This window comes from Amblyomma mixtum, chromosome 3 (assembly GCF_055824585.1).
Source record: "Amblyomma mixtum isolate Tamu chromosome 3, ASM5582458v1, whole genome shotgun sequence".
In the NCBI taxonomy this organism is placed as follows: Eukaryota; Metazoa; Arthropoda; class Arachnida; order Ixodida; family Ixodidae; genus Amblyomma; species Amblyomma mixtum.
In genome coordinates, this window is record NC_143014.1 from 425,787,838 (window position 1) to 425,932,016 (window position 144,179).

General features: G+C 47.1%; 3 protein-coding genes, 1 non-coding gene and 1 pseudogene across 4 annotated transcripts in view; 2 read left to right on the plus strand and 3 right to left on the minus strand.

Moving 5' to 3' along the window:
* The first annotated feature begins 11,790 nt into the window (after positions 1-11,790).
* On the plus strand, positions 11,791-11,872 carry TRNAS-GCU (transfer RNA serine (anticodon GCU)). Its single transcript has one exon. It is a non-coding gene; the product is annotated as a tRNA-Ser (tRNA).
* Positions 11,873-15,742: 3,870 nt separating this feature from the next.
* LOC149357968 (uncharacterized) lies at positions 15,743-23,503 on the minus strand. The gene is made up of 3 exons (XM_089578000.1): positions 23,098-23,503; positions 17,519-17,940; positions 15,743-16,686 (listed from the first exon to the last, which is right to left on the minus strand). The coding sequence occupies exons 1-3, from the start codon at positions 23,190-23,192 to the stop codon at positions 16,580-16,582; spliced, it is 624 nt and encodes a 207-aa protein (XP_089434126.1). The 5' UTR covers positions 23,193-23,503; the 3' UTR covers positions 15,743-16,579.
* Positions 23,504-39,421: 15,918 nt separating this feature from the next.
* LOC149357969 (luciferin 4-monooxygenase-like) lies at positions 39,422-104,602 on the minus strand. The gene is made up of 10 exons (XM_089576690.1): positions 104,414-104,602; positions 95,554-95,761; positions 77,809-77,915; positions 71,298-71,500; positions 69,543-69,714; positions 56,300-56,471; positions 51,406-51,506; positions 44,294-44,435; positions 42,185-42,454; positions 39,422-39,573 (listed from the first exon to the last, which is right to left on the minus strand). The coding sequence occupies exons 1-10, from the start codon at positions 104,600-104,602 to the stop codon at positions 39,422-39,424; spliced, it is 1,716 nt and encodes a 571-aa protein (XP_089432816.1).
* Positions 104,603-118,213: 13,611 nt separating this feature from the next.
* Positions 118,214-144,179, minus strand: part of LOC149357970 (luciferin 4-monooxygenase-like) — a 58,664-nt gene continuing 32,698 nt past the window's right edge. The window contains exons 5-11 of the mRNA XM_089578002.1: positions 143,778-143,980; positions 141,188-141,359; positions 136,465-136,636; positions 134,461-134,561; positions 133,074-133,215; positions 126,522-126,791; positions 118,214-118,477 (exon numbers count right to left, since the gene is read on the minus strand). Of these exons, the coding sequence (XP_089434128.1) occupies positions 118,326-118,477; positions 126,522-126,791; positions 133,074-133,215; positions 134,461-134,561; positions 136,465-136,636; positions 141,188-141,359; positions 143,778-143,980 (1,212 nt within the window). The 3' untranslated portion in view covers positions 118,214-118,325. The remainder of the gene's footprint in view (positions 118,478-126,521; positions 126,792-133,073; positions 133,216-134,460; positions 134,562-136,464; positions 136,637-141,187; positions 141,360-143,777; positions 143,981-144,179) is intronic.
* Positions 121,070-123,619, plus strand: LOC149357971 (uncharacterized; annotated as a pseudogene).

Here is a 144,179-nt window from a genome sequence, read left to right on the forward strand (position 1 = left end):
GGATTATTAGACGTTTTTGTAACTGCACACCCAGGCCTTCCGAGTGACAAGTGGGATCCTGTATGGTCTTTGTGGATGACGCCTATATGATAGGCTTCAATATAAGGCAATGTATGACGCCAGTGCGATTTTACGCCAGCTGTATGACGTCTTTACGACGCTGCATACGAGCCCTAAAAGGTTCAGTCTGCTGTACGAGACCGTGTATGACGGCTACGAGTTTTTACGCGATAATTGAACGAGATCTCTAAGATGTCTCGTTCATATGTACGAGACCTGGTGCATATGAACAAGACAACGTAGAGATCTTGTACAGTTGTACGAGGCATCATAGAAGCTTTACGAGACATCATAGAATTCATGTACAAATCGCCCCATCTCTTAGATATCTCATTCATAAGACATACATCTCCTAGAATTCTCGTTCATTTCTTATACATTTTTTCAGTAGGCCATAAACCAAACATTTCTTTTTGAATTTAGGGAGCATGTTTTATTGCGAAATTCATGGTAGTTAACAACGAAGGTAACCCTTGTGTCAAAATTTTGTCTTAATCGGCAATTTGTTTCGGATTTATCGAACACCAAACATATGCATTTGGAACTGTTTTGAGTTGGCTGTTGCTCATTGTATATTTCTGAATTTGCCTCTCTCGCAGTTGATGTGTTTGACGATGTAGAAGAAGTTAAATTCATTTGAATGACGATACCACGCGCAGCGACGCCATATTATAATTAGGTAATGTGGGAAATCCAACTAAAGAAGCTTTCAAAAGACTATTTTGACGTTCGATATTCGAAACACATTGCCGAATTATAAGATTTAAAAATAGGGCTTACCTTCGATGTCGATGGCCATCAATTTCGTAATAAAGCTTTGTTCCGTAATGTAAAAAATAAAAAGTTGATAAGTCGACTATATTAATTAATGGTCTAATTATTGATCCATATTACGCACATAATGTCCGCCTTGCTGTACAGTCTAGCAAAACGGACCGAACCGACGTATCTCTGACAATTTTTGACAGCTGACAGTCCACCGTGACTGAGGCTGGAAGTCGGTGCCCGATCATGACAGCTCGTCCGCCGCCAAGAAGACGCCACGAAGGGGTTGCAGCTGAACGTTGCACTACGAATGGGCGTCAGTGTCCCTCGTCCGTCTTGTCCACAGGTCAGCCAAGACGCCCTGCACAGCTTGCAATGGTCTTCGAAATGAAGCATGAGCGATCAGGCCTTCGCCAAGCCCGTACCTCTAGCAGGGCAGCACGCGGGTACCTCCGAGAAATGCCTGCTGTTAGGATACAGCCCTCGTTTCGAAAGCGCATATGTGGATATCTGGCTTGTTATGCCTAGTTGATCCAATTTTTGTTTTCCTTCTCAAATGTAAGCCAGTCGCTTCTGAAATTTGGGCAAAGAAAACCGCTCAAGTTCGAGAACAAAGAGAACAAAACGTTGAGGCTTAAGAGATGCGAATGAAAAGAAAACAAATATAAACTGCTTTCCTCAAAAACATTAAGCCCTTCTTGTGGGGTTACTCAGAAAAACTCCTTTTGAGGCAATCGGCGCTTCATTTTCCTGATTCCTTTTTGGTAGCCGTTCTTAATTCGTAATTGTCACGATAATTACCATTACCCATGCGCTCCTTTTTCCGTCATTCTGCGTGACAGCATAGTGCCGTCACCTTTGCAGAGCATAGCAAAACTGTGCGCAACATCGCAGCCAGAGTTCCACTAAACTCCGAATGCTTAAACTAAAACGCCAGCTGCTTACGCGAGCGACGTAAGCTATAATGGGCCGTGTTAGTCTTCCACGTCGGAGTCGTCGCAAAAGCTACATCACTGCATCGAAAAGTCACGATGACTGAAAAGAAAGGCATTAAGGCGTAAAGGCGTAACACTTTTTCTACAGGAAAGCCAAAAACAAAAAAAAAGCTAACAGCAGATGCTTTCATCCTCGGAATCTGCTAACGATCTACGTTGCGACCTCGAAAGGGTGTTCTTCAGCAGCGCCCTGAGCAGTCGCGTAGAGGCAGTGGCTTTAGTAGCCGACACCCGATAAAAGCTGAAAGGTGTAAGCCTGTTGCGGTCATGATTTATTCGGCACCCCGGCTGCACGTCTGCAACGCTTGAGTAGCTTTTGAAAAGGTGAGAGCGAGAAGGCGCCGGTCGAGTATGAACTAAATGCCTGCGTGTACTCTTCTGGATGGATTGATGATAATGGCTTTACCCTTTGTATTGTTCAGGAGCTTGCCCCCCCCCCCCCCCCCCCCTCCCCGTTAAGTGTTTCCTCTCAATATCGGTGGCGCTCATTCACGCAGTAGCTGTACAGGGTTCTAGGTAGCGCGCGGCAAGTTTCAATTACCCTGGAAGATGTCCCGCAATACCTACACAATGACGCAGGCGGCTTTCGCTTTGCCTGGACGCGCCTACAATCAGATCAGCTTTCAGTGCGACTCCAGTAAATTGCTGCGCGCCGCGGTGACAATTTCAGGTGGATACATGGACGCCCAGCCTTCAAACTCATAGGGATCCTCAGGCGTACTTTTTTCTTTTCCGCGAAATCATCTAGCTTTTGTTTCTTCCCTCGCGGCCGACATCCGCTAAATGCTTTTGCTGCTGTGTCCTGCGGGCCTAGAGCTCTTGATCTGCCTCTGCCGAAGTTGTTTTCGAGTAATGTGATCGAGGAAGTTCGAACCTGGAAGACGTTCTGTATCCTATCACGGTCGCCACATTTTTCCCCTCGTAACAACATGAAAGAGAAGGAAGAAGACAACACTCCCGCTCCTTCCTGAAGTGCTTGGCTTCACTCGGGCTCGGCAGACTGTCACCAGGCTTTAGCGGAGCAAGGGGTCTCCTTTACTGGGCCTTAGTGCTGGCCTTAAGTAAAACTTTTTCTTCCTCCTTCTCGTAGGCATTGCTTGCCTGTAATACTTGATGCGAATGATTGCGCTCATAGATTTGTCATGTGCCCGTTGTACAAGAATCTCCTTCGCCGATGTCATATATTCAAAATGTATTCAAAGCGCTTGGTTTGTCTGGCGCTCCGCTTTCAGACCGGATGGTCACTACCACCAAACAGCGATTTCTTTCTTGTCTCTGCTTTATTACTTTGCGCAGTCGTAAAAATTGGACTTTCGGCTGACACGAGGCTGCAATTATTGACTAACAAGCGTGAGCTTATCGTAAAATTTTAAAACAATTAGGCACTTCCATTTAGGTTGGCTCCAGAAGTAGCCTTCCGTAGCGCCGCCATGTTGAATGAACTGAGGCGCCCCCTCTTGTTTGTGAAAATCACCAATACAGGGCCCCATCGACCTGTACTAACTCTCTTGATACTGAATGCTCGTCACATAAACTTCGTGCGTAAAGCTCTTTCTTTCCTCGCAACTTCTCATCTTTACTTCGTCAGCCACGACACCAAGCGGAAGACGTTGATGTCGACGATAACCACGTATGAACGACCTCTAAATTCCTTTACAGCGACAGTTGTTATATTTACGTTTTTGGCATTTGTTCTTTAAACAAAAACTGCTCAAAGGTCAGGACACAGAGGCGCACTGCACTAGCGTAGGTTCTTTTTTTGTGCCCCTTCCTTGGCGCCGTTTTATGTTTAAATAATGTCGTACCAACTAGCCTCCAAGCGCGCTCTTTTGGCATTCAGCTAAGGAGCGGGGGTCGGCTGTGAACTTGGCTTCAGGGCTTCAGCCGACCGTATAACGCTACAGACGGCGCCGGCTGCCAGAGCGCGCAGCGAGTGGTTATGCTTGACGTTAGCTTACGTTACGTAACGCTAAGCGCATGGCTTCGCGTACTATCAGCGCAATCTAACGTGTCCACAAGGCACTGGCGCATATGCGCAGTGCGTAACTGTTCTCAAGATTGTGTAATTATGCAACGACTAGTAACCATTGCTAAATTGGTAAATTGGTCTTTGAGGAAAGGAAATGGCGCAGTATCTGTCTCACATATCTCGGCAGACACCTGGACCGCGCCGTAAGGGAAGGGAGGAAGGCGGGAGTGAAAGAAGAAAGAGAGAAAGAGGTCCTAGTAACCATTAAGTGGAAAGTTCAAGCAACATCTCGGATGGATCTAAACGTCTATGAAACAGTGTAAGAACATCTAATTAGCAAAATTGTATGTTGCAGAGTGGAAAAATGGCCAAAAGCATACTGCGATGTAGGATGAAACAAAATGTCACTTGAATTGACTCCCTCGCTGGTAACTACAGGGTGTGGCATCAACCGAGGTGTTCACAGGCACAGCCAGGTATCTTATCTACTTGAGCGTTGCGACTAAAAAAAGGGGCATAATTGTTCGGCCGCATTTCCGGCAGTTGATTTTGCTATGCTGAACACCTGTGAAGAGGCCGCCTGCCATGCGCACCTTATCAATGGATGGCTTCGAATATTGATGGACAGTTTTTAAGACGTATCACCTTACTGTGAAAATGCAGTGCCTATTATTACTTTACCTCGTATACTCTGGTGTTGCATAATAAATATATCCCTACTATGTGTTTCTACGATAAAACACAGTATCGATGCGCTTTTATTGGAGGCCTAGAAGCTTAAAAAAGCAGACGGAACGAGGCAGCGCTTGCAGCAGGGAAGTAAATAAAGCTCTGTGGCTTCCTACCAATTCGGTGGAAGGACATCCGCGTACTACATGGAAGGAAGAAACTGTGGGACGCCGTCTTTCAGCAAGCACAGTATTATTCAGGGCTCGAGAGAATGGTGTAGGCAGCGCGCAGTCACCATTATTACCTACGACTCAAAAAGCCAACACCTACTTCCCTCTTCGTCAACTTGCCCTGTGTACTAAATGTCCGGATAACCATGCTTGACCCTCTAGCCGTCGTAAATACTCTGTGTGCAAAACACGGGAACATGGCTTCAGCACGGGGCCTTGTTGGAAAACTTCGTCCCATGGTGACTGAGCTGCTTAAGCCACGACTTGAGTACGATTGAGTAAGGCACGCGAACATGATGTCTCCACATACCTCCTAATTGCAACATGCAGTAGGTGGTTATTGCTCATTACTTATGTCCACTTATGCGGTTAATCTAGACTTCCAATTTGCGCTTTTTCTGTGGACTTTTAGAGCGCTGCATTATTTCTGAACAATATTTAAAAAAAAAGGTGGAATGAAATTTTCGCAACACGAACACGCAACCTTCATGTCTATAAGTTGTATGTTACGTTGCTCGTTCGAAAATACAAGTGCCTGTATATTCACATAACTTTTATGCTATTCAGAGGCTTCGGTTGAGCTTTCGGCCTATCGCTAGCTTCTCCATTTTGCATACGGCTCGCGAAGGGCTTCGGCCGAAGTGCACTGGCCGGCTGTTAGCACAGTCAGCTTTCAGCTTGCGTGACTCACCGTGCAGACATTGGTGAAAACAGCGCGAAAGAAGAAGCCCGAAGGCGAAACGAGGAAGTGACAGGAAAGAGCGCTGACTGACAACTGAATTTATTGAGCGAAACTCGCGCAATATATAGGAAGGCAGTGCCAAAGATAGTCAGATGCAGTCAACGTCACATGGTGCAAAGAGCCATAAAAGCGATAAAAACAAAACAAGGTGAAAAAGCTGACAGTGAACTGAATATCAAAAGGGATGGTAACAAAATGAAAACTACACTCAATGACTATACACAGTTAATGTCACATGGTGTAAAGAGCCATAAAAGCGATAAAAGCATAACAGGGTGAAAAGGCTAAAAGTCAGCAGAATCTCAAGGGGATGGTAACAAATGTAAGCTGGTGCGTCTTGCTTGGTTAATACAACTAAAAAATCGTCGACATACCTGAAAACCTTTAATACTTTGCTTTTGTCGAACCTATCGTCCATATTTTTGTCAACTGCTGCCAGAAAAATATTACTCAACACTGGCGCTACACAGGACCCTATACAAATTCCTTTCTTCTGTATGTACACGTGATTGTCAAACTCGACCACAGTAGCACTAAGGTAGAATTCCAACAAAGAAAGAAAACTCTCCATTGAAATACCCGCTGAATTTTGAAACAACACACCTTTCTTTTCAATGCAAGTCTGAACAGCTGAGAACAACTCTTTGTGTGGAATGGAATAGAAAAGGTCCTTGGCATCTACCGAAAACAAACTTCCAATGCCTTTGCAGGATTGAAAGAAAGCAATAATTTCCGTCGAGTTCTTCGTACAGAAGGGATCATCAACGACAAGCGAGTTTAAATGCCTTAACAGGTATTGGCTAATAAGCCTTACAGAGCCACTGTAAATGAAATTCTAGATGCATTTAATGAACTGAGCCATGGTTTGGAATTCACTTGTGAATTTCCACAAAACAACAAGTTACAGTTTTTGGACTTGGAACTCTCCTTGGAACGAGATAGATTCTGTTGGATGTACAAGCCTCGAAGTCAAAAAGAGCTGTTGTCCTACGAGTCAGCTCACTCAAAAACAGTTAAAAGAGCCATAGCCACATCAGGATTAGGATCTGCACTAACAAAATCATGCGAGCACTGCATGCAAGAGAGCTTCCAACTGCAGACCGCACGGTTAATACAGGCAGGTTTTCCACAGACTGTGATTTCGGCAGTGACTGAAGCTCTGCTTCAGAAAGTTAAAGGCAAGAAGAAAAACGTTACTCAGGAAAGCAATAGGAGGGTGAGGCCTGCCGTTATCCCGTATTCCCACCGGGTAGCACATAATTTGAAAAAGGTTGCAAATAAATATGAGATTCCCGTAGTCTTTTCTGCCCCTTGCAAGCTAGCTACGTTGTGTCACAGGATAAATAATGAAAAGCCAAGACAGCAAACCTGTGGCGTAAAGCATGCCAACATGTCCGTCAGGTGTAGGGAAGGTGTGATTTACCAGGTTCCGCTTACATGCGACAAAGTTTATATTGGTCAAACCGGAAGGTGCCTGAACGAACGTTTAAGGGAACATCAGCGCTCACTTGAAAAAGGCACTGGCTCTAATCTAGCGCTTCATTGCAAAGATTGTAAATGCATGCCTCGATTACGCGACACTATTGTTCTTGATAGGAGTAGAGACAGCGTAGCCCGGGAGTTGAAGGAGGCTTTCTTTATTAAAAGGAAGGGCTTGGAATGTGTCAGTGACGCGTCAAAATCATTGTACAGAAGTGAACTTGCCTTTTTGGAACAACACTGCTAAATTTTTATTGTTGACTACGTGTGTTTCAATCGTTGAGTGTCACTGTTTCATCGTTTTATTGTTAAGGTCTGTGCATGTTTTTAGCCATACGTTGTTACATTCAGTTAGTTTTTATTCTTTCCACAATTCCATTTCGTCATTTTTTATCGGTTTTACCCTTGTTACCTGCTATGGATGTTTTATCGGTTTTTATGGCTCTTTACACCTTGTGACATCAACTTTTTAAGTCATCATGTATTTTTTGTTACCATCCCCTTGAGATTCTGCTGACTTTTAGCCTTTTCACCCTATTATGTTTTTATCGCTTTTATGGCTCTTTACACCATGTGACATTAACTGTGTATAGTCATTCAGTGTAGTTTTCATTCAGTTCACTGTTAGCTTTTTCACCTTGTTTTGTTTTTATCGCTTTTATGGCTCTTTGCACCATGTGACGTTGACTGCATCTGACTATCTTTGGCACTGCCTTCCTATATATTGCGCGAGTTTCGCTCAATAAATTCAGTTGTCAGTCAGCGCTCTTTCCTGTCACTTCCTCGTTTCGCCTTCGGGCTTCTTCTTTCGCGCTGTTTTCACCAATGTCAGAATGGACCAACTAGCCCAGCAAAAAGTTCTGCTAGATCACCGTGCAGAGTTTGAGCCGGGTACGTGTTGTTTCATTGGTCATCTCGCTGGTAGATCTCTCACTGATCGATTAGAAAAAGTCCTAGAGCTGCGCCTCTGTATGCAAACTTTTCGCTCTCCTCAGTTCCTAGAGTGGCCTTGATCTATTTGAGGCGCGCCTTCTTTCGGCTGCGCTTAATCTTGTGACTTCTACACTCTCTCCCCGGCTTAGTACACGATCTATTTGGCCGTTCGAAGTTGGAACCTGGGGTGGTATTCTCGCGGTGTCGCCTTTTGCGACAGGTCGCATTAGGGCGGGGTCTAAGAAAGTGCGTACAGTTGCTCGAAGAAACGGAAAACGCCGCCGGCACTTTCGTCGGCGGTGCTTTCATTCACTCCGAGAACCGACAATTTACCACTGCTGATTCACTACAAGCAGCAGTTTCGTATATTTGATTAGTAGTTGTTAGTTATTGCAGAGAGGTTTATTTTTTATTTCAAGCAGCATAATGTACGTACTACCGTCAGTGAATATTTACAATGCAATACTGATGGCACTTATTTCAATTTATCATTCGTTTTACGAGCGCTAGTGCGGTTTAAGCCGTGAAGGGAATGGCGCTTTTCGTGTCGGTGTCTGAAACATACTAACGACAACACGGAGGTGTGTAAAGTTCATTTGTATGTTTGTAAAAGTCGTCACAATGCTTTAAATCCTCTTTGGCTCGTACGGACAGTTTCGTGGCGCTAACGTGCATTGAAACGCATTGAAGGGTCATGTAGCCGCTAGAGCAAACGCTGCCAAGGCCATCTCGTCGCAGCGGGCAACGTCAGCTTCGTTGTCTGCTTACGACGGTGCAAAGTAAGCTCGCATGGCGAGCGGCAGCCCGGCTCAGCAGACGGTAGCCACAGTGCTGTGCTCTTCGGCAGCCGGTAATGCCGCCGAAAAGCTTCGTCGGTCAAGGCAAACGGGTCGCGATGTCCGCGGACACGGCACTCTTCTTCGCGGCTCAAAAACCAGGCAAGGAGAGTGGGATCCATGGCGTCTAGTATCAATTTTGAAGCCCGTCGCCAGCGCGAATCGCTTCAGCGCATTCCGTTGTTCGTCAAAGCGTAGTAAATGGAGGCGACGCCACGATGACGTAGCAGGAAGGCGGATCCATGCCGTCACGCCGCCGTCACCGCAGCTCGAGCCAATCAGTGAAGAGCGAAGTGGACATGTCGCAAAAGGCGACACCGGGAGGAGACCACCCCTGGTAGCCCAAACTGCGTGGTGCTTGCAGCCAACGCAATGTACTGTCTTGCACGTGAATGTCTTCCCATCCGTCGCAGTGTGTTTACTAGGTCGAGCTTGCAACCGTTTGGCTCATTTTATCGTTGCAAGGAGAATTTTGGGCATACCTTCTCGCAGTCATTCTGAAACGTTCTAGGTATATTCTAACAACATTCTAGGTGCGAATAACCTCAGTACGCTACCGGTGTGGTGTGGTATGTGGTGTTCAACGACCGTAAGCAACACCTGATCTGTGAAGGATGCTGTAGTAGAGTTCTCGAGATTAATTTAATTATCTGGGAACTTCCATCTTCCATCTCGTGTTTATGAAAATGCGGCTTGCGAGGCCAGATTCGTTCACGCGACCTTGGGATCAGCAGCCAAACACTAAAGTCAGTAGTAGTCCACCGTGAAAGGGGGCCGTCAAACAGGTTGTTCTCGCTCATCGAGCGCCCGCACCTAGTTCGGCAGGTACAAGGTGCACCTCTGGTTTGGTATGTGGTGTTTACGGTCGCAGCGCGCCGGGCGTCCATGAAAAAGACACGCAGCCAGGATGTTTTTTTAGGGATCCAGGTAAATTCTTTCATGGAAGGAGGACAGGTGGAATAGGCTTGATTTTGGAGCTAGGGGAGGGAGCGGGGAGTGAGGTGCCATCGGGGCCCCCCTTGGATACCTGCCTGAAGGTATTGGCCAAAATTCTGAAATTGGCTGATAAAATTATCTAAGATTGTAAAATACATTTATTTGATTATTCAGCGAAAGTTGCCTCGTTTCGTTTAGTACACTGTCGGTCAGTGACTTGTAGAGGGTGGCGGAACGAGTATCTAGAGTTGCATACCCCGAAAGGAACTCGTAACTGCCTTTGATCGATGGTTTCCTTTATGCTTAATAGTAGTTTCAGCAGTATGAGACAGCAATACTGATAAGGGGACTACACTGTTAACGCAGTGAAAATGGGTAGACCTCCGGGCACTGATCAGTAAAAAATCATCTACCACCTATGAGCATCGATCCTCCCACCACCCGCCCACCGACCTCCACCTTTAGCTTACCGCGGCCGCCAGCCGCCCATACGCACTTGCAGATGTCTCCATCTGCGCATGTGCATGTGGTAAGCGGTGACAGCATACGCTATGGTACAACTATTATTTACATTACTAACTAATTTTACAGTTACAGTGTTATTAGTCCTTATTTCATGGTCAGAATATTATTAGTCACATTTTACATTACTATAAAGCAGTATTATGAAATGTTCTATTCCCATAGTGGAGTCTTCCAGAAAATGTCGCTTCACGCGAAATCGTGCACGGAGGTTTTAGTACCCATTCTGAAACCTGGGTAGCAGCCTCCAAGGCCGGATTTCTAGGCCGTGCATCCGCCTAACGCAGTCGCGGAACCCCAAACCCACTGCGCCACCTAGTTGGGTGGAGACCATGTGCGTAAGGGCGCCTTATATGTCTGTAAGGCCCAGCGATGAGTGTCTGAAGTTCGTTGGCAGGCATGGCAGGCATGCCGCCAAGGAGTAGTTCTCCTTGCCGACACATAATCGTACCCAGCACCGATTGCTCCGCCAGATTGACGCGACGACAATGTCACAGGTTGGGTTACCGCAAATCCACATGGGACTCAGGTGGCACCGTTGTTCCGCAACAAGAACTATCTCTCCTTGACGCATGGATGAGGGCTTTTCTGGTTGAACGCAATTAGGACGTCTGGGCAGCAGTTCCTTCGGAAATCACGTCCCCTTCACAGAATACAAAACTCATAATAAATAAATCCCTAACTGAAAATGGGCTCGTAGAATCTTCAGTAAGAAAAGGATTTCTACTGTCTCCCTTTTGTTGGCTATTTATGTCGAACCTTTTTGTGTAGCCTTAATTCACCAAACAGCGATACGAGGTTTGAAAACGCGCTCTACTGAGGTAAAACCACTGTCGTATGCCTACGACATAGTGTACTCTGTCAAGACCGCGAGAGTACGTTAGAAGGGGTCAATCTTGATAAGGCTTTATGTAAACTGACTTGATCAGAGGTAAACTGAGAAAAAAAAGTGTCGGTATGAGGCACGGCAATTGGAGTTATGAAGCCTGAAAGTTTTGTTTGTACAACATGGACAGCCACATCTACGACGTATCTTGGTGTACCACCCGAGTACAGTCAGGGTCCCGCAGACTTCTGGAGCGATGCAACGGAGGGAATGAAGGAGACAGAAACTGGCAGAGTTGGGGCCTTGCAATGTTTAACTGCGCCACTGTGTGCAATGTGTTTCTGACTGATAAAATCTAGTACATGTTGCAAGTGTTGTGTATGGCACGGGAAAATGTGCAGGGAACTATACACCGTGTCTTTGCAGTATTGATATGGGGCTCAACTTGGGAGAGGGTCAGCGATACGATTCTTTTCTGCTCAGTCCACTATGGAGGCCCGGGCCTTTCTCATTTGTTAATTAGACAGATTTTGTCATGTTTCTTTTTTCTGCATGATTAAAGAGACAGTTTTTTGCGCACACTTATGCAAGTCTGTACTTGCGAAAGCACTTAACGAATTTATTGTTACTACGAGAATTGCAAGGTGGCCATGTGTCTGGCTACTTTCATGAAATTGCTGTATGGTTCCATAAGTTGCATGCAAGGTTCACATTGGATTATCCAAGCTCCATTACAAAGAATACACTGTATGGTAACTATTTAATAAATTGAGTCATTCAGAAACTTTCAGCCTTTACTTGCATTGCGAAGGCAAGCGATTCCGTTCCGGCGAGGTGGCCGAGTGGTTAATGCGATGGACTGCTAATCCATTGGGCTCTGCCCGCGTGGGTTCGAATCCCATCCTCGTCGTTGTCAGGCTTTTTTTGGTGCCCATAGAAAGACATACGCAGTTACCTCCACGAATGAGCGCATAGCGGGACGCAAAAAGAGAGCGACAGAACTGCGAGCTCTTTTGATTTTGACTAGTTCAGAAATGAATTGCGTCATTCAGAAAGTTTTAGCCTTTACTCGCATTTACGAAGTCTGACATTCTGTTCTGGCTAGGTGGCCAAGAGGGAATCTACTTCCGGCCACTTGCGTGAACAGCCACAGGATCATGAGCTCCGTGGGAGCGGCGATAGGGGCCGTCGCTGGCTGCCAAAGCAGGTTGAGCGCTAAAGAATATAAGGATTACGAGATCGTTCTGCCTACCGTTCCCTCCGGACGCGTTGTTTTAAACACGCTATTTTTACACGGAGATGTGCGTGTGAGGCCCTACATGGTCGAGGACTTAGGGACGCCCTGGCTAACGTTGCTGCGCTCCCCTACGTCGTGGCGTTGGGCGCTTACTTAAATTAAATTAACCAGGTGTTCGCGGTGACCTTTAAGAGCGCGCAAGCCGCAAAGAAACTGACCGCCTTGAAGGACCTGCAAGTCAAGGGACGTCGCTGCATCATCTTTGATCATGAAGACGAGGAGGTCGAGCTGCGCCGGCACTGGATGCTGCACGGTGTCCAAAACGGCAACATCCGGACTGCTTTCGCAGCGTTCGGAAACGTGACCAAGTTGACGCGGGAGCGTTGAAGGAAAAGCGATCCCCCACGAGAACAGTGCTGCTCAAGTTGAAGCCAGGTATGAAGGTGAACGACCTGCCCCACCAGGGTCGAGTCACCAGCGAGTTGGCTCTTTTGGTGGTGCCCGGGTGGCCGATGAAGTGCCTCCGTCGGCACGGCGCGGGGCACGTTCCCCGCGACTGCAAGGTGCCTGGGTGCTCCAAGTGCAGGCGCTGCGGACACGCGGACGAGGACTGTGTCCGTACCTAAGCGTCGGCGACCGCGCTCGAAGCGAAGGACGACAGTGGGGAGCTGATAGGCGTCGCTGAGGTCGAGGGCGCAGTGAGGGGTACCGACGTGTTGGGCAAGCTTCCCGTGTCGCTGGCCACGTCGGTGACTTACAGCGGCGACATCTCCCTTGCCGGTGGACCAGGCTCGAGCCACCAGCGGTAGTCTCGCCTCAGTCAAGTGAGGCGACATCAACAAACGCGAAGAGCCTGCCAGCGCCCAAGGGCATTGAAGCAAAGGAAGCGACCGAAGGCCAGCGGTAGAACAGCGGTGGCCGACCCTGGGAAGCGTCACGATGCCGACGCCATCCATGACGGCGACAAGGCGGCAGCGCCCAGCGTAGAGGAACTACCAGCCAAGACGCCTCAAGCAAGGCGGCCCACAATGCGGCCGCGCCCTAAACCGCCACCTCGATGGACACTTCCGAGGCGTACACGCGAAGCGCCTACACGCACGGGCGTCTGCAAAACCGGTCTGCGCATGCGCGAGGCTCCAGCGCGAGCGAGGCGCGAGCAGGGCGCAGATATTCGACAATGTCAGATATCGGCGCCAGCGCGAGCAGGGTGCAGATATTTGACAATGTCAGATATTTGCGCCCGCGCCTCGCGCGTGCCGGAAGTGGCTCGTCGGTTTGTGGCCGACGTGCACCAATGAGAGCGCAGTCCTCGCAACATCCGGTACGGCTTTTCGCGCTGTTTCTTCGTTTTTTCTTGCGAGTGCCTCCGGCTGGCGATGGTCTCAAAACAAATAAACAACGAATGCCTGATTGCTGCCGTTGAGAGGCGGCGCTCGCTGTGGCTTCCGAGCGATCGCCTCCACAAGAACAAGCATGTGAAGGCAGCGCAATGGAATGAGGTAGTGGCGGAAGTACTGCCGGGAGCATCGTGCAAAGGTAGGCATACACTTTTGCTCATGATGAGCACTTCATAGCTGAAACGTGCTTGAAAATTTTCGCGTTTCACTCGTGCAGAAAACTTGGACCCTGTCCAGAAACAGTGGAACTCTCTGCGCGACAAGTTCCGCCGCCTGTACACGGCGCAGCAGTTGGGGTGGAGGAGCGGCGCTGGCGTGGACGAAATCGAGCCCACGGGAGTTGTGTGGGCTCATTACGGGCAACTGCTGCTCCTGAGGGACACGATGGACACCAGGCCGTAAGTTCATAGATATTTTTATTGCCGTAACTAGCTGGTCGAGAGAAGAATCACATTCAGTGCCATGGCGGGAACGCTGCATGCGTGGAGCAAGCGCTATTGACGAGACGTACCTACAAGGCATTTTTACCATGATGCGATTACATCTGAAGCGAACGTGTTCTTAATGTTGCAATAAAATGCGGCATGTTCTATGGGACAAAGCTGCAGCTGAGCATACTGCTGCTGATTGCACCATGTTATGTTTCCGCCGCTGAACAGGCGGAATGCCGAGCCGCCGTGACCGAACGACATGTGTATGAAAACCGGGCACTTTAAACGCACCCACAGTTCATATGCTATCTTAATTGCTTAGTACTTCATTTGTAATCTTTAACAGGCAGCCGAAATATCCGAGATACATTTGGTGTTACTGGGCTTTTTATGCAACTTGAATGCCACTGATCTCTTATTTCCGAGTGTTGGCAGTTTACTACATCACAGCTGGAATTTTTACTGCTGCTGTCGGTTGAATTCTTACTTTCAGTGCCTTTTTTTCTAATACCTATGAGGAATTATTTGCAGCTTAATTTGTGCTTTTAACGACATAGCCGAGGCTCATGCCATTCTATTTAAAAGGATACCCTCTTACCCAGATTCCAGTGCATGATCAGCAATGCCAGGTAGCTGAAATAAATCCAACGATCTCATTTTTAATTTGGAGCTATTATGTGGTTTTGGGAATGTACATGCCAACCAATTGTACTGAAACAGTTCGCTCCCTATGAAATGCACGTGACAGGCCTTGTGGATATGTTCAGCCAAGCAGAAGTGCTCAAAATATGTCTGAGGGCATATCAGCTCTATTAGTAGTAAAGAGAATGTGACAAATAATCTGGAATGTCACTTAACTTTTATGTTGCAATGATCACAGCTTGGCTCTTGGCTGCTTAAGGAGACACACTTGCAAGTGTAACAGTGTAGATCACGTTCAAAATTACACAAAGCAACATGACCAGAAATAAGATGGATACCTTCAGCCTTACTTGCCTGTACACATCAAATACAAAGCCTTCTGAGTGAAATACTATTAATATGAAGGGGCCGCATATACACGTTCATTAAGAGCAAGAAACTCAGAAAATGACACTAAAGTGCAGAACATATTGCACTCTGCAAGAAAATAACACCGCTTTGCATCAACTCAAGGCATTTAATATATCTAGTATGCGAATGTAACACAAATACTGAACATACTGTGCGCACCCAAAGGCCTAAAAAAGGTTCCATGTTTATGCATAGTCATCTGGGAAAACTGGGCTCTTTGTACAAAAGGAGCACCACTGTTTGCAATATTTTTTGTATATTGCAGATAGAATGTTTTTTTTTTGCCATGTGCACTGTCACAGGTAAGATCTACATGAGATTCCATGGCACAAAACAAGATAAAACACGAGTGCATTTTCCCTGTTTTGCGCTGTGGAATCGCACGTGAATTACCGACTAGCCTGAACCCTCACCCTTCTAGGCTAAGTATCACAGGCAATGTTAGGAGCGGTTCTCCATTATTAACTCAAACACTCACTATTTAATCAATGAGACAGGAATGCCATGTTATGGTGCACATTTACTTTCTCTACTGAGATGCTGTAGAGAAGCCGATGAGCTGCATAATATGCTTAATGTGTGAGACAACAACTAAGTACAATCACAATATGAGCATTCATATTTTATTTTCCATACAATATGCAACTACTCCACACGTAGAGTTCTTTGGGTCAGCACAATGCATAGGTAACTGAAACGTATCAAACTTTGTTTCATATGACTTCCAGTTGGCAGGAAAGTCTTCCTGCAACCAGGTAGTTTAACTATGGCACCAGTTTTGTTGCATTACTTGCACACCAAAACCTCAGTGGCCACCACAAGCACTGTCACCTTTGTGCTACTGTTATACGCTTGTTCATGGAGAGATGAGTAGATTACTAATACATATCAAAACCAGCGAAAAAAACAGTGTGGTGCACAAAACAAAAAGTTTGGATAACATTACAATACAGGTCCCCTAACGAAAGTAACATATCGGGCACATAAGGAGGCAAATGTCTCAGAGCAGTAAAAATGCAAAAAGGCAAGGATACACAAGGTACTATGCTAAAAAAATGCTATGTAACACACAAGAGGGAACCGTATATGAGGACGCCACAGTATATACAGCTGTCATGAGCCTGAATAGGGTCAGTCTGTTCTGCAAAGAGCATTGTGTGGCCTCAAAATGATGAATGAATGTAATAAGGCTTGTTAAGCATGTATCAATACATGCTTGCAAACAGTGACTTGAAACACAACTCTTCATGGTGCATATATATGTACTACACTTTTATATACAGGACCTCGGGAAACTAAAAGCAGCCTAGTCAGCAAGGGCCGAGCAACGTTGCAGAGCCAGGCAGCGTGCCAGGACCAAGCAGCTCGCCGGCGTATCGCGACAGTGCCCCAGACCCATCGGAGGCCGTCATTTAACTGTAGGAGTGGCGCCTGGACAGCTCGTTGCAGGCGTCATTCGTGCACGAGGTGTCAGTGACTGACGAGGCACTGGCATCACGTCACGTCGAGGCACCGGCATCACCTGCGTCGAGCCAATCGGTGCCATTCCTCCAGAAACCTGCGGGCTCGCTGGAGCCTGAACTAGTAGCGGTGCCGTCACCAGTCCCTGCACAGCACAGAAGAAATCGGCCAAGAGATTGTGCTGCTGATCACGCATTAGTGGAGCATGTCGGCAGGCTGACAAATGTATTGCAAACCTGTGAGGCACAGGATGAGTACGACCATTTTCGTTTGTCCGTAACGAAAATGTTGAGGCGGGAGCCAAAGCATCAACAAATTGATCTGCGTGTTAAAATACTCCAACTTTTCAATGAATATGATCTTGAATGAAGCTACAGTGTCTGGCATCTTTCTTTCGGTTCTAAAATTCGTAAAAGGTGACATCAAAATACCGTCACATTTATGCCAAAATGCAGAATTGTGATGAGTGAGAGATTATGGGCAGGAACATCTGCTTGCTTATGTGCCTGACACACGCATGGGATTCACAAATATAGACAACTCCTTGACCCATGAGGAAAGACAATTTGTAACAGGCACCACAGAGGCCGTGCTGTTGATTGCCCAAGCACATTACGCGTAAAAAGGCGTCAATCTGTTATGCAAGTCTCATGAAATCGCCGGTGTGCAGAAATTCCGCTCTCAACGCTGCCAGTATGGTTGTTCGTTTTATTTGAAACACAGCGCCAATGCCCCAATACATATTTTGACAGTAGCCCAACCTTGTTCGCAGTAAGTCAGCGTTCATTATAACAGTGCCCGTTATAAGTGGGCTTCACAGTGTTTTCTGTCAGTGCAGTGCTTTCATGTGTTCATTCCTGAATAGCAAGACCGGCAGGTATCGGGTCTGAATACAGCAGCAAACAGCTTCATGCATGGCCAAAGCTAACGCATTAAGGAATTCCTGTGAATTTTTCTTATACTCTACGGTACCTTACCTTCACTGATTGGTCTTGCACCCTGCTCAACTGCCTCCTTTGATATTCCTGGTTGCTGCCACTGCCAGGGAACTTCACCAGCCTTGCTGCAGAAGTACGCAGCAAACTGGTCCCTGGCCACAGCAGCATCAGTGTGGTGGTTTCGTGCTCGTGTTGGAGCCAGCGGGAAGTACTGACGTTCCGCACAGTTCTCGCCCAACACCCCTTGCATGCGTTGCCGCCAGTACCCTTCCACAACACTCCCAGACATGTCTTCCCGGTCCGTCAAGGTCTGAGACTGCGGATTTCGGACAGTTAGGAAGTTGTGGAGAACACAGGCAGCCTTGACAATGTAGTCTACATTACTTGGGTGCAGGGGGATAGTGCGCAGCAGGATGCGCCACCTGGCCTCTGTAATGCCCAAGGCATTCTCTGCACAGCGTCTGAAAAAACAGGACAACAATCTGCAAAAAAAAGGTTGTGGCATATCCAGTGCATTTATTTATTAACACATGCAGGGGGATAGAGATACAGTAACAAAAACATTAAAATTATAATACAGTGGAATTCAGTTTGTCCAGAGCGGCTTGCTTTGAGCTTCCCATTCAAGGCGACGCTTTGGTCTTGTTAATGTAAAGTCTATCGAGTAAGCTTCCAATAATGCCATCCCTGAATAATTCCAAAAGTTTTTGCAGCTATTTTGAAATTGCCTCTTTCGAATTAGGCCTCTTTTCTACCACCTTCTTTCACTAACAACTTGTCAACCATGATTAAGTAATGCCACATCGTACCGCGCTCTGCTTAACCGCTAGTTGAAGACCCTCTTCTGATTAGCTAGGTGCCTTTATGGATAAGGGCGCATAAAGCCGACTCGAAGCTGGAAGGCTTCGTCGCCCACGAAAGCGAAGGGCGCAGTCTCTTGCGTTCCGGGCAGTTTTCCCATTCTTGGGATGTCCAAGCGACCCTCGCTGAGGTCTTGCCCGAAGTCACTTTTCTTTAATCTGCCGCCGTCGCTAAGCCGGCCTTCAGCACCGACATCCACAAGAATATACTTGCATTCACTGTCGACGACAGCCATTAGCACAACAGAGTATGTGCCCCGAAATGAAAAGCACAGCACAGGCTTGGAACAGGTGGCAGCACTCTTAGTCTGAAATGGTTTGGTTTGGTTTGGTTTATGGGGCTTTAACATCCCAAAACAATTCAGGCTACGAGAGATGCCCTAGTGAAGGGCTACGGAAATTTCGACCACCTGGGGTTCTTTAACGTGCACTGACATCACACAGTACACGAGCCTGTATAATTTCGCCTCCACCGAAATTTGACCGCCGCGACCGGAATCGCACCCATGTCTTTCGGGTCAGCAGCCGAGCGCCGTAAGCACTGAGTCACCACAGTGCATAGGTCGGCACACTCACTCATGAGTGCACTCATATCGCTTCACTCACTCATGTCTGTTAGTGCGAGTGAGTGGATGTGAGTGTGGGTGGGTGCAAGTGAGAGGAGATGAGTGATGAGTGAATATGAGACTATGTGAGTGGACGTCAGTGGATGTGAATGGTGGGTGGACACGACAGTTTGTCTGCCACTTGCGTTTCACGACGATGGTATCCGCTCAGCTATTTTCATGTTATTGACAGCTGAGCCAAGCAAATATTTGACATCATACTGGTGCCTTTGTACACCTAAAGCAGAGGATTCCGCAAGCGTGGGAATAGCAATCTTTAGTTGCTGTTTTCCTGACTAGTTCACGGTTGGCATGGGCCGAATATCTTCGCTGGTATAATGAGCCGCTACGGGTTGTGTCATAACCTTTGATTGAATTTCGCATTGCCCCAACTAGAAAGGCACATGTCTCTTGTCATGCCTTCTACACGGGTCGAGCTTGTCTACGCAGAGTTCCAATACTTGCTGCTGAAAACATAACATGATTGTTCGCTTTTCAGCAATAACTAGCGTAAGGTTTGATCTTGAGTAACAGTGGACGCTTAGGTTTTTTATGTGCCCGAGTGTGTGCATTGTAGAGCTCTGCTTTGGTCCCATTTTTTTTTACTGGACTGGACGTGGAACCGGCAGAGCCTTCCGGCCTTTCACTGCTAACGGGAAAAACTTGACCTACTTCGCCCGGCTCTTGAACTGCACAAGCCCGGCTGAAGCCCGGAAATGGCGCAAAAACCAAGTGTGCTTTTAGGTAGCACCAGAGGTTCTAGTTTCTCTCATGTACTTGAAGGAGCCCTTCATAGTGTGATCAAGCATGTGGTTTTTATTTCTTGCATGCACATCATGAGACATGGTTATGCCTTGACGGTGCGGATATAGCCGAAGTGGTAATATCCGCTGTTATAATCTGCTCCAGAAATGCTCTTTTCGTGCCGATGGTGACGAAACTGTGGGGAATTTTTCGGCAGTGGATATGAGGCGGCCGCCAAGTTGGTCGCACCCTTTCCTATTAGTTCGACGTACGTTCAAACTTGATTCTTCTCTACTCAGGAAATGGATCTAAGATATAATGTCTGCCAGTATTGTCACATTTTTGGTCGCGAAAAGACTACAAAGGAAAAGGGACACAAGTGAATGAAAGTCAGTGAGAATGAAGCTAGGGGCGACAGTTTTTATTTCACCCAAAAGTATCCCGCAAATGAGTACTGCTGTTCAAACTGCCGATACTGAGAAGGCAGCGAAGAAAAACCGTCCAATGGAAACTATAGCCACAAATGGGACGGAAGGAGAACAGGAGAGGGGGCACAGGGGAACTTTTCATAAATACGTCAAAGCATGCCGACATTTGGTCACTGGATTGATCACAGAACAGGAAAGAGTTGGGGATTAAGCTCATCCACGCTCTCCCCCAGAGTACAAAATATTTTTTTTAGGGTCATGAAAAGGCTCCTGCCCACATCGTGTACTCCCTCCCAAGAAAAATGTATACAAGCCTTCTCTGCATGTGTGCAAGACGTGTTTTTGATTGGTGGGGCCAAATATTCGGCACTGGGCGAGTAAACTGGGAATGTGAAATGAGATTCTGTTTTATCTCAGAGTTTTCAATATTGTAAGTGGAATCCCTTACAAAAATGGACATGGAATCTCGGTTGAGTTCTCATGGGGTTCTTATCGACTCACCAGGATGTCGACAGAAACTCCGATTCTGTAGAGAGGCCTCTATTTAAACCACACGAAACGTTTGATGTGGTTTTACATCAGAAATTTAGTCCATACAAACTAGTCAAAGATATTGATGTATTTTCACCACAGAAACTCATCCAATATATATTCCTCAGATACTTTTGATGTGATTTCACTATAGAAATTCAGTCTGCTCGAACACATCAAAGTTCTTGATGTACTTTCATTACAGAAGTTCTTTAATACGAATTGCCCAAATATTCTTGATGTGGCTTCAATACAGACATTCAGACCACATAATCTCATCGAAATTATTAATGTTGTTTCGCTCCAGAAATTAATTCAGTAGAAATTGCTCAAACGTTGTTGATGTAGGATCACTGCAGAAATCTAGTCCGCAATAAGTCGTCAAGCTATTGATGTAGCTCCGCTAGTGAAATTGATTCCTTACGAATACCTCGAACATTTGAGATGAAGCTTCACTGGAGAAATTCCGTCGGCGCAAGCTGCTGACATTTGTTGACGCTGTTACCCAACAGAAGTTCATTCAATACAAATTCTTCAAATAACATAACAGAGAAAACCGCACAGGCACACGCCTGGGAGGATTTATTCAGCATAATTGAATAAGAAATGGATATACTTTTCGGAAGAGAGCTATCGACAGGCTGCTGATGTACATGTCACTTCTTTAGTTGGTATTTGATTCTGAAAAGAGCCTTCATATCTCGTTTTTATACCTGGCAATGATTGCGGTCTGATTGAAAACCACTTCCCAGTTTTCGCACTCGTCACAGTGTATGGCTGCCAGATGGCTTTGGCGTGACTTATTCTCTATACCTTTTTCGAGTTAACTTATTGCGTCGCTGATGCAACATTCCGTCTCACCGATACAAAAGTGGCCGCGTGACGTCGAAATTTTATTTATTGCACTAACGCTACACCAAACTTCTTCTGGCGCTCAATTTCTCCGATAATACTTTAGTGCGAGGCACTACTTCACGAGCTTTGTAACCGGCTCAACAAGTATGTGTGAAGCTTGACCTTGACAGTGATCGACCAGGCCCATGCATGCAGAAATGAAATGAAATGAATACAAATAAATATTGCCGACACTTGTCGAACCCGCGGTTCGATGAGCTTTGCTGGGCATTGCACGAGCGCCCTAAAAACATGTTTTCGAACCTATATTCGATTTATAATCGAGCGTTAAGGACTTTCCTACTTTTTGTTCTTCGTTCACTCGTTTGCTCCCCTCTACTTAGTTTATACCAGACCAAAACGAAACCTCACGCCCGCTTCGCTCTTCCAAGCTTTGTGGAACTTATCGCACGTACTGGATGAACGCTCTTTTCTTTCTGTTTGGTAAAATTTGGTGCGCTTGTTTTTTTGGATCCTGCATTTGGCAAGCAAGCTTGCGGACTACGCTACGTTTAACAAAACAGGTATCCTGCCGCGCTTAGCCTCTTCACCTGTTCGTGGAGGCCGGTTTTGGTTAGGCACACATAACCTCTGCAAGGCGGCCTTTAATTATGCATGCTTTTGCGATCACGCTCTTGACAATTCTTCGATTATGCACCTTAAAGTGCAGAATCAAGGATCTTCAGGGACGGCGAGTATACCCTCAATACACATGCATGGTAGTTAGGAATTACGACTTTTAGATTTAAAACCCTGAGATTGAGTGGCAAGCTCTTTAGTGAAATGAAAATCATTAAGTCCGGTATACACAGAACACATTTAACTGAAAAAAAAACAAAACCAGGACGCACCACGAATGTTGCTGAAGAATGAGCAACATTAATGTATTAATAAATTCACAAGAGTCAAAAGACGTCCATGTTTTTCGATGAATGAAATGCATGCTGACACCAGTCATTCGGTTAAAATTTCCGTGAAAGCGAGAACATTTGTATTGTTTCATAAGCTTGGATAAGTGTCTCCTTCCCAGAAATTAGGAGAGACTGCAGTCCAATAAGATGGTCTCTGGCATGCATATGCGATATGTCGACAGAAAACTGATTGCTTCGTTCAAGGGGCCGTACTTGAAAGCCAGAGTGAAAATGAATTTTTCGAAGCTCATTGGCAACAGCTTCGTGCAGCCAGTGTGCGGGGCGTGTCCCAAGTTGTCCAGGTGAGGTTAGCTTAATTATCACAGTGTATTTAACACTGTTTGGATCGGCGGCTGTGGCGTTGTTCTTTCGCCTAGCAGGCTGCCAATCATCTTCTTCAGTATGTTCATTATCAGCCAAGTGATCGATTCTGCCCATTGGGGTGACTATGGACGCTGAGGCAGAGCCTATCGATCGATAATGCGCATCCGTGCAGCGAGCATTTATAACTATCTGCGAGTGGCCATGTTTTACGCCGTGTTGTTTGTTCTCAAAGCGAGTGCTTTCTTGAGCCATCCGCGAGGTGCCTGACCCCATCCTAGGTTGCTTGGCAAATTTCGTAAACGGAAAAGTACAAGATCCTACCTCAGAAGGGGTGCTTCCCGGCTTGTTTTCCGTGGAAAGAACAGACAATGGGTTGAAGACAGGTATCGTCGCAACCACTTGAATGGCTTCGTCATCCGCCATGCTTTCGTCGGCGCCGAGCACGGCGTCAGGTTGAGCCGCGTTATCTGTGCCGCTGAAAAGCGATGTTACCGCGGCGCCTTGCCGAGGCTGCTGCGAAGCCATGTTGGCGGCTTCGGCGGTAGGCGTATCCGATGCATCCAGATGGTTTCTCGGGGTAGTCTTTGACGCGGAAGCGTTGAAACAGTCGTTCACAGGTGGCGACGAACACGATGTGGGTGGCCCATTCATTTTTGGGAGCCTAGCCCAAAAACGTCCGGGCCAAAAAGCTTCCAAAAGTCGGAGCGATGCGAACGTGCGTCTGGGCGAGACGGCTGCTTGCAGCGCCACCACTAGTTCTTTTAGGTGCGTAAAATAAAAGCTGCGCAAATGGTGGTTCATTGAAAATATTTTTCTGCTTCGAAATTTTCTTTTTTCCCGGGGCGAATATTTTAGAACATAGACTTATTATTAAAAGTAATTTTCCAGAACGAACACACTACAGACTATGCAACACGGTTCGCAACAGTAGAAATATGATTTCCCTTGCTAAAGGGCTGCGCCTTTTTTAAAACTTGGTTACGGTTAGCTGAGACATTTTCATAAAATTTGCCCACGGCTTCCAAAAGTTCGCACACAAGAAATTTCTTGTGGGTGACGAGTAATGGAATACCTATCGCTCATCCACTTTTCTTGCACAGGTGGGGCAACAGCCCTACAACTTCCAGCAAACTAGCGGATGTTGCGCCGAGTTCACTCTTCAACCCACCGGGCCGCGTTTTGAGGCAGCGGGAGGAACAGGGGTCCCTGTGCGTCTTGTAGAATGGTTCGGATGCATGCATGCGCACCCATGGATGCGGCACACGGCGCTCGTTTTCCCCCAGCTTGCGGGCGGCTCAACCAAACTCAATCCTGGGTACGACGATGGAGAGAGAAAGGATACAGATCCTGCCCTGCGGATGGCGGTGCGGCCGCAGCTGACGACGATGACGCAAAACTGAGGGACTTAGAGGCGAAGAGTGCGCACTAAAAGTTTGTAATCAAAGAGACCCGAGTACATACACTTAATCTGAGCGGCTCGCACACAGCTGCAAAACCGCTCGGACATGTTCGGCGCTTTTTACTTTGAGAGCTCGCTCTGCGCGTGGCTCTCACCGCTATATCGACAAAACTGTATGGTGAAATTTCAGCTGTTTTTTTCTCTCTTTCTAGGCAGTGTGGCCTAAGCAAAATTTAGTTTGCACGGATTATGAAGTAGAATATTACAATACGTAGCTAGCGCAACAACGCGCGCATAGACTATGTACTGCTATGTTCAATGCCGACGAGTCATCAAAACTGGTGGGAGAATATTGACCAATGTATGACGGGATGTATGCAAATTTGGCGGCCCATCGCAAGAGGTAGGATTATGTTGACATATTTCAGGATATAATCATCATCATCATCAACATGACTTCAGCCTCTGCAGGGCAAAGGTCTCTCTCATGTTCCTTCAGTTAACCCGGTCCTTGCCAGTTGCGGTCACTGTATCCCCGCGAACTTCTTAATCTCATCCGCCACTGTAAGGAGATAGCGCCACCCAGCGTCGATTGTGAGGCAGAAGAAGAAAAAGCACGAGGAGCGCGTGCGGAGGGGTACGCCGGGACAGGTGGAAGAGGATTACGTGGCAGAGAAGAGAAGAGCGCGGTGGGCGACGGACGTGGACGAGTTCTGCTTTCTCCCCGAGTTCCGGGCTTGGGCCTCAGCCGCAGACGTCCGGGCCACCAGACCCGGACATCCATCGTCGAGAGCCTCAACCACCAGGCCCAGGCGCCACTCTTCTCCGCCCATCCGTGAGCTGCTCCAAACAGGCCGCCTCTGGCGCCTACGTGGCCTTTCCGGGATACCAGACCTGGGAACCGTGCTGGGAGCCCACAGACGCTGACGCTGCTGTAGCGCTGAAGGCCAACGGAGAAACGCCGGCAACAGTGCATCGACACTGGAACGCCCAGAGACTCCCTGACTGCCCGACACCCAGCCAGTCCTCCCCGCTCGAGGCTCGTATGAGAGACAAGTAGTGTGACTTTCCTTTTTGACTTTCTTTTCCCTGTATTTTTCGCAAGGATTCTGTTCTGTTCCCCCGTGTGTTTTTTCCGTGTGTTGTTGCGTTGCTCTCTTGTTTCTTTCCTTTTTCCAAGCACATACTTAAATTGGTTTCCTTTCCTATAAAAGCCGCCTCGTTTATTGTTTATACCTTTGTGTAAAATACAACCTGCAATCTCACACAGTCCTCACAGCCACGTGCTACGCTTGCCTTCTCTTGGAATCCACTCAGTTACCCTGAAGGACAAGCGGCTATCTAGCTTCGCATTACATGCCCTGCCCAAGGCAATTTCTCCCTCTTGATTTCGACTAGGATGTCATTAACCCGCGCTTGTTCCCTCACCCACTCCGCCCGCTCATCATCATCATCAGACTGACTACGCCCACTGCAGGGCAAAGGCCTCTCCCATGTCTCTCCAATTAACCCTGTCCTTCGCCAGTTGCGGCACAGTATTTCCGCAAATTTCTTAATCTCATCCGCCCACCTAACTTTCTGCCGCCCCCTGCTACGCTTGCCTTCTCATGGAATCCACTCCGTTACCCTTAAGGACCAGGGGTTATATTGCCTTCGCATTACATGCCCTGCCCAAGCCCACTTCTTCCTCTCGATTTGAACTAGGATGTCATTAACCCGCGTTTGTTCTCTAACCCACTCCGCCCGCTTCCGATCTCTTAACCTTACACCTATCATTTTTCTTTCCATAGCTCGCAGCGTTGTCCTTAAATTACGCTGAACCCTCTTCGCTAGCCTCCACGTTTCTGCCCCATAGGTGAGTAGCAGTAAGGTACAGCTGTTGTGTACTTTTCTATTGAGGGATATTGGTAAACCGCCATTCATAATCTGAGAGAACCAGCCATATGCGGTCCACCCCATTCTTATCCTTCTAGTTATTTCCCTCTCATGATCCGGATCAGCGATCACTACATGCCCTAAGTAGACATATTGCCTTAGTACTTCCAGCACCTTGCTACCAATTGCGAACTGCTCTTTCCTTGCTAGACTGTTGAACAATACTTCGGTTTTCTGGACGTTAATTTTTAGACCCACTGTTCTGCTCTCCCTGTCTAGATAATTGGGCATGCTTTGCAGTACATGTCCTAAATTACTTAGCAAGGCAATTTCGTCAGCGAATAGTAGCTTATTTAGGTATTCCCAATTAACTCTTATCCCCGACTGTTCCCAATTTAGACTTTGGAATATCTGCTGTAAACAGGCGGTGCATAGCATTGGCGAGATCGTGTCTCCCTGCCTGACCCCCTTCATTATTGGAATTTTATTGCTGACACATAATATAACAAACCCCCATGTATAGCTAGGATATACAGATTTGTTATCAGCAATCTTTACATGTGAAACAATATTAACCAACGCATGCCAAGATGTCTTACACTGGGTACCCATCGTAACCGGTGGACAATATTGGACACCTGCAGCCTAGTGTGTACACATTGCTAGGAAGGCATCCCAACTGCCAGGGCAATATTGACCATCTGTTACGAAGATAAATTTGATGTTCACAGGCCATAAAAACTGGCTCAACAACATTGACCAATGTCTGCCATAATGTATGCTGCTCTGGCCAGTCATCACAACTGCCTGTACAATATCAGCCAGCCTATGCCAGGTTACATGCAATGTCAGTAGGACATTGTGTCTTGGTTGCCACCATTTAAGATTGTTCACTGGTGTATACCATTGGTTGGGAATAAAGGCCATGACCGGCTACTAGGGGACGTATTCTCGAGGGGCTTGGCGATTGTTACCTCACCGGCAAGAGCAAGCCAGTGCATTATCACGGATAGGCAATGCGTTTCTAGTACCAGGCCATTACTCTGCGTGGTTAGCCAAGCAGCACTTGTAATCGGCCCAATATCACAAATGGGTGGTTTCATGCTGGGCTATTGTTGGGCCGGTATTTACTATACGTTTTTTTATATTGGGCCGGTTAATTGTGCTCCTTGGGTAACAGGCATATGCTAGGACTCTCCAGTGGTCTTAACCACCTCGGAAATATTGGCAGGCATATACTATCAGATTACAATTCTCGCTTGTCATTCGTACTGAACGGCATTTCTCCCTCTTGATTTCGACTAGAATGTCATTAACCCGCGTTTGTTCCCTCGCCCACTGAGATGTACACAACTTTAACTATCTATTGCTGCAGCCAGAACAATATTGGTGAATATTGGTGAACAATATGGTGAAGTGCCCGTCGCTGGAAAGTTTTATTTCAAAGCTGTCAACTGTGCCCTGACTGCAGAATGTTGTCGATTCGTTACTTTTGCCCTCCTGCAATTTGTTTTTTTTGTGACTTATGATCTCTGACTGTAGTTTTTTTTTCTCTTTTTCTTTGTTCCACTGTGCCAACTAGAACTGTATAACAATAATTTAAGTGTACTTTTCTTACTGTTGTTTTCTCCCTTTGTATCATATGCCCCAATCCTGCAACAGCCTCAGCATGAGGCTAGCAGTATGTACTAAATAAAAAAAAATATTGACCAACATACGCCGAGGTTTATGCAAAATTGACAAACTATAAAATATAGAAGCAACGTATGCCATTATTGACTCTACATTAGCCATTCGTCGCGAGTGGTTGGCCAATATCGACCAGTGAAAGCATTGGCAGTGCCGCAGGCAAATCAATGATAAACGTCCTGTATTGGCGGACAATGCTGGACAATGCTGAACAATGCACTGCCAGCATAATCGGAATGTCGACAAGCCATCATAGCTGGCCAAACAATATTGACCGAAGTATACAGGCATGTATACAAGCTTGGCTATCCATCGCAAGAGGCAGCGCAATGTTCAACAAAATGTTAATACTGTTAATAAATGTTAACGCACTAATTAATACTGTCAGACCAGTATTGTCCACTTTACACAAATGCGTAAATCTGGGCATATGTTGTTCAACATTGCCCTACCTGTTGTGATGGACAGCTAGAAATACACATCCAGGCACTCCGCATACTTTCGTCAATATTGCCCTGCCAATTTTGATTGCTATAATAATCCTGGCTTAAGATGTTCAATATTGTCCTGCTCAGTGGTACCCAACATGGCGTAGATCACAGCTTCACCAGTGGCCAATGTTACGTGAATCATGACATAAGTTCGTTACTGTTTTCTCGGGTATCATAGTTAACATTGTTAATGCAAATTGTTAACATTGTGTACATCTCAGCATATACTGGTCAATATTATTCGACTTTTTGAGATGCTTATGAACTAAAACATACATCCTTGCTTGCATTGGGCGATATTGGCCAGTTTTCCTGAATGATATTAGAGCATTACATAATCGCGGTATATGCCGGTCGATATTGTTCAGCTACTTGCGAGGGCAGGAGAGCTGCATCATGTGCCTCTAACGGCGCGATAGTGGCAACGTGTACGCCATCCTTATTCCTACGGTGGCTTGCTTCTTGTTGCTAATCTGAAACAAATAATGGCGAAACCCCTCGAAAACACGTCTTCCAGTGGGTAATCTTTATGGCCTTTGAACATCAGACATATATTGCACTGGTAGTTGGGATGGCTTCCCAATATTTGATTGTCCCGTTGATTCGATGGGTAGCCAATTTAGGACGCATGTCGCGATGCAATGGTCAATATTGTGCACCCATGATGTACGCATGATTGGTGAGCCATGTGGCTGGTTGTCCACCATCGACCAATGTCCGCCAGTGTGCGGCCAGTATCAAGTAATCATGGGCTAGAGCGGGCTAGTGTTAGATACGTACTGGAATGGCAGCAGCATTATTGACAACGCACTTGGAAGAACGGGCCGGATCAGGAACAGATTACTAATATCGGGCCTACAACATGCGCTGCCCGGGACAGTTTTGACCAATGTATGCCAGGATGTCCTCAATTTCGGCGGCGCATCGTCGAAGAACATATGCCAGGACATACTCATTTCTTATAAGCGACCATTACTGTCTGACCAATACTGGCCAATGCATCTCGAGGTGGGTGCTACAGTGCCTACCCATCGAAACCGGTGGGACAATATTTGGCACCGCATTCCATTCTCTGAAAGCCATCCCAACGACAAGGGCAATATATTTCTGATGTTCAAAGGGCATAAAACTAGCCAGGTTATTGCCGGCCGTGACCGGGTCACAGAAGACGTGTTCTCGAGTGGTTTCGCCATTGTTGTTTCCGGATTAGCAAGAAGAAGCAAGCCACCATAGGAATATGGATGGCCTACGCGTTGCGACTATCGGGCCATTGACATGTGCTGTTTGCAAAGAGGCACTTGATAGAGCTCTCCTGCCATCGCAAGCAACGGACAATATCGGCCGCCATATACCGCGATTATGCAATGGTCAAATATCATTTCGGCAAACTGGCATATATCGCCCATTGCAAGCCAGAATTTATGTTGTACTGCGTAAGCACCCCGAATAGTGGGATACTATTGAACAGTGAATGTTAACTATTCATTTGCACCAATAATGTTTACCAACATATGCCGAGAAAAATACTAATGTAAGTATGCCATGATTCACATAACAATTGCCACTGGTGAAGCTGTGATGTAAGCCATGTTGGGGTACCACTGAGGAGAACCATATTGATTATTATAGCGATCACAACTCGCAGGACAGTACTGATGAAAGTATGCAAAAGTCTGCCTGGATGTGTAGTTTTCGCTGTCCATCGCAACAGACAGGGCAATGTTGCACAACATATGGCCAGATTTACACATTTGCGTAAAGTGGACAATACTGGTCTGATGACATTAACGAATGTGGGCCAAGATGAGTGTTATATGGAGGACAATACTGAGCAGTGCAACCCAGTGCGCAAGCCTAGTGTGCATGTGCAGGCCGTTATTACTGGCATGTCAACATTGGCCCGTGTATACTATGATGTATTCTATGGTGGCAAGCGATCAGAGCTGCATAGACAATATTCAGCAGTGTATGCGAGGATTTTCACAACGTTAGTGAGCCATTGTGGTTAATATTCCACTTCGACCCAAATCCGCGATTGTGCTGCCAATGTCGGGAAATCAAGGGCAGGACCAGACCAGTGTAAGATATGTGCTAGAATGTCAGTGTCATTAAAGGTAACACACTGGCAAGACAATTGGTTAATACTCTCTGAACAGTATTGGACACCTTACAAAAATGTGTATATCTTGGTATATTTTGTTGAACATTGCGGTGCCGGTTGCGATGTATAGCCAAGCTTGTATACATCTCTGCATACGTCGGATCAATATTGTTTGGCCAGTTATGATGGCTTGTCGATATTGCGCTTATACTGACTAGCATTGGTCAGTATTGCCCCATCGATACAGGATGTTCATTATAGCTTAGCCTGTGGCACTACTAATGGTTTCACTGGTCGGTATTCACCAACAACTCGTGACGAGTGGCCAATGCAGCGTCAATAATGGCATACGTTGGTTGCATATTTTCTAGTTTGTTAATGTTGCATAAACCTCGGCTTATGTTGGTCAATATTGTTCTGGCTGTAGCGATAGATAGCTTAAGTTGTGTGCATCTCAGTGGGTGAGGGAAGAAACGCGGGTTAATGACATTATAGTCGAAATCACGAGGAAGAAATGGGCTTGGGCAGGGCATGTAATGCGAAGGCATGATAACCGCTGGTCCTTCAGGGTAACGGAGTGGATTCCAAGAGAACGGAAGCGTAGCACGGGGTGGCGGAAAGTTAGCTTGGCGGATGAAATTAATAAGTTCGCGCGGATACAGTGGCCACAACTGGCAAAGGACAGGGTTATTGGAGAAACGTGGGAGAGGCCTTTGCCCTGCAGTGGGTGTAGTCAGGCTTATTATGATGTTGGCTATCCGGGTACTTCCCTGTGGGGACATGGTCTTTTGGACACGGTAGAAAGCGGCTGCTCGTTGAAATTGTTTTGTGAGACACGCAGATATGTTTTCTTAAAAAAGGAAAAGGATCGCCATGCTTGTTCAAGCTTGTTCTTATCTCAGTTCTTATCCCGTTCTTCTCCCGAGCAGTTTGTTTTGTCGCAGAAGGCATTCTATTTTTGTGATTTGAAATTGCCGTTCACAATAACTTGCTTTCAGCGCCGGCAGCTCATTCAGCTAGGGGGCGGAAAGCTTCCAGAGGTTGCGGCCAATATTATGAAGGCCACTTTGGGTCTTCCCGTCCAACTGAAGTTCAGCAAGGAGCCTTTACCATGAAAAGGCTCTGCAGAGGGTCTACAGCTGAAATTTTTGCTAATTCTTACGGCTTGTACTAGCTATCCTAGCTACTATTGTCCAAAATGCATTTTGCCAAATAATGTTTTCTTTTCCGTTTTGTATGTGCAGATTTCATAACTGAAAAGGAGAAGACACCTGTGCAAGTTATCTAGGCATACATCGGGAGGCAGCTGCCCGCAGCCCGTAACCGAGACAGGTGGCCGGAAAAACAGCATGGCTGTGGTGCCGGATGGGATTGTACCTGGGCGTGCCCTCAGTGTAACCGCTCTCTCTAACGCAGGGCCTGCTCCAGTAGCGCACCTTTTGACGATGTGGTCGAGTCCTGATGAGACCCCATAGTACTAATTAACCGCTCCCGCGCATCCTCCACGTGCCCGCTTAAACCTGCGGCTCGGTTATGTTTTTCATAAATGTTCAAACTTTAGACTTGCCGGTTTACTCATCTTCAGTGCGTGTGACTATAGAATGTTGCATTTACAAACGACTGACAGAAACATTTACAAAGAAAATGGTCTACAAAATGAAGCATTCATCACAGATGGATTTGGCAGTGCAACGCACCGAATGCATCATGAGCATAGAATTTTGGAGAACGAGTAATATGACTGCTAATTAGTGTGCATGAATGCATGCGGTGAGCATCCAGCGGGTAAGCTTAGGTGGGAAGTACTCGGTAGGCAAAGTGTCGAAGTTCGAAAAATGTGAATGTCGCATTCACAAACCACTTCTCTACTGTGATCGGCATGACCGATAACCCTTCCTGTGACATCTGGGGTTGTGACGAGACCATTTCTCATATTAAGGCGAAAGCCTTTAATGCCTAATGCTGTCGTTAGCAATTCGTGTCGGCAGCCGTGTCTGCGTCCGTGTCGGCAGCCGTGTCGGCAGCCGTGTCGACAGATGTGTCCGCGTTTTGACGGGTGTCCACCGAGATATGTGAGACCATTACTGCGTAATTTCCTTTCCTCAAATACAATTTTCATTTTCTTCATTACGGCCCCTCTTTCTATTTCTTCTTTCACAGCCACTTCCTCCCTTCCTGTACGGTGCGGTTAAGGTGTCCACCGAGATGACTGAGAATTACAGCGCCATTTCCGTTCCTCAAAAAGCATTGCGTTCAAAGGGCAAGCCATCGCGCCGAACGGATGGGGGCGTTCCGTGGACTCCCTGGCAGCGCTACAACGCGCTGTCGCGTTCCAATCCTAAAGGCAAAGCTTAAGCGCCATTAATTAGCAGTCGATTAGTGCTGAGTGATTAATCAGTAATTAGTCATTAATTAGTAATTTGTCATTACTTCGTCATCAATTATGTGCGACGTCATGCAGTGGTGATGTCAGCAGTGTCACATAGGCAAAGTGGTGCGGAAAACGCTTTCGCCTCTACGCACTTTAGACAGTCAAAGTGCCCCCTGAATTTTTCGTTGTGAATGTCCAGCGTACAGTTCTGCAAGACATTCTCTTCTCCTTTCTTTGGAACCAATTTCTTCACGCCCGCTAACGGAGTTCCAAATTCTGGTACACTGGCCGTGGAGATCATCGGCAGTGAGGGGCTGCCGGGCCCTCCTGCGCTTCTTGCGACTGTGCGGCCTGCATGACAGGCTGCGACTTTGCCTAAGCCTTTTCGCCTTGTACTTTTCTCATCTCTCCCTTTGCTCCCTCACCTTTATATGCCCTCATTCCTTTCCCCCAGTGCAGGGTAGTAAACTGGTTCCAGCTACTGGTTAACCTCCCCACCTTTCCTCTTCTTCCTTCCTTCGCTATTCGGTAGCCAGTGAGTGTGGCTGTATGCCAGTTGCGAATAACCAGTGGATAAAAATGGACAGGAAACATTAGATAACCGGTGAGCTGGGCCGGCTGCCTGCAATGAATAAGCTAATGAGGAATCTTGGATCAGTAATATTGAATAGGCAGGGAATGCTAATGAAGCCAATCAGTAATCTTATATGCCATTACTCGCTGCTGAGTGGAAAGTTTTTGTTGTGCGTTGGCTCAAACACTGGATCGGGTAGCGCCCCAGGCAGACGCCATTATAGGCCTTTATTGGAGCCAATTTTATTCAGTATCCGACCAGTGCTGGGTCATTATTGACGTGCTGCTTGGGAGAGCTTTGGTTAAACTCTTCGCTTGTAAACGACCACGAGTTTGCCGTTCACATACGTGCACAACTGCAGCTATGTTAGAGTGGTTCCATGCCATTGTTTGCTGCTTGAGAGGTTGTTAAACAGGAGGTGAGAGTGATAGCTATTGAAATTGGGTCTCTTAGGTCCTTTTACAGAAAGTTTTAGGACAGGACACTGCACAAGAGTTTGTATAAACTCTATGAATTCGAATGTGAGTTATCTGGATTATATTCAGACGAAATTGCTAGTGTAAAGGGTGACCTACAAAAACACGACGCAGATAGATACAGGGGTGCCAGAGTTCGATCTCGTACGAATCGTGCTTCGCACTGTGAATATCGTACGCGACAAGCTTTACTTGACGAGCACCGTCACGCTACTACCGAGCTGATACCATGATGTGCAATGGCACCTTTGTAACATGTATGTACAGTCTTTGTCAAAAGTAACCAGGCTGCATGGCTTGCTTCTAGCTCGTACAGTGGAGCCCTTACAACTTCCCTGAAGCTGAAATGGTCGTTAAAGGTAAGGTCTGTGGGTATTCTCACCTTCCAACACCTTTCAATCGTTAGGAAAGCCACAAGGTCTCCACTGTACGAGCTAGAAGCAAACCATGCAGCCTGGTTACTTTTGACAAAGACTGTACGTGTGATGTGATCTCTGTGTTTGTGAGCTATTATACAGCGCTGTTCAGTTACTGTCCTACTACTCATTATTCGGACCTACTAGCTGACATCACAGCTCTTATAACACCTTTATCAGATGACGAACGTGCTATTATCAATGACTCCGTCCCGTTGGAAGAAATTGAAGAAACATTTCATGAGTTACCTTTCCCCAAAACCCCTGGTCCCGATAGCATCTCAAGCGTGTTTTACAAAGCTTTTAAATCTATTCTGAGCACCAGTCCTCCGCCAGATTATCGCTTTACGGTTAGATGTAGTGGTTCTTCCTCAGTAATTTACTAAGAATCACACAGTCTTTATTCCAAAGCGCACTGACAAAGAAAAGTTGCTCCCAGTGGACGGCTATATGCCTATGATGTTGGCAAATGTGGGCTGTAAAATTTTTGCGAAAGTTCTATCAAATCGTCTGCAATACGCGATGTCACTTCTCATTGGCGCCCATCAGAAGTGCGGTTTGAGAGGCCGCTCCATACAAAGTAACATACATACTGCACGTACAAGTCTCGAGTTATGCTCCGGCTCTTATGAGGAGCTTGCTTTACTGCAGATTGACCTTGCGAAAGAATTTGATCTTGTCCGGTATTCGTTTCTGTCGTCTCTTCTCAAGAGTGCCAACGCTGGATCAACTCTACTAAAATGGTTGCAACTTTGTTGCGAGAACTGTTCCACTCGATTGATTGTTAACGGTCACCTTTCAGAGCCAGTACTAATTCGGTAATCCGTGAAGCAAGGCTTTCCTGCGTCACCGCTACTCTTTGCCCTCCACCTAGAGCCACTTTGCTTGAGTTTGCCGCGAAACAACAATATCCATGGCTTTGTTGTATTTGGCAATGAAGTCAAAGTGCTTATGTACGCTTATGATTTGGCGTTTTTCTGCATTGATAAACCCAGTATTGACAAAACTATAACCTCTATTGAGCAGTTTGGCATTGTCTCTGGCGCTGAAATGAATAGCTCTAGAATTTCGGGTCTTTGGTTCGGTTTATGGGGATCAATGTGGGCTCATTATGCTGAAATTGAATAGTCTCGGGTCCCCCCCTCCCAATGCCTTGGAGCCTTGATGCATTCAAGTCTAGTGGGCATTACTGGCGGGAGCGGGTGCCTGCCGTTTACAGCTATTCTTATACTTTCGCCCCGGTCCGCTTATCAATTTTTGGTCGAGCGCAGGCCTGCAACATGTTTCTACGTTTTGTAGGTACTGTACTACGCGAGACACTATATATAAAGCTTTCACCGAACATCTGCAACGTTCATATGGTCTTCCAGTTTTGAGCCGAGGTGGCGCGATAACCTATTCAGGCCTGTTTCTGCTGACGGGCTCGGTTTGACACATCTATATGTGAGGCAGTTAGTTGCACGTTTCTTGTTTTTCTATGACAGCTCCTATACAATTATCAGAGCATCCCTGCAAACTAACTTTGTGAGCCTTCTTCCCAACTTGGTGGTCGCTTATAATTTTTTCTAGCGGCCCATATTATTTGGTTTTATGAAGGAAGTTTATGACTCAGGGCGTTTTCTGGCAGTTCGCTTTTCTTATTCGCTTATTCGCTGCTTCACGTAAACATTTATACAAAGTATTGATATCTGTGCTCTTTCCGCCACCATTGTATCACTCTCTCTACTCTGATTGTATTGGTCATGATGTGCTGCGAATACATAATACTTCTATTAATTGCCGTGCTAACTCCTTTGTGAGCGGAACATTTACTTCAAAATGAACTCTCATCTAGAGAGCGGTAACACATTACTCCATCTAGTACTCCCAGAATGTCTCTTCAAACAGAGAAGCAGAACAGATAATCCTGTTCTGAGGCGCACTAACCACCCTCTCGGGAGAGCGCTACGCGACTAGCTATTTACTCCTATCAGTGTGTTTTTCTGTTTACAGTGTACACAGCCCATTTTTTTGCAGCATTTTCTTCGATCTTCACACCTGACCTCTAATTTTCATATAGTTTAGGTCCCCTCTTCGTTAAAGCTCAGCTGTCATGCTTTCGGTCTTGCACTTTCTTGGGAACATTGCCACCTTGTAACACGATGTGGCGCATAGCTGACCTGGAAGACGACGATGCAGCGCTCGTGCTATCGTGTATCGGCCACCCTTACCGCTGCCTCCTGTATGGCTGCAGATCTTCCAGCACGTCCCGCACAAAGAGTATGTGGTATTACGTACGGCAAAGCATCAGTTTTGAGGCACTCTCGTCTGAGTGACGCGTGGAGAACTCGCAACAGAGCAAGATTTGTGTCGTAGCAGGTGTCGATTAAATTGCCGGCCTAGAGGGTTTGCTACGAATGCTGATCCACACGGGTTCTTTCTTCAGAGCTCAGCATCTTTCGGAAATGCATGGCATGGTGTGTCTCTTTCCCAGCCACACGGTTACAACCTTTAGCGAACGAAACATTGGCACCCCCCGCCTTGACTGGTCGGCAGCCACGTGGATGAAATTCGGGCTCAAAAACTTGTGACACGATTAAGCTCCGCGTTAAGGGTGAAACTCCATAGTACCCGCTTTTTATACCATCCATTTTACGGCATGACTCCGCACTGCTCCTAGAGGCCCCTTTGCGCAATCGTAACTTTCGACTCCCCTTCCTCAAGGGCGAACGATGACGTCACACTAGCTCACAGCTCTCCTTGTGGCTTACGCGAGAAGTGGAAAGCTTGCGCAAAGTTTTTCCGGCACTAACGACCCGACAGAGCCGCTTCAGCAGGGGCAGCCTAGACTGTGGCGAGGCTGACGACTATGGCTCTTCCGCCTCACGAGCTCCTTGACGCTATTGCGTTAAAAGACCGGATACAAGCGATGGCAGGCCCAGCGCGTCCCCACGCGGCGCGTAGCGTCCACGCAGCTTCATCAGGTACCGCCGTGCCGGGCGGGCCGGGCACGGAGGCATGCGACGTCACAGCTTCCAAGGAGCGGTACTTCATGGCGCCGCCGCCAGGTGCACCAGTTCAAGGATAAAATGAGGGTAACTGTTTTCCACTGGCTCTGTGCAAAAAGCAGTGTGGTTTCAGTCGACTTCGAAACGCCAGCTTTCGTTCCACTACAAAAATATGCAGCCTATAATTTAATGCAGTATCCATCTGAAGGCACGGAGTGTCGATCTTCAATCTAGTTAGTTGCACGTTCTGGAAAAAAAAGGTACAGAGCAAGAAGGGCAAGGGCGAAAAGGCATCAGGAATACAGCGCCTTGTCGTTTCGTCCTCGTCTCTGCATGCTGTTAATTTTTCCAAGATAGAAGCGAATGTGGTACGGATACCCTTCTTTCTGATAAGACAGAACGCTCTAACGGTAGTGCTGGTTTCAGCAGAATCCATCCTTTACGCGCCTTCTTGAGCTATACCCCTGCCTCCGTGCTGTGTGTCGAAGCCGCCGAGTTGGGTGTGGTAGGGGGTAAGTTTGTCTGTCAGGAGGAGGCGTCTCAACAAAGCAGTCAAGTGATATTTCGCACGACGATAGCTGCCGTAGGCGACACCGGTGATCCGGTTGTAATCCGGCCATTAATGCGCGCGATGCTTTTCCGAAGCCGGTCTGTTGTCTCTCTTTCAAGAAGGAAACCTCCTCGCTAGCAGCCCTGTTTGCCGTCAAGTGGAGGTTCCTAGTATATTTTTTCTGCCATTGTGAGTCAACGCTATTTATGTATAAGTATTTAAATACTTTAGTTGCCCAACTGTTACCGTCCAATTTCCTCAGGCGCTCTTCATATAATATTTTACACTGAGCTTCCAGTGCTTCGAACGATACCCACCCCATATCCACATGTACTGCCTCGTTTGTGGTTTTGCTGTAGGTACTTAATGCAAATCTTGCAACATCTCTCTGATTTATTCCTAGTCTCGCATTAACTTCAGCCCTCAGGCACAAAACCTCATTCCCGAAAGTAAACCCTGGCCTCTCTCAGTACCTCTCAGAACTTCACACTTGTTTTACCTCCATAATGCCCTACGTTTCATTATCGCGGCATCTCTTCGCCCTTTCTCTATAACAGTCTCTTAGTGCTTTTACATCTATATGTGTCCTTCCATACCCCGAGAGATTTGTATTCTGCCACTTTCGGTATTTCGTGGCCTTGTATTGTTATCAGCTGATCAGTTGAATCGTTGAAAACCATCAGACCTGATTTAAGTGCGCTAAATGTGAAGCATACAGTCTCCTTCATCTCCGCAAGAATTAACGAGAGTTTGAAAATCTTCTGGCTATCTGTTAACAGTACAATATCGGCCGCATGCATTAAACCGGGGAGCCGCTGCTCTACGGCCTTTATGCCTAATCTACTGTTGTTCTTCTGGTCCAAGCCAGCGCCGCTGGCCCCCGCACCAGCTGCGCCGCCGCCTACGTGACCCTCTCTGGTTTCGCCAATGGATGCTCAAGTGCGCCTCTCTTCCCTGCTCCCTTCCTTCCCCCTCCCCCCCCCACTCCATTCCCGCTCTACACCTCTTGCTTGTCAGCTGGATCCCAACAGGGTTGTCTTTTCAGCTAGGGACCCATTTAGTGCCTTCGCACTAAAAATGGTCAGTTTGTTCTTGGTCCTGAATGGTCCTTTAAAGAAACTGAGGTGGTAGAAATTAAACCGGAGCCATTGACTACAGCCACTAGCTTTCATCTCTCTCCGTTCGTCCTCTCCGTCTTCCCATTCCCCTGTTCGCGGACTGGACGCCCACTCGGAGTGAAGCAATTGCTGGGCCTTTATTTTCCTAATAATTAGTTATTTTTATCCCACCTGCCATATAATGCGCTGCGACAGGCGGCGGTTTAGGAGACAATGGGAGAATGCAAGATGACAGACTTGCAGCAGTCCAACGGCTATGGCGCTCCGCAACTGAGCACGACGATGCGATTCAGGTCGGTCCAAGGCGGCTGTAATGACAGCTAGAGGAAACGCTGAAAGCCGTTGTATATACTGGGAATTCTGTGAAAATGAACGATCCCCAGGAGCCAAATTAATCGAAAACCTTAAGTACTTCACAATGCAAGCTGTCCTAATTTTGTGTAGGAGGTAGTAAAGATAACAAAGGTTTATTCTAATGAAAATTTTTAGCATCTCAGGTAGCCCGTTACAAAGCATGTTCTTTGAGGTAACATGATCCTGTATATAACGACGAGAGAGTCTACCGCGGTAAACAGTCGGCAGCGACCATTAAAAGCTTTCAGTTCAGCACAGGTTCCTTTGTTCTCAGGCCTTGTTGCTGAATGTAGACGTCCCTCAGAGCGCTGCGCTGGTCTTTCCCGGTTGCCGTGAGGGGAATTCTCTCCAGGAACTCTACTCCACCGTGCAAATGCTTGTGGTACGCCAGTTCAACTGAAAGAAAAAAGTTTTCCAGTGGTGACTTTGTGCCAGCAGGTCCCTTTATGTAAAGGCCCCATGTAAAGGCCCCTATACGTGGGTGTTGCTTATTGCATACACAGTTTAGGTTGGCAGATTGACATTATCGGTTAGTACAGTTCTTTCGTTAATAGATCAGCAATTATGAAGATTTTATTTCTAGTACTCTTAACTCTGGTTATTTTTTGAGGTGGGAATGCTGTAAAGTCGGCAATTGCTGCAGACGGCAAAATTATACTTCTGTTTGCCAGGACGCACATGTGTAAGAACAACTGCTTTGAATGAGTTCCAGTCCAAACAACCTCGTTGAACAAAATACACAAAAACTTCCCGAAGTGTACTCAGAGTTTTTGCCTGTTCTCTAAGCTTCTACGGTTTTTCAGGGCTGAAGTGCTCGGGAAACAGTCCTTTGAGCACAACTCATGGAAAGCAATTACACGTTAGCAGCGGCGCTCTACATACAAGCACCCATTGCGTCATTAAAATCAAATTATTTCCATCGCCATCGTTTTCAGCTCCTGATTCACCATCATCATCACAATAATTTTGCTTGAAATGTGTCAACTAGCCCCATCTTCTGCACTTGTTCAACTTCACATTTGCAGACGTCATTTCTTGAGTCGCCGAAGCCTTTTCGGTATTATGGTCTCGCCTGCGTGCATGACAGGCCATTGATCGCATAACCTTCTCGCCGTTTTTTTTCTAGGGTTAGTCTTTAGAACGCGGCAACTAGTGCCCAATTGGTGAAATGAGTATATGATCTGGTTGAATTTCTTCCCTTCCAAAAACTCACGAGAGCCCCTCACTGATACCTTAAATGCATAGGGAAAGACGCACTTTGGAAACAGCAGGTACAGAGTACGCATGCGCAGGTTGCTACGAGCGCACTGTGGTAGTGTACGTTGGTAATTTTCTTTTTTTTTTAGCGCGAGAACATGGTGATGGTCTTCGCAGCGAGAGCCTCCCACTTCAGTTCGACTCCAAAGTAGTTCACCATTCATTCATCTGCAATAAATTGCGACGTTTGTTTCCCTATGACTCATCTAACTTTCTTAATTTTTATCAATGTGACTCATCTCTCCCAGTGACTCATCACACGATCAAAAGCTGCTTTCTTCAAGAAATGCTGTTCATCGCGGCGCTTAGCGGCAGCTAATCGGAGAGCGCGGCTTTCGGCTTTCACTAAGAATGATTAGGGCAAAATAGGGTTTCTCTTTTGTGAGGTGCTACTCGCTGTTTAAAAACTGAAATTCAAAACTGATGAATGCGGTTTCACTCAAAGAATTGCATAGCCAGGGCAGAAAAAAAATTTATCGCTCGAACTCACTTCTATTGGCCAAAAGCGGTCACGTGGCTCCAAGGAGCCCATACACCGGCAGAGATACCGACGCCTGGGCTTCGCTTGGCACTAAACTTTCTAAGAAAGCCTGTTGATTCATTTGGATTGTAATTTTCCGGCTTCCTTTCTTTCTCTAACGAATTTTTCGCAAAACAGACAGTTCTATCGAGGCCCCGAAGTTATATTAATATCAGCATTATTTTTCACCGGAAGGACACTTCTAGCCATCGCTGTCGTTTTCAGCACAACATGCCACTATAGTCTGTGGGGACTCGCAAGGCTCCGAAACAGGCCCTAGGGAAGTCTTCGCACTGGGATGCGCTGGGAACATGTCCCGTGAGCTCGTGCCGTCCGGCCTCAGAGCGTCACCCCTTCCCTAGCGTGGGCGAACAGTCGCTCTTAACCCGGCTGGTGAGTGGGACGACTTCGATGCCTTAGCCTATTTTGTGGCTGGCCGGCCTTATTTACCCCTACTGAGCTACATTTTTTGTCCGTTGAGTTAGGCCGCTGTGCAGATGGTACTCTAGCGGAAAAAAGATTCAGCAGTAAGCAGCTTGCTTACTTTCTGAAACAGCATTTAGCCTGCACTAAAGCAAGCTCTGCAGTTAAAAATATGTGGATTCAACGAGTATTTACTGCGACTCCACTCAGACCAATGGCTCTCTCAGTTTAAAATAGTGGCTTTCTGTCAAAACCTGGCCTTAGTTAAACGATCAGCTTAGCATGTCTGGAAGAGTTGTAATAGCCAGACATGCAGCAATAAACTGACGATAAGTTGTTTATTGCGCTCTCAGACAGGGCTTAACGTTTGAAAGCGCTTGCCCAGACGAATCAACTCGGTATGCCTATGGGCGCCAGTCCTTTACGTAGGCAGAAGAAGATGAATCTTGATGCGACGTGAGCAATGAACACATGTACTTGAGTATAGGATGGAGTCGAACACATAACAGGGCCAAGAAAGATACTTTAGAATGACGGCCTGTGGGGCGAGTTGGTGCATGACTTAAAATACTGCGGCGCAAGGACGAAAACACAAAGAAAAAGACAACACATGCGCATGTGTTGTCTTTTTCTTTCGTGTGTTTTCGTCATTGTTGCGGCGCAATATTTTCAGTCATGCCTATGAGTCTTTGAGCGCGAGGAGCTCTAGCCACCGACTCTACAAGAAGATGCAGACGGGCCAGAGGTGTACACATCCGTGGAGTGTCTTATCGTATTAAAACTGTGAAGGATGTAGTGCACCCGTACCCGCCACGAGTTCTTGCAGCCTGTTAACCTCCCTCTGTTCCTCGGGGCTTCCCGGTTGGAGGCGTTGTCGGGGCACCACGAATGCTCGCGCCGCCTCTCCATACTGGGGGTGTGGCACCCCGGCGACGACCACGTGGCGCACACCCGGATCGGAGGCCAGCAGCTCTTCCAACTCGGCGGGAGGCACCTGCTGGTCCATGCACTTGATCAGCTCCTTCAGTCGGCCACACACGAAGAAGCGGCCGTCAGGAGTATAGTGACCGACGTCGCCTGGAGAGACAAAAGGGAACCCAATGGGCGCGGAAGGAAATTCTGCGCGTCTCTTGTCTCCAACCTGTCAAAAATTGCTGCGTTATAATTTCTGTTACAATTAGAGCACTGCACGGGCCGCATTCTAAAGCCCGAGCCCGGCCCAGGCTGGAGACTTCAAGCCTGGACCCAGCCCAGGCCCGCTGCATCGAGTCCGGCCCGAACCCGCTACATTGTCACTCCACTAAGCCCACGCCCGGCCCACCATACTTGAAGCCGGATTCAGGGCCATTCCCAAAGCAGCTCAAGAGGTAAACTGGTGTGCGCAAGGAGTCTCCTGCTACACAAGAAGTGTCCAGAAGAAGCGCTCATATCACAATGACATTTAAAAAAAATCGGAAAACACAAAAAGAAGACAGGATGAGGCGGATCGCACGCTAGGTTTTTTTTCACAGTTATCTAATCTGTTAATAACCCCGAAGTTGCGAGGGCCGAATGAAAAAGGTCGCATTCTCTCGGAATAAACTCTGTATTACCTCTGGATTTTAATCATTTTTTTATGGCACTGGATATTTAAATATGTGCAAATGTCCTCGAAGCCATGGGGATTATATTTCTTAACTTATTTGATGAGCACGGTTTAGTGGGTTTGATTCGCGGTCGCAGATGCCGTGTTTTTATGGAATGAAATGAAAGCCTTTACTGGAAGAGAGAAATGCCTCTGACACGAAGAGCAAACGCGCCTGTTTACTGCGTAGATTGCGTTTGAAGGCCCGATGTTTCTTAACGAATACATTCTTCTGCAATGACGTTTCTCGTAGCGTAGATATGTTTTGGGGAGGCAAAGGCAGAGAGACAAACACTATCTTGCAACATACCGCTGCCCATTTAGTAATAGAGTAATTGTCGTTCTCTTGCGAGAATTCAAACGCCTAGTTAAACGAGGCAACAATAAATGGTGCAGATGCGGAGCGTCTTCTCGTTAATCCGATGAAGTGTGGTAGCTGATAGGTTCAACAGCGCAAGCCAGCGGTGCTGTGCACTTTATTAGGCGAATGCACTCGTGCAAATAAGCCGTGTGCAAGCGTTACAACGGTGCACTAAAAGACAGCTGTAGCGCAGCCCGAAACTGGATTTAGGGCGCTTTCTAATTGATTTTCTGTCGTTATATGCGGCCAGACGTGGCCATCTGAAGTTATTGGACAGCACAGTGAGTGACGCGGATTAAACTCAGTCGACAAATAAGCTGTCTCTGATCCCGCGTCAAGAAAAAGGCTGTGCTAGTGGTTTAAAATTAACCACTGGGAAGTTTTTAGCTTCGGGATTCGTTCAATTCCGAGACTTTCCGAGCAATAGTAAAAAAAACAAAATTGTATTGCTTTTAATACTTCTTGCGTGAGGAGACACCAAAAATAAATAAATGAGCGTTCAGTAATTATCTCTCAGCCAACACCATGGCTCTTCATCAATGTCACTGCTAGAACTATAGACGTGTACTTCACCCTGTAATAATGAATCACAAGCCGTACACAGCTCCGCTATGCGGGTCCGAGCCTGGTCGGGCCGGAGCCCGGTCGGGCCGGAGCCCGGTCGGGCCGGAGCCCGGTCGGGCCTGAGCCCGGCATGGGCTCACAACTTCAAACCCGGGCTCGGGCTTTCGGGCTGGCCCGAACCCGTGAATTGCTCTAGTTACAATAACGCCTTGGGGACAGCATGCAGTGCTCTACAGTAATAAACTTCACAGGCGGCAAATTATAATCATACAAGCGGGCTCGGACAAAAAAGATGGTTCAAACAGATTGAATAGGAAAGTCCATAAGAAGTTAAGGAAAGAAATGTTAAATAATAGGGGCACCGCACCAGTGCATAGAAAGCCATCTTCGTAGATATCGGCCGTTTCCTTTGGTTTCTTTAGATAGCCTTTAAACGTACAGGCACCCTTGACACAGATTTCCCCCTGCTGGTGAGGTCCCAGAGCCTTCCTTGTGCACACGTCTGCCACCTGAAAAAAATAAACGAAACGTAATGGTTGATGTCGAAAGAAAGGAAATTGTTTTATACGCATCGATTCCAACAATAGTAAGTCCCTTTTTAAATGTTTATGTTGGTGTTCCTGGCAGAGCACCTTAAAGCGCTTCGTAGAAAGAAAAAAACATTGAAACCTTTCACTCTCGTCTTGATCGAAGATGACGACACAGAAATAGGAGTGCCTGAAGCCACGTTTGTTAAAGGCCTCATACTCAGATATGAAAGAAGAGCATTCATAAAAAGCCATAGGACTACTCCTCAAACGCAACATTATCATCCGGGGCCCGCATGGTTAATAGGGGCCTATCACGGGCTGAATCTAATGTCTTTAAATCCCGCACAGCTGTAGTGATAAGGCTTAAGCGCTCACGCTGTCCTGAAATCGCTTGCGAGATTATAAAGAGAACGGCGCATGTTTAAAACGAACATGGAATTTTTTAAAACATGGCAGATTGGTGTCACAGAAGTTGCGGCGTACGTGACTGCCTTTTTGGTTGTTTTACTTTTTTGCGGCTCCAAGGTCACCGAATCCAGAGCCGAAGCCTAGGGCTTCTTTTTAGTTGTGCGTTAATTTTTCCTCGTACAAGATGGCGGCCATGCAGCGTCAAAGTGTAGGTGCCTACGTGCTCTTGTTGCGGTTTTTGGTGTTTGCTTTTTCGACGCCGACTCTGTGGCGCCGCGAGTGCCTCGCCCGCTAGCGCCCGAGGATTTTAAAAGGGGGCCGTATGGGCGCGAACTTCTGTCCTCTCGTCGGTGGAGACGCTGCCGCCGCGAACTCCCGGGTCACCGAGCCGCCGCACCGCATCCTAGAAACCGCAAGGTGCTCTGGACGGACGTCGCCTTCGGGGGCCGTTCTGACTGCGTGTTTGTGGATGGACTGCAGCCGCGCTTCCCGGTTGGCTGTATGTTTGTTCCCCCTCTGAGCCTTTATCGACTGTAGCTAATTGGCCTCTCACTTTTGTTCTGACCTGTGCAGAGATATTCAATGTATAACTGAATTCAGTTTATTAGCTTCTATGTGTTTTTCCGCAATTGCTTTGTAGAATGTACATTACGTGTCTGTGAAAGCTGCCGCATTCTTCAATCGAAACTATAAACGTTGTTTTGTTGTTGTTACCTCTTAACACGCCTCGGTCTCATTCACTGCGTTTGCTTAAGGCCGATTCACACGACGGACCGTTCGCCCGCGGCCCGCGCACTACGTGTGCATACGTCAGCACTTTGAGGGGAGCGCTGTCGGCCGCCATCCATCCATGCATCCAGCGCGCCTCTCAAAGTGCTAACGTATGCACACGTAGTGCGCGGGCCGCGGGCGAACGGTCCGTCGTGTGAATCGGCCTTTACCGGCCACGCCGGGCATCAAACGGCCACCCCCTCATTGTCAGGACTCGGTGATGACGTCGCGTAGTCACCGAACCCGTGACAATTGGCATGGTACGAAAAGCCGTAACACACAGCGTTCTCGTATGAGGGCCTTCAAGTAATGAACACGGATGAAGTCAACTACTAGATACACTTTTGAATTTCACATAGTAAATATAAGCATAGCGGAGAAACAACGAAATTCTAATAAAAAAACAAACAAACGGCGAAACAAGTACTCTAAAATTGTATCATAACAGACGGCCAGACGTTCTTGAGCACCCAATCAGATCAAAAACTACAGTTGAGTTGCAGTTATTACGTCAATAAGGAGTGTATATCTTCTATATTATAGAATTACCTCCAGCGATTTTACAAACCTTATCGCCACGCCCACAAGGATATCACCTACTTCATGCCGTACCACTGACTTGTTACAGTAGACATTGTTTCGCCCGTTATTTCTGCTTGTACTGTTGCTTGTGATGTGAGTGACCACTGTGCCATATTAGTATCCGTACCACATGTCTGTCCACCGAGTTATACATAACCGAATAGTTTTGCTTATCAGTGTATAACTGGCGTGACACTCGCCCAATTTCGTGAGACTGCATGCGTTGGAGACTGGAACTGTGTTGCTGCCTGTTCTTCTGTTGTTGAGCATTATGAGCTGTGTTTAAGTACTTTGAAATAATTTTACAATAAGTGTTTTTCCTGGAAGACAACGAAATCAGACGCGAACCTCCGTAAGCCTTGGGTGACTCCGGTACATGTCAAAATGAAGAAACAGAAGTTCAGGCTCTCAAAAAGCTCTATGTCCAGTCGTAACTCTGGGGCCTAACAGCTTTTAAAAATACCGCAACAAGCTAACTAGCGAGCAGTACAGATCTAAATCTGCCGACCAATCGCGTTACCTCGCTACTAGGAAAGGTCCCAAAGCATTTGAGAAGCTTCTAAATGAATCGTTTCTAAGTAAGAATAAAAATTCGCATCGGGGTCAGCTTGTGAACAATGGCTTGCCCTATTGCAGTTATTTTTCGGCAGATAAATTCAATGAATTCTTCACGAGCTTTGGACCAGTGCTTCCCCCATCGAAGCTCTTCGTTTTCGTCCAAATGCAGGTTTAGAGACTTTCCCCGGCCATTCAAAGGTTAGCGAGGAAGTACTCAGCGTCATTATAAACCTAAAATTGATAAATTGCGCTGATTTTGATGACTTCCAAATAAAACCATTAAGTTTGTGGTCGATCTGTTAGCACCATGCTTAATCTATATGTTTAACTTATCGTTCACATCAAGCATATTTCCTGCACGAATGAAATATGCAAAAGTAACTGTTATCTTAAAAGGAGCTGGTAGAAATAAGGTGACAAAATATACGCCGATTTATATTAAGGCGGAAGCCTTCAATGTCTCATCGTTGTAAGCAGCAGTTGTCGACAGAAATGTCACGCTTTTCAATTGGTCGAAACGGTCGTGACGTCACAGTGCGCGAATTTCAAACGGGGCCAATAGTACTTTGGCTAGTAACCATGCAACCAATTGAAGGGATCGTATAGTGATGCTCCAAGTAAGTGGGACTGAGCTTAGTTAATTGCTTAATTACCCAATTAGCCTCATTAGCCTTTCTAGTAGACCAAGCAAATAAACAAAACCGAGTAGGAAATTGGTCCAACTGGGGAATCGAACCAGGGTTTCCGGAGTGCGAGACGAGCACGCTAACCACTCCGCCATGCCAGCTCGATAGTCTGGAATGAACAAAGGCGCGTCTAGTGAACACGGTCTTTTCGTTTCACTCCCATCTTCCTCCCTTCCCTTACGGCGAGGTTCAGGTGTCCACCGAGATATGAGAGACAGATACATTTCGTTTCCTCAAAAACCAATTTACCGACGAGCGAGGCATAGAACCGAATGGGCGATGGCGTTCTATCGACTCCCTGGAAGCGTTGCAAGACGCTGTCGCGTTCCACTCATAGAGGCGAAGCTTAACATCTCAACCACACATCAGTGACCACATTTTAGGTCAAAAAAGTGCCCCCTTGAATTTTGACGGGTGTCCACCGAGATATGTGAGACAGTTACTGCGTAATTTCCTTTCCTCAAATACAATTTTCATTTTCTTCATTACATGCCCTCTTTGTCGTCTTTCACTCCCACTTCCTTCCACGGTGCGGTTCAGGTGTCCACCGAGATGACATAGAATTAATGCGCATTTTCCTTTCCTCAAAAAGCGTTGCGTTCAAAGGGCAAGGCATCGCGCCGAACGGGTGGTGGCGTTCCGTGGACTCCCTGGCAGCGCTACAACACGCTGTCGCGTTCCACTCCTAAAAGCGAAGCTTAAGCGTCATTAATTAGCAGTTAATTAGTATTCAGGCATTAATCAGTAATTACCCATTAATTAGTGATTTGTCATCACTTAGTGATTAGCACTCAATTATATGTGACGCCACTAGTGCCACAGAAGCAGCGAAAGTGGTGCGGAAAACGCTTTCGCCTCTACGCACTTTAGACAGTCAAAGTGGCCCCTGAATTTTTCTTCATGTGCTTTGGAAGAGTCTTGAAAAAGTAATGCTCCAGGGAGCCAATGTGTTCTTTTCTAAACGTGCCTTAATAAATGCCAGTAAGTTTGAATTTGCAATGGGCATGCCCATGGAATCTGCTTTACTCTTGCTAAAGGAAATTATTTTGAATAATCTTGAGCGTAAAAACTTGACTCTAGTTATTTTTGTCGATTTTACAAAAGCCTTCGACCTCCTATATAATGAAATACTACTCTGTAAACTTGAAAGCTATGATGTCCGTGGCCTCTCCCTTCAACCTCTTCGTTTTTAATTAAACAGCCGCCAACAGGTCGTTAGAGTCGATAATCACAAGTCTTTGACTAACCTTTTGACTAAATATGGTGTCCCGCAAGGTAGCCTTCACGGTCAGTTCGTCTTTAATGTCTATGGGAACGACATCGCATCCATGGCCCATAATATAAGTTGTATTCAATGCGCCAATGAGACCAGTTTTTTTCTTAGGGGCTCCTCTGCTGATGAACTAATCAAGAGAGGAAATCTGGTTCTTTCTTCTCTCCACAAATGAAAGCTGGTAGTTTAGTAAACTCTAAGAAGACCAAAGTTTTCTTTTTGGCCCCTTAGCCTTGATGCTATTGTAAACAATACCCTGAAGCCAGAAAATAACATCATTGAAATCGGGGACAAGGTTAAATCGCTCGGCGGTGTTTTCGACTCTGGCATGAGATGGTCTGACCATATATTGCATATCGAAAGCAAACTTACTAGATTTGTAGGCTTCCTCTCGCGACTTCGGAACGAATTTTCCCCAAAGCACAAGCTTCTTATTTACCACGCTATATTTCAGTCCTACATAAACTATCATCATCTTGTTTGGGGTACAACACCCAAAACAAACCTAAACATCATACTTACTATCCAAAATAAAGTAATTAGACTGATCGCTGGTGAGGATTACACTGCCCACCCGGAAATTTTATTTTCACGATATAGTATTCAATATATGCCTACCAGGTTTGAGTACCGCTTGTTGCACTGCCATATATTTTCATGACAATGTTGATCCGACTTCCTGAAGAACCTTGCTGGACACAGCAAACAAATATGAGACATTCCTCGAACCAGGACGTTATACGGAAACCAGGGCCTTCGTTTCAGTTTACCAAACACACTAAATCATGATAGCATAAACAACCCAAACATATTTACCACCCCCATTAAGGACTGTGAGTTATATTTCATCAATGCCGCACAGTTTTTCTGTTCTTTGACTTGCTGAGTAAATTCTCATGAGTACTCACTATTTTTTAGGTTCAGTCACGTTGCCTGCATACTGCTTAACGATCGCTGGCTATTAATTACTGTCTTCATCCTAATTTTCTTGTTTCATGACCGCCAGTATTTCTGCTGTTTTTGGTGTTTTTCATATTACATAATTTCATTCTGTACATGTATGTTCGCCTTGAATATGTACATGTTCGGTTGCTCTGCCTTTACCGGGCCGCGAGCATCTCTCTAGGTACCCTTGAAGCTTTTCACCCGAGGCCCATTTGCTGTATGTGTGGAAATGAACTTCCTTCAATAAAAGAAAAATATTGTCTAGATGACTCATATCGTACTCCCACAAAAGGAAACAATTCGTTCTTTGCTGATCAATTTCTTTATACTACTCGCAATCGCCAGTACTGGCCACATCCTACACCCCGGAACAATTGCTTCCCCAGTCCGTACAAGTTTCCATCAATGCCAAATATTTTTCAACTCAAGAACGCTGATATTAATTGTATGTCGCAGAAAGGCACTCGAAATGTTTTGACTTGAGTGTGATCGTGTTGTAGAGCTCGTTTCTTTCGGCTTTAGGTTTGCCATTTTCGTCTTTTCTCTTGTTTGTTCTGCTGCTTTCTCTAATACTTTATATGTACAGTTCCTAATTCAGCTCTTGTATTCATTGTGTTTTATTACAACTGGGAATTTGATTTTGTTTATTACCCTAAGCAAGTCAGTATGTGTTTGTGGTGTTGAAGTGAACTTCATATGCAGCCTTTGTCTGCAGCCCCCAAGGAATTAGCTTCTGAGCATGCAGCGAGGCTCGTTGGGCAGCCTCAGCTACCCTGGCTAGACTATTGAATGCGGAAGGAACTCTTGTCTTTAATCCTCCCAGGGCTTAGAAGCGAACCCCGTGGACTGTATATTTTTGCCAACGGCTATAAAAATGTTTGTTTTTAACCTAACTGCATCTCGATGTGAGAGAAGCTGCTGCCATGATTTGTTGGAGCAGCCAACTATCTATCTAATCGGCTTACCGCCACCTGCTTCGGCTTAAGGTTCTGAAGCTCGGCCCTGTATCACAGAATTGCGCTCTTGACCTCTCGTGAATGCAATAAATGCGCTTGCTTCCCCAAGATAATAGCAAGTCGCGGAAATCATTACCACATGGAAAAAGGGATGTACACAAATGAACAGGGAGGGCGTGGCGTCATGCGGTAAGAATTGAACACGCTTCTTCGACGTAGCAAGCAGTGGCACTACCGACTGAGTTCTAGAGAACAGAAGAGAAGCCGACTGCATGCCACGCGCAGGGTCCGAATTCATGACTTCCACAGTGCTCTGCCAAATGATCTACGCAGAAGCAGTCTTCAATCCAACTTACGAACACATTTTGTTGCGTGTAGCATAACCATCAGAGCTCACCAGATCCGCAACAGATCGAGGGTCTCTGTTCTTGCATTGTTCATGCCGTAGGTAGTACAAGAGGGTTCTTGTATGCACACTTATTTCCCAATTATAGTACGGTTGCGATATAACGGGGAGCACCAAGACCGGCGCTATGCTCGGGTTTGGCGCTGCACAACATTTCAAGGTTAGACTACGCTTTACGCAAAGATACTGGAAAGTAAAGGCCAGACAGCCGGCTCAGTAGAGTAGTTGGTCGAGCCATGTACGCATGTTGTTTTCGAATTTGTGCTAAATTATTTGCCGTCTAAGATATTTACGCGTGTGATCTGCATTCAGATTCACCGGTTGTTTCTAAAATATATCATGTTAATTGAAATTCATCGCTCACTTTCAGTTCCAGGAAGGGCGCAGGCCTGCCAACGCTTCTGAAGTCGCCCTCTAGTGGAGTCGAGAAGGTGATGCAGCCCGCCAGCTCCGTCATACCAAACGCTGCAATAAGGGACCTATTAATGTAAGTCTACAGAAAAAAAAAGAGCACCACTTTTGGGGAAACAAAACAGAGAGAGAGAGAGAGAGAGAGAAATTAGTAAAGCAAAGCTTAGCTGCTTAGCGCATTAATCAGAAAGAGCTGATTGGAATTAGCGGTCCGACGGGTCGGAGTCATCGAAGGCTGCAGAACTGCCGCCTCATGATTGCCCGCAGGTAGGCTGAGAACGCAGACGGCGTCTCTTCTCTTCTTCCCGCATGCCGACCTCAGGGAAAAGAACTCACAGCGACGACAGAGTGCACTCCGCAAAGCCGCAGCAGCCCGCAGAGCGGCACGGCTGTCCAGGCGGCCCGGGCTACGGTCTCGGTCGGTGAATTCAGAGCCACCTGTGGGACCGACTGCCGCCCCTCTATCGTAATTTTCAGTTGAAAAAAAAAAAAACACCGCCAATAACTGCGCCGTTTCTGCGCAGGTGGCACTTCCCCGCTTTCCGGCCGGCTTCACAGCCCGGAACGACCCTAGACAGGTGTACCACTGGCGTAGCGGAAGCAAGAATCAACTTGCCTCGCGGGCCTCACGTGCTATTGAGAGGCTGCCGCTCTTTCCCTTTCGCACCGGACTTGCTTCTGTGGGCTGCCCGAAATTTTTAGTTGCAGACTCCTCGTGAATCGGAAGGGACACAGCTCAAGCTGCAAAAATGTGCGGTGTAGTCCATGCTACGCCTGGACTACCCCCTTGCAGGAATATATGCGTGCTACTTCGGGTTTTGTTACCATGCATGGACACCGAACATTGTCAGTGTACAAACCTTTTAAGGCGGAAGCCTTTATAGGCTCATGACCTGCCGGTGTGTGCGTCCGTAGTTGTCCCACACTAGCTGTCAAATTGATGTCGTCATGAATATGGCGTGGTATGTCGTAACACGAAATTAATTGTCACACCTTAGCTGTCCATTAAAAGTGATGACGTCATTAACGTAGCGTGTATGTTGTAACACAAATTAACTAGTAATTAAGTAATTAAAATTAATCAACCTGGTTAGCTGAATCAGCTGAACCTGGTTAGAGAGCGAAAGCTATGGCGTATCTGGCAACTATAAGCGGCTTGGCGTCTGTAACATTGAGTGCGTTCTGGACACTGGATAGCAACGCACCCACCCTGCTACCCTGGCAGGTGGCAGTAAATGGTTGATCGCGAGAGTTTGCTCACAAAATGAACTCTGCGGCCTATTGCAGCAGTGCCGCGTGTCGGCCTCAACATTGTCAGCGCTAACGCATGCAGCCGACATCTAGATCTCTCTCATCACCCCACATACACATAAACGCGATTCAGGCGTCCACTGACCCAAGAAGCCGGTTATGTGCACTTCCTTTCCTTAAAATCATCGTAGTGTAAAACATCGTCAACGTCAACGGCAATGAACACAGTGAACGCCGACGGCCTATGGATTCAGTGCTGCGTTTCTGCCACAACGTTGTCAATGCCAATGCACATGAAGCGCACATTTGTCACTACGCCACGTAGCTTAAAGCATGAGTGGTGTGTCCAGCCTGACTTTTTTAGTTTCTCCAACTCACTTTCTTTATCTGCCGACGAATCCCACCGAGCCGCCCCTTATATACATACGATACAATGCCGGTTCCTCCTCTGTTGTTGCAACGCGGTTTCACCGGCTCCTTCTCGGACGTCACGCCAGATGGCGCGGCGAGAGGCGCTGCCAGCTACGGCGGTTGGTACGCAACGGCTCTGCTCGTGGTGTGGCCACTAGCCAAAGCGAAACGGCGAGAATACGGCTAGTGTAGCTCTTGCCACAATATTTAATAAAAACTTCTGACGTCATCGACATTGCGTAGAGTGTCGTAACACGAAATTAATTAAATCTATTACAAATAGAGAAGTAATAACAGTAATTAGCAAAAACTGATGACTTCATCAAATGGCGTAGTGTGTCGTAAGCGAAAATGTACTGCGCGTGACGTCACCTATGACGTCATCACAACAGTCTATATAGGGAGCGCCAACCGTCACTCCGACTTCACCCTGGCAGCTGCCGGCGCATGCGCGTGACGTCACCGGTGATGTCATCACCACTGTAATAGGGGCAGCAACAGAGGTGGAAATGGCTTCCGCCTCATCGCCCTTAAGTAACAGCGGTAAGAGCAAAGTGCATCCCAGGATTTTTATGCACTCGGTTCATTGCGCTTGTCTTTCGTGCCGTCGCACAGCCCATTCACATTGCTTTCCGGCCTGCGGTCACATTTATTCTGAACAGACGTTGAAGTATGTCTTTCAAGCTTCAGTTCACTTCACCTCATCTCGAGAACTGAAGCAGACTTGTGAATAGTTTTTTCTTATAAAAACTCACAGAGGATAACAGACGCGGGAACGCGTTCATTCGCGAGTCAAAGGGAACTTTTTTTTTTCTAAAAGTATGCGGTACAAACGCTCTGTGAAGTCATCATTAAGGCATTGTTCTGTTTGAGCACGAAAGCACGAGCTGCAAACGGAATATAAATGGTATGTAACGTAACACAAACTGAGGATTTAAAAAAAAGTGGCGCACCGGAGCTGCGTGAAACCAAATGCATATTGTTCCCCGTCATGTGGCGCTCCTCAGAGTATTTTAAAAATTTCGCTTAATTAATTAATTAGCTTAGGTTACTTATGCAAAAATTTTAATATGAACTTTAGAGTCACGTGCATTTCGTTAAGTTGTAGAGGGGGTTATGAAACGACTCATCCAGTTTTTTGTATCAACGCATCTTCTATGTGGTCCCTTTTTCCAGGATTTAATGAAAGCCCGCGAAATGTGGAAAAAAAAGTATCTGTGGCTTAACTCGGCTTAGCCAGGTTGTACGGAGCGAAAGGCGACCGAACCAACGGCCGATGTCGACGCGAAGACGCTGGCTAGCTTGAGATACTCTCGTTGCCTGTGCCGCTGCTTCTCCAGACGTACAGCCCCCGCCAAAAGTATACAGCCCAAGGGGTTTGCTTACGGGGCCTGCACCGTGCCGTGTTATGCATCCTAAGAGAGCGTAATCTCTCGAACCATAAATGAGTTCGAGTCCTCAATCCTGCCAATCTTTGGACTGCTAGATGTGCTCGGGAGCCGTGCTAAACAGTTTAGAAGTAAAACTCTTGGGCTGTATACTTTTGACGGGGACTGTACCTCCCATTCCTCATCGCCTTCATCAACTAGACGAGCCCGCTATCGCGACTCATCTCTAGCGAACGCGGCTTCGTGACGCACTCTGTCGCAGGGATCGCTAGAAGCAGCCCGGCATCTCTAATGCTCAGTCGAAGAACTCGTCCCGGTGGCGGTTCCGGCTCCATGTCTCTGCAGCGTCTGTTGTTTTGTGATTGAAGGAAGAATGGAGAAGAAATTTCAGGGACCTGCTCAGTGACTGGAGCTGAGCCACAATCGCTGCCACGTGCAGACACATGAGAGTTGAAGGAGAGGCGAGAGGAAAGACTGAAAGGACAGACACGCTTCGCAAAACCGCGTCCGCCTAAGTCAAGACGCCGATTTTAAGAACAGATAATCCCCCGCGGCGTCTAGGCGGCGACTGCAGGCCTTTATTCAGCAAAAGCGAATCACGTGGTTACTCACGTGACACAACTGCGAGAGCGAGCGGTCGGAGCGGCGGTCGGCGCAGCGGCGGAACGAGCGGTAACAGCTTCGACAAGTCACTCGGTATGACGTCACAGCCACACTTCCGGCGAGCCTCCAGTTAGAAGTAAAAACCAGGCCTGATGTAATCTTCAGCATTGCATGCGAGAAGTTGAGCTTTTCGCTCCAAAAGCACGTGATTGCGCTTTTGCGCAATCATATTGCAGCGCTGCCAAGCCCGTCCTGAGTGAACAAAGCGTGCGTGCTCGCCGCCTCGAAGTGAGCGGCCGACGCCACTCTCAGCATAGTCTTGAAAGTACGTCATCATATTCTTCGCGAACATGGAAAGCGCACGCCGTGATCAGAGATAAGTAATAAGCAGGCCGTCGGCAACAAATTCGGACGGAGCTTCTACTGAGCCAAAACAAAAAAGGAAGGAAAAGCAGTGCTGTCGCGTATTTAAAGATATAGCCTCTTTTTTAAGTTCCATAATTCTGTAGTGTGTCGAACTACACGGCGGCCGCTCACTTGAGCACGGTCAGCGCGCTCGTTTCGTTCGATCAAAATGCGGTTGGGAGCGCTGGAATATGGTAGCTCATGAGCTCAGTTACGTGGCCTTTTTATATTAAGCGAGCCTTCTTTAAATGCCGGAAAACGGACCACGTAGGAGCAGAAAACTGGATAGGTTCTTTCCTAACCCCCTCTACAATTTAAGGAGATGCACGTCACCCTAAAGTGAATAACAAAATTTTGCATAATTAATATAAACAAATTAACTAATTAAGCGAAATTAAAAACACTCTGAGGAGCGCCACACGATGAGAAACAATGTGTAGTTGGTTTCGCCCAGCTCCTTTGAGCTACTTCTTTTAAATCGTTGGATCATATTATGTGACCCACCTTTTTACTCCGCCTATATTATAACCCCGTCCTAACCTTCCGTCCTAAACACCATCTACCTTCTGTGTTTTATTCATGAAAAAGGTGCCGCGTTCAGGACTTACTCTTCAGCAGTACTGACATCTCATTTTCATGGAGCTGTTCACTGCGCTACTCACAAAATGTGCCCGCTCACACTGCGGCAAAAAAACACAACACGAATAAGGGCAGAAGACGAAGAATGAGAAGTACACAAAGCCATGAACTTCACTCAACTAACCCATGGCTTGTCATCCTAGTGCTTACCTTGCGTGACACCCTTCAGGCCGAGCTTCCTGGCGATGCTTTGTAGCAGGGAAGAACTCACCGTGGTGCCGCCGACGATCAGTTTTTTAACGCTGCTTGTGTCCACTTTACCAAGAAGCGGATGCTGATCCAGTTTGCGCATTAACATAGGAAACAGGCCCACCATTGTTGGCTGTTGGGTAACAAAAGATAGATGCCCACAATACTGCGTCAGAGAGCTGAGGAATATGGTTACCTCTGGGGTAGGTTCACGCAATAACGCCAGCGCTCTAGGTCTGCGCCATGTAAAACATCAAAGCAACGGGGTCATGAGATACGTTCGACAAATTGAGGGAGAGAATTTTGGCTGTCTGGGCAAGGTTACTCATTTCTAGTGCTCCATTACGCTGGTGCTTAGAAAGCGCTATAAGCGGTATAGTTACCATGTGATTGCTTATACGTTTAGCGGCACTGCTGAAAAGAAAGCTACGCAACCAACGCAAGCCCATGACGTGAATTTACATTATGATTCCGTAAGTATGCAATCCTTGCCATATCACAAATTTCCGTGCCATGGAATTACAGCGAGCCGCGACCGAACATTATTCGTATTTCCCTATCACATAATTGGAAGCCCAGCCACGCAGCACACTCGACGCCAACGATGGGTGTCTTGTGCCACGCGGTTATTGAGAGAAATGCCAAATAAAAAAGAAACTAATTACCAACAGACGATGGCTGCGTCGGTAGTTCGAAAATCGATGATTTGTTTTTTAAGATGGTTTTTTTAAAAGGGGCTTGGACGAAGGGAGCAGAGGCTAAAATAGTCCGAGGTCAGCTAGATCGAGCACAGACACACGCGGGAATGGGAATGCAGCTGAAGCGTCGTTCATCTTCGTATTTTGTCACGAATGTGAATCTTCTTTTGACCAATCGCGCCCGGGGAGAAGAGGAGCCATCCTAGCGACTTACGGCGACGGTAAGATGGCGAGGTTGCAAAAAGGCTTGAGGCACTTGGCATGAAATGCCTCGTGGCCGCGGCGGCAGGGGTCGGGAGACGGCGTGATGGGTTCAACGACGTAATTAACAGTAGACGTGCGCTCCAGGACACGGCAGGGGCCGGGCGATGATACTTGGCGAGAAATTTTGAGGATAGTCTAGAAGTACTTCATGGTATCCAGAACCACACGAGGGTGCCGGGAGAGAAGTGCGGGGCGGGTTGAGCGTATTCGTGGCGGGATTTCTCGTCATACTGGGTATCAGTCGTGAGTGAGCGGGCGATCTGGCGACATTCATCGCCATGTTGCGGCTTCAGAAACTGGGGAATATTCGGAGACGTCAGGTTGGTAAGGGAGAATAATATCTATTGTAGTAGACGGATGACGGCCGTAAAGAAGAAAGAAAAGAGAGAAAGCGGTAGTGGGCTGCGTGGCGGTTTTGTATGTGTAAGTCACATATGGAAGAACGAGATCACAAATGGAGTGGTTAGAAGCGTCGTACGTAGAGAGCATGTCCCCGAGGGTGGGGTTAAATCATTCGGTGAGGCCGTTAGTCTATGGATGATAAGCGTAGGTTTTTCGATGAATGATGTTGCATTGGGTGAGCAGGGCTTCGACAACTTCGGGCAAGAATACGCGGCCGCGGTGACTTAGCAGTTCACGAGGTGCACCATGAGGAAGGACGAAGCGCTGCAAAAGGAACGACGCGACGTTTGTCGCTGTGGCAGTCGGAAGGGCGGCGGTTTCGGCATACCGCTTCAGACGGCCAATCGGAACGTTAGCCCATCGACTGCCGGCCGCAGTGTACGGAAGCGGGCCGCAGAAAACAGTGCTGATGCGTTTGAAAGTACGTGGTGAGCAAGGGAGCGGCTGCAACTCCCCAGCAGAACGATGAGGACATGTCTTGCGACGCTAACAGCCGAGGCATGAGCTGGCGTATTTGAGGACTAAGACCGTGCGGCGCCAGTAGTAGCGCAGCGGGATTCAGGCGCAAATCTTGAAAACTCCCCCGAGACCGCATTGTGGGTCAGTGTGGAAATAGGCGCATATTTGCGTGCGCAAGTGGCGAGGTGTAACGAGCAAGCACTTGCAGCCATCTGCGATGTGGTTACGGCGATAGAGGAGATGATCACGGATCGCGAAGTGGGATCCATGGCGATGGAGCACACGTGACGGAGAAGCAGCCATCGGGTTGGAGAAAAAGTTTAGAAGAGAGGTGATCCAGGGGTCGCTACGTTTTGCGGAGGGCATGTCCCTGGAGGGAAGCGACGGCGGTGAGGCGTCAGAGGTCAAGAGGCTGGCAATGTCGGAGGGAAGCGGGCAGCGGGACAGGGCATCAGCATCTTGATGCTTACGGCCGGACCCATAGACAACGTGAATATCATATTCCTGCAGACGAAAAGCCAACCTGGCAAGACGGCCAGATGGGTCTTTTAAGGAGGACAGTCAACAAAGCGCCTGGTTTTCAGCAACAACGGCAAAAGAGTGGCCTTAGAGTTAAGAGCAGAATTTAGCAAGGATCCAGGCAATGGCCAAACGCTCTTTTTCAGTTATACAGTAATTGGATTCAGCCTTGGTGAGTATGCGACTGGCATAGGCAACGACGTATAGTCATCGAAGCCAGATATGCGCTGGGCGAGTACAGCGCCGAGGCCAATACCACTGGCGTCTGTGTGGACCTCGGTAGGAGCGGTCGAATCGAAATGGCGTAGTATGGGCGGCGCGGTTAGGAGGCGGCGCAAGGTGTTGTAAGCGTGTGCGCACGCTGGAGACCATAGTAATAAATCAGAAATTCCAGATAGAAGTTGTTTTAATGGCGGAGCAATTGAAGCAAAATTGCGAATAAACAGGCGAAAATTCAAGCACGGACCAAGGAACCTCCGTAGATCTTTGATGGAGGTAGGTTTGCCAAAGGCAGCCAGAGCACGAAGTTTGCTAGGACAAGACAAACGCCTTCCTTGGAGACAACGTGGCCCAAAACAGCCAGTTGACGTGGAGCAAACCACTTTTTTTGTTTAAGTTGAGCTGGGGGCCGGTGCCAGACGGCAGGTCAAAGCGTGCCTAAGGTGGGGAGATTGTTGTCAAAGTAGAGGAAAAAGACGGAAATGTCGTCGAAGTAGCAGAGACACATCTTCCACTTCAGTCCACGCAGAATGGTACCCATCATGCTTTCGAAAGTCGCAGGTGCATTACAAAGACCGAAAGGCATCACGGGAAATTCATACAAGCCGTTATTAAATTCCATTTCTTCACTTAAGAGTAATTAACTTTTTTTCGAGAGAATTTGCAATATTTTGGCTAAGTAAATTAGAGTTTGGGATATTTATCGAAGCAGAAAAAACTGATTTTCAAATGGGCTTTACATCCGGAAGGCCGAACTACTGTTCCATAGACGGCGCTTAGACGAGGGCCATCGCTTCCGCCACGGATGCAGCGCTTGCTTGACCTCGCTATGCGAACAAGCATAAAATGCTGCACCTCGAAAACAAATGTCTTTTTCTGATAGTTCCGCTAGAGTAGCGACTGTGATGTAGGGTCAGTCTGCCAGCAGCAGACTTGAGAATGATGCTTCGTGCGTCCGTCAGTGTAGGTTGTTCCGTGGGAGCAAAGTTACATGACTGACCAGCCTAAGATTGTGACGTCTGCTTTCCAAGATGTGTCACGAATCAGCAGAAAAATGCAGCAAGCATTCAACAGCGTTTGTGGGCTACGCATGGAAGCTGCTAAGCCAACAGAGCGCACTTCGCTGCAAAGTGGGCGGAAAGAGACATTGCAATATTAGCTCTTTTCGATTGTCACCGCTGTGCCTCCAGATAACTCACAGCCCTTTAGCATTATTATTAAAAGCCATTAGTGCCTGGCATGTGACCACACTAAGAACTCCCTTGGCCCCGACAACAGAAAAAATTACGAGGAACTTTAGCAGCTAAAGTGGTGAGAGGCGAAAGCCTGAGTGCTGCATTCTGCATCGCGATTGTTCACTTCACATTTTGTTGGTGCATTAATTAACTGCCAATTAATGACACTTAAGCTTCGCCTTTAGGAGTGGAACGCGACAGCGTGTTGTAGCGCTGCCAAGGAGTCCACGGAACGCCACCACCCGTTCGGCGCGATGCGTTGCCCTTTGAACGCAACGCTTTTTAAGGAAAGGAAATGGGGCTGTAATTCTCTGTCGTCTCGGTGGATACCTGAGCCGCACGGTACAGGAAGGGAGAAAGTGTGAGTGAAAGAAGAAAGAGGGGCCGTAGTGAAGAAAATGAAAATTGTATTTGAGGAAAGGAAATTACGCATTAACTGTCTCGCATATCTTAGTAGACACCAGTCGAAAATTGTATTTGAGGAAAGGAAGTTGCGCAGTAACTGTCTCACATATTTCGGTGGACACCCGTCAAAATTCGCACGTGGTGACGTCACGACAATTTGGACCGATCTGAAACGCGACAAATACGCCTTGCTCGTCGGTAAATTGGTTTTTGAAGAAAGGAAATGTATCTGTCTCTCATATCTCGGTGGACACCTAAACCTCGCCGTAACGAGAAGGAAGGAAGATAGGAGTAAACGAAGACACCGTATTCACTAGACGCACCTTTGTTCATTCCAAACCATCGAGCTGGCATGGCGGAGTGGTAGCGTGCTCGACTCGCACTCCGAAGACCGGGGTTCGATTCTCAAGCTCGGCTAATTTCTTACTCGGTTTTATTTATTAATCTGGTCTGACTAGAAATGTTAATTGGACTAATTGGTTAAGTAAGCAATTAACTAAACTCAGTCAAACTTACTTGGAGCATCACTATACGATCCCTTTAATTGGTTGCATGGTTAGTAGCCGAATTGTACAATTGGCCCCGTTTGAAATTCGCGCACTGTGACGTCACGACCGCTTCGAGCAACTGAAAAGCGTGACATTTCTGTCGACAGCTCCTGCTTACAACGATGAGACATTAAATGCTTCCGCCTTAAAAGCGTAAAGCCTTCGTAGCCTGCGCGACAAGTGCACGGTGGTTTGAATCCGGTTCGCACTTATTCGGTTGCTAGTACCCAGGGTGATGATAGAGGACGGGATTAAGAAATCAGCTCACTCTGACAAACTCATCCTGCCTGTAAACTAGGAAGTGATGGTAAACGCTACAAGATGTCTGTTTCTCAGAGCTAGTTAACGACACGCTTCGCGAGTCATTGGGCTGGAAAGTGAAGGCGGCGAAGACCCAGCTCAGTGAACAGTGCTAGAAGTGGCACAGAGGCTTGTCATTTCACTGCCTTAGCTGTTATAGAAAATCGCGGTTAGTCGGGTTGGGCCGCAAAAGATGTCATTAAAAACACCGGACCTTTCAGGTGACTAGTCAGGAAAATGACGATGTTGCTGGATTGCGCGAGTCAGGCATCGGAAGCCCACTCCTTTCTCTCAGCGGCCTGGATCGCCTTGATAGCGTAGCAGGCAGAAGACACAGGAAGCTTGTAGGCATTGACGCTCTCAACGGCGTGACCCCCTTCTCCTCCTTTGCAATTTTCTAGGCCAGACGGTTCGACGCCAGAGGGTGTGCAGTGCGACAAAGAAGAGTGGAATGGTCGTAAAAGAAACCATAACGTGTTGATTTAGCTTCACGAGCTGATTCGTCCCATCCGTTCGCAGATTCGCATTGTCTGAAGATCATTTTCAGAACTGGCGTGCACAGCCCCATAACCCAGAAAAACACTTGTATGAACTTCACTTTATACCTGACATCAGCAACAAGCAAGAGATTTCACACATACCAAAACTTCTCGGAATACATGGCCATACCCGCTACGAACCAATGATAAAAAAGAGAACGAGCGTAATTGTTAGTTTTTTTGCATCCAAAGAGAATGAAACGGCAAAAATGACTATAAAACAATACAAGTTTCAGTGGTCTCAAACGCACAACCTTACTGCGCTGTGATATACAACGTACCACGTGTTGCGAAACCGCGTACCGCTTTGAGTGAACTGAAGGGTTTGACGGAAGCCCATGTGGTCATGGATGGACGTGAAGATGAACGCGAAATACCGAGCACTAAAGATTGTTTTGAACGTTTTTTGAGTCATTTCATCGAGTAATTTTAATAGCTTTGCTATTTCTCTGGTTAAATTATTCTCTAGCTGATTTCTAGGAATTGTCATCGTTTCGTATAGTGGTTTCTAAACGCTGCAAGTTCACCCCAATTAGGTTGTTTTTAAACCTCAAGGCGTACTGGACATCTGTGGCGGCCTGTGTCTTGAGGGCGTGACATTAGAGCATGACAGTACTTCGCGACCCGTGATACGCTCCGAGAAGCAAAAGTACGCATACGCGGCTCCGAAGACTCAGGGGCAGGAACACACCTGCCACAGCGAATGCGCAGTCGGGTCGCCGCGTAAGCGCATCACCACAGTTGAACGTGCATTTCGCTATGCTAAAACTATCTGCTCTGTAAGTGCGCACTATTCATCCTGCTTAGCGCAACGAAAAAAATAAATCATGTCTATGATGGCAATTTTTTGCTGATACATTTCGTTCTAAAGCATCTGGCCTAAAGACCGTTCACAGCACGCATTTCTTTCGTTTCAGACCAGATGGCGCCACAAGCGCGCTCAGAACTCAGCGCTATTACTCGTAAGTCACCGGCGTGAACGCAGCGAAGCAGCCGTATAAATATTTCGGGTGGCTGCCATATGTGTTCTTTCTACGAAGGTGCAGAAAAGCAGGGGAAATACATGCTGTGTTGTGGATTACACAAATTGCGACGGAGAGTTAAAGGGCAACTGCCTAGGGTCCGGACATTTTTGAAAAAAAAAAACCCCATTGCATAGATGAGGCATCGAAGATAACCTCGGCCACTATAGCCATGCGCGCACCGAAAAGCTGTAAAAATTCAAATCAAAGCCCGATCGTTCTTCTCTTCCAGAAGCAAACGTCCTCGTCCTCTACTCTGGCTCGTTTGACGTCATACGGGACACTTTCGCTAAAGGCATTCCATTGGTGCGTAGTTTTGGCTGACGGGCGAAGGCTGGGCGTAGCCGGGGCGTCGCGTCGTCTGCGCAACGCTTTCCGCATCGCCTTCCGTTTTGGCATATGTCTACAAACCCGCATGAAGCAAAAAAAAAAAAAACTGAGGAGGGAGCGTCCGGTGACAGCCTGGAACACTAGTCATAAAAAGTAAAAAATAGTAAAACTGAGAGAGTAATTCCCCCCCCCCCCCCCCATGCACACGCCACGAGATAGCCATTTGCGTGCGCGCCCCCTTCTCAGTTTTTTTTCCTGCATGCAAGCCACCCAAAACAAGGTTTTAGTTACTTGTGCGTATGCCGTGTCGTGTGTAGTAGAGCCTTTCGCTCGCACACTCGACCGCTCCGCACACACACCGCGTACCCTTCGTGCATCTTGTCTACGCCTTCACTCCGTTAAACGGCATGAGCTTAGGAGCGGAGAAAAAACACAAACACAAAGAACACATAAACACACACGGAGAAAAGCAAACGGGCAGTTGCCGGGTCTGCGTTTCGCCGTGTGTTTCGAACAAAACCGACTCCCGCCCCTCCGGTAGTGAAACGATGGGGAGGACTAAAAAAAATGAAAAAGGTGGCTCGCTAACTGGGGTTGACAAACAGATGTATGAAAGGATGCGCTCACTAACAAGTTTAGGTGGCCGAGGCGATCGCGCCTCTCGATCGTTTAGGGTGCGGAGAAAATGCAACGACGCTGTTTCGTCGTTGGATGCGCACGCAGCGACTGGAGTCGAACCACGATCCGGCACAGATTTCCAGGAGATTATGAGTTGAGTCGTGTCTGGCTCCAACGCATCGGCCTTCCTGACGCAACGGTAAAGAATGTGGTGGTTTGCGGAAGACAGTTCGCTCCGGACGACTACGTCCACGACCCAAGCAACTAAGGAGAGGAAGCGCAAAGAAGAAAACGCGACGAAACACCGCGAGGAGACCTAAAGAGCAAAATAGAGAGGGCTTTGGGAGACCCGCCGCTCTCCCTCCACCCCCTCCCCTCAAATAGACCGGGTAGCAAAAACCAAGAAATTAATTCTTTTCAAGGTGGGGCCATGACGTAGACATGTGACGCACTCCACCAGACTCCACGACTCTCGCTAGCATCGGAGGAGGAAGGATGCTTTTCTCTTGCGGAGCCTACTCGACGAGGCGTGAGAGAGAAAAATCTCGAGGAGGGAACGGAAGGAGAGGAGCGTGGCGAAGCAGTTGATTGCGATGGCTATAACTACACTTTCGACCGGAGGGTAGTCAGTTGCCCTTTAAGTTTGCGAGCTCCACGGCCCGGAACTGCTCAAGGACGTACTTCCCCTGTTCGCTCTCGTCTGCCCTGCACCCTTTCCGAAAGGGCAAACACAACAAACACGTCCTCTAACGCTGGATATCTAATCTAGAAATAAAAGAATGGTTTCGATCTCGGAAAGTCTGCGAGAGTAAGTGCACCACATAGCGCCGTGAACAAGCGATTCCGCCGCCGAAACCATGACAGCATGCTGCCCGTTGCCGGCGGTTCCGTCTGCGCCTGTGTGTGTATTTATTTATTTATTTCAAAATACTGCAGACCTATGTGGCCCAAGCAGGAGGGGCATACAAAATGACAATCATACACAAAGAAACGAAAATACAACACACAGCATCATTTGGTGATAACAAGTTGAAGAAAAAAACAGCATTAAAAATACAAAATGCGACAACTTAACCAGCCGCATTAGCAAGACGCATTGCCCATAATTTAAGGTGTGTGGGTATTAGTAACAGAAGCGCCCGAAGCCGAATCAGGAACCGAAAAGAAGGACGGCTTTCGCTCCTGCATACTGTTACTGTAGATTACGCAGTGCACAGCCCTATGAGCAGACAACGCTTACCGTCAGTCCCTGCATTCCATGCCGTCTTAGTGCGAATGTTGAACTTTACTCCGGGAAGTGCGGTTTTGGTGGACAATATTCGGAATAAAGCATTCGCGTCACGGCTGCTGTGCTGTGCCCTTGCTCACGGTCCATGCGACACAGTCACTAAATGTGACTTCGCATGCCAGCGCTCACAGTGAAGCTCATTACTTGCCATTAACGAGATTCCGAGCACTTTCATGTCCGCATATCGAGAGTGGAGCGCACCACAATTTTGTGTGAGGCTGACGCAATTGTGAACCTAGTGCAGCATAAATTTGTTGCCATGCCCGCTGTATTTGATTTTTATAGAGGAATCCTTCGAAACAATAGCATGCCAGCTGATGAAGGCTACTTGATGCATGGTAGTTAGTATTGGACCGCATAGTATTTATTTTTGTCGCCTTTCTGTGTTTAACTGATCTGCGGAAAATATTTACGTTGTAGAAGCGCGGTTAGCAGGCTGTAAACAAATTCGTACGATGTGCATGTGCACGTTCCAGAGCGATGTCTGCATGCATATACTCAATTCGATGGTTCGAAGAGGCGGAGTGATGAGCCGCTCTCCGCGACATAAAACCTGAATACGTTTTCACCCCTTAAGCGATCAAATTAGGGTTCTCACATGTCCTTTGAAGCCCTGCCCTACTGAAAAATCCGGTATGAATTTTAAACCGGAACCGCATACCGGGTTATTGTACAGGATTTGCGATACCGGATTACTGGAATATCCTGTATAAAACAGGACAGTCCTGTATAATACAGGACTCTCCTGTTTTGTACAGGATACTCCAGTATCGCAAATCCTGTACAATAACCCGGTATGCGGTTCCGGTTTAAAATTCATACCGGAATACAGGAAAGTCCTGTATTAAACAGGCTAGGCCCGTATTATACAGGAGGGCCCTGTATCACAGGACAAAGGCAGAATAAAATGCTTCAAATATATCCCACTTGGACTAAATCTGCCCAAAAACTGGGGCCATAAGTGTACATGCCAAATGCTGAAATATACAGAGCCTCAGAAACTGGTAATCTGCGATTATCAGCAACTCGCATTGCAGTCGATGTGCCATTGTGTTATTTGCTCCCACCTTTTACCAAAGTATTGGTAGCTTGGTGAATATTATAATGCATCAAAAACTCCAAAAGATGTTTATTTTTTCCGCATGTCTTGAACCAGCTCACTAATAATTTAACTCTTTGCGACGATCTACCGGCGCTGGGGTCTCTGCAGGGTGCTGGCCAATGAAGTAGTCAAAAGCACCTGCAGAAAAGAAAATATGATTGGTAGTACATAATGCCCCCAGCTTATCATTTAAATGCGCACTGACACACAACATAATGCATTGAGCACTGTGACATGCAACTTACGGCCAATGGCTTGTAGCTTTTCAGGGGTCATTGGCCTTCTGCCCACTGTGGAGGCTTCTGACTTCAGGTTCCGATGGCAAGCTTGCCCTGTAACGCCCCTTTCCAGGAGTTGTGGAGCCGTCCAAAGGCTGCGTCTTTACAGAAACGCGAATCTTTGGGTGCCACCATAACTGCTGCGCACGTTGCCGAAGGAATAAAAATTCCATTCCCGAGGTGGACCTGTATGCAATAACAAATGCATACCCCAGTAGCACAAACGGGGCTCTGAATTGCGGGCCCCCGTGGGCCCAGACAAGCCACAGACAAACCAGGCGTCTCAAGACGCCAGGCCCTGAGCATTGGCAATGCTCAGTATCGTGAATGCACCTACCGCCTTCCATATTTGAATCAATAATGTATTGCAAATCTGCGTCGTAACATTGTTGGTGTGTAAACAGGTTGCTCAGACGATTGCGATGCTTGCGTGGTCATCCTCCATTATTTACGGCACATACCGCAGCATTGATGCGATGCGTGATGTTTGTTCAAGGTCTTGAGCCGCTCCCCCTCAGGACGCTTATCAATGATTGCTCTCGCACGTATACACCATGTGCCTCTGTAAAGAAATAATACAAACTATAAAACTAACTTTAGCCGTGCTATCATGAAGGACAAGCAATTTCGGTATGTAACTGAAAGAAAATTTTGCGCTATTTCGTCCCTCTACGCTGTGCAGTCTACAAAGTTTTAGTTAAAAAGACACTGAGCAGTTAGAACGTTTCTGTTGATGCCGAGCATATAACCGAGACGGAGGCAGTACTTAAAGAACAGAGTGATTTAAAATGCGTACTTACGTCCTAGCAGCACGAAGTCGCCGTCATAAAATCCGCCTTCCACCGGTCAAATGTTCACCACCGGCCTCCACCGGTCAAATGTTCACCACTCACGTCTTTCGGAGCGAAGTCATTCATCACTGAGACAAGGATGATAGGGTTCCACCATATTTGCACTGGACGTACGCATGGAAGGCGATGTCATCTTTGATCATGGATTGATCAAGGCAACACGAAGAAAGTCGCAAAAAATTGTATAACACAAATTCAACGCCAACGAGCGAGTGCCAGCGTGTTTTCCCAGCTACCTTCATCGCTTGACACTCAACCCAGCCGCAGGAGAGAAGTAAAAACCTGTTCCAAACAAACGCAGGAAAGGCGGGGGGGGGGGGGGGGGGGCACTTTTGCAAAAAGTCACCGCGAAGCGGCCGGGGACAGTGAACAAGTAGAATCGGAACCTCCTCGCCACTTCATGGAAGTCGCGGGAAGCGTGGTCGGGAGGGCGGCTTAAAATGTTCGGTCGTGGGTTGACAGACACAGAGGAGCCCAAGGGGAAGGAACAAAGCCCGATAGAAAGACCAGGAATGCGCAGGTTTTTTTTGTTGTGACGGACCCAGGAAAAGCAGAGAAGGCGGTGATGAGAGAAAAAAAAAGCTTTAAAAAATTTGCGTAAAGACGGGTTACTCGCGTAAGGTTTCTACAGGTGGTTTTTGTTTTTATTTTGTTCTCTCGAGCGCTGTATCTTCTAGCTAGCACGAAGCGTCGCCCTTAAGGGAACACCGCAAGCTGCCGGCTCCGTTGATATCTTGTTCGTCGATAGAAATGTTCTGGGCGATTTGTGATTAGTATGCCTTCCTGATAAAGTGAAGGGTGGGGCCGCTCGGGATGGCACTTGGACAAGTTGCGTTATCAATGGGCAATCACTTGACGAAGAAGAAGTGCAAAGAATTCCTGCACGAAAACCAAGAATTTTCTTTCTTCATCGATGCGTCGCTACAGACTGCCGCTAGCGAACAGCTGCTGCAATGAACGCGACAGTAACAAACCTTTTGGAGCCTCTGGCGCAGTCACCGGAGGCTCGCCATGTTTATCAGCCAGTCGTGAAGTTCTGCACTGTGAAATCCAGAGTAATCTGCGCAGGACTTACGAAGGCTGCTGGCGGATATATACTAGCCGTGTGCCCGCACACAGCCGCCTTGACTTTGTCAGGGTGCTGCACGGGAAGCCAATATGGCGGTTGCCCTCAAATCACCAAATCATGCACAAACTGCATGTTTTGCCACTGCGAAGCTCACGCTTAGCCCTTTTCTTTTCCTAGCCCTTTCAACAAAACCGCGTATGTGTTGATTATCGCACTTATGCGCGCGCTGCCCCCACCTTTCCCCTAAAAAATATCTGCTGGCGTACAACAGTCAATCTGCAGACCAAGCACCAAAACCGCGGCACATATCGCTCTGAATACAGGCTGGTATGTCCGGTTTGAGCTCCGTACCGGACTAGTCTGTCCGGTTTGAGCTCCGTACCGGACTGGTCTGTCCAGTTTGAGCTTCGAACCGGGAATGGACTGTCCGGTATGAGCTCCGTACCGGAGCGGTCTGTCCGGTTTGGGATCGATACCGGACCGGTATGAACCGGTATAGCCATCAAACCGGACGGGTCTCGCCGGTATGAGAGTGATACCGGACCGGTATGAAACCGATATGTTCCGGTAAAATCCGGTTTGCCGCGATACCGGATTTTTCAATAGGGTGGTCATACCCTAGTATCGTTTTCTCGCTCCTTTAGAACCGAGTCAGCCGAAACACTGGCTGTGGGAACCGAACAACCAAGAGCAGCAGCAGCGGTCGCGACGAGGGAGACGCCGAGCGGTCAGGAGGCGTGAATGGTGGCGTGATCACGTGGTCAAAGATGGCAGCCCCCATGATGCGGCGCGGTAAATTCGTAAATCTTCTTTAACAGCAAAACGCTTCGAAATTATCGAAAAAAAGATTTTCGTTGTGATTTCATCTCCAGCCGTCCTGCACAGACCTCGAAGTCACGGATCCTGGTTCAAGACACACGAACTCGGGAAAAATGCAACGGAGGAGAAAAGGGCGCTGTTTTTAGAGTAATTGATGCAAAGGTATTTGAAGTTGCTGCGCAGTAATTTCTTTAGCGCCTCAAGGGTCTTACGCGGCTGAATACGCCCTCTGTATTTACCCTGTGCCTTTCGATGGCGGGCAGAACCACATCGAAGTCCGGAGTGTGAACAGCAATCACTTTGCAGCCTTGGCCCAAGTAGCAAAAAATTATCCAGAAGCCACTGATGTGCATGATTGGTGCCAAGGTGATATAGACGTCGCTGCTTTCGAACACCGATGGGTCGAGGTATCTGCAGGTGGGAAGAACTCTGGTTAGTCGATAGCTCTGTTCTTTTTTTTTATGTGCGAAACATCTCACAGCCGCACCGTCCGTATACTAGCGTGACTCTGTCCTGCTGGTTCTGTCTTCTGCCAAGTCCAGGATTCTTGGGCACCGACTTTAATTGAGGCAACTGTGGAATATTGTAAGGTATTATAGAAATATTAGTGGTAATGGTCCATTCCTCCATGTGTAGCAAAATATTTCTTTAAAGTTTGTCTATCACTCGTATGCAGTAGTTAAGGCTGCCATAGAAAATCAAGGGGGATTGTTTTCGCGATAGCAAAAACGTTACCCGCAAAAAAAAAAATGCAAGCCTTCCAAGGAAAGATCTGCGGATATATTGATTTTTTATCTAAACCTTGTTATACCTGAGAGAACTGAGCTCGTAAATTGTTTGCCGTTAAAAAATGTGCTTGTCCAGAATTTCTGGATATGAGTCGCGTGCGTCAGCTGTTGCGCTTGCGTAATGCAGTCCTCAGTCACTTCGTTCAGTAGTGCCTCCCCGTAAGACGACTGAGGAGGAGGAAGAGGCGAAGGGAACGCAGCTGTTTCAGTCAATCTATCCTTCGCATTTCTTGGGCGGCAGTGCAATGGAGCTGATCTTATTTTATCACACGATCAGTTGTATGCATAGTTCCTCGTGGTCCTTTTATACTTCGCACAGAAATGCGACATCTCGTTACCCTTCGATGGAGTAGCTGTGCAAAGGATCAAAAGAGCACGCCTTAGCCGGTATACAAATCGAAACCGCTGCTCCGGTGTCCGATTGCGCAGCAGACTGGCGTGCGACCGGCAAATTATAGATATGAAAAGATACCGCGGGAAGAGCAGGTTGTGGCTCTTAACGCGCTGCCTAAGAGGCACCTGTTATCTTTCTGCCTGTCTCAATGCTTGACAGCTAAAATTCCGCGTATACGCTTAACGGATTGCAACGCTAGGCCATTTATCGTAAGGTCCGTATACATTTCGAAGGTAGCGCTACTCTTTTGAGCTGCCGCAGTCCTTCTCGCTTACTATTTTCCCTATCTTCTGGGTCTGTTATTGGCGCACTGAGGCCACGTTTTTTGCCATTAATATCGCTGAAAATTCTGCATTCGGCGACCTGTGAAGTTCTGTATCTCCAACTGCATGCACGCAACCACTGGCCTCTTGCAGTTTTCGGTAATGTAACTCACGGAGCAGGCGCTATCGTGGAGAAAAGTCTCCAGGGTGCGTGGGTTTCAACCGAAGCCGAAAGTTTTGCTATTAGTCGGTGGCTCGAGGCCACACTTATAGAGGTATAAGTCATACTGAGTTGTTGTAATGAACAGGGATTTTTCTCCCATAGTAGATCTGTTATTATAGTAAAAACATATGACTTTATTCAGGCTAAGACTTTGTCCCTAATTCGACAAAATGTTTTGAGTACTTCACAGATAGGCGGAACAGGCGAGTAAATCCTAAGCGAACAGGTATTAAATCAATAGAATAGTAATTGCAGCCCAGTTGCTGTTTGTCGTAGAACCAAGCAAGCCCGAGGATACGGACGGAAATATTTGAGTCTTTCCTCACCCATGAGCGATTACTTGGGAAATGAGATTGCGGTGAGTCAGCTGCACGCCTTTCGGCAGTCCCGTAGAGCCACTCGAGTACAATATCGCCAAGACACTGTCTGCGCTCAGATTGAGAGGAGCTTCAATTTGTTCCAGAGGAGACCGCTTCAACTCCGCCAGGCTGTGCGCTTCGTCACAAGTTCCGGTCGTAACGATGAAAACCTGGAAAATTTACACAACATTCACACACTGATGATAGTAATTTTTGAAGCTTCACGTGTAAGAGCAATGGCGGGACTCGCCCTAAGAGGGCCTTATCACTGTGACGCCACGCTAAAGCGATTCTAGAACTCAATGGCGTCTGGTGGACGCGAAGTTCAAGGCCGCCAGTCCTCCATCTTGGAGCTGTCGCCGTTGAATCGATGACTGCTTTATTTGAGATCCTTTTTTCTGACAATGCCTATCTATTGTAATGAAACAGAAAAAACCGAAAGCTAAGATAAATGCTTCGAGTATGAAAATGCCTTGCTCACGCAGTTCCGGCAGGCATTGTTATGAATCGACAGCAAGGCTTGTGGTATAATGCAGGTGTAGTGAAACACAGGGGTGATTCTTGCGCAGATTAAAATATCAGATGTGTTTGCATAATTATACACATACGCATACATTCAGTATAACTGCTAAGCAAGTGCAAAGCTAAATATATATGCACGATCAGAAAAATAAAAGTCTCCAGGATGCGCGACTGGCGATCTTGGTGAATTGATCAAAAGTGTAGGAATGATCGGCTGATTTCAGTAGCACGCATAACAATACCCAAACATAACTTTTATCGCCGCAAGTGAGGTCTAGAACCACGGACCAGAAACAAAGCAGTGCGCTTTTGTTGCTGCTCACGTCTCCTGACGACTTCACATGCGGAAATGCAGGTTATTTTTTGGAAGCACCTGTACTGCAATAGTTTGGAAGTTTGAATTTAATTAGCTCCCGGTAAGAAATATTTAGTAACGAATAGGCCAGGTGGTAAGTTTTGTTTGTGTTGATTGTATGAAGTATAAATATCTTAAGCTGAGTTTTCTGCACAGTTATGAGCCTCAGGTAATTCCTACGGTTGCTCGTATTCCAAATTAAAATATAGCAGGATGGTTTGGGATAACGTATAAAAAATGTCAATTTTAAGCCACCGCGTTATAAGTCAAAATATGCAGTAGCAATGTCGTGCGCGTCAGTCGGGTTGCCCCGGTTACGGTCGGAGGACCACATGTTTGTGCAACTACATGTGTTTTGTGTTTTTTTTTGGCTCCGTGGCTGAACTGTGAAATCTGACAGCACAAAAGCAACGAGTAGTTCATCTTGCACCCTTTTGTCCCGACTCGATGGCCCGCCGCTGGATGCGGACATCGTCTTTTGCGGCGTTCCTGGATGGGTTATCTTCAACCAGTCGGTTCCTACAACAGCTTCGCAGGTGTCCAAGACCGCTCGTCAGAGCATGTCATTCTGAAGTGAGCCGTACAGGCAGTTGAGACACGGGAAACGCGTTTTGTCGGACAGGCTGTGTTCGCCCGCCGACTGTGCATGCTAAGTTCCCCGAGGGTTTTTAGTGATGGCAAAGTGATGACGCAGTCTGCCTCGGAGATGACTTTTGGACTAACTTGTGCACATACTATGTCCGTGTTTCTAACGCGCTAGCTTTAAAGACCCCGTGTCACAAAAAAACAAAAAAAAAAATTCGCAGTGGTTTAGCTCTGGTTAAGCCTGGATATACAAGCGAAAAGCTGCATTTATGCTTTGTTTGACGTCATGGCTGTCGCAGCTCGCGCACAATGCACCGGGACCACCACGATAGCAGTGTAGATTTTGAGCCAACTCCCTCGCTATCACTTCTGGGTCTTCTTCCTTCCATGGCGAATGTCTGTGCCTCTTTTATGGCCGCCGCCGCCGCTCACGCGTTATCGCAACGCCTTGCGAAAGAACCTTCTCTTGGGACTGCGGCTGAGGCCGCGCGGCAGCGGCGAAGGGTAACCGGTGGCGAAGAGGAGATCGGAGGGGGTGGCGAGGAGGGAAAGGGCGCGCCTCGGCGGCGCCCACTGGTGGCCCACCCGAAGCGCGGTGTTGACGAGCCTAGTGAAGCTTTTCGCTTCAAAAAACGGTGTCGGCGTTGACCGTTGGCGCGGCAGAAAACTTAGGAGCAACCGACCGGTTCGGTGCTTTGCAACCGTGGACATGAGCTCGCGCTGGTAATTCAAACACCCCAGTGCGATCACGCTCTTGCTTACCGTATACAGGGTGTTTCAGCTAAAATTTTACACAATTTTTAAAACTAGGTTTTTCTAGTTAGGTTTTCAGCATGGCATTATCAGCGGTGTAGTGCATGAGAATGCAGCTAAGATATGCTAATTAGTAGGCTGGTTAACCAAAATTGAATAGTTAACTTTTAACTAGTGCTGTTAGGCTCTTTAATTATTAAGAGACGTATAGGCCATCGTAAGTAATAACCACATCAGTTTTTACACTTACAAAAACTCGATTACTCTCGGTGCTGTGGCCCAACAATTTTTGCTATTTCGACGAATTACGTGCACTGGACAGGTTGTTCTGTCTGCAATCTTCTAAAAAACGCATGTATTTTGTCGCGATGTAGGCAAAATTTGTTGGGCTAGAGCGCTGAGGGTAACCGCGTTTTAGAAATTCTAATCATTGATATGGGTATCGATTACGGTGGGCTACATGCCTCTCAGTAATTATGGTGCCTAACGGTAATAGCTAAAAACTGAACTATTCAATATGAGTTAATTAGCCTGCAATCTAGCACGTCTCCCCCGTGTTGCGATGTACTTCACTGCTGACAATGCTCTGCCGAAAATGACACTCTTTAACCAAAGATGCTTATCTTCAAAAATATTGTAAAGCCTTAGGTGACATAACCTCTATATATGCTGCTCCGCCAACGCGCGGAACCGTCACGGTGAAGGACATAAATTGGTGCTAGCATGCTCGGATTTGTCGCAAACGTCTTAAAGGGCCCCTGCCCACCCTCGAATAGCAAACACTCTCTACCTCTCTTTGAGCGAGCCTCCTCTCCTTCCGTTCCCTCCTCGAAATTTTTCTCTCCCGCTCCTCGTCGAGTAGGCTCGGCAAGGCAAAATCACCCCTTCCTTCTCCGTTGTAAGCCAGAGGCGTGGTGTCTGTGGAGTGCGTCACAGGGCTACGTCATGGCCCCGCCTTCAATAGAATTTTTTTCTTGGTTTTTGCTGCTGGGTCTGTTCGAGGGGGGGGGGGGCGCTGCGGGCGCGCACACTGAACGATCGAGAGGCGTGATCGGCTCGACCACCTAGACTTGTTTGCGAGCGCATCCTTTCATACATCTGTTTGTCATTCCCAGTTAGCGAGCCACCTTTTCATTTTTTTTAGGCCTCCCCACCGCTTCACGAGCGGAGGGACGGAAGTCGGTTCTGTTCGAAACACTCGGCGAAGTGCCGGCCCGGCAACCGTCCGTTTGCTTTTCTTCATGTGTGTTTGTGTTCTGTGTGTTTGTGTCTTTTCTCCGCTCCGAAGCCCATGTCGTTCATTGGAGTCAAGGCGTACGCAAGATGCATGAAGGATAAGCGGTGTCTGTGCGGAGGGTTCAAGTGGGCGAGCGAGGGGAAGGCTCTGCTGCACTAGTAATTAAAGCGTTGTTTTGGGGGGCTTGCATAGAAGAAAAAAAACTGAGAAGGGAGCGCGCACGCAGAGCGTCTCGTGACGTGATCACGGCGGGGGGGGGGGGGGGGGGGCGAACCAACTCCCTCAGTTTTACTATTTTTTACTTTTTATGACTAGGATTCAAGGCTGTCGCCGCACGCTCCCTCCGCAGTTTTTTTTTTCCTTCATGCGGGTCTGTAGGCATGAGCCAGAACAGAAGGCGCTGCGGAAAGCGTTGTGCAGACCCAACCTTCTCCCGTCAGTCAGAACGATGCACCAATGGAGTGCCTTTAGCGAAAGTAACCCCCCATGACGTCAACGGGGTTCAGAGTAGTGGGGCGGGCCGTTTTTGTTGAAGGAAAGAACGAGCGGGCTTTGATTTGAATTTTCGCAGCTTTTCGGGGCGCGCATGGCTCTAGTATTTTGCAGAGGTTATCTTCGATGCCTCATTTATGCAGTGGGCTTGTTTTTCAAAAATGTACGGACCCTGGTCAGTGGCCCTTTAAGGTCGGTTATATATGCAAAGTAAGGTAATTGGGGCAGAAGGTAAATAGGGTCGAATTAGATAAGATTCGAACCCATGACCCTTAGATTTCGAGACGTGCGCGCTACTCAATCAATGGCCACGAATGCTCGTCGGTTTGAAAGGGATAGAGATTGATCTGCTGAATGCGCTGTGGCCTTTGACTTGCTGTGATGGCCTAAGGACATGTACTGAGGCGCGCATAGTTAATTACAACTACGCTAATTGGTGATTAGGTAATTCAACCAGAATAATTCGATCTCTGAGATGGTTCATTGTACATGGACGTTTCGGTGCATGTGCACGTAAGATGTAAGCATATGTAAGGTGTGATTCGGGCATCACTAATCGGGGGAAAGGGAGAGAGGTATAAACCCGCAGGGGGGCCGCCGAGTGTGCCGCCACGTGGGGATGCGATATGCCTTTGTCTTTAGGTCTCGTATGTCTTGCGGAGAGTTAATGCTCTCACATTAATGATAGAGATGTGTAGAAGAGCTTAAGAGATTAAAAGCTGAGGTGCCTATTCTATACGATAGACAGGGCGACGGTTGTGAAATAAAAATTAGCGCCGCACGCCCGTGCACCCAGCCAGCCATGACGCCAAGAAGTGAAGTTGCCACGCCGTAGAGAGGTTGTTAAGGCGAAAGCCTTTAATGCCTCATCGTGGTCGACAGAAGGTTGTCAGCAGAAGTGTCACGCTCTTTCTGGCCAGACCAGAAAAAAATCTTTGTGAATGATGGGATTCGAACCACCATCCTTCCGTTCCGCAGCCGAGCGTGCTTTTTTTTTCTTTCATGGTATTTATTTAATGGGTTTGTACAGAAAGGATATATATATATATATATATATATATATATATATATATGTTTGTTTTATGGGGTTTAACGTCCCAAAGCGACTAAGGCTATGAGAGACGCCGTAGTGGAGGGCTCCGGAAATTTCGACCACCTGGGGTTCTTTAACGTGCACGGACATCGCACAGTACACGGGCCTCGAATTTCTCCTCCAAAGAAATGCAGCCGCCGCGGTCGGGATCGAACCCGCGTCTTTCGGGTCAGCAGCCGAGCACCATAGCCACTGAGCCACCGCGGCTTATATATATATATATATATATATATATATATATATATATATATATAGCCACTGAGCCACCGCGGCTTATATATATATATATATATATATATATATATATATACTTCCTGCCAACGCCGCTACTTCCTGCCAACGCATATGTAGTTCTCCTTGTCTAGGACGCTGGAGAGAATGCTTGCAGAAAGGCGTCGAATGAGACGGATGCCTCCCAAACGCCCTCCAGTGTCTCCGGCACTTATGATTCACAAACACTTGTGTACTTAATTAACATCTTAACCACAATTCAGTGACACAAGCAGCAACACTGCGCTAAAGGCTTTCTCCTCATCGCACTTTAGGTCAACAAAGTGCCCCCCCCCCCCTGAATTTTTAAATTTGTTCTCGCTGTCTTAGGAATTGGTACACAGCACCATTGATGGTCTGACGAGCTAATAAAGAGGTGGTTCGTTGTGTTCATAACTGACCGCATCGCTATTATGGATGCTCTTCACTGGCCTCCGATCGAAGGCCGCTTACATGGAAAAAAGTCATGGGAAAAAATATTCGGAAAAAATTAATATCCTCACCTGCTTTCTATGAATCCTGGAAATTATATATGCATATATATGCGCACGATATGATATATGGTATATGCTAGCTCCTGGCCACAAGCACCATGCGCAGCTGTTCTCGGCAGTGAAGTGGGCAGATATAGTAAGATGGAACAGAATAGGGTGGGTCTTTACTCAGAAGAAGCAGTTTTGTGCTGGACCGCAATTCCGGAATTTATTCGGGCAGCCCCGGCCATATCGCTTGAGAGAAGCTTTTAAGGAAAGAGGAAACACATCGTAGCCGAGAAAGCCGTCTGGTACCACGCATGTGGGAAAAGAAGGAAGCCACCTGGCCCCTTCGTCACCCGCGACGCTCCTCGTAAATGCAGATTATTCACCACCCCTTAATTGTTACACTGTTAGCTACACAAGCAAACAACACGTAGCGATTCTTCGTAGGATGGGAAACAATTGGTGTAAGACAAGGAGCGAGCTCTTTGTGTTGTCGCTGGGCGTGTGCCCTTGATTAAAGAAGAAAATCAGGTTCATTATAATAAGCATGCTATTAAGCAGGTGAGTGAATAGGCTCCTTATTCCAGTTTTATACCATGTCATATTGGTTTCGAGATTATTATTTTCATTCTGCGAACTGAGCAGCTTTTTCTGTTCTTCTGTCAAGTGCACTCGTAACCGCGGCATCTTACCTGTACAGATGCAAGGCCATCGCACGCACCTTTAATTTTGTATATATCTTCTAAGTCACAGAAAACAAACTGTGCTTCGGCATCGGCCAGTTGGTAACGAGCTTCTCCTGAAAATGAAAGACAAAAATAATGTGTATCGTGGCGGTAAAATTCAAGAATCATATACTCATTTAACAAAATTTTCTTGTAGTCAGCAAGAAGGAGTCGTGCCAATGTACACATCCCATCTTATAAACATACCAGCTGAATCATAGGGCAATTTGCAAAGCTCCGCATGATGTCTTGAAAAACATATAACGGACTCTTGAGCGAGCCATTCCAGAGTATTTTGTGACATTCTATAACACTCCTCTATCCTCTAACACAGCTAATCTTGCACAGTTAATATCTAAAACGTGCTGTTTTGTATATGATTCAAAAGCGGCTACTGGACACCAACAAATGTTTAAAAGACATAAAATTTTTGCCGCAACGAAGCAGAAGCAGTACACCTTTTAAAACTTCGGCATGGTTGTTAAAAATACGACCGCAACAACGATGGCTATTGGCGTGGAATTGGCACATAAAGTTGAACAGGTGTGTAAAATGATATCCTGGTGTACAAGAACGACCGTTTGCAGGCACCACTGAGGATGGGAGAATGCGCTGAGTGGGCTCCAGACTACAGAAAAAATTACGCAAGAACTTTGATGTGCCTCTAGACAGCGTGTATAAAAACAAACGTTTCGAGAATGTAAGGCAGCCGAATTTCTAGGCTTGTAAGGCTTGTCCTTCCACCAAAGGCAGCGTCTTTAATTCATTCGTCTATGGGCGAATGTACCGTACATATTTTTGTCGACCAGGGAAAACACGACGCTGATTCTTTTCGTTAGAGATGGAGCGCGTCTATTGTAGTAAGCATCGACCTTTATTCCTCATTAATCTTGTTCATGCTGTTCTTTTCTCACGGCTGTCTTTGACATGCAGTATACATTCAAACTGCGGTGGCAGCGACCGGGCAAGGTGTTTTTGTGAACAGAGAGGCCTGAAGGCGAGCCGGTTTTTGGGAGAACTTCAGCTCACAAAAACTCGCCACGCTCGCGCATGGCTATCGATAGCCCAATACTTTTGCTTCTCTTGACCACGAACTATTTATGCAAGGAAAAAAAAATCCAAGAAAACCCATGCGGCAAATTCAGCATTATCGAGCACCGTATAATTACCCTATGCCTTATGGTGACTTTTCGCAAAGGGCATGGTGGTTTCCATCCGCCGCGATGGCGTAGTGGCTACGGCGCTCAGTTGCTGAGCCCAAGGACACGAGATCAAATCGGGGCGGCGGCGGGTGCATTTTGTTAGAGGCGAATTGCGAAAATGCTCCTGCGCTGCCCGATCAGAGTGCACTTTAAAGAACTCCAGGCGGTGAGAATAAATCTATTGGGTTAGGCACTTGTTGGGTAAGCAAAAGCGGTGCTTATCAATACATGCACTTTTTGGCACTAACTTACTGCCTTCGCATGGCTATGTCTTCTGTTTTAATGATACAGCCATTACTTCTTGTAGCGCCACTCGTAGATGTTTTTTTTTCTGTGCTGTGCTGGTGTATTTTTGAGAGATTGTCGTAAATTGGTAAATATTCGAAAATTACTTATACGAAAAACATAACGGTCATCTCAAACCCCAGGGCCGAATAGCCCGTAAACTTAGCGTTAGTGCGACGCAAATTTGGGCGCTAAAGGTGCTGTTCTCGGCGAAGCATGGGACATTTATTGAAAACTTCATTCAAGGGGCCCTATGACGGAGGAGAACGAATTTTTTGTTCGTGGCATGGTCCATATGGGTCGGGTCGGGTCGGGTCCAGTGCTCGTTAAAGAACCACAGGCGGTGGGAATAAATCTATTGGGGCTAGGCACTTGTTGGGCAGATGGCGCCAGGTACCCGGAAGCTGCATGCATGCCTGCCATATCGGGGCCAATCAGCGTGTGCTCACTGGCTGTGGGCGGTATCCCGTTGCTCCGGTAACGGTAACACGGTACACAGTATGCTAAAGGTGTCTATTACCCCTCTAATGCGCGTCGGCTGCGTGTGGCCTAGGCAAAGACGCGTGCGTCATAGACTTCCGCTCGGCGACGCGAGCAGTGATTGCGGTGCAATCACGTGCACATTAGAATGGAGACATTAGAACACATGTTCCTGCTCTATGCGTCCTTCACAGAGCCGCGTGGCTAGATGCCCGCGGCTTACAGGGAGCTGGCCATCATCCCGGACAATCTCAAGGCGCTCCCGTGGCAGCGCCTTGAGACTATCCGGGAAGATGCCCAGCTCCCGTGGCAGCACGGTAGTGTGCGCACCCGTGACAGAAAAGCAATGAACCTCTGTACCTTCATCGAGCAGAAGGGTCTGACTTCCCGCTTCCTAATCACCAAGTAGTGCGTGCGTGACTTGAACGCTCGGTGTGTGCGTGCGGCCGATGCGTTCGAACTATGCGTGCGGCCTCCCCACCACCCCTCCCTTCGCCTATGTAGTGCGCCACGAGCGCGAATAACAGCGACAGGACGCTATACGCGTGGCTTTGTATATGCAGTGTGTTTTAATCTTGTGAAATTACATAGGCAGTGGTCGCCCGCGCGTGGTTATATTTCGGACAGCGCCTGGACTATCGCACGCGAGCGGCGAGCGCGGGAGCTTGTTTAGGTTTGGTAGTATGTAAATACGGTACTCAGCTCTCCCCTTTCCTTTCGCGCTATCGCTGCCACTGTACTTCTCTTAGCTATCCTCTCCCTTTCATTTCCACCGGCCGCAGCACCGGTACTTAAGATGTTAAATAGTAACTGAAGAGGCGGGCTAAATGCTTCCTTTCCTTTTTGTATTTTTCTTTCAATAAACCACTACTACCAGAGCGCAGTGCTCGAGAGGAGGCGCGGAGTGCTTGCCCTTCTCAAAGAAATGCAAATGAAGACAAACGAACTGAGCACCGTCGCGGATTCCCCTAAAAACATTTAACCAACGCTAACTAGTTCTGCGGCCTGGGGGTGTACTCTGCCTTTTATGAAGTTATTTATCGCAGTTTTTGAGTCGCTTATTATGGTCTTTTCCTGCGAGACTTTTATGCACATGGCGTATGCAATTGCTGATTCTTCTGTTTCTTCTGGAATTTTCGCTGGTATGGTCGCAGCTGCCACCGTTTATAAAACTTTTTGAAAAGGATCTATAAACGATCGCAGCTGCTATGCATTCTCCTTTGTGGTCAGCTACAGCCACAACATATTCCTCTTTGTGCCTGTACTCGGCAGCGTCGACATACACCACTGACTCGTCGTCTTTAAGTTTATTGCGCATATTGGCCGCGTGGGCTTTCTTTCTGCTGATGTTGTATGCCATTCTTGCGAAGACCTGGTCGCCGGTGGTCGGCAGGCTGGTTTTGTCCATGTCACGTGCGTCAGAGCATGTCAGCATGTCACACTGCGAAGGCATCTGGTCGTCGGTCCCGTTGTCATTATTGTCGGCCTAGTGTCATAGCTTGGTCTGCCACAGACACGGTCTGCCGACCGGTCGACCGAACGTTGGTGTCGTCGTCGTATCTGCGGCGGCGTTTTGTCGGGCTACTGTAGGCTACAGCCGTCTCCGGCGCAGGAGTTCGCGGCGGCCACGAGAGGAGAGGCCACACCAAGCCTCCCTCCAAAGGCGCATGAGCGCATAAAACACTCTCCCGGCCAGCTGATTACGGGGACCTGCCGGTGAACAACGACGGCTGCTCTGTGACCTTGCTGTTCGTCGGATGACATGAAAGCCCTGTACTAGCTGTGCTGCAGTCGTCAACGCAACGCTCGTGTGCACTTCATCGTTGGAGAAGTTGTCCAGGAAAACATGTTCACCTCTCCATTTAGACGCGGCCGATCATCATCACCATCATGCGTCAGGACAGCACCAGCTGGGCGAAGGGTAAGTTCCTTCGTGGGTGAAGCGGAAGCAGCGACGGGAGTGTTACCTCGAAGGTACGCACGACTCCGCGGAGCCAGTGAGTGTCTGCTGGATCCGACCAGCATCACGAGTGGCTGCATCCGCTCGCTCTCGGTACCTTCCACGGCAGGCGGCCCTGCTTGGGGACTTCTGGCTTCAGGTAGCAAAGCTTTCTTGGGGCGAAGTGGCTTTGCCCAAGAATGCGGCGGGCACGGGCAGACCTGGTTACCATTCTGGTTACGTTCACTGCCGATACCGCCGAAGTCGCACCCCTGCCCCAGCCGGCAAGTCGGAAGTCGTTCTTGCGTAGCCTTCTACTTCCGAGGAATGCCTCGTAGATGTTTCGTAGCTTACTCTCACGCTTAGTGCTTTGTTTGGAAGTGCAGTAAACAGCATAGATTGTTCACGCTGCAGCCGTGGTGCGGAAGACGGTGCTAATATCCCCACAGGTTCAAAGTAGGACGCAGAGTTCATGAAAGAATGCGAAGAGAAAAAGAGAGGACCCACACAGTTTTCGTGACCAATTCGTTATGACACAAAACATCAATATCTGTACCACCGAGCAGAAACAGCAGCCTCAAAAATAATACCGCGGTCATACGGGCGCCTTCGGTCGAGATGAACTGAGTGCAGCTCCGGTATTGCTACACGTCCAACAGACCTCTCCCCGCCTGCGTCACGGATGACGCTTCGACGGAGGGGCTAAGGGTGAGCCTTGTCGTGGTTGGCAAAAAGTTCCCTTGTTTACGACGTGGTGCAGTGGATTTGGCCTTCTGTGGTGACAATCTCGTTTGTTTTAGTGCGAAAACAACGCTAATCCGAACGTTCGGAGCCTAGCACAATCACCTCTAGCCTGTTTTGTGCAATGCAAGAATCCGAATGGAGAAACAAAGAAAGAAAATATCATGAATATTCGCTACTGGGAGTTGACCCGCGGTGGCGGAACAGATCAGCCTCAAAGGCCGCTGCGCGAGAGCACTAGGCTATCGCCGCAGCATTTTTTCATTTATTGCATGGAAAAACTGCCGAAAAGCAAAGTCTGAAAATGTTCATGCTATAAAACACCAGCCTGCGTAATACGAACAGTCTTCCTTTCATCGCGCAGCGCCCGACAAGATGATTGCTCATCCAGAAACATACGGGACCTAGACCTTAAGGCCCCCTTGTATATTTTGGTTTCAAACTGTTGAAGCTCTCCTTTTACGGTAGTGATATCTTCGATAGGCTATTGCCGCAGCAGAACACGCCTCATGTTAAACTGCGCAGCACTCTATCGCACTGTGCACTGCAGAGCGTCGTCTTCATCAACATCCATCTGCAGCGCGAACGCTCCGTCCCGCGGCACTGCCCTCTCATCGTCGTCTTCTACGTAGCAAAAAACCATGCTTTCGCACTGATTCGAATGCAGTAAACATTCTCTATAATTTTTCTGAATGCTGTGCAGTTGTTAAGGGGTAAAATACGGCAATCGATTGAAGAAGACCAGCGGCATATGGGTTTTGGAGCCGTGCGAAGATCAAAGTGACAGACGTCAAGCGCGGTGATGATTTGCGATATGCACTTGATTTGAAGCCGATTATCCGGGTAAACTCGTGCAGCCATCTATTTTGGGATCAACAAGCAAGCACTTAGCTCGCTCTAGTGTCCTCCCGAACCAATCGAGCGGGAATCATGACCGATCGAGCCCTGAAGGGTCCGGTGACATGCGATCGCTTGAAGTAATCTAAGAACTTTTCCTTAGGCATTCAGTGTATTCAGATCGCGTTCAAGAAGTTAGCTTCTGTCACGAGACGGCTCGCAAGTGTATGCCAGCACCCTGGCTGCTGAAATACAGCCGCATTCTAACCAAGAATTGGAGCATACCGCATTCGAGCGCTGTAGTGCACGGGTCGAAAGAAAAGCAGTTGCGCTTGCGTCCTTCAAGCGCACTTTTGAATATTAATGTGCTTTGCATGGATATCATGCATTGTTGCACGAAACGCGCTTAACTACCCCACTATTTGGCACGCGCATCGCATAAGCTTTTCCGGACTACACTTACCATACATAGCATACATCCTAGCAGTGATAACACGTGTTTGTCAGGCAGAACGTAATATATACGAGAAAAACTAAAAATGACTATAGTTGAGAGAAAAATCGCCGGCAATCGTTTGTATACTACTGCTTTCGCTCACGGGCGCCCACGCTTAGTAGGTGTTGGCAGTCGCTTTAGTGAAGGACCTTTAGAAAATATAAACCTCAAGCGAAGTTCTGAAATACCCCCTTGCCAACGTACCTGTTCATCGCGAGGCCCTATACTTTTCAAACCGCTGGTACGATGTCATTGGCTCGCGCACTGTACGAGCCAGGCTTGTTCTAGCTAGGTACGCGAAAATATTTCCGATGTGCACGTGTGCGGGGACACTTAAGGTTATTTTATTGCTAAAGCAACACTACTCGCACTTTCAAGCCTTCGCGTGACCCGGCCGCAGTTAAGTTTGACCTTTACCGGCGTGAATATGGGTGACCAACTCGCTCCTTCAGAGAGCCCGGCTGCAGTTACGCTGCGCCGCGTACCTGTAGCGCTACTGCCGCTGTGACGTCATACCAGCTGTAGATTATGTTTTCTTTCTCTCAGTCGCAACAACAACAAAAGCAAAATATAAAAAAATGCCGAAGACGCTTTAAGTCGTCGCGCAGCGGCGGCCGGTAGCCACGCGTGACCTGTAGACGCGGCGCACTGCGTTCCTTCAGTTGGAGGCGCTACGCTTTTGCTTTCGCAACCTATCAGGCTTGACCAAAGCTAAGCCCCCGCCAATTTTTTTCCAGTTGCCAATCGCTAATGGGCGCAGGTACTGGAATGGCGCTTACTTGTATCCGATATGTATATTGTTAATGCACAATTTTAGGCAGAATAAACACATCGTCGGACAGCTCCGCAACTCTCCGCAGAGCACGCAGACCGGACCGGAAAGGCCACTTTTGCCAACCAAGCCTGTTTTCTCTTGGCGCTGCCCCTTGCCCACGTATACATGCTCCCCTCACGTTACATTGTTTTCAAACAGTAATCGAGCCTGATACTGCTCAACCCCAAGCCGGCTTCTGTAGCGCTATCGAAACAAAAATGAAACGTGCAGAAAAGCAATGTATAAAGGCTGTAAAATTTTAAAATTGATGTTTATTTTATGTAGTGTGGTCTAATTTTCCAACACTATTTTCACTCTCTCAACACCGGCCGCCTTCCTTGAGAGTAAACACATATAGCACCCACTTGCACAAGCACGTACTATGGTGTTTGGCTTGCGTTTGTGATAAAACCTCCTATAGCTGCGTCACAGTCATGGGATTTTTGATTGAAAATTTTTACATAAATATTTATGTTTGTGTTTCAAGTGCTTTAGTGCTTTAATGTTCTGTTCTATTTACCTTCGTTACAAACGAATTTATTGCCATTCGAACACTGATGATGGTGATGATGATAATACTTGATGATGATGATGAATATGATGATATAGTACTCGTTCAACGCTGACAGCGTCAGACGAGTGTCCACCACATGATGAGCTGGGCTCTCATTGCGGACATGACGCCGTTGCGTTGTTCGTCTTCCGCCGGCGCAAGTCGCACTAACAGCTTAGTGGCGAAGGCAGCCTGGGGCCCTCTCTCAGTTGAGGCGACAATTGTTCGCATTGGAGCAGGATGTGATGCGCTTTTTCCATACTTCTGCACCATAATAGGTGGTTCATTCACACTCACAGCCCCTCACACTTACACACTCTCACACTCATGTCCACTCACACTCGCAACCACTAAATCACACTCAGGTCCACTCACAACCACTCACTCACAGTCACAACCACTAGCACTAACACTCATCACCATTCGCGCTTACAACCACTAACTCACACCAGTCAGTCACAGCGACTCACACACTCATGTCCACTCACACTCACATCCACTCACACTCACAGTCATGAGTGCGAGTGCTAGTGAGGCGGTATGAATGTGCACTCATGAGTAAGTATGCCGGCCTATTGCTGTTTCCTGTTCGCTCCCGCAGGCCCTGCACACTGCCACCTGCGCCTCGGGAGAGGGGTCGAAGCAGCGGTGGGATACTAGTGCGCGGAGCGCTCCTGCCCATGCCTCGAAGAATAGCGTGCTGCCTACGCTGTTGTGCAGCAACTGAGTGGAGATCGCCCAGTTGTGTGCGTGGTACAGAGCCAGGGTCGTCTTTTTTCTGGTGGTGGTGTAAGTGGTTTATTTAAAAAATAAAAAAGTGAAGCAAAAGAGTGTTGCCGGCCGCGGCAATTGCTATCTAATATCTTAAGCACCCGAGCTGCAGCGGGCGGAAATGAAAGGGAAAGGAAGAGGATAGTGAGGAGAAGTATAGAGGGGAGCGACAGCAAGAAAGGACAGGGGAAAGCTTTGTACACTATTTACAAAATACAAAAGTAATCAAGTTCGCGCCGCTCGCCCGCTAATGTCCAAGCATTGTCCGAAAATAAGTGCGCGCGAGCGGCCACTGAATCACTTACAAAAGAAGTAAACTCTATATACATAGCCACGCGCACGTAGCGTCCTGTCTCGGACTAATCGCGAGCGCGGCACATGCACTAGCGGCCGGGGTGGGGCGCCCAGCCGCGTACGTTTTACATTTAACGTACGTACGTTTTATATTTAATAAGTACAACAGAACTGATTCCCCATCCTCGTTAATGGCAGCAAATAATATTAAACCTCTCCACGTCAGAGGCTCAGACGCAAGATAGCCCGTCTATCTTTCCTTCACCAACTAATCCACGGAAAACTAGGCATCTCTCCAGTCCCCTATGCACAGTTTTCTGAAACGCGTAGAACTCGACGTCATCATAATCACACTTTAGCACCATACTTCGCGCATACTAACGCTTTTAAATTTTCTTTTTTCCCGAAAACTATTGACGAATGGAACGCCCTGCCTCTACAAGTGATATCGGCTGTTGATTTTGACAACGTACTTTGTGAGCTATTTTAGATTGTATATGTGCTACACTGTTGTGTGAATGTGTTTTTCTGCCCTCCCTGCCTGGACCCAAATGAGGGTCTGCGGTATTGTGAAAATAAAAAAAAATAAATATACCGTCCGAGGTGGCCCCCACGGAGTGTTCGTGTCACGCGTGCACTACCTGGCGAAGAGCAAGCGGGAAGTCAAGCCCGCCTGCTCAATGAACGCACAGAGGCTCACCATTGTTCTGTCAAGGGTGCGCGCACTGCCGCGCGGCCACAGAAGCTCTTCGACGCTGTCCGGGATGATTCCCAGCGCCCTGTAGGCCGCGAGCATCACGCGACGCGGCACTGCAGAAGCGGTACAGTGAAGGAGAATGCGCTCCAATGTCTCCACTGCACCGCATTCAGCGCACGCGTCGCTCGACGAACGTCTTTTTTCTGCCTGGCTTCCGTCTTTTTCGCGTTCTCTGCCTGATGCACTTGAGTGCGTATAGCATTGTTGTGTTTAGTGGGCTCATCTCTGGTGTGCGCCGAGAAGGCATATTTCCGACGAAGGGATTGCACAGGGGCACACCACGGTGTCCTAATGCCGGTCATACATGCATGCCGGAGCAGCCTCCAAGGCCACCTGGGGTCATCCATGGAGCGGGGGCGCGCTTCATATGCGATTTTGCTGCGGGTTTCGCGGGCTTCAAGCGTCGACCATCCCATGTCTCCCTGAATCACCTCTACAGCAACTCCAATGTGGCAGCCAAGCGCTAGCCTGTAGAGCTCGCGCTGGCCACGTTCGACCCGCTCTCTTGTGGGGGCGTAGAAGCACAGGATGGCGTTTGCGAAAGTCAGCCCCGGCACATAAACGCATTTCCATAGCTTGAGCACCAACTCGCCCAGTCCACCCTCCTCCTACAGGTCAAGGTTATCTTCCCCTGTCGATGGGAACGGCCAAGGGATTGCAGGAGCTCAGTGCAGTGTGTCTTGGTCAAGCCTGTGGACCAGCTCTTTTCCTGCAAATCCAGCATGGCCAGGAACTCATCGGAGCATGACGGTGCGATGTGGTAGGTATTCTAGCGCGGTGTGCAGATGCCTTTTCGTATCAATTAAGCCTCGAGAGAAATTTACTCTCTCCACACTTCGTACACTACTTTTTTGAACACCTGTCGGCAATTCAAATGCAATCGTATCCGGAGAAGAAGGTTTCGATTTATGACGCTTAGTTGAGCTAGTTCGGTCGACATCTGGGGCACAGGAAGACACTGGCATAAGCGAGCAGGACATGACGCATGCACTGTCAACCAAGGGCGAATGCGTCGTTTTAACGCAATAGCGTTAAGGAGCTCGTGTCGCAGAAAATCTCTCGTCGCCTTCGTCGTCGTCGTCTTGTCGTTGACCGTGCGCGAAAGATCCACGAAAAATCACCAGACAACAACCTAGGACGCAAGCGGGCCACTTAGGTTGCGTGACCTTGCGGCGTCATCACAACACGCCCACCGGATAGTGAGCAAACTGCCCACCGTGGCAAGGTGGCAGTTAATGATTGGTCGCTAAAGATAGCTCAGGAAGAGCAACCTGAATCGCACAAGGGCCACCGCTGGGAGCACTTCCCCTCACAAAGCAGTGGCGCATAGCTTAACCACTGCACCACAGCGCCATTTAGTAGTTTTTGAGGAAAGGAAATGGCGCAGTAACTGTCTCACTTGTTGGTGGGCACCTCGATCGAACGTGAGGGAAGGGAGCAAGGTAGGAGTGAAATAAGAGAAACAGAGGTGCCGTTGTGGAGGACTTCCGGATCATTTCAATCACCTGGGGATCTTTAGCGTGCACTGACATCGCTCAGCACACGGGCGCCTTCTGAGCTTCACCTCCAACGAAACGCGGCCGCCGTGGTCGGGTTCTAACCCGCATACTCCGGCTCAGTAGCTGAGCGCCCTAACCACTGAGGCATCGCTGCGCCAGGAGGGTTATGAGGACTCCCAGGGTACTATGGATGTAGAGTTGAGAATGACCTCCCTCATATATGAGAATTAGCACATTACGCTGTCGCGTCATACCCACTGTTCTCCACTAGGTAGCTGGATGCTGCATTCCCGCTTTCCGAGACAAGCGCGAATGAAGCCACCGGAAGTTGGACGGCTTGTCCCGGAAGTCGGGTGTGTGCTGTGTATTTCAATGCAAAAAGTCGCGACTTTCGTCCTTTTGTTCTCAGTGTTTTGCGCTGTTCTCGTGTAATGTCTGCTGTTATATGAAAGGAACAAGCAAGCTGAACGCGAGAAATGAAAGCATTGTGAGCAGAACCCTGTAATTTTAGAGAAACTGAAGACAACATGCGTGCAGGTCTCACCCTGCCCCGGAAAAGGAGTACGTACATTAAACACTATGTTTTTGTTGGGTTCTTGCCTTCCGAGCGTGAAGGAGAAGTAGTGGAATGACGATGTGGCTAGGTCATCTTAAAACCGAATTTTTGTGTAGCAAAAAAAAAAGGCACAGCACGAGAGGAACGACTGACAAGAAAGACGAAGGCTGCAGTGCGCGTGAGAAGCGCTCTTAGAAGTCAACTGCACCAAGCACCACGAATAAAAGCCCATTCAGGCTTAACTTGCTACAATACGAAACAGTACATGACACGCTCCGTCGAAAAAACAGAACCATACCTTTTGGAGGCGCTAATGCGAACCAACCGAACACCGTCGACACCTCACCAGATAGTAGCCTAGCCATCGCTCTGGTGTTGTCTAAACATAACTCGGTAAAATGATCGCTGCAAAGTCAGCTGCCTGGTGAATGTTTGCACCTATTCTTTTTTAAATTTATCCCCCATTGATAGCATAACTTGGCCTTGAGCGCAGGAACGTGTATCACATTAAAGAGCGGTGTTGGCGACGGCAGCGACGGGACGAAACAGAGCTGAGCAGACGAGGTTCCATAATTGCTGTGTGTAGCAACGTCCTGTCGTCTGCTAGTGTCGCCCCATTGCGATGCAAGGGGCCCTTATTTTTGAAACGTCTTTCCCGAAAACTTCGATGCTCTCCTCGCTCAGTTGACGGCGCAACAGGTAGGCATTGTCATGGAAAAAGACGAGAACGGCGAAAAAACAAAATGCTAAGTGGGAAAACAAAACTGGAACCAAAAAACCGTGCAGAAGTCTGATTTCGTGCACTGCCAAAGGCTGACTTCCGGGACAAGGCCGCTTACTTCCGGTGGGTTCACGTTCGGGCGCTCAGTGCGCCATCCAGCCCCGTAGTGGAGATCAGTGGTCATACCTTTAAGGCGGAGCTTCAGTGTCCCCTCTAATTTTTTGTTTACTGATTTGAGGTATTTGGCCTGTCACGAACGATTTGCTTTTGAGCACTGTGCGTGACATGAGACCAGTGCCTCAAATGAAGGTTTATATGCTATGCGTATCCGCTCGCAATGCCCGCTCTCGTGTTTGTGTTCTGCGCACACAGGATACACTTGTAATTTTATTGGTCAGTATCTATGGGCATGATCTGTTTACTTGCTACACGTCCACGACAAGCTTTATTCTCTAGTCGCTGTCCTCGTCTTCGTTGTTGCCACGTGCGATAACAGATGCGCACATTGCAGGCGCAGCAATTTCTGTTGTGCAGTTAATGGAAGGAAATACCTCATCGGCCATTCAGTTTGACCTCGGGTGGATTGTTTCGATGATCCTGTTGAAAATGCCTAATAGGTTGCATTTTGTTTCACCGCTTGCTATGGCGAGTAGTATGCATTGTGGTTAGAATCGATAAGTATGTCAGAAATAAGCGAAGAACGCAGTCGGGCACGTTGCAATGGAAATTGCTCTACACGCCTGCGGCGGAGCTGCGGCTAGCAGGATTTTGAACATTTACCGCAGCGGGAGTTTCTCGCATAGATAGAGCATAACCAGCAATATATTGTCAGTCTGTATATAATGTTCGGTAACGCGGACGGAGAGCTCAACACAGACAGATCTACCAGCTTCATCTACCTCCGCACCGAGCTCCTTCTCCGCTTCGTCGGCGACACAAAACATGCGACAATATTATCATGGGCTGGCCGTCGTATGATCTGTACGCTGCTCTAGGACCAACTATGGCTTAACTCACGAATCATGGAGGAAAAAGTAAAAAGGATAGGCCGCGACGTAGTATTTTATGGAACTGACCAGCTCTAAGATGAAGCTATGGAAGTGTCATTCAGTGTACCGAAAATGACCCCGTTACCTGTGCCTGCTCCATACGCGGTCGTATAGACCGGGCGGAAAAGTTGCATTTACGTACTTTGGAGCTATGATGTGGTTGAAGCGAGGTGTGGTTTTTGCAGCCTTGCGTACGGCACATTTATACAACTGAGCGAGGCTGCCGCGTTTGAGTCCGGTTCCTGGTAAATCTGCTTCCCGTGGCCCCGATGCGAGGCGGAGATGCACACGTACAGCCAGCCTTGCTCCGTGCAAGGCTGGAACCGTAGGTGGCCTGAGAGGATGAAATATGAGGCTGTTGCTACTTTGTTGGCAGATAAGCCTGCGGGAGAAAACTGGCATTACATTCCAGCTGTGATTTTCAAAGCGCAAACTAAACACATATGCCTCTCTGGCACATGCGGACACAAATAACAAGGCGCAGCTGCAGACAAATGGGCCATGTTTTAGTGAATTCCTGAAATTCGCCTTTTCTCAACAGATTTGCAATCGATCCCTTAAAGGGACATAAGGCATACTTTGCGAGACTTATTCAAACGTCGTAAAGCTTTAAACCGGTCTCGCCATTCACCCGAACACGTTCAAAGCTGCTGAAATATAGCCGGGCATGGAGAAAAGGTTAATAAGGTAGATTGGGGAGCTAGTTGGTTCATGATCGTATAATTGAGCTGCTGAAAGTGAACAGGGACGTTGAAGGACACATAATGATGAAGACGATGCAGCGAAATGTAGAAAGGCTCACGGCAGTGGAGATGAACGTTAATAAGGTGGATTGGGGAGCTGGTTGGTTCATGATTGTATAATTGAGCAGCAGAAAGTGGGCAAGGATGTTGAAGAAACGTACAGACGAGGACGATGCTGCGACACGTAGAAAGGCTCACGGTAGGAGAGATGAACGTTAACAAGGTGGATTGGTGAGCTAGTTCGTTCATAATCGCATAATTGAGCAGCAGAAAGTGAACAAGGACGATGAATAAAAACACAAACGAGGACGATGCTGCGACACGTAGAAAGGCTCAGGGTAGTAGAGATGAGCATTAATAAGGTGGATTGGAGAGCTAGTTGATTCATGATAGTATAATTGAGCAGCAGAAAGTGAACAGGGGCGTGGAAGACACATGCAGCACCGTCCTCGTCTGTATGTTTCTTCAACGTACTTGTTCTCTTTCTGCTGCTCCGTTATACGAACATGAAAAAACCAGTTCACCAATCCACCTTATTAACATTTATCTCTACTGCCGTGAGCCTCTCTACATTTCGCAGCATCGTCCTGGTCTGTATGTTTCTTCAGCGTCCTTGCTCCCTTTCTGCTGCTGAATTATATGATCATGAACCAACTAGCTCACCAATCCACCTTATTACGTTCATCTCTACTGCCGTGAGACTTTCTACTTGTCGCAGCATCGTCCTCGTCTGTATGTTTCTTCAACGTCCTTGCTCCCTTTCTGCTGCTCAATTATACAATCATGGACCAACTAGCTCACCAATCCACCTTATTAACGTTCATCTCTACTACCGTGAGACTTTCTACATGCCGGAGCATCGTCATCTGTATGTTTCTTTAACGTCCTTGTCCACTTTCTGCTGCTCAGTTATACGATCATGAACCAACCATCTCACCAATCCACCTTATTAACGTTCATCTCTACTACCGTGAGCCTTTCTACTTATCGCAGCATCGTCCTCGTCACTATGTTTCGTCAACGTCCTTGTTCACTTTCTGCTGCTCAATTATACAATCATGGACCAACTAGCTCACCAATCCACCTTATTAACTTTCATCTCTACTACCGTGAGACTTTCTACATGCCGGAGCATCGTCATCTGCATGTTTCTTCACCGTCCTTGTCCACTTTCTGCTGCTCAGTTATACGATCATGAACCAACCATCTCACCAATCCACCTTATTAAAGTTCATCTCTACTACCGTGAGCCTTCCTACTTGTCGTAGCATCGTCCTCGTCTGTATGTGTCTTCAGGGCCGTTGTTCGCTTTCTGCTGCTGAATTATACGATCATGAACCAACTAGCTTACCAATCCACCTTAATAACGTTGATCCGTGAGCCTTCCTACTTGTCGTAGCATCTTCCTCGTCTGTATGTTTCTTCAGGGCCCTTGTTCACCTTGTGCTGGTTAATTATACGATCATTAGCCAACTAGCTCACCAATCCACCTTAATAACGTTCATCTCTACTACCGTGAGCCTTTCTAGTTGTCGCATCATCGTCGTCCGTATGTTTCTTCAACATCCTTGTTAACTTTCTGCTGCTCAATTATACAATGGAGAAAAGGGATGTGCGGAAAAGGCAGCAGCGGGAACTATTAGCCTTGTTTAATTTTTTGGAGGGTAGTAGATATTCAGTGTCCTCTGCATAGAGCATAGAAAAGAGGGGGAAGGCCAACGTTCTCGCGATGACATGGCTTGGTTGCCTGGTTGCGGGTTGCAGCCGAACATCAATAACCATCATGTCGTCATGGTAGTCCAGATGGTGGTAACCTGTCTTACACTTCAGATCCAAGAGGGAAGCTTTTGCGGTAGATAAAAATCTGTTAGTGCGCGCTTGCATGCGCGCAGCTTCAGGCCTACGCAGATCCGCGTGAAGCTTCGGTGCACGCCATGTATGAGGAAGAGCTGCTGGTACTTACAATGTGTGCGCCGCAACGCTTTCATTTGGCGTCTCGAGAACTATGCTGTGTAGTGATGAAAGGTAACTTATAAAAAGATGCAAAAGGCATTGAAGAACGGGTTCCTTTCCACGATCCATTTATGTGCTGAGAGACGCTGCTTTGTTATTTAGTGTCCGACAAGAGCGTCGAAGGAATTGACTGGAATATGCCAGTGGTACAGCCAGGTACGCATAGCATGAAGGCATGTATTTACAAGAAGGCAACTGGGGGCTCACGCCAGGTTTTAACGCGATAAGTTAAGGAGCTTGTGTCGCAGAAAATCCGGCTTCACTGTCGGCGTCCGAGCCAGTGACCGTGGGCAAAAAGTCCACGAAAAAGTGTACAGAAGCAACCAAGGAGGTAGGAGTGCCACCTTGGTCTCGTAACCTTGTGGCGCCATCGTAACCTACCCACCGGATTGTGAGCAAACTGCACACCGTGGTCGCTAGAGGTTGCTCGGGAAGAGCAACCTGTGTCGCACAAGCCCCACCGGTGGCACAGCCTGCCATTGCTTGGTAGTGGCGCATCACTTCACCACTGCACCACTGCGCCAGGATTGGTATGGAGACTCCCAGGGATCTATGAATGTCAAGTAGAGAACAATCGATTCCGCGCAAAAGGGCGTCAACCCATTAACGGCATCGCGTCATACCCTTAAGGCGGAGCTTAAGTGCCCCCTAGTTTTTTTTTATTATGTTCAGTTACATGCATGGCTCGGGGTCATTGGTTTAGTTGTTAGGGTTCTAATGGGATGCGTGGAGATTTTGTGAATTGAAATACGGCGATATAATGGCACATGCATTGATGGTCTTCATCGCCTCAGTAACGACGAATACAGTGCTTTCCGGGCGCAATACTCTTTTTCTTGCTTGTTAGTTCGGTTGCTGTCTCGCTTAGGGCACAGCTTGCCACCGTTATGCTTGTTGATAGTAGCCTCTCGCCTAGTTGGTGGATTAATTGCTGTCAGCGCTTTGGGCTGTACACAAGGGGTAACATTGTGGTGTCGAAAAATCTTAGTCCTTGCCGCTGTTGTATAGAGTGGTTCAATGGCCCATAGTAGTTATGCCATATTACAAGAGCACGTAAATTGTGTCCCACGGGCACTAATTTGTAGGTCTGACCTTAGATATCTGCAGTTTATTAACATTTATCTTGACACAAGCAGTATTTACTTGTTCCTATCAGATCTTCTAAACGGCCCTCAGCAGATGCCTGGACCGTTGCACGACTTTTGAGAAGGCGGGTGCAGTGAAAACAGCTCCAGTGAGGAAATAGCAGAAATTTTTTGAAATTGATTTCATTTGTTTTGAATGAACGGTGGTATGGTCACCACTTCATTTGCATTTGCATACAGCACGAACGTTTCGAACGTGTTCACGCTTTTGGCAGCCTTTCTGTGAGTGCCATGATGTCAATGTTTAACCTAACCACTTGATACAACCGACTTCCATTTGGCGGTCGGTTTGCGTCGAATACTTATTGTACATTGTATTCAGGCTTACTGGTTATGTCGACTTGATGTGACTAGCGTAGAATCATTGCTGAAATGAAATTGTGAGGGGGCGGTGAATGGAAGAGTTCTCAGAAACGTGGGGAAACATCAGCTATCGGCGGCACATTTTCAATGATTACGGGGCTTTTAAGCCAGTCCATGGCACTTTCAATAGATGCAGCTTTAATTACGACAACTCTGGATACTCTGTAACATAGTAATTGTTAACACAGTTCCTGAAGCTTATGCAAAATTTACCATATTAACTATGTCTTCATAGTTATACAAAACGAAACGTTGCATGAAGCTAAACTTATCAGCCAAATATACGCGCTTCTCAGTTTGCCTCTAATGCACTACATTTTTGTAGCAGCTAACCGAACAAGCCAAAGCTGGCCATTTTGACTATGGGTTCAGCTCGTTATTCACAGTGACTAATCCTGTATACCACACTGATGGGATCTTTTCGAAACTGCTGGCAGTAATGGCTGCCACATACCTTGAGTGAGGTTAGTTTTGACGAAGGCGGCGATGCCTCCAGCGAAGAAAGTCCCGCAAAGGGCGACAATGAATTCCGTCCCGTTGGCGCAGTGGAAAGCGACCACGTCTCCCATGCGCAGGCCGAGTTGCCGCAGGCCAGCAGCGACCCGGCGGGAAGCGTCGAGCAGCTCACCAAAGGTGTACTGGGCGCCGGACTTGACGTCCACCTTAAGCGGGACAAAAAAGTGGGAGCACTTCTCAGGCAGGCGTGTGCGTGTCACTTCATAGATCTAACTTACTTTTCCAGTCATTGGGAAGGTTATAATATTCAAATAGTGGGAATAATAACCTTAAACTCGAGTTCCGATGCTATCTTTAGATGGACATTGCTTCCTCTCGTAACTCTCTGCTATACTGAAAAACCGGCCATATATTTCTTCCTCTTGTGAATTCCCGACTATATTAAAAATGCGCCTTTATATTGGTTTACCTCTCTCTACTATATTGATAAACCGCCTCTATCTTATGAGCATTCTCATGGAATTATTCAGATTAATGAAGCCGGTGAACTGATGGCTTTGCACTGCTCCCATTGTGAGTGAAGTTCACGTAATGAAAACACGGCTTTTGGGAATAAAGCCATAGTTGTGATACCGTAGCTTTCAATCCTGTTCGAACCGCAGTGTTGAATTTGACACCACAGGAAAAGAGCTGTCATCATATCTTTTATACACTATTTTAAATTTTATTTATTTACTTACTGATACAGTCGGCACAGGCCAATAGAGCGTTTCAGGTTTGCAAATGCACCAACTTCGAAGCTATCTACAAATCTAATTCAACAAAAGCAATGAAAACAACGGGGTCTTTGTTAAGTAGCAAAATTTACTACGGTAATAAAAGCACTTAATACGACATAAACTGCTGTATGAACAAACTTAAAGGTGTACAGAAGTGTCTAAAAGCATACATATATTACCGCATTCAATCCAAAACATGGAATATTAAGGAAAAACGAGCGTATATAGGTGCAAAAAGCAGAAGGACTGTAACAAAAAGCGGCCCTATTGAGGTTGGTGCAAGTAGTGCTTAAAATTTTTATTCGCACGCTGTTGCTAGAGGTACCACTTAACGGGGCAGGCAGAACTACGAAAGCACCGAAGTTTGGGCCAGTTGGTATTGATCCATCTTGAAAACATAGCAGCACGAAAAAACGAGGACAAAATAGACACAGGTACGACAGGACATGTCCTGTCGTACCTGTGTCTATTCTGTCCTCGTTTTTTCGTGCTGCTACGTTTTCAAGATAGAACTACGAAGGTGCTTATGGAAAGCGCAAGTAAAAATACAAATGGCTGAGAGCACGATGGCTGAAATGCAGTGGCCGGCGCCGGTGAATCGCGGTTTCATCCGAGCGTCCGGTTTTGCAGCACACATCTTTGAACAACATGATAAATGGTCTGTAACTAATGTTAAAAAAAAGTGCAGCTTCTGCCACATCTGGAAGTATAAGTGACCAAGAACTCCCCGCCAACTTATTCATTCTCGGAATCACAACTTGAAAATGGGATAGTGGCAGCCGTACAAGCTACAAATGCTTGTCCGGGTTTTCTTGGCTTATGTGTACACCAAACCATCCTGATTGTACTTTACGCGTGTTGAAGCACGGTGCGGGCTGTTCATGCAAGCAGATGCCAGGGCGCCACACCCAGACATCCATTCGTAAGTACTTGGTGAGGCTGGAGCCTGTGACGTTCTCCAGGCACAGGAAAACTTTTGATAATTTTGTGACTTCTCCCATCCATGGCTCCACCCACGCACAAAATGTTATCTATTATTAAAGTTTCTGTGACATTTGAGCGCTTCGTCCTGTCTGCTTCTGTATCACCCCCGAGCACAGTTAATGTGCACGGAGTGTAAAAATGCATTCAGTATATGATAAAGAACTGTACTTGCCATGACTGTGGCTAGGAATAGGCAGCACGGGCTCCATTTTGCAGAGCATCAGCATCCGGCAATTATGTCAGAAAATGCCGCAAACAGTCAAACAAAACGCCCTGTTTTCATCGCCATGTTTTCATTTAAAGAAGCCTTCTTATCGACACGGGCTGCAATAGCAAGGTTTGTGGTTCCTGTGCTCTTGGATTCGTTGGAACGGTTTTCCTTTTTCATTGTTTATTTCGCATCATTTTTATCCTACAGCAGAATAAACCGATATTGACAGTGTGCGCTGTTCAGCTATTTCTAACGTATCTGAATAGAACGGCTTTCGATACCTCCTAGAGTCATCATGCTTATGTCTGGAGCTGGCTGTAGTGCCCCCAAAAATTTAAAGCCAGGGTTTTATTATTATTGCCCGAAAAGCAAAAATTTCTGGATATCAGTTTAGCTTCTTGTGGTAAATGGATTGCAAAGAAGTAAAAGTCGCGGACTGGGGCATGAAGTGCTAAAATGAAATAACCATATGTGTCACTAAAACCAGGCACTGTGAAAGCTGTTGTCTACTAACCAGGCACCGAATACGCTTAGAGTCTCTAGTACAGTTCGATGCAGATGCGCCGAAAGGGGCGGTACACGCGTTTGCAAAACAGTATTTTATCCACTGAACGATCACCAATGCATTGACGTAATGAAGAGTACGCTACTGTGATTCCACAGTAATTGACAAATTCGGCTGTATTCTCTACAATGAGGTCAATAGTAATGTTCTCTACATAATAGCATTCGTTAATCTACAGTCCAGGCAAAGCCACGTAAACATGACCCCAGTGCACAATGCCAGGCACTAATAAAAATGAATCCCAAGCAATAACTGGCTTCAGCATCTAATGCAGAAATGACCTAAAGGGACATTGAGGGAAGTATCAAACTAAGCAAAAAGAAGACATTATTGCTCGGCCTTTTTTCTGCAAGACGAGGTGGCTGCCTTGCGCACAAAATCGCAAACTAAAGCTCAGGAACTCTTCCTAGTTCAAACCGCATACGAAAAATGAACATTGTAGACAGCGCTCTCCGATCAATCAGGCGCCGCTGCCAAGACCAGAAAGCGGCTAGGAACCGACACTAGCCAGTCGGTCGAGTCAGCCGTAACGGTGGCCAGGTGCAAGGGCAGACTGTCTGAGCAGCTCCGAAAGGCAGATGCTCTCTGCTGCATCGCGTGGATCTCTGTCTGTGGATTGAGTCACTGTTGGCTTTTTAAAGCTAAAACTATAATACCTTAGTCGAAGAGTCAAACATAAGCCGTACAATCATCCACACACCTCTCTAGAGAGCTCGAGCGGCGCGCTGTGTGGTTTATTTATGGCAAGCGCCGGTGTATACCGCGCAAAATATTGCTTTAAAGGACATGAGGAGTTAAACACTATCCATCGAAATGAGCGCGCCCGATAAAGTGAGGTTTTGAGCCCTAGGCCGCACGTAAATGACGCAAATGTACTCTCCGGTGCCCCGTTCGAGCGCTCTAGACAGATGTGTGGATGACTGTACGACGACCAGCAGCAGCACGCGTCACAAAGCTTAGTCAAAGTCAAGCATAGAGTGTACACCGGCGGTGTTAATGTCACACAACGCAGCATCACGCGTTACAAGTGGGAAAGGAGGTAAGCCAGACATGGCAACCACGGAGAGTTTTTGCAGTGAAAGCTGTATAGCTTGGGCAAACCGCCAAACAAAGGAGGTACAACAATGGCGTCAATATCACACCACGTAGAATCATGCGTTACGCTGTGTGGAAATGCGGAAAGCCGGACGCGACGACAGCGGAGAGTTTTTACAGCGAAAACTATAATAGCTTAGTGAAAACGCAAGCACGGGGGTACACTGGCGGAGCTGATGTCGCCCCACGCAGCATATCGCTTCACAATGTGGAAAAGAGAAAAGCCTGGCGCGGCGAAAGTGGAGGGTTATTTCTCACTGCGTGGTTCCAGTGTAGGAACACAGAGCCTTAACCTGCTCACCTTTTTCATGCAGCTATCCATTCTATTGATACATGGGCCGTTGGGGCACGATAAGCTATGAATGCTGACTCACGCCGACGCCACGCTGCCAGACAACATTACTATCGTCCACTTGATATCAACAACGCCGATACCTGATGACTGTGGCGTCGGAAATGAGCGCCTCGATACTGTGACATCCAATGCAGACCCTCGACTCGGTGACATCCTGACGGCAAGGACAGGCGGTCTCGTTTATAAACCTGGGCAACCATCTTCGCCAGACGAAGGGCACAGCAGCAATGTGGGAATGCGGAGCCGCAACCCGTCTACCTTTTTCGTGCAGCTAACCAATGAGTTACTGCTGCTGCCCTTGGGGCATGATCCGCTAAGAATCCCGACTCATGCCAACACCACGCTGCCAGACAGCAGTACTATCTTCCAAGTTCAGTCAACACCGCCGATACCTGGCGACTGTGGCTTCAGAAATGAGCGCCTGGATACTGTGACATGTAATGCGCATGCTGGACTCGGTGGCACCCTGATGACAGTTAGGGTAAGGGGGGGGGGGGCAACCTGGCATATAAAATAGGGCAACGATCTTCGCCTCTTCGCCAGACCGAAGGGGATGGCAGTAAAGTCGGAATGCGAAGCGCTAACCCATTCACTTTTTTGTGCAGGCGAGAAAATATTGTGACGAATGCTTCGGATCAAATAACGCACTCCTAGTTCTGCCATTGTACCCAAGATTAGTCATTGACTTGTTTGTTTTGTGATTGTGCGCCGGACCCAAAGACACTGTTACTGCTCAACGGGGTACTGAAACGAATTCTGAGATAGACATGTCATGAGGTTCAGAGCAGCTCCAGCAGAATGCTGACAGCCTGAATGAAATAAAGAGCGGCGACTAACGGCAGTCGAAGCTAAGCTAGAACTTCTGGCCGTCTTTGAGAAGAAAATACTCACGGCGGCGTAAGCCAGACTGCTAGACTGGAAAGAACTATGCGCTCTCTAGAGCTCAAAATCAACTATCTAGTAAACTAATAAAAGGAAGACAAATCTTTTTTCGTACGGAATACCAGGAAGTGAAAGCGAGAACGCCCATTCCCTCAGCAAGCAAGTTAATAGAAGTGTCGTCAAAGACTTTCCTCCAAATGTGCCCTATATCTATTGAAAAGACTCGCAGGCAAGGCGAGCCAGCAACTGAAATACTAGACCAGTGGCAATGAAGTTTGCTGAATTTCCTGAAAAAACTAGAGCTAAAAAACTTCCACAGGCTACGGGGACTGATTATTCTGTCTGCGAGAATTTTTTCTGCCAGGATTCACGACGTAAGAAATAAACTTGGGAGCTACGCTAAAGCAAAAAAAGACGGTGAAAAGAAAGTTTAGCTGATGTACGACGAATTATTGCTTAACGATAACCTCGATTGTTCGGATGATGTAAAAGCCAATGTGTTCCCTTCGATGCTCAACCCAACAAGAGGCGCGCCAGGAAGACCTCTAGGAGGAGGAGTGGCACTGTGGCCCTAGCGACATGAGAAATAAGTTTCATAAACGTAAACACTCCGGGCATCACTACAATTAGTCACAGGAATCCCTGCTGATTAGTCTTCAACATGATTTACTAGCAATGACAGAGACACGCTGTTAACAGAGAAGATTTTAGATGGGGAAGTAACATCTCCAATTTTCTCGCTCATCCAGAAAGACAGGCCCACACGTGGAGGAGGGCTTGATCTCTTTGTTAACAAAATAAATTCCCTTTAAAGTACTGCCACATACCCAGAGCATTCAGGTTAATTTTGCAAGGTGTGCTTGATCTGCTCTCTGCCGCAGTAGGATGTGTCTACCGCAGTCCCTCGGCGGATCATGACGTCATTCGTCATTCATTCCTTACATCGACTGCTTACAACTTCGTTACACATGGTTTCAACGTTTGTGAACTCAAATGGGTGCTGATAGTAATCCTAGCCCCAAAGCTCTTCGGTATCAATGGCGCGGCGTTTGAAAATATCTGCGCCGGTGCAGATGACACGTGCTGCGCTGGCTTCGATAAGGCAGCGGGGCAAGCGAAGCGAAGACGCCAGTGCAGGTGACGCGTCAGCATTCGTTCAAACATAAGATGTCCTGGGACTAAATCGCAGTGTTGTCAGAGCAAAAACGTTCGATAAAACATTGTATAGGCAGGAAGACTGATTCTTTTGGGTGATTTTAATTTAGTCGTTGTGAGCTCGTAAGCTATTCGATTCCATTGGGCTTGCTCAGGCAGTGTATTTGGCACGATGTTCGATTTTAACCTCTGGAATTTAGTCAAGCAACCCGTGCTCAATAGGTTCCACTTCGGAAGTTGTTAAGTTGGTTTTACTCACTGATCCATTTCAACTCGACACCGTTACGATGGAAATAACAGAAGGCATATCTGATCACCATGTCACTGATAATTGAAAAAGTGGTCGTCGTGAAACACGCACTCCTTCATAATTTTACTAATGCAGATGACGCGAGTATTATCGATCACCTGATTTTTGAGCACGCATCATTTGAGGAATTTTCTTAAACGCTTCTAGAAAGGTTAACATGCTTTGGAGGCAGTTCAAGGAAATTGTTTTTTTGTGCTCATAGTTATGTGCTTACGGAACTGAAAAAGGCCAACAGAAGAAAGCCGCAGATAACAGAGAAAATTATCCACTTGAAACAAAAAACAGAATGTTAAGAAACTTACTCAAGTTTATGACCAGCACTGCGACTAGGAACAAACTTCCCAGCGCCATTATTTGCATTAAATAGAAAATAAAGGATGGGAAAAGGTACTATTTCGCTAATAGCATCCCTAGCTTTACCAAAAATGCTCCAACAAAATTTAGGAACTGCCTAAACCGTGAAAACAGTACCGACACATCACGTGATGAAAATGAAAAAAAAAACGGGAACTCTTTCAATAATTATTTCCAGCAAGTATCATTCTTGATAATAAAAAACTGCCCGAAGATAACGTGTGAACTCGCAGGACTATAGAATAAATTGCCAAAGCAGAAACCGACGTATTTGACCTTCTATTAAATATTACATAAAAAGGCCTCTGTTCTAGTTAAGATGCTTAAACTTTTAAGAGATATGCTGAGGGGACCGCCAATTGTTTGTGCCTGGTTTTAATAACTCTTTATCAATACGGTAGGTTCCGGCAAAGAGGTGAATAACTAAATTAATTTGTGAGCACAAATCTTGCAGCAAATCTAAATTTTGAACTTCAGGCTCATTTATGTAACCAGCACTGCTTGCAAGCTCGGAAAATATAGTCCTTAAACTATTAACCATTTATCTGGGGTAAGAAATGCCATATCCTCCACTGAACACGGCTTCCACAGAGAGCTGTCAGCTACTACCCAGCTACTTGAGCTAACACACGATATATCCCTGAGCATAGATAATCCAAAACAGAGAGACATATTATTATTAGACTTCTCAATGGCCTTTGAGCACGTGTCACTCAGAAAACCTATTAAACACTTGAAAATGCATTAGGTGACTAGGTCCTCAATAACTGAATTAGCAGCTACTTGATTGACTGGTCACAATATGTTGAAATTCACCGCGATACCTCTACATTAGTGCCTGTCACATCCGGGGAGACACCCCGGATGTGGCAGGCACTAATGCAGAAGTGTCACACGGAAGAGTCTTTGACCCCATTTTATACCTGAAATCTATTAACAACCTGCTCACAAAGTTTCATGCAAATGTTAGGGTATTCGTCGATGATTCCATCTTCTACGAAGTTATAAATTTCTCTGGTGTCCACAAAATACCATAAAATCATGGCAGTTTATTTGCAGGTGATGGGGGGGGACTGCCATGGATTGGGGTCATTCCCACAGGTACTGAATGAGGGTGGCCTTGGCCGCCTCACATGTTGAGCAAAGTGGGATGGTCAAGGTAGGGTGGTAGCGATGAAGGAGGTAAGGTGACATGTAGCAGTTTGTCTGCAGTTGCCGCCAGACCGCACTGTATTTTGAATCTAGTGTACGGTGAGGTTGTGGTAGATTGAAGCGGCTGTTTTGTAATGAATGGTAATTTGGTGGTATGTGAGTAAACCCCGCGAGGTTTCCTGCGCGGGTTATAGTGTCCGATATTCCGGGGCGTGGAGTTATAGTTCAAGAGCCAGCGCATAAAAGCCATCTGACGGATAGCCCTAGTCAGAGCCAATATGGGATTGCCTACGCGCAAGGCACTCTCACCACGGCCTCTCATCTATGCAGCACGCTCGAACGCGCTTGGCCTTGAAGGGTCGTTGTCACGGCTCTCCCCAGACGCGACGCCACCTGCTCATCCCGTAGCGCGCTTGGCCTTGGTAGAGTTACTGTGTGCCGCATTTACGCAGACGAACCATCTCGCAGAAAGAACTTTCATTAAAGAAATTCGGCCGTGTAAAAGCTAATGCTTTCGCGATCCCACACGTAAGCAGTCTTAAGTGTCTCTATCGAATTTTTTTGCAGGTAAATTTTTATATTCCCGGCGTGTTGGCACTTACTTGCTAAGATTTATTCATATCTAATGCCTTCGTGCTGCTTCACTTTTACGAACATTGCTCTGTAACTACGATTTTTGCCCCTTTGTGTATCCTTCGTGCAGTAATCTCCCATGAAATTATTACTACGATTATCGAATAAACAGAAACAGTCAGTTCCCTTATGCTTTCTTTGGTTTCTGTAGTTGTTGGATTTCTTCATATACTATATTAGCTATCACTTGATGGTAGCCCGTAAGTTCCTCCTTAGTATTCCCCTTTAATGTCTTTTTAAAATACTTCTGCATGAAACGAAATGAATTTGTGATGATCTTTATGAGGGCTGAATGATAAACACCAAAATTGTGCACAAAACTATACCGAGAAGTTCAAAGCATACGAGTTTTATGATACCTGGAAAATGTGCTTGTCACTCACCAGCGCCACTTGATTTCGGTGCTTTTGCCACACATTCGTGAAGAAGGTTACGAAATTGACGTCGGGCAGGACGGTGTTCTTGACGTAGGTCTTCACCACGTTGTCCTCAATAACAAGGTTTACTCTTGAATACAGGGGCTCGTCGTCCGACGGTAATGGCTCCTCAGGTGACTTGCTTCTCGCGGCCATTGTCTGCAATCTGTGGACCGCAGTGAAAGAGCGTATATACGGCTCGGAAACAGGCAGTGCAACTGCTCTGGACGAAACTGCAATAGATTGTTTCTTTGTCAGCCGCAGTCTCATGGGCTCGGTGGGGATTGGGAAGAGGGGAGGCAATTAGCTACAAAGCAACAAAAGGACTGCAAGCTGATAGGCCGCATACCGCTTGAAAGCAGTTTATCAAATGTAGCGCGTAAGGCACAATCATCTTTGGCAGAAATTAAATTTCGTTCCATTCTTTATTTTTCAGGAACTTCTGATGGGTCACCTGAGCTAAAAGCTGTCATGTCAGTTTACCGAGGCCCAGGGACCAATACGCAACAAGGCAGGGCATACTATACAAGGAATTGTAAAGTAATTGTAATAAAGAAATACATAGACTGATAGCACATATGTATACAAGTGAAAAATTCATTTTAACAAGGACATGTGTACATGTGAGGAGTAAAACGTAGATATAAGGTATAAAACGTAGAGAAATCTGGATAACAAGAAAGAAATAACAATCACTAAATTCTAAAGGGACAAAAATACTGTCGCAATTGGGGAAAGATGGGGCTGGTAAATTGCTCATATTCATTGAGTATTAAGGGAAGGTTAAGGTTGTGTTTCATAGACAGCAGTTTGTAATTGGTTCGAAAGCATGGAATCAGCAATAGATTAGTGCTGCGTGTACTTTGGTTATATTTAAGGATGCGATCGACGAAATAAAGTCGTGAAAGCAGGTAACGTTAAGTAAAATGAACGTAACATAGAAGTCGTACGTTTTGTATCGTGACTATACAGTATTGAGGGAAATATTGTTCTGTGCAGGAAAAGTAGTGAATATTAGCCATAATGTGCACAATCTTTTTTGCAACACGGGAGTCTTCTTAATGTTGCCTTTGATTGTGGTAAACACCACAAATTGCTATATATAGTTAAAATATGAGGAGAACAGTGCATTGTATATTTGGAGTTTGGTATGCGCTGGAAGGATTGAGCGGCAGCGCGATAAGGGCTCGGTTGTTTTACTTAGTCTTGTGCAGATGCTGGCGATGTGTGAATCCCATGTTAAGGTATCGGAAAACGTCACTTTTAGAATCGTTTTATCTTACAGCTGAAATTTCTTCTCCATTGCAGTGGAACGGTCGTCAGGTTTAAAAGTTTATTTCTCGGCCGAAATATAATTACTTTCGTTTTCGTCAGATTAATCTTCAATCCGTTTCTTTTTGACCAGAAAACGAATATATTGAGCATGCCATTACGCAATGTTGAGACTGTTTTTGTCTGGGCCAGAGAAGAGGGTGCTACTGTAATCGGCATAAATGATGCACTTGGCCTCCGAATCAATCGTCACGATATCATTAACATAAATATTAAAAAGAGACGGCCCTAAAATACTGCCCAGTGGCTCTCCGGTTACAATGGATAAAGAAGAGGACTGGCCGTTACTAACGTGTAGGCACTGACTTCTCTCGCGAAGTAAGATCGTATGAGATTTATTGCTGTTCCTCGAATTCTGTGGAGCGATAGTTTATGTAAAAGGATGTCATCATTGAGGGAATCAAAAGTTTTGAAAAAGTCAATGATTACACCAAGAGTAAGCAGCTTAATTTCAATAATTTCAAAGACCTCTTTAAGAGTCGGCAAAGCAGTCTCTGTCGAGTGCCCCTTTCTAAACCAAAGTTGCGCATCAGAAAAAAGCGTCGTCTCGTCATAAAAATTAATCTCGATGACAGTAATTTTTCGAAGCCTTTTGATAATATTTGATAAAAGATATGGGCCTTTAATTTGTAGTGTCATTTCTGTCGCCACCGTTGTACATGACAGTTACTTTTGATTTTTTTCATGGCATTATGAAATTCGTGATCCTCGATGATCAAATTGAAAACAATGCATGGGAACAGGAACACTGGACTGTATACTTTGCAGGCTTGATTTTCAAATTACTGGTATTCAGAGCTTTTCTATTGTTAAGTTGCATGAATGTTCTTGAGACTGCTTCCTCGGTTAGAGGGTGAGAAGCAAACCAAAGTGTTTATAGAGCTATCAATAGCAGGTGGTGCAAATGAGAGGCTGTGATCTGCCGTGATGCCGTCGGCAAATACTTTATTGAAATGATCGGCTAGGGTTTGTCCGGAAAGTGTACGATTATTGAGTAATATCTTTTCATGTGCGCCATTCTTATTCTGAGGACCAAGGACTCTATTTATGTCTTTCCAAATAATGAGCATGAATAAACTCTCAGCAATGTGTGAAAGAACCCGAGAATAGGCTGTTTGTTTTTGGCGCAGGGTTAACTTGAGCAACCAACAAAGAAGATGGAACAATGTGTGGTGATAACCAAATAGCAGATAACTGTAAATTTGTCAGAAACTTCGTCATCAAGCATAAGAAGGCTGCTGTTGTTGTTCGCTAAAGTAGCACCAGCCGGAAATATTTCAGAAATGTTCAAACGAGAAGACAATGCGGGCCATGTTGTCGAGGGCTGCGCGTATAGCACTTTTTGAACACCGACTTGAATACGAATAATTCTTCCCAAGCATCATTAGTCATGACGAAATACAAGCTTTCCAGCTTCAACACGCAGAGGGGAAAGTGCGTGCTCACGTAGATGATGTCACGGTTTTTTGTACCGATTAGAACAGCATCACACAAGTTGTAAAAGCAGCGAAAGAGTTTTGTACTGTGAGCGGTAACTCGGTTAACTGGGCAAATGCCTGGGTTTTGTGGCATGGCGATTTGTCTGTGACCCCTGACATTTTCGCCAACAATAGTTTTACTAGAGACGTACTCTAGTTTTACTAGAGACATTCTAGAGACGTATAGTATTATATTCACACATATGAAGATCTGAGAGCTATGGCCTGGCTAGTAAGTTCTGTATTCAACTACTCGGTCATTACTTATTTCCCTGTCTATGCAGACTCCTTTTGTAATCTGCTACCTGGCGCAGAAGTGCTGTAACCTCAGTAGTAAATATCTTTTCAAGGCAAACTTCTCTGTTGTGTGCATAAATTGAGCAAGCTCATGTACTTACGAAGCTCATAAGCTTGCATTTGTTTCCATAACCTTCCGTATGAGGAACTGATTTACTCGAATACTCTGCAAATCTTCACTGCAATTACTTTTGCCTAAGTTTGCTTAAGCGAAAATCTACTGTGCTCAAACTAGTGCATGGCAGCTTGTCTTTATCAACCGAAGTATTTGAAGATATCTGGATGTTGTTAGCTGGCAAAGGTATAGCAAGGATGGCAGGGTTTTGTAATGTCCATGGGGCATTCTTGAAAAGTTTAATGTGCTTGTAATTTTTCTTTTAATGCAACATAAAAAGGCTTCTCTTCGCACTGATGTTTGAAACAAAATACTGAACACTTCACCGCTTTAAAAATGAAGGCCATTGTGCTGCTACACGAAATGATAGCTAGCTGCAGCTATAGTTGTGGCATCGCAATTTCACTAGGCAATATTTGCACCAATTCGTCATGTTACAAGCCACTTGCATGCAACACAAACCTCTTTAAAGTACAGAATCCAGCAGTTTCGCCCTGGAGGGTGTAGTACTAAAGTGAAAATAATACAAGCAAAAGCTGATGATCATCAGATTTTGCTTGTGTTATTTTTGCTTTAGTAGTGGACAGGGATCCTGCAGTTTATGGATGACACAGGCAAACTGGAGACTTATGGAAGAATTTTTCCACCAGCCAAAGAAGACGCATACACAAGAGAGAACCACACAGGACTAGGGTTTTTATTCGCCCTTGTCCTGTGTGGTTCTGTCTTGTGTATGCGTCTTTCGCTGGTAAAAAATTTGTTACCATGCCATACCGTCAGGCCCACCATTCAGCCTTGCTTATGGATCGGCCGTAGTGTTTTTTGAAGTGCACGGTTCTGGTCTTGGGGTTGCAATGTATAGGGCCCTTTGTTTTTTAGTAAAACTTGTTTTCTCACAATTGTTGAACCACGGAAAGATTCTTAAAAATCAGGTCAACTTCTGCGTGCAAATGTGCCTGAAAGAAAGTGTAGTTTGCTGGTGCACAAAGGTCATGAGCCGTTGGAGAGTAGTGGGTGTCTGGTATTTCTTCTGAGATATAATTTTAACAAATGCTGGTTATTTTAATTCCTGTGCAATGCTGGTTGTTGTTGTTCATTGAGTGTCATATAATTCTAGATTAAATTTGGAGCTACAGGTACTGACTGGCATTTAATTGAAATAATTATACCGATAATTATTGAGCCCTGTTTGAAGGTAGGTGCACATTTTGTATGGGCACTTTGAGGTCAGAATGGTGGATGAGTCTCCTGTTAAATTTTGTTCAATGGAACGAAGCCAACTGGAGCGACTGTTACTGTGTCACCCAGCCAATACTTCTCCCACCGGACTAGCAAGCTTCTGAGTATCTATGGCTGAATGCTCGGAGCTGCGATTGCCCTCCGAGGCTGTCTGCGTTAATCGGTGCAAGGCCAGCGGCTCGTAGCTAATAAGCATTTCACTCCACAGAACTACACACAGTCGTGCTGGGGCCGTAAGCAAATCATTGTTAACGAGGTCTTGGTGAATGATGTTTAATGTAGAAAGCTAGTGTGAAATAAGAGTAATTGTGCTTACTGAAAATGTTGTTTCTTCTTAGTTATTGAAACAACGCCATGCATATAAAATTTGTTATCTCTCACTGATTCCACATTTTTTTTTCAGTTACAAGCGATCAAAAGTTGCGTGGAAGGCGAACAAGCCATCGTGTTGCGTGTGATTTGTGTCAGCGACCATGAGCAGGGTGGGAATTTTGCAAATCACAAGTGGTTACATTCACTCAATAAAGCAATATTTTACTGTAAGTGCAGTGTTTTTGGCACTGCATTGCTATGGGATGCATGCATTGAGCTGACTGCTCTGCAGCTACCCATGTGTATACAGCAAAATTGCTTCAAGACCAATAATGGGGTATAGCAATCAAGATGGACAACAAGTCAGACTACAGGAAAACAAGGCAGACTAGAGGACAAAAAGAGAGACTACAGGACAACAAGACAGGCTACAGGACAACAAGACAGACTACAGGACAACAAGACAGACAACACATACGACATGCCAAAAACATGACAGAACAGAGACAGATAGTGTAACAGAAATTTTCTGGTGTAATATTGTTGTGCTTTTTGACTGGGCAATTACGATAGCTGCCACCCCCTCGTTAATACTATAAAACACCTGTATGTTGCAGCTATATCCTGATTGATGAGGAATCCCACACCTAGTTCTCGTCTGTCCGCTAATCCACTATAGTACAGTACGCGCCCACCCTTTAGCAATGTTTACGCCTCATATGACCTCGTAACCTCACCAAGCCCTATGACATCCCATTTAACACCCGCTAATTCTTCGAAAACCACTGCTAAGCTAGCCTTACTGGATAAGGTTCTAGCACCAAACATTGCCAGGGTCAGTTTCCAATGGCGGCTTGTCCGGAGCTACACTCCGTTTCATACATAGCAGTCAACGCAGCGATGGCTGCGGCGGCTGTTCGCGCCCCTCGTCCGTATCGTAATGTAGTGTGTCGAAAGTGAAAAGAGTAATGAACCTAAAATTAAAGTAAATGTTGGTCGATATTGTAGTATAATAATAAACGTGTTTTATTTCGCAAAAAGATTGCTTTTTCTTTTATGTTCTTCAAAACAGAGTGCCTTAGTTTTCTGGTTTTTTTCCGGCTCCTCCTGTATCAGGTTTTTGCACCTAGGCCGGCCGGTGATGTCGTCTTCTTTCGTCTTTCGGTTTCTGAGTCTGCGAAAATGGCACCGCTATCTCCTACTCGCTTGTTTTCTTCGCCCACTACGGCTTGAAAAACATCTCCTGCTCGCCTATTCTCCAAGCTGAAGTCTCCTAAAATTTCGAAAGACTGCAAGCAGGTGATTGTCAACGTTTACTCTAGCATAAGGAAGCGCTTCGCGGAGAAGACTGTGCGTGAAGTTCTCGAAACTGTGGGCGAGATGACCGGGGTGAGTCCTCGGACAGTTGCGAGGTTCAAGAAAGAAGGTCTCTCTACTGGAATAAGATCACCGCAAAACCGACCTAGCAAGGTGAGAATATCTAGCTCTCGCAGTGTTAAATATTACAGCTCTGCACTCAACGCCATCCGACTCGAGTTACATCGTATGTATGCCGTACACTACACTTTCTTTTCCCTTCGAAACAAGTAAACAGCGCCGTGTTTTTCAAAGTAGGTATTAGAGTGACAGTTTCGAGTTTCTACCTAATGAATCTTTTAAGAAAAATAAAAAATAATTAAAAAAACAGCCAAGCCGGGAGTGGAACCTTAACCCCCTTATAAAATGAATAGACAGAGGCGCGCTTCGTACCACTCAACCACGACGCGAGGCTGACGAATTTTTTTTTCTTTATTGCATGGAAGAACTTCCGTAGAAAGGAGGAAAACTTCAATCAGACTGGTGCGCGTCTCAAGTTACCGGGCTGCTTAATAGGAGCCCGCCATAGCCCTAATTCAACACTGCATTCCCATAAAAACATCAAAATTCAGGGAGGCACACACATGCATCTAGGCACGGAAGTCAGCTTGGAGGTTCTTCGCGTGCAGCATATACACTCCTCACCAAAGCACACTGTTCACGAAACACAGATTTGGACGATCTTGGTGGCTCGGCATGTCTGTCCATCATACGGCTTTTCCAAAGACTGAATAGTCCCATCAACATAAACAGATCATAAGGCACAACAGAGTTTTTGTCAACAGGCAGAAATCTAATAGTGTATGGTATAATTTCAATGTCCTTCTTAAGAGTTCGTTGTAGTATGTCCCAAAAGAACATGGCATCACGGCACAGGATGAAGCAATGATCAATTGTCTCAGGCACGTTACACAGACGGCAATTCACATTCCAGGATACAAACATCCCCTTGTCATTAAGAAATGTCTTGACAGGCAGCGTCGCTGTATGTAGTTTGAAAAAGAACGTTTTAGCGGCTGCCTGAATGCACATCCGCCTAATACGCTTTAGAACACTGATGTCCAAAGACCCCAGATAAGGCTGCCGATACAATGGTGTAGGGAACAAAGGCTCAGTGAGAGCCTGGGTCATCTGTTTTCTCGAGAGGCTATACAGGTAATCTAAAGAGAAGCGCACAGTAAGGAAATTGAAAGTGTCAGCAACCTCCTTAAGGAATCCCCATACAGTCCCCTCACGAGCCTGCACAGCCGGTGCGAATAAGTAAGGCAAATGAAAACTAAGCCGCCTAATGAGCACAGCTACCAGAAACGGGTGGTTTGCCGATTTGAAAAAGAAAAAACGGGAAACAAGTTGATGCAGGAACAGGTGAACAAGGCCCACTCCACCACCCTCTAAGGGAAGGAACAAATTGTCACGCCTCATGGGCTCCCATTGAGAGCGCCAAACGAATGATGCAAATATTCTGTGTATTGCTTGCACCTTCCTCCTCGCACAATGCAGGTCTTGCAGGACATACGCGAGCTTTGCAAACAAAAATATGTTACAGACCTGTGCCCTCGCAAACACTGAGAGTTCTCTACCCATCCAAGCCTGTGTTTGCCGCCGTAGAGTTACAATTTGTGAATCGCAGTAGGCTGTACTGTTGCGAACTTGATGCAGCGGAACGCCTAGGTACTCAAGAGGGCTACAGTCCCAGCATATGCCACCGAACTGGCTTGGCTTAGTTCCCCAATTACCCAACCAAAAGCCTTTGGATTTCTCTAAATTAAGAGCCGCGCCTGATACATCGCAGAACTTTTTAGTCAAGTTTAGAGCCTCAAGTACACTCTTTTTGTCAGAACAAAAGAGGGCGACATCATCAGCGTAGGCTAAAACTTTAACTTCACATTGAGCCAGAGAGAAACCGCGGATAGCTGCGCTGTTAATTATACTGAGACAGAGGGGTTCCAGATATAGGGCAAACAACAATGGAGACAGTGGACATCCTTGACGAACAGATGCTTCTAGTGGTATTGGTTTCGTTAGCTCCTGATTAACAATAACCCTTGTATAGGAGTTCTTATAGCACAGCCTTATGCCTTTGAGCAAGACGTCACCAATATTTGCATACTCCAAGACCGCGAACAAGAAATCGTGCCGAACTTTATCAAACGCCTTCGCCAAGTCAATTTGAATCAGAGCTACTTGGCCTGTCTCATCTGATACTGTCTCTAATACTGAACGTGCAATATGGATATGTGTTTGAATACTGCGGCCTCTAATACCACAGACCTGATGCGAACCTATCAAAAAATTTTGTAATCAACATTGCAGAGGGAAATTGGACGATATCCCTCAACAGTTTTCAACCGATTAGTATCTTTGCTTTTGGGAATTAATATTGTGCACCCAGAATAGAAAGTGGGAGGCAGGACACCCACATCATAAGATGCTCGGAAAACTTCCATCAAAACAGGCACTAGGCAAGGCGAAAATGTTTTATAGAATTCGCTAGTAATACCATCTGGCCCAGGAGATTTCTGGCTCTGCAGGGCAGAAATGGCGGATTGAATTTCATCCAAAGTGATAGGTCCCTTCACTATAGCACACTTCTCATCGTCAAGTCGAGGGAAGTTTCCGAGTAAGGACCTGTAATCGAAACCCTGATTTCGATCTTCGCAACTGCCAAACAGCTTCCGATAATAGTCGAAGAAAGCAGCAAGAATACCAGGCGCATCGCTGTATGTGCAATCACCATACTGAATTTTCAATATTTCCTTCGCAAGAGCATTCTCTCTTTCATCACTCAGGGCCCGACGAGAAGGTTGCTCATCAAGAAACCTTCGGGACCTAGATCGTATCAAGGCCCCCTTATATCTTTCTGTCGCAAATTGTTGAAGCTCTGCTTTTACGTTATTAATCTCTTCGAGATAGGCACCCGGGCTTACCCTCTCTAGCTCATGTAGCTCCGTTAGGGTGCGCCCAAGCTCACGAAGGTGGTGTCTCTTCAGGAAAGCGATTCTTGCTGAGGCCTCAATTGCCAAGTTTTTGATCTCCTGTTTAAACAAGTCCCACTTTTGAAAAACGGACAGATCACGGCGTGACCATACGTCCTTGAAACAAGTAGGTACAGCACGCTGAAAGATTTCGTCTGAGAGCAGACAGTTATTCAACTTCCACAACTCTAATCGAGGGTGAAGTACATGCCGAGTGTACCTCCCTATCTGAAGAGACACCATACAGTGGTCACTGAAGAAGATGGGCCGCACCCAGTAGCCAAACACACTTGCTAACGCGTCTACAGAAACGTAAATTCTGTCAAGGCGAGCATTAGTGGAAAACTGAAAATGAGTGAAATGTATACTGTCGCCTTTTTCCTGTCCCACATCCACAAGACTATATTCAGAAACCAAGTCGGTAAGTAATGCAGCCCTAGGGTCGTATCTCTTACATACCACTGCTCGGTCCTCATCCCTACAAACGCAATTAAAATCTCCCAACAACATAATTTTGCGGTCCGTGCACAAATGTTCAACTAATGACAGAAAGAAAAGCTTTCTATCGCGCTGCTTTGTGGGGGCATAAACACAAATAATCCGCCACTGTACACCTGAAATTGTGAGATCACAGCATACAAGTCGCCCCTCGTCATCTATGCAATAAGACATGGCTGTCATCTCTAGCGTGTTCGCCAGGAATAACATACAACCTCCGGATAAGCCTCTCGCGTGGCTAACAATAATGTTGTATTCCGACAAAAAAGGCTGGTGAGCAGCTGCTGCCTCTTCATCAGAGGACAACTTTGTTTCCTGGATAGCGGCTACACACACACTCCATTTCTTTAAGAGATGCCGTACCTGCTGTTGCCTCCTACGATTACGCATACCCCTAACGTTAAGGGTAGCGACTTGATATGCTGCGACGCTCGCCATTTTTGGTGCCAGTCTTAACAAACACCATCCCCTGGAATGGGGTGGTCCGCCTCCAAATTGGCGGCCTCTCGGGCAGACATCGCTCTCCTCTTTAACGCCACCCTTCCCGTGTCCTCTACACATTGTGCGTTGTGGTCAGCGCCATCGATACACACCTCGTCAGCATCTGCTGGACGTTTCAAAGGTGCGGTGCTGTCCATGTCTTCCTCTGAGACAGCCAAGGCCTCGGCCCACGAACCCGAGAGGAGCACATCACTCGCTGCCACACTGACAGCCGACAGAGAACCGGACACACGTCTTGTGTGTGTGTGCCGCGAGGCTGACGAATACATTTCGCTTGTTTTTTGCAGCGGACTACTTTCCTACCTTTGGCAGCGTTGACTGCTATGTATGAAACGGAGTATAGAGATTCTTAACACCCTCCGCTGCGCCACAGGTCTGACCGCTGCCTTAGGCAGCTGCTCCGCAGACTCTGCGGACTGAGTGCCAAGGGTTAATTGGTTTGTTTATAGAAGATTGCGGCCAAGTACTACACCAGGGTGGCGATATCCTGTTCTGGTGAGGAATTCCGTTGTCGATTCTGGTCACCGAGTTCAGGCCGCACCCCAGGCCTGGTCATGCAATTCCATCGACACGCAGTTTTTTAAACCAGGTGGAGAATTGTGCGGTACCGGGATTCGAACCCCGGTCCTGTTGCATGCGGGGCGCATGCTCTACCTCTACGCCATCACTGCATCACCTGAAAGTACCGCAGTCCAACTATGTTCATAATTGGGTTTGGCTGGGTTTGTTAATGGGAAGCCACGCTCATTTTTCAACCGTTCTTTTCAGTGTACTCTACTGGCAACACAGAGTCCAACTCTGGTCGTAAACTGGGTTTGGCGGAGTTTGCTAAAGAGAACCCACACTCATTTTCGAACTTTTCCTTTCAGTGTTTTCTACTGGCAGTATCGCAGTCATGTCTGGTTGTAACTGGGTTTTGCAGGAATCGTTAAATAGAAGCCACACTTGTTTTTTTAACCGTTCTTTTCTGGCAGCACCGCAGTCAACTGTTGCCGCTTGAAAGTTTGAACCATGCCATTGCTCCCATGTCCGCCGCCGCCAATACATCGCGCTCTCCGACCCCTTTCCACTGCTACATCAAAACAACGAACCTCTGTAAAGATCAGACTTCCGCCTTTTACTGGGCTCGTTGACTAGGCGGGGTCCAGTGTAGCAACACTAATCGCTGGCGACGACGCAGTGCAAGACGAGACAGAGACCCTGCTCGCCGCCGTCTCTTTATACTTCGAACGCGCAGCGACTGAAGGAGTGATTTTTCAGCGTTCAAGAACGTAGGGGCACATGCTCCTCAAAGGATTCCCTCCAGCCAATGCCGTCGACCGATTTTCATGGCGCCGCGGTTAATTTGATTAATCCATACTTATTTCACTTTGATTTGCCGCACCCTGCGATTTTACACTGGCAGGCCCAAAGAGGTCGGTCAAGGGGGAGAATAGGTCGGCGTGATTGGCTGGAGGGGTATCTTTAAGGGGCACTTGCCACTTGGCTCTTGAGCTGTTTCCGACTACATCACCACTGCAATAAGTCGCGCTGACCTGTTTTTGCCATGCACTCGCATATGTTCAACTCGTACTCTTCTGAGTAGTCTAATTTCAAGTTGTAGACGTGTGTTTTACTCTTGCTCAAATTACATCACGCAAAGATCATGCCCCCTACATCTATAAATCTTTTAACAGAGGCGCAAAGCGCACATGAAGAGAGCGCAAAGATTGTGGAAGCAAGAGCTGGAGTAATACGCTACCGGTTGCCATCCCGAGCCAGTCACGTGACCCTGGATTGGGTGGAAGGATGAAGGACACTAGCGCCCTCTTTGAAACGGGGTGGTGACAGTTTCCACTATAATCGGCTTTTTTTCTTTATATTTCTTTCACAGTACAATAAATTGGTTCACCACTTTCACTAAATATATTTTCAATCCTGCACCCCTAACCTTATGTCACCTTTCTGCTTTTACCCCTCCAATCACTTTTTGCTAACTTCTACCGCAGATTCATTCACATGGGCATTGTTATTTCTAAACACTACGGCCACAGAGACAGTGACTGTATCGGCATCGGGATGGATACCGCCACATTCTAGTATAAGATGTTCAATTGGTTTTAGAGATTTACCACACACTGCACATGTGTCATCTTCTTGGTTAAACTTCTTTTTGTAGCTTCGCGTTCTAACACTTCCTGATCTACGTTCAAAGAGTAGGGCACTGCTCCTATAGTGATCATAGAGCGATTGCTTCCTGATCTGCCTTTCCCACTTTCTAAATAGTTCTACACTCTGCTCCTTTGCCTTTCAATTAAACCAGTTTTTACCGTCTGCGTTTTTTACCTTTCTTTCCAAGGTCTTTATTTCTCGGTCGTTGTGTCCTCCATACTTATTGGTTAGTTTCCTACTAATTTCCCGTCACTCTGAGTGAACGCACTTTCAGTATAAGTATTTAAATACCTTGGCTGCGCACCTGTTATGGTCCAGTTTCCTTAGACGTTCTTATATTTTACTTTGAGCTTCCAGTGGTTCGAACAATGCCCAGCGTATATCGCCATGTACTGCCTCGTTTGTGATTTTTAGTGCAAATCTTCCAACAGATCTATTTAATTCTACTCTTGACTGAATTTCTACCCTTAGGCACAAAACCGTATTCCCGAAAGTCCTGGCACCATTATTGTTTTCTAAATACCTCGCAGTACTTCACACCTGTACCCTCATAACACCTCATGTTTTATTATCGCGGCATCTCCGAACTTTCGCCCTAACAGTCTATTTGTACTTTTCTATCTATATCGGCCCTTCGATACCCCGAGATATATTGTATTCTGCCACTCTGGGTGTTTCATGGATTTGTAAGACGTGATTGGCCGAATGTGCTAAAACTGAAGCTTAGGGCGTGTCCTTCACATGCACAAGAATTAACTAACGCTTGCAAATCTTCCAAATCTTCCTGGCTATCTGCAAGCGCTACCGTACCGCCCGCATACGTTAAACCATGGAGGTGGTGCTCTACGACATATCCACCTTATCTGCTTTTGCTCTTCTGGTCCAAGCGCTCGGCACCAACTGCGCACCCGCTGCGTCGCCGCATCACGTGACCCTCCGCACTTCCGCCAATCAGCGCTCACCTGAGCCTCTGCTCCCCGCTCTGTTCCTCCCCATTTTTTTTCCGCTCCACACCTCTTGCATATCAGCTTCATTCGCGCATGGACGCGTCTTTCGCTAGTGACCCATTTAGTGCTTTCGCTCTAAAAATGAAGTTATTTGTCCGCAGTGTTCCTTTGAGAAACTCAGGTGGTCGAAATTAAACCGGAGCCTTTAACTACGGCGACTAGCTTTCTTTGTCTCATTTCATCCCTTCCTTGCTTTCCTTCACCGCGCGGGCTGGGCGAACTCCCTGAGAGGCAGTTTCTGGGTCTTTCCTTATTAACTAACCAGTTATTACTATTATCACAATTGCAATAGCACGCGCTGCGACAGGCGGCAGATGAAGAATTGCCAAGGCGACTCTGATGACAGCGGGAGGAAACGGTAAATGGTTTTGTATATGATTGGATTTCATAGAACTTCGACGATTGCAGGAGAAATTAATCGCAAACCTGAAGTACATCCAACGCAAGTCGTTTCGGAGGTGCTAAAGATAAACGTTTATTCAAATGAAAATCTGTACCATCTCTAGTATGCCGTTACAAATCGTGTTCTTTGGTGTGACATGATCCTTCATATAATTACGACAGGGTCTACCACGGTACACAATCGGCAGCGGCCACTAAAAGCGATCATTTGGGCTTTCACTTGAGCACAGGCTCCTTTGTCCTCAGGCCTTGTCGCCTAATGTAGGCTTCTCTCAGAGCACTGCGCTGGTCTTTCCCGGTTGCCGTGAGGGGAATGCTCTCCAGGAACTCTACTCCACCATGCAAATGCTTGTGGTACGCCAGTTCAGCTGAAAGTAAAAAGATTTCCAGTAGTGACTCTGTGCCATCAGGCCACTTTACATGGGCGCTGCTTATTCATACATAGTTTAGATTGGCCGACTGTCACTATCGGTGATTATGGTTATATTTTTGTTAATAGACGTACATTTATCTAAATGTTATATCTAGCACTCTAATTTCGGCTATTTTCTGAAGTGAAAATGCTGTAAAGTCGGCAATTGCTGCACACGACAAAATTATGCTTCGGTTTGCCTGGACGCACATGAGTAACAATAATTGCTTTGATGAAGTTGCAGCTCAAGCCACCTCTCTGAATAAGATACACAAGTACCTTGAAGTGCGCTCAAAGTTTTTGGTTGTTCTCTATGCTTTCCTGGCTTCTCAGGGCAGATGTGGTCAGGGAATACGTCTTTGACCCCACTTCATGGAAACCTAAAACATGATACCAATGACGCTCTCTTGCCAAGCAGCCCTTACATCATTAAAATCAAATTATCTCCATTATTAACGTAATAATCCCCTGCTTCACCATCAGCATTACCACGTTTTTTGTGTGAAACGTTGCCTCAACTAGGTCCATGATCCGCACTTGTTTGACTTGCATTTGCAGACGTTATTTTCTTTGTGGGCGAAGTCTTTCCGGCATGTTGGTCTCACCTCCGCGCATGCCAGGCCATTGATCGCATAATCTATGAGCGTTTGTTCTATTCTAGGGTTAGTCTCTCGGACGCGACAACGAGTGCCCGAGTGTTCAAAAGAGTATGTGATCTAGTTGCATTTCTTCCCTTCCAAAAACTCTCGACAGCCACTCGCTGATACCTGAAATGCATAGGTATTACGTACTTTGGAAACAGCACGTAGGGGGCACGAATTCGCAGGACGCTACGAGCGCACTGTGGTGCTGCACGTGGGTATATTTCTTTTTTTAGCGCGACAACATGGTGTTCGATGCATCGGGCTCGCGTGATAATTCGATGGCAACACAGCTGAATTGCGCAGTGCGTAAGCCGCGCTATCGTGAATGCTATAAATACGATGCCCCTCAGTAAACGTGCGTTATCCTTGTTGTGGTCTTCATACTGTCGAGTGCCGTCACTGCGAACTGATACATCGTGTCAGAAGTGTCCGGTTGGGCAGGGCGCTGCTCGGAGCGCGATGGAGCTGCCAAGCCCCCAGAACCTTTGCAGTTCTTGGGTAACTTGACGCAGAATTGGAAGCAGTTTAAGCAAAAACTAGAACTCTTCATCAAGGCGACCACGTTAAAGGACCATCAAAGAAGCGGAGCAGAAAAGCTGCACTCCTCTTGAGCGTTACCGGAGACAAAGCGCTTGACGTCTTCAACACGTTCATGTTTGATGAGCTGGAAGACGAGGAAAATTACGACACCCTGGTCAGGAAGTTTTAAGCACACTGTGCTGAGGTAAGCAATGAAGTGCATGAGTTGTATGTTTTTCGCTCGAGGAAAAAATGGCTGAGGCTTAACTTGGTTAAGCCTGGAGAATGCGAAGCATCATCGTGTCGCGTAATTTGGAGGCGCACAACCACATCGACGGCGCGAGGTGGGCCCCCGTTTCTCCACTGTCGTGACGTCATCGTGTCACGTGGTGTGACGTCATGTATCACGTGATTTGGAGGCGCATAACCACGGTGAAGGGCTGAAGTGGTAGCTAAAGTAGTATGCTTCGCATAAAAGGTGGAGAGATGCTCGAAAGATTTATTCGAGACCTCAAGAAGCAAGGAGCACAGTGCAACTTCGATGGACTGCACGATTCAATGATCAGAGATCCGATAGTCTTTCGGACGAATAATCCCAAACTGCGTGACAGAATGCTGCGAGGAAAGCAAGTAACGTTGATAAAGGCTGAAGAAATGTGCAGGGTAGTGGAATCAGTGGCACAAAGAAATCAAAGCTGGGCCAGGCCAGATAACAGCATTGGCTCAGTGTCTCACAGTAGGGCATCATTCCGCCGCTGCGTAGAGCAGCATGAGACCAGTGCAGTCGACGGTAAGTTGTACCGCTGCCAGAAGTGCAACCGACGGCACGAACAGAGGCAGTGTGTTGCCTATGGAAAAAGAGGCATCTCCTGCCGAAAGCTTCATCACTTTGCGGTTTGTTGTCCGGCCAGGGCGGTCGTCACCGAAGTCGTCAGCGAACTTCACTTCAATTATAAGTTTGACGTCGGCATCCAAAGTTGTAATTGTGGCGACTGGACTATCAAAGCCCAAGTTGAGGGTCGTGAAGCATTATTCAAGGTGGATACCGGACAACAAGCAAGCCTTTTATAATTTTCAGTATACACCGCAAGTTGCAAACTGCCAAACTGAATCCTACGAGCTCGTGCTGCGAGCTTACAACAGGAGGCATAATCACCAACTTCGGAACAACATTCCAAAAAGTAGCGGTAGCAAACGCCGCTACTATAGTAAAAATCTACATGGTGAAAAATGGCTGTCACTCAATACTGGGGCTTCACGCATGCGAAGCTTTGGACCTTGCGCAGTGCACAGTGGACACTATCAGCGCTTCTGCTGAACACGAATGAATCAAGCACTCCAGGCAAGTCTACGAAGGTTTAGGATTCCTAAAGCAACCATACAGCATGGTACTACTGCTAGCTGCAGTTCCTGTCGTCCAGCCAGCGCGGCGGACGCCTCTCTCCTTGCTCCAACCTCTTCGCGACAAGCTTCAGAGACTGGAGAGATCTGGCATCATCAAAAAAGGACCTACCAACTTGGTAAGCCACTGGTTTTGGTCAAAAAGGACGGCATATATAGGCTGCGCACGGAGCCAAGAAGGATCAATGAGCCTATAAAGAGGCAACACTACCAACCTCCCAGACGCGAAGATATTGAAGCAGAATTGATCGGTGCTTGCTACTTTAGCTGCCTAGACGCGACCTCTGGATTTCATCAGATGCCCCATTACGACAGAACATTGAAAATGTGCACTTCTGCCGCCACTTTTGGTAAATACCGTGACTTGCGCCTACCGTTTGGCATCTCATCGGCGCCAGAAGTTTTTCACAAAATGCTTAGTCAGATGTTTGAGGGCCTCCCGGGAGTGTCCTTGTATATCGATGTTTTGGTGTGGGGGAGTACACTCCAAGAACATGATGAACGGCTAGTAGCACTCCTGAAAGCTACCAGAAAAACAGGATTTGCATTCAACGTCCAAAAGTGCTAGTTCGGTTTAACTAAGGTGCGTTTTCTGGTTGACGTTATCCGACAAAGAGGAATTTTTTTCCGAACCCGAAGCTTGTGCGGAATCTGGTGCAAATTCCAAAAACAAAGAGCAATGCCGACGTGCAGCGCATGTTAGGAGTGGTCAACTACTTTGGGAAATATGTGCGATTTTTTCCGGACAGAACAGCGGTACTGCGAGTGCTTATCAAACCAGAAGTCGAGTTTGAGTGGACCGAAAACCACGCGAATGTCTGGAAAACCATCACGCATGCGCTCGCGACAGTGCTCGCTCTTGCAATACTTGGCCCCAAGAAAGGAAAGAAAAATAACAGCCAAAGACTTCGTTAGAGCGGCACTTTTTAAGTGTCATGGTGATCACTGGCAACCAGTGGCATATGATTCGCGAGTTGAAACACTAGCCGAGCAGCGTTACGCGCAAATTGAAAAAGAGGCGCTCGGCATTCCGTTTGGCTGCGAGAAGTTTCACTAGTTCGTGTATGCACATAAGGCCATTTCGAGACCGACCACAAACCACTTCTGTCGATCGCGCCCAAAAAAAATTGGTGACACTCCCCCACCATTGCAGAGATTTTAAGACTTCTCAGGTACGACTGCGTTTTGCAGTACGTTCCAGCGAAGCACCTGGTCTTGGCAGGCATGCTGTCACGATCAACTCCTCCCGGGAACGAAAGCAATGCTGGTGCCACGGAAGACGTCGAAGTCCACGCACTACAGCTCCTGAACTGCCTGGTCACGGAAACGACGCAGCAGTAACTTGCGAAGGAAACTGCTCGTGACATCTACTTGCAGACTGTCGTCAGCTACTCATCAGCAGAAAAACAAACTCAAGGTGAACTGAAGCCTTTTTGCCACAACTGTCCTTAATCGGGGAAATTCTGTTTAAGGGTACGAAAGCTGTCATACCGAAAAGCATGCGACTGGAAAGGTTGATAAGAATTCACGCCGGCCAACTTGGTTTAAGCAAATGCAAAGAAAGCGCAAGATTTTTCGTTTTTTTGCGCACATCTTTTGTTTTTGGGGAAATTCTTACGTTGTCCCATATGATACTTTTTGTAACTTCCCAGATGTCGAGAAGCTGCCAGACAAAAGCCCAAGAAGTGTTGTTCCGGCTCTCAGCACAATATTTGTTCGGTACGGCATTCCTGTAAACTGTGAATCGATAATGGACAGCAATTTTCAAGCCAAGAGTTCGCAGCCTTCGCTAAAGAGTTCAACTTCGCACACGTCACGTCTAGTCCGCACTACCAGCAGTCTAACGGTCTTGTAGAAAAAGATGGACAAGTTGTCAAGCGGATAATGAAGAAAACGCAAGATGCACGACAGGGCATCTGGCTAGGCATTCTCGCCTACCGATCAACGCCACTGGCCGATGGTCAATCCCCAGGCGAACTTCTTCAAGGCAGGTGCCTTCGATGTAACCTCCCAGGTTTTGGCAGTATCAAGACTACTGAGGTCAAGAAGCACCGCCAGACGCTCGAAGGACAGCCTTTGCCACCACTAGCTAAAGGTGACGTCGTAAGGCTGCGAAACGAAGCTTGGTCACAGAAAGAGAAGGTGCTTGGAAACGCTGCCCCGAACTACTACCACGTCGTAACTGAAAGTCGTCGTGTTCTTCGGCGCAACAGGCGACACCACCTTCATACCGGCCAGCAGTATGCTGGAACAAATGACTATGACACCGACGGTGACTGTGCAGTAGTTGCGGCTGAGCCGAATGCGACGAATAACCCGGAGAGTGCGACACGACAGCCTTCTAGCACTGAAGGTGCAACACCTCAGCAGCCCCCTGGGCTGTGTCAGCAACTTCCCGGCCATGTGCATCGCCTTCGGCTTCAGTTACACTTCCAGAGAAACCCGCAACTGTCATTACTCTGAGGAGCTGAACTCGCACTGTGAAGCCTCCCCAACGTCTTCGTAATGATGATGCCTTCAATCAATTACCATGAACTTGAACAATTATCTTGTGCTAACCTTGGAAGGATGCATCGGGCTTGCGTGATAACTCGATGACAATGTGCCTGACATGCCAAGTGCGTTAGCCGTGATGTCGCGAATGCTATCAATACGTTGCCCCGCAATAAACGTGCGTTCTTCTTGTTTTGGCCTTCATGCTGTCGGGTGCCATAACTGCGATCTGGTAGCGGTCACCGCAGCGACAGCCGCCCATTCAGTGCGACCCAGAAGTGGTTGAGATGGATTCGTCTGCAATAAATTATGACGTTTGTTTTACGATGACCCATCTGTCTTTCTCACTTTTTCCCAATCTGACTCATCTCTCCCATTGATTCATCACATGACTAAGAGTTGCTTTCTTGAAATGCTGCACATCGCGGCTCTTAGCGGCTTAAAGGAGAGCGCGGCTTTCGGCTTTCACAAAAAACGATTAAGGCAAAACAGGTTTGCTTTTTTGAGAACCGTTACTCATTGTTTAAAAGCTGAAGTTCAAGACTCATGAATGTGGTTTCAAGGAAAGAATTCCATGGCATGGACAGGAAAAAAAATATTTCGGTCGAACGCACATCTATTGGCCAAAAATGGTCACGTGGCTCCAAAGAGCCCGTACACCGGCAGAAATTCTGACGCCTGGGCACCGTTTGGCACTAGAGTTCTGACAAAAGCCTGTTCATTCATTTTCATGGCAGTTTATCAGCATCCTTTCTTTCTCTAGGGCAGTTTCTGTAAAACGGAGACTTCTATCGAGGCAGCGAAGTTTTATTAATGAGTTATTTTTCACCACAAGGACACTTCTAGACAACGCTGTCGTTTTCAGCCGAACGTGCCACCATAGTCTGTGGGGATTCGCAATGCTCCGAAACAGGGCCTAGGGCTCGAACGTGTCGGCGCGGCTCCGCTGCTGGCAACATATCGTGCGAGCTCGTGCCGTCCGGTCTCGCAGCGTCTCCCCTTTTCTAGCGTGGGCAAACACTCGCTCGTAACATTGCTGGTGAGTCGGACGACTCCGATGCCTTAGCCTATATTGTGGCTGGCCGGCCTTATAGTTGTAGCAGCAAAAAAAAATCTCTGTGTCAGCCCGTGTTCTTCCTTTGTTACCAAGAGCACGGCCCGACCTAATCGGAGTGCGCTTCGTTGCGCTGGCGATAGGGGGGGGGGGGAGGAGAGGTCTGCACTATCAGCTGCGGATAAGCCTAAAAAGGGCATCAGTAATTTGCCCCTATAGACTACATCATTCTCCCGTTGAGTTAGGCCACCGTGCAGATGGCGCTCTAGTGGAAAAAGATTCAGCAGTAAGCAGCCTGCTTACTTTCCGAAACAGTACTTAGTCTGCAGTAAAACAAGCTCCGCAGTAAAAATATGCGAATTTAACGAATATATAATGCAGATAATATATATGCAGACAGTGCGGTAACTCAGGACGTTCTACGTCCGCCGCTATGAACGTGGGTGGCGCTGATGAACACCCTCAAGGTTAGGTTACTTGTAAACATAAATACCCCCGAAAGCAGAAGAATTGACAGCCGTCGCCGTAGCTCAGAGGTAGAGCACCGGACGCGTAATTCGGAGGTCGTGGGTTCGGATCCCACCGGCGGCATGTGGTTGTTTTTTCTTCTGCTTTTCTAATCAATTATCTTTAAGCGATAACATATTCTGTAATATTCTAAATTGATCAACACCACAAACTAAATAAATAAATTTAGAAAAAAATCCCCTGTGCGCCTTGGTTTCTGTGGCTGTTGGCTTCTGTCATATAATGTAACTGCCACTCAGAGCGATGGCTCTCTCAGTTTAGAATAGTGGCTTTCTCTGAAAACCTCGCTGCTTTGTAGATCAAGATGGGGGACCAATCTGAAACTTTCCGCCTGTAGAGATTACCAACAAGAACTCTGTACTGAAGCTCTCGGTAGATGAATTAGGTTGCTGGCTAAAGGGCCTATAGGGTGCTCACGCCATCTTACACAGCGTTACACTGAAACTGCCTAAAGATAAATCAGTAGCTCCGCTTCGCGCATAAGTGTGCATCACTAAAGTGAAGGTTTGATAACCATGTGTTGAACGCACTTTGTTTGTTTATGGCGTTAATCAGGCATTTCGAAGCCCTTTGCAAGACTGGCAAAATATTCTAGGAACTCTGAACAGGCTAAACTGCTTACTATAAACCATCGTGTAAAGCACCTTTCGTTCTCTGTGTATAACGCCCAAGCGGAGATACGCTTGGCAAGCATTAAGTTCAGTTATATATAGCGTGTTCGGCAAAAGGAGTCTAAAGAGAATGCTCTTGAAGAAGGAACCTTCTTGGCTGATCATCTAGTTCTGCTAGCGTGAGGCTTTGTTACCGCGGTGTACGACACCATCGTGATCGTTGCAGAAAATTTGACGCAAGAAAAAATCAATCATGACCGCACCCACGGATTATGAAATTACATTTTAACAAGATGCAGGGTTGTAGCCGTCGGAGAGGCCTTTTTGGGGAAAAAGGGGCTGGCGAATGGGTTCACTTATCGCCTTCACTTCATTGCCCCTGAGCGGGGTGAAGGAGAGCAGCGCTTTTTGGGCAAGTGATTATTACATATTCTCTCCTACGTTTAGGCTTAGGCTGGCGCTTATAAAAACAAAATAGCCTTAGTTAAACAACCACTTTAGCTTATCTAAAAGAGTTATCGTTGCCAGACATGCAACAATAAAATGATGTTTTTTTTATCGCGCTTTCAGATTGAGGCTTAAGGGTTGAAAGCGCCGGCCACACGAATCAGCGCGGCATGCCTATGGACCTTTAAGCGCGAGGAGGTCTAACCACCGACTATACAAGAAGATGCAAAAGGGATGAGAGGTGTACACATCCGTGGAGTGTCTTATCGTATTAAAACTGTGAAGACTGTAGTGCACCCGTACCCGCCACGAGTTCTTGCAGCCGTTTAACCTCCCTTTGTTCCTCGGGGCTTCCCGGTTGGAGGCGTTGTCGGGGCACCACGAATGCTCGCGCCGCCTCTCCGTACTCGGGGTGTGGCACCCCGGCGACAGCCACGTGGCGCACACCCGGATCGGAGGCCAGCAGCTCTTCCAACTCGGCGGGAGGCACCTGTTGGTCCATGCACTTGATCAGCTCCTTCAGTCGGCCACACACGAAGAAGCGGCCGTCAGGAGTGTAGTGACCGACGTCGCCTGAGGAGACAAAAGGGAACCCAATGGGTGCCGAAGGAATACCTGCGCGTCTGTTGCCTCTAAACTGTCAAAAATTGCTGCGTTCAAATATCTGTTACAATTAGAGCACTGCACGGGCCGCATTCTAAAGGCCGAGCCCGGACCAGGCCCGAGACTCCAAGCCCGAGCTCGGCACATGCGCGCTGCTTCGAGCCGAGACCTGGCCTGGGCCCGCTAGGCTATCACTCTTCTAAGCCCGTGCCTGGCCCACCGAACTCGACGTGAAGCCCGGCCTGGTCCGGATCCAGGCCCGTTCTCGTAGCATCTAAAGAGGTACACGGCTGTGTGCATGCAGTTTCCTGCTTCCCAAGAAGTTGACAGAAGAAGCGCTGTTATCAGAAAAACATTTTAAAAATCTGGCTTGGTGAACACAAAAAGAGGACAGGGTAAAGTGGACAACGCGCTCGGCTTTTTGAATAGTGACCTTGTCTCTAAATGGACCCGAAGTTGCAAGACCCAAATGAAACGGGTTGCATACACCCTGTAGCACCTCTGGATTTATGATCGGTCATTTTTTTAAAGCCCGCGATATCTAAATATAAAAGCGTCCTCGAAGCCAAGGCAATTACATTTTTTATTTTATTTGATGATCACGATATTTTGGGTGCAATTCGCGGCCGCTGAGGCCGTGTTTCTATGGGATAAAATGAATAAAGCCTTTATTTTTCGTGAGGGATTCCTTTTCATGAGACGTGAAGCAAACGGTCCTGTTTATTGCGTACATTGTGTTTGAAGACTCGAAGTGTTCTAAACCAATATATTCTTCAATGTCCCGAGCCCGGACCAAGCCCGAGACTGAAAGCCCGGGCTCAACCGAAGACCGCTGCATGGAGCCCGGATCTGGCCCGTGCCCGCTACATTATCATTCTACCAAGCCCGCACCCGGCCCGCCAAGCTCGACGTGAAGGAAGCCCGGCCCGTGTCCACGCCCTTTCCCGAAGTAGCTCGAGACCCGAAGAGTCCTAAACCAATATATTTTTCTTTTTTCTATTCGAGTAGTGTGACATGAGGCATAAGTGTAGAAATAGGGAGTGGAATGTAGGATATAGAAAGCTAAACGAAGGGGTGGAGACCAGTTTTGGCGAGGTAGTCGCATAGGCTGCTCGTGAACTGATTGTTCACAGTCCATTTCACATAGTCACCTTCGCGGTTCCACCGCTGGCCCACCTCCTTGAGGAGCCGTTTTCTAATAGGGACCGTCGCTGGGCAAGCCCACAACAGGTACCGCACATCATTAATGCCCGGTACAGCGCCGCAGTAAGGGCACCTGTCAGTTGCTGGCAGATCTTTATCACGCCACCGATGACGAACAGATCGGGTCAGAGCCACCCCTGCCAGAATCCAGCGCACTGATACCTCCTCCTGCCAAGTAAGACTACGGTGGAGAAAGTGCGAAGAAGGAGGAATTAGAGGGCGTGTACGCTGGCGCAGAGCTTTTGAGTCGGGGACAAGGGGCAGGAACGGATATGGGGGAAGAGAGGAAGGTGGCGGGCAGTCTGATACGTCAAGGTGAGTCATAGCGTCCGCTCGAATGTTATGTGGATCGTGAGCATGCCGCGAATTAAGTGTATGCGCACAGGACATGGGTACTTTGCGCATAGCAGATTAATTGGTTGTGTAAGCTGGAATGTGTGTAGAATAGCCTTAAGCTGTTTAAGGGCGGCGAGGGAGTCGGTGTAAAGATGAACTGCACTGAATGTAGGAACGAGCGGAAGGGAATAATGATATTGTAAATGACTGGAAGTTCGAATGCCAGGGGGTTGCACGTATCCGCGGTCTATGTCGCGCGAGAGTTGAGGTGCGGATGGGAGGGACTATACACAGCAGTAACGCATCGCTCCGCAGTATGTTATGCATCGGTGTACAATATGCACCCTTCAGGCAGATACCCGGTTGATACCGACGGGGAAACAGTGGGGCGATTGTCTGTGAGCTGACAGTGCGACCACGGAAGGAGTGTCTTTAAACGATGAAGTTGTAGAAACTGTTTGCGAGCTTTGTTTGCCACCCGTTGGTCTATGAGTTTATTGAGTTTATTAAGTTGGGTGAACTCCTGAGGCATGGGTACGGGTGTTAAACGGGGCAGATATGTTATGGCGCGCCTAGCCTCACGATTCATAGCTTCAAGGGAGTCCCACTGTCGGCGGGTGATACATTGAAATTGTGCTTGAGATATTAGCCGTGGCTGAAGGATAGAGCGCACAAGCTGGCCGGCCGTATGAGCACGCGCGCCACCAGATCGCATATCTATGCGACGAATCAGACCTATAGTAGCGTGAACCCATTTACGGGTGGCTGTCAGCCATGGGGTGCCAGTCTCAGATGTATGAAGGAAGAGGCCAAGAATACGAACAGTTTCTGCCTGAGGAATGGGAGAACTATCTACGGTTAAATTTAAAAGGGGACCTTTCCGTAAGCCGGCTTTGTTTCCAATGCGAATAAAATGATTTAGTAGGCGAGAGGGTTAGACCCAGAGGTGGGAGGCGAGATGTCAAGACATCCAGCGCGTGCTGGAGGACTGACTGAGGGATAGACGCATCTGGGTGACAGCACCACTAGGTTATATCATCGGCGTACGCAAGCACACGGATGGAAGGGCTGGTCTCTAGGGCTCGAACATGAGGAATAAAAGCCGCATTGAATAATGTGGGGGTGAGAACAGAGCCCTGGGGCACTACTCTATTGGAAGTGATGTTAACAAAGGGCTTTCCGTGGACACGTACACGGAAGGTTCGATGTTAAAAACGCGTGATGGAGAGGAGAATACCGGTGAGGGGGACGAAGAGTTTGAAGGGAGGGAAGAATGGCAGAGTAAAGGATGTTACCATATGCCTTCGTTATGTCTGTAGCGATCACGGCTCGAACAAGGTGACTCTGCAGAGAGTGGTGAAGCACGCCAGCAGCCAAAGTAGCAAGACCATCCTCCGTTCCGATTTTTGGGCGGAAACTGATTTGGGAATCTGGGTAACAATCATGAGATTCCAGCTGCCATGACAAGCGTGCGGCGAGAATGTTTTCGTGAATTTCGTCAAGAAATTGGTCGAAGGTCCGAGAGAGATACTGGAGGCTTACCTGACTTGGGTATTGGGACCTCAATACAACGCTTGCACTATCCAGGCATGACGCCAGAATGCCACACTTCGTTGAAAGAATAAAGTAGGGTTCGCAAAGCAGTCCCTTCCTAGTTACGGAATAAAGAGTTAGGTATGCCGTCGTACCCTGGAGAAGTGGTAGTTTTGAGGCGTTCACTGGAGGCCTGCAGCTCTGCCATGGTTAGGTCAGAAGTAATCTCATCGGAGGGCTCTGTAACCGATAAGCAAGGAGGAGATGTAGAGGTGTAGTCATGGTGTGGAAAAAACTGACGGGCCGCTTGTGCAAATGTTTCTGCATCCACATTCAGCGCGAGGCAAATACTTTCTGTGTAATCTGCAACCTGAGAAGGGTGCTCCATGGCGTGAAACCCTCTCTAAAGAAGTCCATTGCCTTGCGTAGAGGACAGGCGGGCATACCATGCAGCCCAGCGTTGCCTGCCTAGTCACTTTGCATAACGCCACGCCCGTGCGCTAGCTCGGTGAAGAGAGGGAAGAGCCTAGTGGTCCTCAGGGTGACGAGAAGCATAATGATCGGCCTAGCGACGAAGAGCCCATAGATTCAGGAGGTGTATGTCCGAATTTAGGTCGTGTTCGTTTGCAGTAGTGGTAACAGTGTGAGTTGCGGGAATAACAGGGAGAGTAGACAGTGATGAAGACGGGTTTAATGTAGATAAACGATTGCCACAGAATCCCATGATATTATGCGTACGCTTCGGCATATTTTACGTAGACGCGAAGGAGTGAAGGAGATAAAAATAAGTCTGCGATTACTAACCCAAGTATCTGGTTAAACAGCCCAACGAGGGTTACCGGGCCTTATCACCGAGTGAAGTCAGGTGAATACAGGCCACCTCGTGGGTGGGTAGAGGTGTTCAGATGGGTTGAAAGTTTAAAGGAATTATCTGAAAAGCTGCCTTGGATGTGTGCACCTCTTGAAGCAACTGATGGGTAACCCCACGAAGTGTATGTGCCGTTGAAGTCTCCTCCAACTAGAATAGGGATACCCTCGTTGGCAGAACGAAGAAAACGAACCCATCCAACATTGGGAGAAGCGGAGCTAGGACAGCCATAGAAAGAAACTAGAATAAGGGGGGTGCGTGCAGGTTAACAAGAAGGGCGACGACCTCTTGACGTGTGTTGCACCCCCGTGAAAGGTCTAGCGGAGAATGGGGGACTCAACTGTGGATATAAATTGCAGATTTACCTGCGCTGAGGCAGGAGGCGATGCAACGGCGATCAGGGATAGAGGGTGAATGGTATGCGTAGAATCCTGAAAGGCGTGGAAGTGAATTATGCTCTTGCAACAGGAACGTCCATGCCTTCAGCTTTCCGTCGCGAAGGCGGATGTTCACCTCAGAAGCCTTATTAACGAAGCCTCGACAGTTCCACTGCACCACCATAGATGATGCGCTATCTATGGCGAGGCCGAAGAGCTTCTGCGATGAGGCAGGTCAACTGCTTCATCAGCGCTAATATTTTATCCACTGTCGGGGCAGTCACGGTTAACGGGTGGCCGGCCCCTGATTGTGGTCTAGTGCTTATTGGAGGTGGTTCCTGTGAAGCCTGCTCCCGAGTGATTAGTATTCTTCGAGAGGAGTGACAACGACGCTGTTCCCGGCGCTGGGTGAGTTCGTCTAGACGGCGGAGCGCCTCTGATATGTTTTTTTTCGTTAAGCTCTGTATCCATCTGTGAGATCCACTTCGGAGGGATGCACTGGTCGTGTTGGTGTACCGTTTGATCGACGAAGGTGAGCCGCTTGTACGTGTGAACGCTGCTGAGAAGACGGGTGCTGAGAAGACGGGCGTTGAGCAGCGGGGTCAGTTAAAGGAAGTTCAGGGAAGTCGTTATCATCAGATGCCAGAGGAGCAACGCGATTACTTGTAGGAATATCCTTACTGATGGCCTATGCAACTTCTTCGCTCGCTTCTTTTTTGGACAAGCGGGGGAGCGATTGTCATGGTCCGGCGATTTTCAGAGGGCACAAAGAACTGCTGGTTCATTCATGTCGACCACAGCAGCAGGATTAGAGCAAGTATTTTGCATATGTCCTTATTTGTGGCAATGATAACAAAAAATGCGACGATAACAAAATACGGTGCGATCATATACTCTTCTGCAGTCGCGTTCCTTGTAGGGTAGAAATGTTTTGGGGAGGCAAGGCAGAAAATCAAGTACTATCTTGGAGCATACCACTTCCGTGGAGCAATCGAATGAGAGTCGCTGTCTTATGAGAATTTAAATGCCTAAGCAAAAGCGGTAATACAAAACCGAGCAAATGCGCAGCGTCTTCTCGTTGATCCGACGATGTGTGCTTGCTGATAGGTGAAACAGCGCAAGCCAGCGGTGCTGTGCAACGCACTCGTGCAAATGAGCCGCGTGGAAGCGTCACAGCGCGCTATTAAAAACGCCTCAGTAGGCCAACCGGCTACTGAATTTAGCGCATTTTCCAACTTTTTTCGTGTCGTTCAACGCGGCCAGGAGTGCTCGCCCTGAAGTTAATTGGACAGCACAGTGTATAACGCTCATTATACTCGGTCCACCAATGCATTGTCTCTCATCCAGCGTTAATGAAAAAAGGAATGCTAGGGCTTTAAAGCACCACCGGGAAAATTTCACCGGAGGGATTTGTTCAATCGTGAGACTTTCCAGGCAACAGTGAAAAAAAAATGTACTGTCGCGTGAATAAAATCTTTGTCGCGTGTTTTTTGTCGCGTGAAGAAAATCTAACTACAGCAGGCAACAAAAATTAGTAAATAAGCGTTAAGCATTTTTTCTCAGCGAAGAGCATGGCTCTTCTTCATACGTGTCGCTGCTAGAACGCCAGACGTGTACTTCACACTGTAATAATGAATCACAAGCCGTAAACAGCCCCTCCAAGTACGAGCCAGGCCCGGGCCGTCAACTTCAGGCCCAGCACTTGCCCAGGACCGGCGAAAGAGGAACTTTCTGGCCTGGCCCGAGCCCGTGCAGTGATCTAGTTACAATAACGCCTTATTCACAGCGCGTTGTAGTCTACAATAATAAATTTCGCCGGCGGCAAATTATAGTCATAGAAGCCAGCTCGAATAACAAGGATGAATTAAAAGAGACTCAATAATACAGTGCATAAAAAGGCAAAGAGATAAACATGCAATAATAGAGGCGCCTCACCAGTGCACAGAAAGCCATCTTCGTAGATATCGGCCGTTTCCTTTGTTTTTTTCAGGTAGCCTTTAAACGTGCAGGCACCCTTGACACAGATTTCCCCCTGCTGGTGAGGTCCCAGAGCCTTCCTTGTGCACACGTCTGCCACCTGCTCAAAATAATCGAAACATAATGATTGACGTAGAATGCATTTAAATTGGGCCACCAGTAGTCAGGACCTTTTCAAATGTTTGTGTAGGTGTTCCGGGCATGGCGCCTTAAGGCGCTAGAGTGAAGAAAAAAAAAACATCGAAACTTTGGGTCCTGCCCGCATCGAGGATGACGACACAGGAATAGCAGTTCCTCAAGCCACTAATTTTACAGGTTTCCCATTCAAATATGAAGCAAGAATTCATAACAAAGCAATAGGAGTGCCCCTGAAAGGCGGTATTATCAACCGAGATCCCGCAGGCTAAATACGGGGGTTGTCACGGGCAGATACGAATGTCTCTTAAAGGCGATGCCGCACAGGTGTCGTGATAAAGCTTAAGCCCTCTTGCTGTCTTCAAAATATGCTTTTAGTTATTTTAGTACACATACTGTCAATCCCACGCGAGAATATAGAAGGAAGGTGCATGTTGACAACAAACATGAAAATATACAAAACAGAGAAAACTGGCATGGTACGAAAAGTATGCAACCGGCAGGATCCCAATTGAAGACTTCCATAGTGCTCTGCCAAATTATCTACGACAGCAGCTGTCCTCCATCCAACTTCCGAACGCATTTTGTTGCGTGTAGCCTAGCCGTCAAGTACCGCCACAGATCGACGGCCCAGTTCGGGCATTCATACCGTAGGTAGTACAGGAGGGTCCTTGCATGCTCACCTTTTTCCCCATATAAAGCATGGTCTACGTGGAACTTGCGAAATAATGGAGCATACCGCGACCGGCGCTATGGTGAGGTTTGTCGCAGGAAAACACTTCAAGCTTAGGCTCCATGTTGCGCAAGGATATTTAAAAGTAGAAGGCCAGATAGTCGGCTCCATACAGTAGTTGATCGAGCAATGTACAGAGGGCAAAACACATGTCTAGAACGACGAAATTGTGTGTTCCGCAGCTCCTACAGTCGCGGCGACCAGGAAGGCAAAATATGACGATGAAATGCTATGAGTTTAACTGCAGAGGCTTACATACAGACAATTTTTAACCAAATGTTATCGCTAGATATCGCATGTTCAGCCTGAAACACTCCCAGAATGTGTTCTAGGCAAACATTTTGTCCTCTGTACGCGTGCTTTCTTCTAATTTCTGGTAAAATTATTTCCTGTCTAAGACATTTACTAATGTGACTTCTATTCACATTCATCGGTCGTTTCTAAAATATATCACGTGAATTGAAATTCATCCCTCACTTTCAGTTCCAGGAAGGGCGCAGGCCTGCCAACGCTTCTGAAGTCACCCTCTAGTGGACTCGAGAAGGTGATGCAGCCCGTCAGCTCCGTCATACCAAATGCTGCAATAAAGGACCCATTAATGTAAGCCTAGAAAAAAAACAGCAGGAGCATGGTTTGCAAATAAAAAAAGACAGAAAAAAATTTTTACAGCAAAATTTAGCTGCTTAGCGCATTAATCAGCGAGAACTTGATTGGCATAAGTAGTCCGATAGGTCCGAGTCATAGAAGGCTGCAGAACTGCCGCCTCGTGGTTGTCCACAGCTAGCCAGAGAACGCAAGCGGCGTCTTTGCTCTCTTTCCCGCATGCCCTCCTCGACGGAAAGCGCCCGCACCAATGGCGCAGCGTACCGCAGTGCGGCGCAGCTGTACCGGTACCATGGCTTGGTACCGGTACCGGTAGTCATGGTACTGGTGCCATACCGGCACCGGTACCATGACTTGCAGTGGAAAAAACGCACCGCCAATAACTGCGGCGCTTCTTCGCAGGTGGCATTTCCCCACTGTCCAGCCACCTTCACGGCCCGGAGGTGGCGGGCCAAAAGGTGCGCAACGATCGATATGCCTTCGTGGCCACGAAGCCGCTGTCACCCGATCACTTCCTCGTGGGAGGCGCAGGAGATGCGGAGTGCTCCTACGGTGCGAACATCCAAGAGAGGTGGATCATTGGCGCAGCGGAATAAATAAATAATTTGCCTTTTCTCCTGGCGCTGGACTGGCTTCAGTGGCCTCACCGAAGTTTTTAGCAGACGACTCCTCATTGAAGAAGTAAAAAACAGCGCAACGATGACGGACAAGACAGAAGAAAGAAGAAGGACAAGCGCTCAGTGCTTGTCCTTCTTCTTTCTTATGTCTTGTCCGTCGTCGTTGCGCTGTTTTTTGCTTCTTCAATATGCACCAACTCGCTCAGTTTCCGGTTCTTCTGCAAGACTTCTCATAAATCACAAGGGATGTAGAGATAAAGCTGTAAAGATATACCATGATACGCCTGGACTATCCCACTGCAGGCATATATGCGTGCTGCGTCGTATTTTGCTAACATTCATGTATACCAAGAATTTTCAGTAAACAAACCTTTTAACGCTCGTTCGTTGCCCTTGTCTTTCGTGCCGTCGCCCAGCCCACTTGCGTTGTTTTCCGGCTGCGGTCACAGTTATTATGAGCAGACGCTAAACTAGGTCGTTCAAGCTTCAGTTCATTTCACTTCGTCTCCAGAACTGAGGAATATTTGTGAATAATTTCTTATCATAGCAACCGACTGAGGATAACAGACTTGGTATCATGTTCATCCCTGGGTAGAAGGGAACGTTTTCTCAACGTAAGCGCTATATACACCCTATCAAGTGACCATCAAGAAAATGTTCTATAACACCAAAATGCGAACTGAAAAAGAAGCATATAGTCCACATATATTGCAACTGCCTCTTGCGCCCGCTCAGACGTGGCCCACTTCGTACGACTACGAGCAAACGCTTTCAGTGAAGCCAATGATAGATTATTGAAGGTGCCTGTGCAGGATTCTAAGCTTCAGTTGTTATCTGAATAGGGGTCTGGTTCGCAACTATACAGGCAAAAGGCAGCATCACTGATATCACGATTCACTAAAGAGAGTGGGAGACCTTAATGAATAAAGGAGAGGTCTGCCTTGTTACGCATTACCATAAGCTTGCTTAGGACACAGTTGATTGTTCACTCCCTTATGGTAGTTAATAAATGTGGCACAATCATAACCCCACTCTTCCTTCTGTGTTTCAATCTTGAAAAATGTGCCACGTTTAGGATTTGCTCTTCCGCTGCATCCTCATTTCATTTTGAGAGCTTTTCACTGCACCCTTTGCAAATGTACCTGTTTGCCTTGCATGAAAAATCGCAGCTCGAATAAGGACGCAAGAAGAATAATGAGAAGCACACAAACGATGAACTTGCCATCCTACTGCCATCCCAACTTGTGACCCTACTGCTTACTTTGCGTGACTCCCTTCAGGCCGAGCTTCCTGGCGATTCTTTGTAGCAGGGAAGAACCCACTGTGGTGCCGCCGACGAACAGTTTTTTAATACTGCTTGTGTCCACTTTACCAAAAAGCGGATGCTGATCCAGTTTCAGCAGTAACATTGGATACAGGCCCACCATTGTCGGCTGTTGAGTAACGAAAGAGAGATGCCACAATAGTGCGTCAGAACACTGAGGAACATTGTTACTTCTAGGGTAGTTTCAAGCAATAACGCCTGCGCTCTTGGTCTGCGCCATGTGAAACGTCAAAGCAACAGGTGCACGGGACGCGTTCGACAATTTGAGGCGGAGAATTTCGGTTGTGCGGGCAAGGTTCCTCATTTCTAGTGCTCCATTATGCTGATGCTTAGTAATCACTCTAAGCGGCATAGTTACCGTGTGATTACTCCTACGTTTAACGGCGCTGTTGAAGAGAAAGCTACGCCACCAACGCAGGCATATGAGGTGAAGTTTACATTACGATGCCGCAAGGATGCAATCCTTGTCATAATACATATTTTCATGACAAGGAATTACGGCGAGCCGCGACGAAAAATAATTGGCATTTCTATGTCGACAATAATGGAAGCAGGGCCGTGGGGCACACTTGACATCTACTATGGGTGATTAGGGCAAGACTGAGACTGAGTTTTTGACGCGTATCTTTTGCCACGTGCTTGTTAAGAGAAATATGAAAGGAAAAAAAACTAATTTCCAACCCATGACGGCTGCCTAGGTAATTTCAAAATCGATTATTTTGAAACGATGACAGAGGACGGGATCAAGAACTGCGCTCAATCTGACAGACTAATCCTGCCTGTAAACTAGAAAGTAACGCTCAACACTAAAAGAGGTCTGTTTCTTAGAGCTAGTTAACGACACGATGCTCGAGTCATTGGGCTCGAAAGTGAAGGCGGCGAAGGCCAAGCTCGGTGAACAGTGCTGGAGGTGACAGAGAGGCTTGTCGTCATTTTACCGCATCAGCTGTTATAAGGAAGATTGCCGTCAGTTGCATTGTGCCGCAAACGCTGTCATCAAAAACAGGCGACTTTTCAGGTGACCAGTGAGGAATATGACAATGACCGCTGGCTTGCGCGCTTCAGGTATCGAAACGCCACCGCCTTCTCTCTCAGCGGCATTGATTGCTTTTGCGGCCCAGCTGGCAGAAGTGGCAGGAAGCTTGTTGGCATTGACGCTCTCAACGGCGCCATCCTCTTCTCCATTTTGACATTTTTCCAGACCAAAGGCTCGACGCCAGAGGGCGTGCAGTGCGACAAAGAAGCTTGACGAGCTTAGGTCTTCCCAGCCATTGAATAAGGCTCATTGAATAAGCCCCATAGCCGTGAGGGGCACCTGTATGAACTCAGTCTTTGTATCTGACATTAGCAACATGAAGAGATTTTTCACATCCTAACACTTCTCGGACTACATGAGCATACCTGCTACGAACCCATATTAAAAGAAAAACTGAAAGCATGATTGTCAGTATGTTTTCATTCAAAGTAAGAAAATGCAATGGCAAAAATTACTGCAAAATTACGCAAGTTTCAGTGGTCTCACGTGCATAACCCTACCGTGGTATCGCATTCAATTGCACCACGTGACGCAAAAACGCGTATCACTTTGAGTGCACTAGAGGGCTTGCCGGAAACTCACCTGGTGGGGGATGAACAGAAGATGAGCACGAAACACAGACTACTGAAGGTTGTTTTCGATGCTTTGGCTCCCATGCGGGAGCCACATTAGGCACTTATACAAAGCGAACAAGGCGCTCAGGCGGGAACCTAAATGTCAAAAACAATGTTCAGTTGTCAGTGTTTCTTGTTCATCTTCACTTTTCATGGAAGTTTCTTTATGCTTCTTTTACCGGCGTAAGTCTGAGCAGTGCACTAGAAGTTGGAGGCAAATTATCTGGTACACAGTCAACATCCATGAAGATAGCGCCCATCATAGTGTATATCCGGGGGTTCTATTCCATAACCTGTTCACTTTAAAACACCTATTTCGCGTCTTTTCGGTCCAATGTCAATGGTTACTCAGATATACCCGCGGCTTTGCAGCCTCTGTGGAAAGCGACCCAGCCATTGGGTAGAAGGCGACCGGAACTCACCACTGGCTGCGTATTGCAACTAATGGTCCCCTGGTCGCCAGTGGGCAGGTGCGGTAGCCGCCTGTTGACCGAGCGCTGCGATGCACCTCACCAATGGCTGCATATCGCAGTCAATGCCAACCAATGGTGAGGTCGGTCGCCAATCACGCAGTGGCTGGGTCGGTGTCCACAGACGCTTGAAAGCCGCGGTTATATGAGTGACCGAGTGGCCAGTGACAGACCGAGTGACCACGAGTGACCAATGACAGACGACCAGACGGACGCGAAATGGTCGTTTTAAAATCGACAGCTTACAGAATACGGCCCAAGATGTCTTCCTTCTACCGACGTCTGACGCAGCTTCAGGATGGCCCCGCGTAATTGTAGACGGACTCTTTCCTGATCATACATTACACAAAATACGTTATGTTTACTACCTTAAAATTTAGGGCTTAGTACATTATCACAAGTGGCTTTGTGAAGCACACGGAAGATATTCATCTGTTACTCTAAGTTTTAGGCGCCGTAATTTTTTATATTAGAATACGCGCCCCAGTTCTAACGCGCAACCCATTTTCACGAATGCGAAATGGCAAAGCACCATTTCAGCAGAAGCTTGTGGCAACGTTCAATCCGCTTTCGCGTTACTCCTCCTGCTTCCTTGACAACTCTTCGCTGTCACCGCGACTATCGCACTTAAAAGCAGTCGACGCGTAAGAACGCACTAGGAGGCGAGAAAATGAAGGCAATTGGAGATCAACGGCGGAAATATAGGATAGGGCAGCTTCCATGCCTGCGACATTCGTGTGCGGCCCGTTTGACGCTGGCTATATAGAAGGGGCGCAGCATAGCCTTTGTTGCTTTTGCGCCATAAAACCCAATATGACTAACTATATAAACTGGTAAGTGGCAAACCGAAAAGCAAATCGCCCGATATTCGGTTTATAGCGTGATGTACAGGCGCGGACAAAAGTAAACGGAGCACGCAACTGTCTTGGAATATTTTTCACGCGTCACCTAATGGAAATTTCCAGCAGTTGTGCGCGCATGCTGGTAGCGGAGGTTGGTGGGCTTTCTTGTAGACAAACAACGCTTCTTCATTTCCAATGGAGAAAGCGTGATTGCACTTTGAAGGCAATAGCGTGCTCCGTTTACTTATGGCCGCGCCTTACGCTCTGGAGGTCATCCTAAGTGAAGTCATTAAACGGAAGCTTTCTTTCGTGCCACCTACCGCTCGTCTGGGCAAGCGAATGCCTCCGCGGGCGAGCCGCGTAAATAGCAGGCAGTTCAAATTTTCGTTAGCCGAAGTGATTTCGTTGCGAATTTGCGATTTTTTTTTACACACGGAGCTCTATGCATCCGGCTTGAGTGAGAAATTCAGTCAAACGCCGTTCTAAACATCTTACTTTGACTGAGTGAAAGAGTGTGTCTGGCAGCACCTACGACGTGTCCTAGAATGGGGTGCTAGAAACGTCGTCCGAAGAACGGGTCATCAGTACAGTTTTCACAGCTGTCGCTGTAGAACATCCTACGTATCACGTGGAGGACCTTTTTCTCTAGGGGTGGATTATGTTGAAACACAGAGCAGTTTTCTTCTTGCATGGGTGTATGCTGGTTGTTCTAACATCCGTTATCCTTTTTTAAGAAAACACTGCCATTAAAGCCGAAATCTGGTGGACATTTTGGTTAGTTGCTGTTTGAAAAGAAAATTAAGTCCTTTCTATTTTAGGTCACTCTGTGGCAGTTCGCGCGAAAGGTAATAAGTACTGCTCGAATCCTGAGCTTTTTTATGGAGTAATTTTTGGCTGCTTTACTATTTCTCTGGTTGAGTTATTCTCTAGCTCTCCTCTAGGAATTGTCATCGTTTCGTACTCGTTTTTATGCGCTACAAGTTAACCCTTCTTTTAAAACCCCAAGCTATACCGGAACTCTGCGGCGGACATACGTCTTCGGGTCCTGACATTAAAGTGTTCTAGTGCATAGGACTTGAGAAAGAAGGAAGCGCTTGTCCTGCGTCGTTCAACCGCTGTGTTTGTGTTTGTAGGTGCTATTGTTTCCTCTCTTAAGTTTTATCTATAGCATTGCGCGATCCGTGATTCGCTGTTGCTAACCGCTTACGAGAGGCGTCAAGCGCGCATACGCAAATGGCTCCGAAGGCCCAGGGGCAGGCACATACGTGCCACAGCAAATTCGCCGTCGGATCCCCGCGTAAGCGGGCCATCACAGTGGAACGCGGTGCTAAGCTAAAAATATGTACTCTATACATACGTGCTATTCCTGTTTACCGCAATGGAAAAACGAAATCTTGTCTATAATGCCATTTTTTTCCCGACACCACTTCGTCCTCAAGTAGAGGGATTAGAAAAATAAAGCTCTTTAAAACTGCCGAAAAATATTTTTGTCCTGATTTCATCTCTGGCCGTTCTGCACAGATTTCAAAGCCGCTAGCGGCTCCTCGCTGAAGGAACATGAACTCGGGATTTATGCAGCAGAATAGAAAAGGCTGTTGTGTTTTGAACAACCGATGCAGAGACATTTGAAGTTTCTGCGGAATAATATCATTAGATCCTTGAAGCCCTTACGTGGCTGAATACGCCCTTTCTATTTACCCTGTGCTTTTCGATGGCGGGCAAAACCACATCGAAGTCCGCAGTGTGAACCGCAATCACTTTGCAGCCTTGGCCCAAGTAGCAAAAAGTTAGCCAGAAGCCACCGACATGCATGATTGGCGCCACGGTGATGTAGACGTCGCTGCTTTCGAACACCGATGGGTCGAGGTATCTGCAGGAAGAAAAAAGTCAGGTTAGTGTGATGACTCTGTGTATTTTTTTTATGTGCGAAATACTTGCACCCGCACCGACCGTCCAAGCGCGACTCTTTCCTTCTGTATCGATCGTCTACCAAGTCCAGGGTTCTTGGACACCAATTTTAAACTTCAGGCAACTGTGGAATGTTGTAAGGTAGTGTTATGGAAATATTGACGTAATGACCCATTCATCCGATGTGTAAGAAAACTTTTCTTTAAAGCTTGTCCATCACTTGCATGGAGTAGTTAAGGCTGCCAGAGAAATTCAATGGGGTTCGTTTTTGACGATAGCAAAAACGTTAAAAGCATAAAAATGCGAGCCTTCCAAGAAAAGAAATGCGGATACATTGATTGTTATATCTAAACCTTGCTATACATAAGTTTCGCTCATGAATTGTTTCTCGTTGAAAAATGCGCTTGTATAGAATTTCTGGCTATGATTCGCGTCTGTTAGCTGTCGCGCTTTTGTAATGCAGTCCTCAGTCGCTTCGTTCAGAAATACCTCGCCGTAAGAGGACTGAACAGGAGGGCGAGGGGAAGGGAACGCGGCTGTTTCAGTCGATTTATCCTTATCCCTTGAGCGACAGTGGGATGTAGCTGATCTTATTTTAGCACAGAATGAGTTCTTTGCTTTGTTCCCTAAGGCCATTAGTACATCTGACAGAACTGCAACATCTGGTCACCTATCATGTGAGTAAATATGCAGAGGAACAAAATAGCACGGCTTCAGCGGTATAAAAATCAAACCCGTTCCTCCGGCGTCCGCTTGCGCAGCAGAGTGCCGTGCAACCGGCAGAGCTATGGATTACGCGAAGAGCAGGAAGCTGCACAACCCGCGCTGCAGAAGAGGTACGTGTGTTATCTTTCTGGCAGTGCCAGTGCCAGGCAGTAAACGTTTCACGCATTCTCAACATTTTGCAACACAAGCCATTTGTCGTAAATTCGCTGCACATTGCGAAGGTTGCTCCATTCTTTTGTGCTGCCGCTGTCCTCCTAGCTAACTATTTTCCTTATCTTCAGAGTCTCTTGTCCCATGAAGGCCATGTTTTTGGATATTTATATTACTAGAAATGCTCAAATCTGCAACCTAAGAGGTTCTCTTTCTCGCACTGCATGGACACAACCACTTAATTCTTGCAGTTTCTGGCAGTGTAAATAACAGGGTAGGTACTCATCTCGGAGAAAAGTCTTCACGATGTGTGCGCGCCAAACGAAGCCAATAGTTGTGTTATTAGCCGGTGGCTCGAGGCCACAGTTGTGGACGTACGAGTCATCCTCGGGTGCTTTAAAGGGGGAAGGGTGTTTAGTTATAAAGGAGGTAATCATTGGCAGACAAGGCCCCTGTGTGCTTTTATTTATTTATTTATTTGGTCATACTGTTAACCCTCAAATGAGGGTCGTTACAGGGAGGGAACAAAAACAAATACATAAATGAGCAATCATGAGTCAGAGTTCAAAATTTGTGCACCATTTCTCAAAAATATATCAACACCTAGCTCAAATTGTTGCACGTTCATACTCTCCACAACATCACTTGGCAATCTGTTCCACATTTCAATTACATCAGGGAAGAAAGAATACCGGTACACATCCGTACGTGTGTTAATAGGCTGTAGTACCCTGCTGTGGTTTTTCCGGGAACCACGTTTTAGAGGCGCTTTCACATAATGTTCTTTATTTATTTTTAATGTCCCTTGCATTATCTGGAAAAAAAGTTTGAGTCTATGTTTTATTCTTCTAATTTCCAGCGTTTCCAGTTCACACTGCTGCATCATCTTTGTAACCGAGTCAGTACGGCGATACTTTGAACATATAAAACGTGCTGAAATCCGCTGTACTCTTTCTACCTTCTTTTTTAAGCATTTTTGGTGAGGGCTCCACACAGCATCGCTATTCGGGCGATCTGGACCTGGTGGTTTTTTTCTTCAATAGTACAGGGGCAATAAAACAAATGCGAAGAGAGGGGTGCCTACACGCTCCGCTTTTGGAATTTCTTTTCATCGCGCTTGCATCTGAATGGTAACAAAAATCGCGTACAATGGTCTATGATACAATCATAGACTACTCTAGGGTAGTTTTTTTACAATTCAGATGCAATCGCGGTAAAAAGAAATTCAAAAAGCGGAGTATGTAGGCGCCGCCCTATTCGCATTTCTTTTTATCGCGTTTGTACATCCGTTATCGTAGCGAAAAAGCGCGAGTGCGTTGAATTTAAGAGGTGAACCCTATTTGGAAAAATTGTTCTGAGTACATGAGAGAAAGGCAAGACAGATGCGTAAATCCTAAGCGAACAGATATTAAAACAATAGAGCAGTAACGCAGCCCATTTGTTGTTTGTCGTAGAACTAAGCAAGCCCGAGGATACGGACGAAAATATTTGAGTCTTTCCTTACCCATGAGCGATTACTTGGGAAATGAGATTGCGGTGAGTCAGCTGCACGCCTTTCGGCAGTCCCGTAGAGCCGCTCGAGTACAATATCGCCAAGACACTGTCTGCGCTCAGGTTTAGAGGACCTTCAATTTGTTCCAGAGGAGATCGCTTCAACTCCGACAGGCTGAGCGCTTCGTCACAAGTTCCGGTCGTAACGATGAAAACCTGGAAAATTTACACAACATTCAGAGGGTGATGACAGTAATTTTTGAAGCTTCACGTCTAAGAGCATTGGCGTGACTCTCCCTAAGAGTGCCTAAACACTGTGAAGCCACGCTTAACCGATTCTAGAACTCAATGGCGTCTGGTGGACATGAAGTTCAAAGCCGCCAGTTCTCCTTCTTGGCGCTGTTGCCGTTGATCC

Bases quoted from the DNA above. Each gene is read 5' to 3' on its own strand.
- LOC149357968 (XM_089578000.1), bottom strand. From the start codon at position 23,192: ATGACGAAGCCATTCAAGTGGTTGCGACGATACCTGTCTTCAACCCAT. The intron at 17,941-23,097 runs GTAGGATCTTGT...CTGTTTTTTCAG, and splicing joins CGGGAAGCACCCCTTCTGAG to ACGCTGTGCAGAGAATGCCT. The intron at 16,687-17,518 runs GTAAGGTACCGT...TGTGCTGTGCAG, and splicing joins TGCAAGACCAATCAGTGAAG to GGACTGGTGACGGCACCGCT.
- LOC149357969 (XM_089576690.1), bottom strand. From the start codon at position 104,602: ATGGCCGCGAGAAGCAAGTCACCTGAGGAGCCATTACCGTCGGACGAC. The intron at 42,455-44,293 runs GTGCGGTGCCCC...TTGTCTCTCCAG, and splicing joins AGATGGCTTTCTATGCACTG to GCGACGTCGGTCACTATACT. The intron at 39,574-42,184 runs GTACGGGTGCAC...TTTTTCTTTCAG, and splicing joins GCTGCAAGAACTCGTGGCGG to TTGAACTGGCGTACCACAAG.